Below are 123,436 nucleotides of genomic sequence, written 5' to 3'. Positions count from 1 at the left end.
ATCCCTATAATCCCACCCTATATAGAAGTATTGAATTAGTATACCATTTTGTAGATAACACTGGAATATTCCAGTTAATTGCTTATAGGGGCTTTCCACTTTCAGACAGTAAAGTCTAATTATTGTATAATGACAAGTTCTGCAATTTTCTTATATACTTCAAATTTCAATTCTTTGCCATTATCTCTGTTTGCAGTCATTGAACGGAAACCTAATAATCAGGAAAACCTCGGCATATGCCAGTGCCCACTGGGCTTGTTTTGCTGAGGGTAGATACACAAGGTATCCGCACTGTGACTCAAGGGCCCAGATAAGAGACAATCCTGATCACACAGGTTCATGGCTCGTTATAAGAGAGTGCTCTACTAAGGGTCCTTTACACCCGCCGATAATTGGCCAGTGAAGCGAGCGCCGATCAACGAGACATCATTGACTGGCGCTCGTCTGCTCCTGTTACACGGAGCTATGGATAGGGACGAGCAGTCGTTACTCCGATCGCTGGTCCCCATACATTATTATCATGTCGGCAGTGCGTCTCCCTGTTTAAGCGGGTTTTACACTGGCCAATTATCGGGCAGACAAAACGCTCATTGCCGATAATTGGCCTGTGTAAACAGGGAGACGATCATCTGCTGGTCGTATCGTTTTAAAAAAGTAAAATATTATCGTTGTCGGCAGCGCATCTCCTGTGTAAACAGAGAGACGCGCTGCCAACATGATGATAATGTAAGGGAACGAGCGATCGGAGTAACGACCGCTCGTCCCCATCCATAGCTCCGTGTAACAGGAGCAGACGAGCGCCGATCAACGATGTCTCATTGAGCGGCGCTCGCTGCACCGGCCGGTGTAAAAGGGCCTATACACAGGGAGATGTACTGACGACAAGAATAATATTTCACTTTTTTTTAAACGATAGGACCAGTATTTGAGCGAGATTTGCTCGTTCATCTGCTGATCGTTCCCCTGTTTACGCAGGGCAATTATCGGCAACGAGCGTTCTATGAACGCTTGTCTGCCCGATAATCGCCCAGTGTAAAACCCCCTTAACTTTACTGTAACGAACCCTACACTTGTGCGATCATCACAAGACCAGGACAGAGTTTCATCTTCTGGAAATAGATAAGGATCCTATTCAATGACTGCAAGCAGAGAAGAAAGTAAAGAATTGAAACTTGCAGAATTTGCCGTCATTCATTGATTACGAGGGTATATGGATGTCATGGGGGGGGTCATCTTCCCTTATAAGTTTTTACATATCGTACCAAAATGATAGTTTTCCGTAGAAGCGCTAAGAAGATCTAAGAACCATCCTAAAACTGTGTACTAAATGGAGTTTTGCCACGGTTTTCACTCTGCGGTTTCGGTGCAGCTATGGGTCAGACCAAAATGCAAAGTCTGAATCCAGTCCTATAATTTTTTGACCTTTTGGGAAACAAAATAAGCAAATGAATATAAAGAAAAACATTAGAATAATTAGAATAAATACTAATATACTGTATATAAGGCTCAATTCACATCTGCGTTGTTTTCCGTTTTTTTTGTTTCGTCATATGAGCAAAAAAAAGGAAAAAAAACGTTTCTGTCAATGTGCACATTGATTTCAATGGTATTTGACTTTAGCCTCAGTTGTGCTCAGTTTGGTTCCGTTCCTCAGGTTTTCGTCTGTTTGCAGGAATTACTAGCTTAGAAAGCTGCGCTATTTTTTTACTTACAAAATGACATAGTTGACGGGAAGGAGCTTTCTGTTTTTTGTTAACATTGAAGTCAATAGATGATGGATACACTTGGAATGTATTTAGTTTGTATCCGCTATTTATTCAGTTTAACGGATCCGTTTTTTCCTACAGCGCATGCGCATCACTTCCTACATCCGAAAAAGGAAAAAAATTAAAGAAAGAAATACAGAAAAAACAGATCTGTTAAAAACTGAGAATAACGGAAGCAAAACTGAAGAAAGTAGAAAGGTGAAGTTTCAGGTTTTTTGACTGATCCGGACAACAATCTGTTTGTTTCAGTTTGGCATATATTTTTGCATCTGTTTCCGTTATATTTGACGGTGTTACCCTCTGGAGCTGCACTCACTATTCTGCTGGTGGAGTCACTGTGTAAATACATTACAATACTTATCCTGTACTGATCCTGAGTTACAGCCTGTATTATACTCCAGAGCTGCTGTCACTATTCTGCTGGTGGAGTCACTGTGTACATACATTACATTACTTATCCTGTACTGATCCTGAGTTACAGCCTGTATTATACTCCAGAGCTGCACTCACTATTCTGCTGGTGGAGTCACTGTCTACATACATTACAATACTTATCCTGTACTGATCCTGAGTTACAGCCTGTATTATACTCCAGAGCTGCTGTCACTATTCTCTGGTGGAGTCACTGTGTACATACATTACATTACTTATCCTGTACTGATCCTGAGTTACAGCCTGTATTATACTCCAGAGCTGCACTCACTATTCTGCAGGTCGGGTCACTGTGTACATACATTACATTACTTATCCTGTACTGATCCTGAGTTACATTCTGTATTATACTCCAGAGCTGCACTCACTATTCTGCTGGTGGAGTCACTGTGTACATACATTACATTACTTATCCTGTACTGATCCTGAGTTACATCCTGTATTATACTCCAGAGCTGCACTCACTATTCTGCTGGCGGAGTCACTGTGTACATACATTACATTACTTATCCTGTACTGATCCTGAGTTACATTCTGTATTATACTCCAGAGCTGCACTCACTATTCTGCTGGTGGAGTCATTGTGCACATACATTACATTACTTATCCTGTACTAATCCAGAGTTACAGCCTGTGTTATACTCAAAATTCTGCTGATTGTCATTGGAAACAGTCGACAAACTTGTGGAAAGATATGCTGAGATACCCCTTCACTTAACAATCAATGGGATTCCGACTTTTGGGACCCACACCAATCCTTAGAATGAACTAAATAGCACTTCACAGATGCAGGGCAACATTTTTGCCCCCCGCTCCAATGTGTGTTGCATTTTCCTGCAGAGTGGACGTTGATGCCAGCTCTCCGGACCCCACAGACCTGCTGTCATAGATGCAGTTAAGGAGTTTAGAGTCAGTGGTGGAACTACCACCGATGGCTGCTATGGGGCCCGACACACAAAGTCCTGATGGTGGCCAGTGTCAGGACATTGTGTGTGGCGGCATCTGGAAGTAAAGGGGACCCAGGAGCGGTAATTATATATACATTTTGGGACTGGTCTGGGGTCTGAGGTAATTTAGGGACTGGTCTGGGGTCTGAATAAATTTTGATCTCTCGTTTGGGATATAAATTAATTTATATTGGTTTTCCCACTAACAAATAATAATAAATCTTGATGTAAAGAGTCTAAAATTTGTGCAACTTTAACAAGACGACGTACAGTTCTTACCCAGGTAAGCGGAGCTTTATTAAAACGAGTTGAGTCCCCCTGATATATATCCATCTAGCTGCAAAGATTTGTCATTTTACTTTTACATTATTACTATTTCTATTCTCAAATGCTGTTATGCTGTGCACTGGCGTCATGGCTTTCGTTTTTACAGTATCCACAAAAAATAAGATGGATCCATTATGATACATTTTAGTTTTTCCCCATTGACCCATAATGGGTCCATCATTTGAGGATTAAAAAAAAAAAATTCTTGGACAGAATGGCATAGCATGCTACACGATACTGACCAATGAGCATCAAAAAGCAATAGAAACACGTAAAATAGTAAGAATAAATGAATAAATTAGATTGATGGGTGACAACCAATAGGACTATCAATACAGATCCAACGGGGTTGTCACCCATTTTCCCCTGACTCCTGGATGATGGCGAACGTATCATTATGGCCCCATTCAACTGACGGGTGGCAAAAGTAAGAAATACATTTTTTTTAATTTGTGTGGAACAGTGTAGTAGACAACGCTATTCCACGCAAGGGCACCACACAAAAAAAACGTATATCACGTAGTCATAAACGGAAGCCATAAAGCAGATGTGATCAGACCTGCTCTGGTTACTCAGTTCCTTAGATTCTATTATAAACATCTGGAGTCACGTGACCACAGGTTCTGACCTGCATTGATTCCTGTTTTTCTACATTTATTAAATAAGGATGTTGTGGAGAGTGATAGCGATAGATTGTGTGACATGTTATACATACATAGTCTTGGGCGGAGCAGAAATTGGAAGATGTGAGGGAATCGCCCATCTGCATTTGATGTGTAATAAGATTTGTCTTACACTTTTTCAGGCCAGAGCAATAATGATGTAGCTGAGGCCAGAATCACTCGAAAAAATCTATTGCAAAGTTTGCATGCATGCTGAAACGACTGTAGGAGAACATGAGTGTGTACATACACTATATGGACAAAATTATTAGGACACCTACACATTCCACCTACAAGAGCTTTTATCACATCCCATTCTAAATACATAGACACTAATATGGACTTGGTTCCCCCTTTGCAGGTTAATAGTTTCCACTATTCTGGCGGTTTTCTACAGGATTTTGGGGTGTCTGTGGGAACTTTTGCCTGTTCATCCAGAAGAACGTGTAAGGTCAGACACTGATGTTGGGGAAGCGGGCATGGCTCACAATCTCTGTTCTAGTTCATCCCAAAGGTGTTGGATGGGGTTGAGGTCAGGGCTCCGTGCGGCCAGTCAAGTTCTTTCACACCAAACTCCCCCGACCATGTCTTTATGGACCTTGTGCACTGGGGCACAGTCACGGAGAACAGAAAAGGGCCGAACCCCAAACTATTACCACAAAGTCGGAAGCTACAATTGTCCAAAATGTCTGAAGCATTAAGATTTCCCTTCACGGGAACTAAGGGGCGACCCCTGAAATACACCCCCATAGCGTTATCCCTCCTCCACCAAACATTACAGTGGGCACAATGCAGTCAGGCAGGGAACGTTCTCCTGGCATTCACCAAACCCAGGCTCGTCCATCAGACTGGTAGATAGAGAAGCGCGAGTCATCCCTCCACAGAACACGTTTCCCCCGCTCCAGAGTCCAGTGGTGGCGGCGGCTTTACACCACTCCATCCGATGCTTGGCGTATATCTACGTTTGCGGGTATGTAAGTATCTTTGCATATATAGAGCAGATGAAGGTGCTTTTACTGGTATTTCAATCATCTCTCTATGGGACTAAATGTTTTAAAAATATCACTTTGACATATACTCACCTTACATAATCTCACCAGTCTTTTTAGTACTCGCTGCTACCTTGTTTCCAATCTAGCGCCATGGCGTGCCATCCATAACCAGTCACATGACATTGGTGGCCAATTAATATTGCCAATCATCACCGCATCAGGTGGGTATTGACCATGGTCATCCAATTCGGCACTGTGGGAGCTTCAACCACCACCCAGGAGGAACAATGCTTTCTCATTTCCGTCCTGTAATATTGATACAGAAATGTTATGCTCAATGTTGTCTAAATGCCCCATGAAACAACCATTATTCCTCTCCAGTTGTTCATCGCGGGCCTAGTCTTCACCCCAGTGTCTCTGGCACCCTACCACAGGCTGCAAGGAATGATCTCCAACCAAAACAGGAGGGTGTCCAGTTTAGAAACCCCAATTCCATACATTCTATTAGGGAATTCTGAGTTAATAGAGGGGGGTCCTCTGTTCAGGATCCTCATCTCTTGGGTTACAAAGAGCCCCTCACTCTCTGAAGGATCTGTTCTGTCCTGTATTACACAGTTAACACATTGATATGACTGTGAACTGTGTAATGCTTATTTTCTCCTGTGGTGGCGCTGCAGCGAGATTGAACACTTACTGCCAGGATTCCTACAAATTACAGCTGATTAGTGGGGGTATCAGCCTGGGACATTGTGTGATCTGTCTATTGTCATCATTTGGGCTGTTTCCGCTCTCGCCATTTTCCAAGAAAGTGGGCGAGGTTTAGCAGACGGGCCACCTGCGGCCCACCGCATTTAATATAAATGAAGCCAGAAACTGGCATAAATTGTAGCGGAAATCTACGCCTGCCACTGGCTGTTGTAGATTTCATTTAGTGGCACACAGACAGTCGAAGATGCGACAAAGTTATTAAGTGACATGCGCCTCTTTGTCACATCTTACTCCATCTTGTTTCTTATTAAGACGTATGTAACGCCAGTCTTAATAAATCTCCCCCAACATTCTAAAGAAAGACCCTGGACAGACAGCCCTGGACAGACAGCTGCTCAAGGTCAAGCTTCATCAAGGTCAGCAGCTCCACCAGCCTGACACAGTACAGGACAACAATTAGATCTACTGAGGGGGCATGCAGGGCCGCCCTAAGGTTACACGTGCCCTGCGCAATACCTTCTATTGATGCCCCCTCCATTATAGCGTAACATATAGTGCCCCAATAATACGATACATTGTAGAAATAACACCCCCAGATAGTTTCCTAAATAATTCTACCCAATCAAATTAGGCAACTTTTCATTCTTTTGGGCACCAAGTCTAGTATTGGGGGTGGTGATAAGGCCCCTCTAAGGCCGGCCTTGAGTGTATGTATCCGGTGAAGCCCCCGGACTTTAACCTCCCTACAGCCTGCACCTCTGCTTATGACAGCTCCACCCTGGCTGACCCATACCCCTGCGTATCAATTTGCCCAAAGCCCACATAATAAATTGACATTGTGTGGTCATTGCCATGTAAACTAGTACCAAACTAGCTGTACACTTACCCCTGTCTAACAATATCATGAGCCTCGATACGGAAGGGGCTATGAAGAAGGGGAGAAAAAAGATCTCCAGTAAGGCCTTATTCATACGAACGTGTGCGTTTTTTCGCACGCAAAAAACGCTGTGTTTTTTCGCATTGCAGTTCCGTGTGTGTCATCAGTGGTGGCTGCGTGATTTTCACGCATATGCCATCCTTATGACACGCGGTTTTGATGTTTAGAAAAAGAAATGAAGGAAGTGCTTTTATTTTTTCCTTCATTTCTTTATCTACTGTTGCGCGAATCACGCGCGACACACGGAAGTGCTTCCGTGTGCTGCGCGTGATTTTCACGCACCCATTGACTTCAATGGGTGCGTGATGCGCGAAAAACGCCCAAGTATAGGACATGTCGTGAGTTTTAGGCAGCGGACAAACGCTGCGTGAAAATCACGTAATGTCTGAACGGCCCCATTGACTAACATAGGTCCGTGCGACGCGCGTGTGAATAAGGCCTAAGGGTGGACGGAAAGCCTGAGAAATTTCTGTGGGGTTTTTTTTGTGGTTGAGAACCCAAAAATATCACCCTCTGCACTTTTTATTTTTATTTTTTTTTAGGTTTTATGCATATGCAGTACTCCAATATGCCACTAGAGGGCAATACATTCACAAATTGTTTTAACCAAGTTGCAGGATTTCTTGCACTTCTGAAAGTATGAATATTAATGTAAATGTAATGAAAATTAAACCTTCAGTGAAAATCGATATACTCGAAAGGAAAACTGATCCAGAAGAGAAATCTACTGTATAAAAAAAAATCTATATGTCTGGAAAGACGTTGTGCTCCCAATATACAGTAAGCTGTTACAGTATGGTTTCTACATTGTAGCAGCTAGTGGCTGCTATTTCCATGACATGTTTTACAGCACCAAGAATTGCATCATACCTATATTTAAGAAAGGGATCATCACTTTTGTGTTTTTTGAATGTGTCATGCCCCGCCCCCTCCTGCATTAGATATAACACAATGTCCTATACACACAGTCATGTGACACTTAAACTCACAGTGAGAGATAAAAAAAAAATGGTGGCTGGATGTGAAGCATCATGGGACATAAAAGGGACAAAGGGGATTTATACCTTTTTATTCTGCAGTTTTTGGGCCCAGTAATTCCTAGTGAGGGGTCATCAATGTAAATTGTTAATGACTGGAGTTTCCCTTTAAATCATCTTGATGTGACAACATAAACGTGGAAGAACTGTGACAGATGTTACATTGTGATAGAGAGAGAACATCATGTTCCCTGTGTGTCTTAAGGCGTATGTTCTCCGTTGTGTCAGGAGAGAATTAATCTTCATTGATGGGACTATTATATATAATTATCAAGGATGTTCTGTTTCTACCCCTCTGAGGAAGCCTTCAGTGCTCGGACATTCATTTCCGCAGAAGTAACAGCTTTGGAATCACAGCTACATGTAAGAATTGAAAAGTGTATCACTCCAAAAAGATAAATAAAAATTATATATATTGTAATGGCCACAGTCGCAGACCGCCGCCTCCCCTTAGCTGCTGACGGCCTCAACCGCAGACCTTCCTGGTGCTCATTCCTGGCCTTAAAGGACCAGCGCGCGCATGTAATTAATTAATTAATTAGTTAAATATTTTCCCAGATCACCCTGGACTATAAAAAGGGCCCTGCCCTTTCACTCCTTGCCTGAGCGTTGTTGTCTACTCATGTTCGTATTGCAAATAGTCCCTTAGTTGTATCCTGTTCCCAGTGTTCCCGTACCCTGCTACCTGCATCCTGTATCCTGTGCTGTGTTTGTCCCTGAGCCTTTCTAGTATTGGAGTCGTGTGGTGTCGTTGCCATGCCTGCTGTTATACACCACGTCTGGTTTCACCTGCCATGCCTGGTATAATCTGCCACGTCTGGCCCCACTTGCCACGTCAAGTCCCATCCGTGCCAAAACCTCTGCTACTGTCTGGACCCTTGTGCTACGAACTTTTGTATAGACTTTGCACAGACTGTGACTTGGTCAGCTGCCACTACGCTACGGCGGAGCGGCCTAGTGGGTCCACATATGCCTGGATCGTGATATATTAACTGTTTGGCCATAACATTAAAACCACCTCCTAATATTGTGTGGGTCGCCCATGGGCCACCAAAACACCCATTGAGGCATGGACTCTATAAGATCTCTGAAGGTTCCTCTGGTACCTGGCACCAAGACGTTAGCAGCAGATCCTATAAGTCCTGTAAGTTGTGAGGTGCGGTCTCCATGGATCGGACTTGTTTTTCCAGCACGTTCCACAGATGATCGATCGGATTCAGATCTGTAGAATTTGGAGACAAGTCATCACCTTGAACTCTTTCTCCTGTTCCTCAGACCATTCCTGGCAGGGGCATTATCTTGCTTAAAGAGGGCACTGCCATTAGGGAATACTGTTACCATGAAGGGGGGTACTTGTCTGCAGCAATGTTTAGGTAGGCGTCACATCCACCTGAATGCCAAGACCCAAGGTTTCTCAGCAGAACATTGCCCAGATCATCACACTGCCTCCGCCGGCTTGTCTTCTTCCCGTAGTGCATCCTGGTGCCATCTCTTTCCCTGGTAAGTGACGCGCACGCACCCGGCCGTCCACATGATGTAAAAGAAAAAGTTATTCATCACCAGGCCACATTCTTCCATTGCTTCATGCTCCAGTTCTGTTGCTCACGTGCCCATTGTAGACACTTTCGGTGGTGGACAGGGGTCAGCATGGGCACTATGACCGATCTGCGGCTAAGCAGCCCCATATACAGCAAGCTGCGATGCTCTGCATGTTCTGACATCTTTCTATCATGGCCAGCAGTAACTTGTTCAGCAATTTGTGCTACAGGAGCTCTTCTGTGGATTCGGACCACACATATAAATCCATATGCATTGAGCTCCATCTAGTGGTGGCTGTAGGCAGTCATAATGTTAGAATTTTACTCTATGGATATGGTAAAGGGAAGCAGGGGGATTTAAAGCTCTGACTACTATAAATATATATTATGAAATTAATCATCACAGAATTTTCGACTTAAAGGGGTATTCTGGCAATAGCAAGTGGCAACAGATCACTAGGATATGTGGTACCACTGCAGAGACCCCCACTGATTGCTTGAATGAAAAAGCCCCTCCTAAATTTTTTCATGCACCGCCCCACGGCCATGAGAGTCAGCCTCGTTCACACATAAGCAGCACAAATCTCTACTTTGCCTTTTTAGCAACAGTCAATTGCATTTTTCCTTGTAGTAGTTTAGTTTACCTGTGGATGAACACTTATGTTATTGACCACTAGATGGCAGCATGTTTTCATGCACCTAATGTGATGATGGTCATGCAGCACAACCTGTAGAAAATAGGGTAGTGACAACTTTAAAGAGACAGTGTACACAATGCTGCTTGTATGTAAAGGCCTGGTGTCACCGCAGTGCATGTGTGTGTGTATATGACTATATTATCTATTTATCTATCTATCTATCTATCTATCTATCTATCTATCTATCTCATATCTATCTATCTCATATCTATCTATCTCATATCTATCTATCTCATATCTATCTATCTCATATCTATCTATCTCTCTATCTATCTATCTATCTATCTATCTATCTATCTATCTATCTATCTATCTATCTATCTATCTATCTATCTCATATCTATCTATCTCATATCTATCTATCTATCTATCTATCTATCTATCTATCTATCTATCTATCTATCTATCTATCTATCTATCTATCTATCTATCTATCTCATATCTATCTATCTATCTCATATCTATCTATCTATCTATCTATCTATCTATCTATCTATCTATCTATCTATCTATCTATCTATCTATCTATCTCATATCTATCTATCTCATATCTATCTATCTCATATCTATCTATCTATCTATCTATCTATCTATCTATCTATCTATCATCTATCTATCTATCTATCTATCTATCTATCTATCTATCTATCTATCTATCTATCTATCTATCTATCTATCTATCTATCTATCTATCTATCTATCTCATATCCTATCTATCTCATATTCTATCTATCTATCTATCTATCTATCTATCTATCTATCTATCTATCTATCTATCTATCTATCTATCTATCTATCTATCTATCTATCTATCTAATCTCATATCTTTTGCATATCTTTCTGTCTGTCGAACGTAGAAAAAAAAACAATGGCATATCTCGACCTAGAATTGAGAAATGACCAGTAAATATAAATTATTCAGTCCTCAATTCAATAAGTTCTTAGTTATTTTTACCACACAGGAGTCCAGGAAAGCTGGGTGACAACCCCTATGTGAGCTGTTATATTGGTTATCACTCTTCCAAAAAAATAAAATAAAAATCTGGCTAGTCGATATTATCTGCAAAACTATGCAGGCTGGTCCCTCATGAGTCTGGGCAGCACCCTATGTGGGAATAGTCATAGCCGCCATATTGGTGGTCACCCAACTTTCCTAAGAAACAGATAAAATAGATGAAATGGCAAAATAAAATTTTTAACAACTTGACCGGGGGATTATTTTAATTTATAATAAAATAAGTGTAAAAATATAGCGTGCCCATGAACGCGTCACAGAGATACAGATGTAGCAGAGCTGAGTTTGTCATAGCCCATCTTGATATATTGGTAGAGCAACTTGACTAACTATATTATCATAACACCTATTCTGCAGGCCCTAATAAGTGAAAGAACGCATTGGGCTCTGCTACATCTATATTTCCTGTGCATGGAGATTTCCATAGGAATAGTTGAGTGAGTCGGAGGCTGAATTGAGGAATGACTGCACACACTGTAACCCCAGCTCCTCCTCTACCTCTCCAGCGAGATTCCCAGAGAAACAAGAGCTTCAGTCAGCTACACTGCAGCCTCTTAGATTATTCATAGGCCGAGAACTTTCACCCTCTTGTAAGGCGAATACCCCTGGAAACAAAGCCAAGGATTTTTGTTTTTATTTATTTGCTTGTTTTTCTTGTCATTACTTCAAAATTCCAATTTTTTTTCCCCAAAATTTTTGTTTATTTTTGTTCAAAGTGACCGAGCGTTCCAAGTGCCACTCAGTCACTGCGGCTTTTCATTCCAACTTCATTAGATAAGAGTGTGAAAACAGTTCTCCCAAAGAATGTTCCACACAGATAGACTGCGCTGCAATACACACCACGCAGTAATTCTACGCAGCACTCTGAAACATACCAGAAGCTGCAAGGATTCCTAGCCGGCCCCAGTGAGTAAATTCACTCATTCTAACAATTCTAACCCCCCCCCCCAAAAAAAAACACATTAGTCCCCCCCACAAAAAAATATTTTTTTTATGTAGCAGAGCTGAATGTGTAATTTCTATATTTTTGTCCTCCATTGTTGGTTTATTGTAATACTGCACTTTTACTTGTACTCCCATAGAAAATAAAAGACATTGCGGTATCAATATCATGAGTGCTGCCCATTAACTAACTCAGCTCTGCTACATCTATATATTGTTAGGATTATTTTAGTCCAGATCATTTGGTAGGTTTAACTTTAGTCCTATCGAAAACTACAGCTAAGAGATGGTGATATCAGCAATTACATGTGCTGCCCAATAACAATGCCAGCTCTGCTACATCTGTACATTGTTTGCGCAGTCTGAGTTTTTAACTTCAGTTTAATATCAGCATCAAGGTTTCTGCACGATTACATACTCAGCTGTACTACATCTATTGTTTGTGTGGTCTAAAAAGATCATTTAGTTGGTTTACCAGACCAGTTATGGAAAACCACAACTAAACATCTCACAATTTATGTTATATGATAATAAATCTACTACACCAGTAGGACTGCAAAAACAGCGCTATTATCCAGCTGCACACACAATATACAAATGCAGCAGAGCTCAGTGTGTACAGTCTTAAATCTCTTTAAATTAAGATGTTCAGGTTTATCTATAATCCTACAGATGTTTCTATAGCTGAGTTTGTCATTTGGTTCAGCACATTATGATATCAAAGTGAGCAGTTGTGGCTTTATATAGGACTGCGTATAAATCGGACTTATTATCTACATACAGATGTAGCAGTGCTGAGCTTGTGCATATTGACAACTTAGCAAATGAAGATAATGTAGTAGTGATGAATTTGTAATTTGGTACAACTAATTCTGATATTAATATACCATGTGTATCTGAGGTTTTATATCCTGACAACCTACTATATCCCCAGACAGTCCCAATCCCCAATAATTTAAATGTCTTCACATGACTGAACGTGGCTTTATATGTCCAACTCAGCTCTGCTACATTCCACATGTATACCTTCGATATTATCTTAGTGAGTTATCATAGTCCAGAAAGTGTGTAATGATAAATTCAGCTCTGCTACATCCCACAGCTATACTTTTTTTTTTACTTAGTGAGTTATCAGAGTGCACAAAATGTTAAATGACAAATTCAGCCCTACTTCGCCCACCTTCTATATGAGTTATCACAGTGCAAAAAGTGTTAAATGACCAAATAGGCTCTGCTACATCCCACAGGTATACTTTTTCTATCAACTTAGTGAGTTAGTACAGAGCAGAAAGTGTTAAATGACAAATTAGGCTCTGCTAAATCCCACAAGTGCACCGTCTGTATTATCTTAACTTAGTTATCAAAGTGCACAAAGTGCTTAATGACAAATTCAGCTCATCTACATCCCACAGGTATACCTTTTATATTACTTTAACTAAATGAGTTAGCAATGCAGAAAGTGTTAAATAACAAATTCAGCTCTGTTACATCCCACCTTTAACTTTGTGAGTTTTCATAGTGTTAAATGACACATTCAGCTTTACTACATCCCACTAGTCTATATTCTATATTTCATCAACTTGGTATGTTATCAAAGTGCACGGAGTGATAAATGACAAATTCAGCTCTACTACATCCCACAGGTGTGCCTGCTATATTATCTTAACGAAGTAAGTTTTCATAGTTCACAAAGTGTTAAATGACAAATTCAGCTCTGCTACATCTATATTTATTTCAATACCTGCAAATCTATGTAATCACTGCAGGGCAGGGAATGAATCACTGTGTCGATCAGTGGCGCTGGAGAAGTGTTTTACATTCTCCGCATGCTTTTCTATCGTTTTACAGATTGCCTGCATACCAAAAAAAAAATAATGTATGTCTTCCTACAAGTGTCTATAGGGCCGGGTCTTAGGGTCTGTGATTTTTTAGATGTCTAGGTTGAGGTCAGGGCATTTTTTTTTAATTTTTTTTGCAAACAATACCCTTCTGGTTTTTGTGGTGTGTACCGCTTTAAGAAAGAGGCGGATGTCTGAGAAATGACGTAGGAATGTTAATAAGTAACTCTTGAGAAAAAAAAAAACTCTTCCTCAGTCACCATGTGTGGTAATAGGCTTGGCTGCCACACTATTTAAACAGAGGATATACCAAGGAAGAAGAAGAATCAATAAGATCAACATCAATGAGAAGCCAGCAGCCTGCTAGCCTCCAGACACAAGGGCAGAGTTCAGCTCAGGAGGTTCAGACTTCTCCCCAGCAGTTTAAAGGATGACCTCTTCTCTACTCTTTGACCTCCTGCTGGTGGCATTGGTTGTCCTAGTAAAGAGCAACTCAATGGAAGATAAAAAAGTCAACCTGTTAGTGATCCTGCCCAAGGAGGACAAGTATATGTTCTCAATAAACCGGGTACAACCTGCCATAGACTATGCCCTGAGATCCGTAGAGAACAATGCCAGTCTGCTGCCAGGCTTTACATTCAATGTCACGTATCGAGACTCAGACTGTGGCAACCAAGCTCTCTTTAGTCTGGTGGACACAGCCTTAAAGGAGCAGAAACCAGACGTGGTCCTTGGTCCAGTGTGTGAGTATGCAGCTGCCCCAGTGGCCAGGTTGGCATCCCACTGGAATATGCCAATGATCTCTGCTGGGGCACTGGCAACGGGTTTCATGCAGAAGGTGGATGAGTATTCCCATCTGACTCGGGTGGCACCTGCCTACACCAAGATGGGTGAGATGTTCCTTGCTATGTTCCGCTACCACAAATGGAGCAGAGCTGTGCTGGTGTACAGTGACGACAATGTGGAGCGGAACTGTTTTTTCACAGTGGAAGGAGTCCACGTTGCCTTCAAAGAGGAAGGTTATCACATGTCCGTCCACAACTTCGACGAGGCCAAGCATGTGGATGTGGAGGACATCATACACTCCATCCAGAATAAAGAGAGAGGTAAGTGCCCCCTCTACACGCAAAGCCAGGAGCAGCAGAGCTGAGTTTGTCAGAACAGTTCAAAGTAGAAATTTTGCATAGGAATGAGATTTATCTGGATGCAACCTTTAAAAAACTTAGGTCTGCTCCATCTGTATTTTGTGTGTGTCTATTATAGCTATAGAATATTAACCCCTCACTTGTTTTGCCATCTCTAGATTAAATTCAAGTGCAACAAAGTAACAATTGCCTGCTGCTGCCAGATATTTTGTTCCTACAGACGCAGCAGAGCTGAGTCAGTTCATATTTGGCGTTTTACATAGGGCTGAGAGTTATCTAGATAGGAGAAACTTAGGTCTGCTAAATCTGTCATTTCTATCTCTCATTTTTTTAATTTTTTTTACAATTATTATAGCTATAAAATATTAACCCCCTCATTGTCTTGTCATAAACAGCCCTAATAATGATAGAGCGGTAAATTAGTCATCTATAGACTAAGTGCAACGAGGTAACAATTGCCTCTTGGTACCATTTATTTAATTCCTACAGACGCAGTAGAGCTGAGTTTGTCATATCAGTTCATATTTGCAGCTTTACATAGGACTGAGTTATCTAGATGTAACCAGAAACTTAGGTCTGTTACACCTGTAACTTTTTTGTATCTGTTGTAGTAATAGAATATTAACCCTTCACTTGTCATGAATAGCCCCTGTAGATTTTGGACTGTAATAATGATAGATTGGTAAATTAGTGCAAGTCACCTGTGGACTAAATTTAAGTGCCACAAGGTAACAATTTCCTCTATTTCGTTTTTACAGATGTAGCAGAGCTGAGTTTGTCATTAGAAATGTTAAAGCTGCATTGTTAGTGCATGGTGATAGGTGTGTGAACCTGCAGTAGTGCCAAATGGAAAACTCTGCTCTGCTACATCTGTAAATCAGTTGTCTCCTAGGACTAGGATTATCCTCTATTTTATGAGGGTTTGTATCCAACTAAGTCCGAGGATGTTAATTAAAATGTGTAGTTGAGCTGTAGAAACCCGGATTTTATTTGAGGATTAAATTCTTTTATCAAAGGAACAAAAAAAAAAAAAACAATCTCCAGACATCTGCGAGATCTCAGGCTGCCAAAGATGATGAATAAAGAGAAAGTATATTAAATGCAGATGTAGCAGAGCTGATCTTGTCAGCTACAATAGAGCTGAAATTTTCACTCATTACAACTCACTGCAGACTCATAATGTTCTGTGTTTTTTAAATGGGAATGCAGGTAAACTTACAATATTACTCAGAGTTATCACAATGCACAACTAATGACAACATCAGCGCTGCTACAACTGTATTTGAATCCTCTAGATTTATCTTTCAGTCATTTGTAAATGCAGCAGTGCTGAGTTTGTCATAACTCAGTGACCTGTGATGTGTGATCTGTGCTTTTCTATATGCAGTAGAGCTGAATTTGTCATTTACATTTAGAACTACTTTATATAGCGATTTGTGATATTGCCATGTTAGCCAGTGTTAGTATGTACAGATGTAGCAGAGTTGAGTTTATTTAGCATTCCTTATTGGGAAGTCCTCAAGTTTTATATGTGGTTTTTCATAAAGATTGCAGGTGAACTATAGCCTCTGTTATGGCAGTGTGTTTAAATGACACATCCAGCTCTGCTACATCTGTTGGCACTGCATTCAGAGCCTTCTCCATCTGTTCATTATGGCTTCACCAGAAGCATGTACCTTGTTCTTGGCACTCCAGTTGACCCAATATCTGGACTAGTGCAGAAGTTGACACAGGGATATAGAACTGCTTGTTGTCACCTCTGCCCGGGGTTGCCCAAGGAGAAGGGTGAAGTAAGTTTCATGTTCTTCTGGGATTATAACAGATACAAGGTTAGGGTAATGTTACACTTGGTAATTACTTTAGTTTTACACTTCAGCAGTCACCGACATTCAGATTTACACTTGGCTATGGGAGTTTGTTAATATTTTTATTCTTAGAGATGTAGCAGAGCCGAAGTTTCTGAATTGTGATAACTCTCTGGGTTCAGATAATGCAGTAGGTTGAACGGCAGTCCTATGTAAAACTACAGATATCGATCATTGTCAATAATAAGGTGATGCTCTGTAGGATTTGTAAGACAGTGGCCTGATACATGGCAGTATCTTAAAGGAGAATGCCATCTAACTATATCCTCTAACATGTCATGCCCCCCCCCCACTGAGTTCCTCATCAGTCAGAATCTCTGACACTACAATGTGACACAGCACCAGTCAGTTATTCTGTAGGATGTGAAAATACCCAAAATAATAACCTTGGATGACAAATTCAGCTCTGCTACACCTATATGTTATTTCAGAACTTAGGCCTTTACTTACGTGTTTTACACGGCTGTTTTGCGCTAAAATGTGTGACTTTAGCTGCGTTCTGCATTTCCCCAAAAATGGGAGGTGGCTTAAAAAGGGGCGGGGTTACCACGGTCCAAAAGATTTTTCAAATTCTACGCCAGAAAGTGGCATAATTTATAGCGAAAATCCATGGCAAGCTGGCGTAGATTTCACCGTCAGCTGCACGGACTGCAGAAAATGCGACTAATTTGTTAATAGCCAATAAATTAATCGCATCTAAATGTTATGGGTTACTAAGACTGGCAAATCAATTGTTTAGATAACAACTGACAGGGCAAGTCAGACCTCGGCACGTTCATTCTAGAAAGGTTTTACTAATTTACCTATGATGCATATGATACAGATGTAGCAGAGCTGAATTTGTTTAATTCTTTGGGGCCGCATTAGTGCATCATGATAACTCTGAATTAAGAATGAAGTAGGCTGACCTGCTGCCCTATGTACAATCAGAGATTTTATAATGAGTTGTGCCAAATGACAAACTAAGCTCTGCTGCATCTGTATTATCCTTATGTAATGCATTCGAGGCATTAACAGGATTGCATCACCTTCAATAATTTTTGGTCTGTGGATGTTTAAATTAGTGATCCAGTTCCTTTATATCTGACGGGCGTCCCATATAGGAATAGCAGGTCTTGGGGATGATGCTTTTTTTCCCATGAGACACTGGGGCAGTCATAATTTGTCAGTGGGTATGAGCTGTTTTATGATGGCCTGTGTCTGCAGCACCATAGGCAGAATACAGGATGCCATAAACAGTTGCTGATTGATTGGCGACCCACCGTTCCCACACCACCAGTCTGCCAAGTCCCCTGCCACTGTCAGCTTTCATAATGCCCTGCTGTCACATCATCATCATCATCGCACATTCACCGGATTATCGGATATTCTGGATGATCAGATGATCGTAGAAAAGTAAATACTCACGTATAAGAAAAAAATTGTTTTGGGGGGATAAAAAACACCAAAATTAAGGTATTAAAGGGGTTCTCGACTTTAGACAGTTCCTATTATTTGAAGGGTCTCGTAACAATAAAATGATTACAAGTTGTCCCCCCGCGATCAGCTGTGATCTGTGGAAGGAACCTGACAGCAAGTGTTTGATTCTTCTGCAGTGCCACCACAGGTGAAATGAAGTATTACACAGTGGCCTTTAAAATCAATGGGTTGTTCATGTAACGTTGGGTCCTTCGGAGCGGGAGGCGCTCTTTATAGCCGCTCTCCTAGTAGGACTTCACATATTCACACTCCAGTCAACTGTTACCCCCTGCACCCCTCATAGCTACGCCCCTGGAGCGACTGTCCGCTATAATGATTGTTGGCCATTCATTTTGGAGGGGTCTGCTGAGAAAGTCTGTGCCCGTCCTGCTCCATGACACCGAGGTTCACATGTAAATCTGTCCAGGTTAATGACTCCTGAAAATCCTTGACCCGCATCGTCCCGGCCGTGCTGTACGTGACAGGTGGACAGGACCTTATCACTCTACTCCAGTTACTCCGCAATATTTACCACAGTGAAGCAGCTTCCGTAAAATGCACCGCAGCTCTCAGCGGGACAATGTCTGTATACAGGTATCATTTTCTAGTGTTAGGGTATGTTCACATGGGTCAAACTTTTTGTGGCAAATTCGACCCAGTAACCGCAGGGAATTCCGGACGAAAATCCACATCAAATCGTGTTTGATTTGGTGCGGATTTTCGGACGTAATTTCCACTGTGGACCCCAGATTCGGGGATACAATTCAAAACCAGTCCATATTCCCCTCCCCTGCTCTCCCATAGAGACGCGTCACTACTCCCCCGTCTCGTCTCAGTGCTGCCACCCTACTAGGATGCCATTTTTTTTCATGTGATGGTTGCAGCCTGCGATTGGCTGCAGAGGTGACATAAGATGAAATGTCATCGCAGTAGGGCGGCAGGACTGAGACTAGACGGGGGGAGTAGTGACGCGTCTCTATGGGAGCGAGAGGAGTAGTGACCGTTTTTGTTGTTTTTTTTTAAATTATCGTATTCTTTTTTCTCTACTTGCGATTTTTGCTGTGAATTCGCAGCGTTTCCGCAGCAAAAATCGCAACATTTGCTATTTGTTTCGGAATTTCACTTCCCCATTGGACTCAATAAAAAAAGTCGACAACAAATAAACAATGCGCACCATAGGTCCATTTCCGCACCGAAATTTTTTAATTCTCCTCCACTTTTGCTGCTACTACAATACGCTGCGAATTTTCCGCCCGCAAATTCGGATGAAAAATCTGCAGCAATTATGCTAGGTGTGAACATAGCCTTATCTGCATATAAGGTTTAGTGACTGCAAGTATTTTACCATTTGTATTTTGTTCAGATCTTCATTATAATCATGTCTTGTACTCTAGTCACATCCAGAGCTACATTCAAAATTCAACTTGTTTCCTATCTGGGTGAATTCAGACGCGGAAAATTTCTGAGACTGTCCAATTCATCTGAATGGGGTTTGTGGAAATCCATGCACCCACAGCAGAAATAACCCCACATAGATGTATGGAGTGGATTTTCATCTGCCGCATATGAATTGACCACCACCCCCTAACCTAGCCCACATTATAGCCGTGGTCTTCTATTTCACCGCATTGTAGAAAAGAATAATCCCTCTACTGTTCACCATCTCGATAGTAGAAATTAGCTTGGGTCACTACATATCCCATGATGCCTTGCTCAGGCATCACATAGGGAGTTGTGGCCAGATCACATTTATCTGAAGCTAAAGTTTTATACAGGTAATTCCAAATTACGGGCAGCATGCAAAAGAGCTGCAGATTCAGGTATAAGGCACAGGAGAGTCCACAGACTGTGCTCTGTGCAGCAGCATGCAGCATGTCACAGGCAGTGTGTAACTCCAGCCCACTGCAGGAGGGACAGAGATTGTTTTGCCTAATTCTTTCTTTTTCAGAGACCTACAAATGACTGCAGCGAACTTACACATCATTATTACAGGAGGCAGTTCACATGGAAAGCTGGGTCTCTCTGGAGTTTCCCTTTAAATAACCTCACATCACTGCAGCCTCTTCTTGGCTCAGTGTCTATGGATAGCTTGCTCTGTACTGGAGTGTTTATACCCATTATTATATACTCTGATGTATGTATATATATATATATATATATATATATGTGTGTAATCCATATGGTAGCAGAGTGTGATGTATTACCGTAGCTTTAGCTAAGCTCTGACAAGGAGTTAACAAATCTAGATGCAGCTTTGTGTGTGAATGGAGTATTAGACATTGAAGATCAGTACAAGTAGTTGCCCTTTTAAAGGGTTTTTACTTGTTTTAAGTTAAGCTTAATCATCGTATAACGTAAAGTTCTGCAACGTTCTATTGCACTTTGTATTCCTCAGCATTCCCAAGATCTCTGCTTGCTGTTAGTGAATGAGAACATTGTTGTTTAAATGCAGAGGCTGAAAACCTCTGGATCTAATACTTCTCACTGTGGAGAGGTCGATTTCAATTGTATTCTCATTGTCTGGACTCCAGGCTGAAACATTGCAGCAAACTGTCAGGAAAGGAGAGAGATTTGTGCTGCTGATATTGTATATTGGGGATTGGTGTGAAATAGCTGTTGGCAGAATAAGGGTTTGGTCATCCTATATTGCTTGTTTATGGCCGGCTTAAAGGGGTTGTCCAGTTTAGAATACCCATTTTCATACACCAGAATACCCATTAGGAAATTCTGAGTTATTAGACGATCTATTAAGGATCCTGATATTTCGGCTAAAGTGGAGAGCGGTTACAAAGAGCGTCGCTTGCTCCGGAGGACTTGTCCTGTCCTGCATTACATAGACAACCCATTGATATGAATGGGCACTGTGTAATACTTTATTTCCCCTGTGGTGGCGCTGCTGGGAAACAAAACATTTGCTGACAGATTTTTCTGATCGCTGGGAGTACCGGCAAGGAGACACTTTTTAGGTCCCTTGACAATAAGATGATGATAAAAAGGGATTGCTTAAAGCAATCCATTGAAGGGCCAATAGGACTAATGTTGAACCATTGACTAACATTCGACATCTGGATCTTACAATTATATATAGTAGGGATTGATGCCAGATTGCCTAAGGCCTATTTTCTCAGGGGAGAATTTATTATTTTGACCCCCAATCCTTGATAAGGATCAAACAGTCATGTGTATGGTCACTCACCATCTATAGACTCAAATTCTGTTAAAAATCCCATATAGAAACATATAGGATGACATAGTTATGGGTCTTTATGGGATTTTAATGAATGATATTTTATATTACTCCCTTTAACTGCCTCCATCTGACACAATTTTGGGTATTCCAGCCAATGAAATCTCATTAAAATATTGGTTGTATGTTTAGCATTTTCTCTATTGTGGAAAGTTCCTGGAAATGTGGGTGGTTTCCATGTGTTCCTATTCCTAAAACCTCATCAAGTTTTGTGTTTTGGTCTTGCGTCTGGTCACTTTACTAGTTTCGTCTTTTGCTCAGGGCGGAACCATTACAAATATTTATTTGCATCCTTCCTTTTTTTTCATTGCTTTTCGACATTGAACATCATCTGCCGCCAAAGCATGGGAATGGGAACCATTGAGTACTCCACCAGTATTCCTGATTATCCGTCTTATGACATTGTTCCCGGACCCTGAGTCTTCCAGAATTTGGGGATTCTAATTCCTAATATTGGATTCTGACAACCAGGCTGTCACTATCAATAATGGCCCCCACCGTCCTTGGCCAAGATTTTAGGCCCCTAGACAAGGACCTGTTGCGATGTGTCTGTTATTACCTGTTTTCTGAACTGGTGCCATGCTGTACTACAGGACGCCATTGAGACTCTTGGTTGCCCCTTTTTTTGAGGCTGTGCTGGATGTGCACAAATGTATGCAAATGTAGGGGTCAGGCATGTGTGTAACCAAGGGTATTGGGTACACCATGTGCCATTTACAATACTGGTGTCTTCTTATTTGGCTGAGTGACTTTGACCCTTCACAGGCGCCACGGCCGGGTGCGGCTTCATACTGCTTTCCTCCTGGGAACACCCCCAAAATGATTGAAAACGCCCACTTTTCTAGCAAATTTGAATAAATCCCGCGCCTTTTGGGGTCCAGTTTGCAGTACTGTCCTGCCATATTTGGAATTGTTGACAAGTATGCGACTACTACCTCTACACCCCCTATAGCTTCAACCCTGTCCGTAACCACTGCAGACCACAGCATGGCATGGGAAAGGGGGTTGAACAAGCGCTACACCCTCTTTGAGGTGGTGGTCTCATGTTAAAGGAGTTGCATGGGCATTTTATGTGGATCGCCTACCCTTTTGCCAGGTCATCAAGATGTGATCAGTGGGGGTCTGACTCCTGGCACCCCCACTGATCAGCTGATTAATAGGTCCGCAGACTTTTCCTAGTTTACAGGCACAGCGCCGTACACATCCGTAGTGGGCGTGCCTGGGATTGCAGTTCCAGTCCCATTGAAATGAATGGAACGAAGCTACAATCCCAGGTACAGCCGCTACGGAAGTGTACGGCGCTGTGCTTGATAAACACTGAAGAGGGCACAGCGACGGACTCTGCGGCCCCATCAGTTAGCTGATCAGCGTGGTTCCCGGGAGTTGGATCCCCACTGATCTGATATTGATGACCTATCCAAAGGATTGGGGATCCATATAAAATGCTTTAAGGGCTCATTTTGAGTTTTTCTATGGGACTCCTATTTTATGTAGGGGGTCAGGCAAATCTGAAGTGTATCAGAAATGCTCCATACAGGGGACCGGCTAGAAAGGAAAATGTAGAGTTGGCAGTGGTGGGTATAGGGCCCGGATTGTACCCTGCTTTGGGGCCCTGTGGTTTATGGATTGCACCTTATAAAGAAAAATCAAAGAGTCCAATTATAACATTTGCACATCATTTCCAGCCATCGGTGCCTGTCCTATATCCTAACTTGGACTGTGTCCCCAAAAATCCTGTAATGCTCTCTTCTTACAAACTCTTCTAAGTAAGAGATTGTGTCAGACAGAATTTTTTTTTTTCTTGTAAAAAGCCTTATATTCACTGTAACCTTATCATGTGGCAAAAGGTTACTGGCATCAACAGGCCTGGCTGGAAAAAGAGGCCGCCCTCACTGAAACGTTCACACAGCTATCAAAGCAGGCTTTAATCCCCGGGACACGTTCCGGTAATCTTCTGACCAGGCCCTAATTATCATAAACCCTAACAAGGTGATAATTCCCATTTAGAAGATATTCAGCTGTTGGAGTAGGTACAGATGTAGCAGAGCCGAATTTGTCATGAAAGCCCATTCTACTGAAAACATAAAAACTGATGTGCACCTACAGTTTAACCCAGATCCCCCCTGATTTTGTGGTCACCGGGGTCCACGACACTATAATATAGGGGTCTTATGCTGGAAAAATACTTTAATGGTCCCTATGACTGCTTGCTGGTCACCAGTAAACTTTCCTCCCAACGGAGTAATGAACCTTCAGATTCCCTGTTTTAATTGGGGACTACAATTCTCACTCCAAATCAGTTCTGCAAATCTAGGACTAAGGCATCATTCAGAAAGGGGTCATTAGACCCACGGTTGGGCTTGGACTTGCGGCCGTAATACGGACTCCTAAATACATCTGTCTGAATGAAGTCTAAGACTGGGGTCACATGTATTGGCTTTTAGTGCGTTTTTAGATGCAGTGATATTTTACTGCGTTATCTGGTGATATATTCTAACGAGATTTAACCCCTTTCCGTATGCCCTATTGGGGCCTATGGATATCATAGCGGGAAGTCCTCTGCTTGGAACCCTCCTCTATCACCCAGAACCGAGAGAACCACTAACCAAGAGCACCTCTTGCTCTGGCGGACATAGCCTGGCATATAATACTACAGTTATAATACTGGTGTCGTCTTATGTGGCAGAAGGGCATTTGCGCCCCCTTAGGCACCAGAGCCCGGGGGCGACATCTACCTCTGCATCCTAGATGTCTCCCTTTGTCATAGAGACAGTCAGTAGGAGCATATGATAAACCCAAAAGATACTGTGATCACCTTGATGTCAATCCCAGGCGATGTCAGGTAGCTGCCATAAAGACCTTTTCAGCTAACCATTTCAGAGGCCCATGTCATTAGCATAGAGCCCACCCTTCATTGTGGTGCACCCGATGGAAGTTCAGGGAAATGTTCAGCAGGTGCAGTGGCACCCGTTGACTTGTCTTTGCTGTAATTCTGGCATGGTGGCGGACCCCGCCTACTTACTAGAGAAGTCTTATATAAATCGCCAAACACACAGACACTTGGGATGGCTTTTACCCGCAGGCTTATTTATCTCTTTTCCATGTGAATGATGAGAACTTGAAGTTCCTGTACTGTTTGGCCGTATCTACAGGTGTATGAATCACGTCACGTGTAATCGTTGCTGTTTGTAAGAAAATTAGGTCAACGTCATTTGCAGTAATTCGCTTGTGAGCCGTCTTATATCTAGCAAACGTGGAAACTGGTCTCCGTTTAAAATGTATTTGTATTTATTATTTATGTTATTATTATTATTATTTATCATCGGCACAGTTCACCTCTGAATACCATGTTACAGTCTCCATATAGAATGAATCTACCAATAAAATTACATTACTAATCCTATACTGATCCTGAGTTACATCCTGTATTATACTCCAGAGCTGCACTCACTATTCTGCTGATGGAGTCACTGTGTACATACATTACATTACTTATCCTGTACTGATCCTGAGTTACAGCCTGTATTATACTCCAGAGCTGCACTCACTATTCTCTGGTGGAGTCACTGTGTACATACATTACATTAATAATCCTATACTGATCCTGAGTTACATCCTGTATTATACTCCGGAGCTGCACTCACTATTCTGCTGGTGGAGTTACTGTGTACATACATTACATTACTAATCTTGTACTGATCCTGAGTTACATCCTGTATTATACTCCAGAGCTGCACTTATTATTCTGCTGGTGGAGTCACTGTGTGCATACATTACATTACTTATCCTGTACTGATCCTGAGTTACATCCTGTATTATACTCCAGAGCTGGAGTCACTATTCTGCTGGTGGAGTCACTGTGTACATACATACATTACTTATCTTGTACTAATCCTAAATTATAGCCTGTATTATGCCTCATAGATTCCACCAGCAGAATAGTGAGTGCAGCTCTGCAGTATAATACAGGATGTATCTTAGGATCAGTACAGGATAAGTAATGTAATGTATGTACATGTACACAGTTACTCCACTAGCAGAATAGTGAGTTCAGCTCTGGAGTATAATACAGGATGTAACTCAGGATCAGTACAGAATAAGTAATGTAATGTATGTACACCAGCAGAATAGTGAGTGCAGCTCTGGAGTATAATACAGGATGTATCTTAGGATCAGTACACGAGTAATCAACTTTTTCTGTAGTTTAAGGATGTTGTACTCTTCTCCTTGAAAATTACTGTACTGCATGAACTTTCTGGGTAGGGAACCTACTCTTATATTTCAGGGAATTACGTGTTTACAGCTGTCATCTAATATACTTATGTTTTCGGAATCTCTCCAATTTTTAATCAGGTCTCCTGCGACTAGCTGCCGTGTAATGAACTGTAAGGGTATGTGCACACGACCTCTTTTCAGACGTAATGGAGGCGTTTTACACCTCGAATTACACCTGAAAAGACGGTTCCAATACGTCGGCAAACATCTGCCCATTGCCTGCAATGGGTCTTACGATGTTCTGTGCAGACGAGCTGTCATTTTACGTGTCACTGTCAAAAGACGGCTCGTAAAATTACACCCGCGGCAAAGAAGTGCAGGACACTTCTTGGGACGTAATTGGAGCGGTTTCTCATTGACTCCTATGAAAACCAGCTCCAATTACGTCTGTAAAAGACGCCGCAAAAAACGCGTGCACTTGTAAAAACATCTGAAATTCAGGAGCGGTTTTCTCCTGAAAACAGCTCCGTAATTTCAGACGTATTTGGCGTTGTCGTGTGCACATACCCTTAACTGGGGTGGCCATTTAGGCTAGCACAATATGTTATTTGTGGTTTTCTCTGAGACTGCAGGTGTTGTCATCAGTTGTGATACTGTATTGATGTAGCTGAGCTGAATTTCTAATTTTGCTGTATGAGATTTAACCATTTTGTTTGCACATCATGATCAGGCGCGGTTCACATCGTGTTAATGCTTTACATTTGGACCAAAAACTAGTATTAGTCCTATGAAAAAACACAGATAACACAGTATACCACCTTGATAAACTCGGCTCTGCTACATCTGCGCATTAATAGACCCGTGCCATTTACAAATCTAACGCTTTATTTTTGATGTGCAATTTCCCAACACATTTTATGGTAGACAAATTTTACAGCAATTTACCCCCCCCCCCCCATGGAATAAAGGAGTCATTGTGCAATTAATTCCTATAGAATGCGACCATAGGAGTGAAGGTTCAGTGTCTAATGTATGCGGCCATGGCGGTGGGGTGAAGAGTAAACGCTGCTTTTGGCTATTAGATTAGATAGCAGACAATGAGTCCAAGCATTCGCCCTAATGATCAAATGTACGTAAAACCTTCTTAATTGAGCTTCTGTTGACCCCATTCATGAGAAAGTTCCTAGATGGCCCGCAGCAAAACCTTCTTATTGAGTAGGGTCCTTGTAACAATGGCTCAGTTTCAAGCACGGGAACAAGCTGTGTTTCATGGCACACAGAACAATAACATAAGTTGTGGATAGAAGAATTCTGGAGCCTGGCGATCTACGTAAAAAGGTTCTCCACGGCCAAACAATTCAATAGTCTGCAAAGGTTTAGATTTCATGATAACCCAAACTGTGGAAAGTGCCAGGCTGCTGTATCAGGGGCATTATGTAGAGGGAAGAAAGGACCCAGATGCACAAAACACCATTGTCTTCCCTAAAATGTCAATTAGCTGCCTGTAAAGCCTGACCTCATTTTTGTTCTTAAATCTAACAAGCAACATGGCTGACATTACAGCCCCCAGTCTTGTTGTTATTGAGCTTTTTGTGGAGTTGGGGGTTCGTGTCAGACTGGGGTTCTTAAAGCACGTCAGAGGGGATTATTCTGAGGCGCTCCCTCCAGAACATGTACACGTCCCCTATTAATCACATTGTAATCTTTCTTATTATTGTACACACAGGACACATCATCAATAAGATCTAAAGGGCCTTTTACACCGGCCGAAAATCGGCCGGTGCAGCAAACGCCGATCAAAGAGACATCGTTGATCGGCGCTCGCTTGCTCCTGTCACATGGAGCTATGGATGGGGACGAGCGGTCATGACTCCGATCACTCATCCCCATACATTATCATCATGTCAGCAGCGCATCCCCCTGTCTAAGGGGGGTTTACACTGGCCTATCTATCTATCTATCTATCTATCTATCTATCTATCTATCTATCTATCTATCTATCTATCTATCTATCTATCTATCTATCTATCTATCTATCTATCTATCTATCTATCTATCTATCTATCTATCTATCTATCTATCTATCTATCTATCTCATTATCTATCTATCTATCTATCTATCTATCTATCTATCTATCTATCTATCTATCTATCTATCTATCTATCTATCTATCTATCTATCTATCTATCTATCTATCTATCTATCTATCTATCTATCTATCTATCCTTTTCTCTGGATTATTAGAGTATTACATTTCTTTGACAAGATGATTGCATTACAATAGTTACAATAATCTCACCAATATTCATGGATTATCATTGTCCATGTGTTTTTGGTTACATGAACCCTGCGGTGACGCACGCTTAAATGGCGTATCTAGACCTGGAGTCACATATATTCCCGTCATGCATGTCTTAGGTACATGGTGCTGCTGCCCTCAGACATATTTTCACTAATCTTTTGATTTCCGGGCTCCATGCAGCTTTCAGCTAATGTTAATTTGCAGATCACTTATTGTAAATGGCTGAATATTTCTTTGCTATAATTTACGCTTGTGATTGGTGCTCCGGATTGTAATTGCCCAGGGATTATCTTAATAGTATCATTACATTCTTATGTGTATTTAAGGGTCAGTTCACATTGGCACGCAGAACATCTTAGCAGGTCACACTTTTTTGGGGGGAGGGGTAGCACAATCCATCTAATGACGTCTGCAGGTCTGGCTCCTCCACCCATGGTGATCAGCTCCGGACCTCCGGTGGTAGCCACGTCTGACTATACATTTCTCCTGCAATGAAGAACTAACCGCTTAAGACTGTCCTCTGTAAATTTAGGATGGGTGCTCCTGGTCTCTAAACCCATGCCAATGTATATTTACAGTTTAAGCTGGCTCCCTACTTCTGTCTCCTCTGTTCTCACATATATAGTGCAGCAATGCCACTGCCTCTATTAGTCTCGGGGGTCACATGAGTGATCGCCGGGATGCCGGTAGCAACAGGGACCTTCTGAGTTTTACTAGACCCAGTATGTTCACACGCAAAGTCAAAAATGGCTGAAAATGACAGAGCTGTTTTTAGAGAAAACCCCCTCTGATTTTCAGCCATTTTTGAAGCTGAGGGTATATTCACACGCTGTGTTTTCAGGCATTATATGCGCGAAAAAAACGGTAGCTAAACACCTACAAACATCTGCCTATTGAAATTAATGGGAAAAACATCATTCTGTTCAGACAGGGCGTTTTTTTACGCTATTGTGCTAAAAAAAACGGCCCGTAAAAAAATACCCCGTAAGGGTATGTTCACATGGGCTATTTTCAGCCATTTTTCGGCCCGTAAAAGTCCCAAATAAACGGCTGAAAAATCGGAACCAGAATGCCTACAAACATCGGCCCATTGTAAATACGGGAAATACGTCGTGCTCCTTTTTTTACGCGTCATGATTTTACGCGCCATTTTTTTTAAACGGCGGCGTAAAAAAGCACCCCATCTGAATGAAACGCAGTTTTTCCCATTAAATTCAATGGGCAGATGTTTGTAGGCGTTTAGCTACCGTTTTTTCAGGTGCATTTCGGGGCGATTACGCTCCAAAATACGCCTGAAAATACAGCATGTAAACATACCCTGACAGTGACAATTGTCGCTATAACAGGGCGTATTTTAGACATAATTTAACCCCCCGAAAGAAAAACGCTAGTTACGACCAAATTACCCCGAATTGGACATATAATACAGTAGATCAAAGAAATGCTAGATAATCCTGAAAGTCTATTTTTAGGGTAATATTATATGATTACTAGAAAAGTTAACCAGAATTTTAAAAAGCATTTTTGCTTTTACTATTTTTTTCACACTATAAGCCCAATAATTTAAAAAAAAAAAGCAAAAATTATAAAAAAAATCAAAAAGAAACCTTCATTGGTCACAAACAAAACTGAAAAAAGTCGATAGCCCAACAACTAAAAAACTGTAGCTCTTAAAATAGCATGTACTAAAAATGGCTAAATGATGTCCGGTTCCAAATACCCCCGACCCAAATTAATTGTCGACTGTACAAAGCGGTTCTTCATTCTCACTCGTAGAGGGGGACCTGAGCAGGAAAAAAAAAAAGACTTAAAGGGTTGTATCAATAAGACCATCCCTTTCCATATGCCCTATTAGGACATGTATGTAATAGGGGGGGGGGGGGCTGCTTGGCACCACCCCCTATTAGCAAAAGCAAAAAGTCACTAAAGAGGAACGGTGCTCAGCCATATGTTACATGATCAGCTATTCATTTGCATTTCCGGCATGTAATACTACATTTCCCCAGAAGTGGCCACTGCAGGGAAAATGTATAGCTTGGAAACTGGACCTGTGCCGATCAGCTCATCGCCTGGCCGACCTTCGTTTGTAATAGGGGTTGTCTTGATGGGACACCCCTTTTATACAATGATCTGTGACAAAATCTTCTTATCTGTAATGTGCGCTTGATAAAGTCAAGTGCTGATTATAAGCGTGCTAGATCCCAGGTAGCTATTGCCCCTGCTCCTCTGACCTCCAGGGGAAGCACGGAGTGTGGAGAGAGGCGTTGTCTCTTTAGAACCCTGTTTTTTTATCTTTATAATAAATTGTATAATAAAGGAAATCTAATATATTCTGACATCTGATGACTTTGGGGCTACTTCTATGTCTTATTCTTCAAGTGTGTTTGAGTTGAATCCTTGCAGATTATTAATGTGATCAGCGCCGGAGTGTGAGAGGAGCGGAGTCTCTTCCAGCGCCTCATTTACATGGAATGTGAAGCACACAAACAAGCTGCCTGCTATTTACATAAAATGATATTTATCTGGGTGAATGTGCTCATTGTGCCCGTCTCTGCCTCTCCGCTGGTTAATTAGTACAGGCCGAGCTTACAATAAGTTTGCCGCATGTTGAGTGTGCAAATACAGCAGCTCACAAGTCAAAAAATAAATAGATGTTTATTTTACCTTCTAGGTTTTATTGACTTCGACAGATTATTAATCTATAGATAAAGAAAAGTAGAGAGACATTGATGTATGGAGAGACCCTTTAATTAGAGGAGTATCTACCATGCCACTAGTTTTGGGCACAGGATGTTGGTGGAAACTCAAAACCTTCTCCTTTGTCCGATCTGCGGTGCTCAGGGAGAGGGGATGTGTTACAAAGTCTCTGCTGCGGGTGAGAGGTATTTAGGTATATAAAGGGGCTGCTGGCACAACAGGGGCTCACTTACAGATTTTGCATTGTTGGCCCATGGACTTCAAGTTAACTACAGGAGAGGGGTGTGTTGATCTTGTGCGAGGCAGTGACTTATTCAGCCATGTGTCTATATTAGTTGGGGTCCTATTTGAGTCTAGAGAGGTATATTTCGGATAATTTGTCATAGCAACCTTGAAGTAATATTGGCAGATTCTCCCTTATCTGTTTGGCTACAAGGTGCCCAATTTACTTCATGCCACTGCCCCTTCTCCAAGTCTTCTCCAGTAGGAGATAGTTGCCCTTGGTTGTGGGTCAATTGCTCTGATTAGCACTGTGATCATTTATTACTATGCAAGAATGTATATTGTATGTTAAGTTTTATGGGGTTTGATGTAAAGTCATGTAGCAGAGCTGAATTTGTCTATATCTGTTTTGGGTTGCATCATGACAGCTCTGAGTTAAGATGCATTGGATATCGCTACAGTTTTATGCAAAAGCTTCAAAACATATTGTGATATCAGAATGACCAAATCAGCTCTGCTACATCTGTAGTTGTGTATTCCTATTTGTTTTGAGATGCATCACTATCAGCTTGATATTACAGGTGGTTGATTTTATTTTCACTTTTCTTCTCCAGTTGTGATAATGTGCGCAAGCAGTGATACCGTCAGGAACATCATGTTGGCTGCGCATCGACAAGGACTGACCAAAGGAGACTACGTGTTCATCAACATTGAACTCTTTAACAGCTCGTTATATGGTAAGTCTTTATGTACTTCCAAATAATAGGGGTGGTAGTTACTAAACTAAATTTTACTGCACCAACATAGACATAAATGTTTTTTCTTCCTTTACACTTGATAATACAGACTTTATTCATATGATCTTCATAGAGAGGAACCGTTCTACTGAGGGTCTCTGTTCTTGTCAGACTTCTTGCTTGTTATCATTTTCCTCAAAATCAACACACTCTGTTCCTGCTGCTGTAATAATTCCCACACTTTCATTGGCTCCAATGTGTTCCCCCCCACTTCATAACACTGACCCTGCCATATGCAGCTATGTTCCTAGGAGTGAACAGGTCACTGCCTCCCCCAAGAACAGCTCACTCCTCCTTTGCTGCTGTGACCACTACTATCATCTGATTGGCTGCACAATGTACTGTCCCCCCTACTTTTAGGCACTGACCCTTCCATATGCAGCCATGTTCTTAATAATATAGTCATAAGAGTGGACAGGTCACTGCCTCCTACAAGATCAGCACACTCCTCCTTCGTTGCTGTGACTACTCCTATAATCTGATTAGCGGCAGAGTATTCAGCCCTCCACTACTTTGAGGCACTGACCCTGCCATATACTCTCAATAATACAGTCACAGGAGTGGACTGGTCACTGCCTCCCACAAAATTAGCACACTCTTTCTCTACTGCTGTGACTACTCCTATTAGGCTCCTATTCAGTCCTTCCCTACTTTAATTTCACACGTAATTCGAGCTTTTTACGCCTCGAATTACACCTGAAAAAAACGCCCCTAATGCGCCTACAAACATCTGCCCATTGCCTTCAATGGTAATTATGATGTCCTTTTCCCACGAGCCTTTATTTTATGCGTCGCTATCAAAATACGGCGCGTAAAATGACGGCTCATCAAAAGAAGTGCAGGACACTTCTTGGGACGTTTTTGGAGGCGTTTTTCATTGACTCCATTGAAAAACAGCTCCAAAAACGGCCGTAAAAAACGCTGCGAAAAACGCGAGTTGTTAAAAAAACGTCTGAAAATCAGGAGCTGTTTTTGCCTGAAAACAGCTCCGTATTTTCAGACATTTCTGGTTATTGTGTGTGAACATACCCTAAGGCACTGATGCTGCCATTTGCAGTCATGTTCTCAATAATTCAATCACAGGAGTGTACAGGTCACTGCCTCCCACAAGATCTGCACACTCCTCATCTGCTGCTGTGACCACTCCTATTAGGGTATGTGCACACGATGAGAGGCTTTTACGTCTGAAAAGACAGACTGTTTTCAGGAGAAAACAGCTGCCTCGTTTCAGACGTAAAAGCTCCTCCTCGTCTTTGACGTTTGCAATCTTGAGCTGTTCTTCATTGACTTCAATGAAGAACGGCTCATATTACGTTGCAAAGAAGTGTCCTGCACTTCTTTGCCGAGGCAGTAATTTTACGCGTCGTCGTTTGACAGCAGTCAAACGACGACGCGTAAATGACAGGTCGTCGGCACAGTACGTCGGCAAACCCATTCAAATGAATGGGCAGATGTTTGCCGACGTATTGCAGCCCTATTTTCAGACGTAAAACGAGGCATAATACGCCTCGTTTACGTCTGAAAATAGGTCGTGTGAACCCAGCCTTAGAGTATTCAGTCCTCCTCTACTTTAAAGGGAATGTGTCGCTACAATTTATTTATTTTTTTTCAATTCGTATTTTTAGTGATTACACATTGTTTTAATTTTTTAATTTTTTCACAAGTCAGGAAATATTATAAATTAGATTCGAATTGATAACATTTCCATGTGCTGGCCACTAGAGGGAGCAGTTCCAAAAATTGCAGCATGGTCACTGTGGTAAAGTAACCTCATTCCTTTATGCTGCAAATTTGGGGTAGACACACTCTCTAGTGTCCTCACACAATCCCCCCTCCCTTATTCTGGCTAGTGCCAGGAGGAGGAGGGGTTTGAATCTTCAAACCTCCTACACTTTGTGCCGTCATTTTCTGAGCGACTGCACAGTGTAGGAGGATTAGATACAGGGCTCAGCAGACCGTATCACACAAACATACACGAACATCATACACACATCACATACACGAACATAAATGACCTGCTCCTGCCACCGCCTCCGCTCCTATTCCCTGCGCCTTCGCTTCCTTGAACATATGGCCGGAAGCCGCGGCCGGAAGTCGTCATCTTCCTGTCCGGCAGCGGCTTCCGGTCCACATGAAAATGGCGCCGGATTTCACTCTGCGAACGAGCTTCGTTTTGGTCTGTGTGGGAGCGGCGCATGCGCCGTTTCCCACACAGACGGCGTACGCTTCAGAGAATGGAACAGCTCCCGTTCGCATTCTCTATGGGGTTGTAGCTGCCGCATTCCATCTCTGTATGTGTCGTTAATCGACACATACAGAGATGAAAAAAAAATGGCAGCCCCCATAGAGAAGTAAAAGTAAGAACACAGTAAAAAGTAGAACATGAGAACACAAATAAATAAAATTGATGTTACTATCATATTAAAAGCAATATAATAATAAAATAAAAAAAAATCATGCACTGATCCTGCCATATGCAGTGATGCTCTTAAAAATGCAGTCACGGGAGTCAACAGGTCACTGCCTCCCACAAGTTCAACACACTTCTCCTCTGCTACTGTGACCACTCCTATAATCTGGCTGCAGAGTATTCAGTTATCCCCTATTTTAAGGCTCCGACTCTGCATTATTAAGAACATGGCTGCATATGGCAGTCACAGGAGTGGACAGGTCACTGCCTCCCACAAGATTAGTAAATTCCTCTACTGCTGCTTTGTTAACAATATTATATTCTAAGATGTAAATTATTTAGCTGATGTTATTGCACTTTATAAAACTTACTGTCCTGAATGAGATCAGATAAATAAATTGATCGATGAGTGAAACCAGAGTAACATCTGCCACTTGTGTGACGGCCCTGGAAATGTGTTATTATCGGATTGTTTAGAATCCTGAAGGTGCAAAGTATTGGAAATACTTTCTGTATCCTGGCATCAATGTGTCAACAAGTCCAAGTCCTTGACAGAACCAGATGCTGTTTGAAAAAAGTTTCAGTGTAGTCTGGAGAAAAATAAATTTAGCGTAAGGCTTTTCAGGTTGAGCATTAATCTTGTAAATTGTCATTTCAGGGTTTTCGCTTATGAAAAAAAGAGATTTTGTTGCGTCATTTAAAGCGTCTGATGACTTACAGGGCTGCGTTCTTCCAAAAACAGCATCACACATGTCCATAGGTTGTGTCTGGTATTGCAGCTCAGCTTAATTGAAGTGAATGGAGCTGAGCTGCAATACCACACACAACCAGGACAGGTGTGGCGCTGTTTTGGGGAAAAAAAAAGCAACCCTGTTTTTCTAATTCTGTACAACCCCTTTAAGGCTTACACGGGGTACTTAGTCATGATCTAAGTTATGCAACTGTCTAATATGCCTTGTCATTTAATTAAACCTAGTCTTGCTCACATCTGAGGGTTTGCTACAATGTATCAGTTTAGGCAATCCTCTGAGATAAACATCCTGGAATCCATGCTCAAAGCTATTACCTACGCCTATGCATTGTTTCAAACCCCCTGGAGAGGAGCGTGAGTTATGCTTCTGATGTATTTAGTTCACAGAGGATTGTCTAAACTGGATACAATACGAGCAAAAATGCAGCTGGGATAAATGTTACATCTGTTTCCTTTCACTGACAGCAAACAGATTTTGAAGGAATTAAAATGCACTGTCTATTACAAACTTGCATGCATTTTCATTATAGAATGAAATTAAGTTTTCATATAGAATAGTAGACAATTCCTTTAAGTTAGTGAATACAAGGAGCTTGGGGGCTGCGGAGAGCTTCTGCAGAAGCGCTATACTGTATCTCTGTTTTAGCATTGCTGTCAGCTCTTTTGGTTATGCCAAGCAAAGAACAGATGAGACATCCTCCGTAATGCGCCGCCCTGCTGGCAAATTCAGGTAGTAAGTGGAGGCATTCTATTGCCCCATGCACACGACCATAGAATTTGTTTGTAATTACGGACCCATTCATTTCTATTGCCCACGGACACCTTCCGTATATTTACGGGAAGGTGTCCGTGCCGTAGAAAGGCTCCGCAAAAGATAGGACATGTCCTATTTTCTGTTTTTTACGGACAGTGCTCCCATACTTTATGAGGGAGCACGACCCATAAATGCGGGTGGCTGTCGGCGGCCGGCCGTGCCCGTAATCACGGACCGTGTGCATGGAGCCTTAATGTCTGGTTTGGAGGGCTGCATGGTGGAGCATTCAAAGGGTATGTGCACACGACCTATTTTCAGACGTAATGGAGGCGTTTTACGCCTGAAAAGACGGCTCCAATACGTCGGCAAACATCTGGCCATTGCTTGTAATGGGTCTTACGACGTTCTGTGCAGACGAGCTGTCAGTTTACACGTCGCTGTCAAAAGATGGCGCGTAAAATGACGGCTCGTCAAAAGAAGTGCAGGACGTTTTTGGAGCAGTTTTTCATTGACTCCAATGAAGACCAGCTCCAATTATGTCCGTAAAAGACGCCGCGAAAAACGCCTGCACTTTTAAAAACGTCTGAAATTCAGGAGCGGTTTTCTCCTGAAAACCGCTCCGTAATTTCAGACGTATTTTGCGTTTGCGTGTGAACATACCCTAAGGGTATGTTCACACGTAGTGACCAAAAACATCTGAAAATACGGAGCTCCGGATTTTCAGACGTTTTTTTAACAACTCACGTTTTTCGCAGCGTTTTTTACGGCCGTTTTTGGAGATGTTTTTCAATGTAGTCAATGAAAAACGCCTCCAAAAACGTCCCAAGAAGTTTCCTGCACTTCTTTTGACGAGCCATTATTTTACGCGCTGTATTTTGACAGCAATGCGTAAAATAAAGGCTCGTGGGAACAGAACATCGTAATTCCCATTGAAAGCAATGGGCAGATGTTTGTAGGCGCATTAGGGGCGTTTTTTCAGGCGTAATTTGAGGCGTAAAACGCCTGAATTACGCCTGAAAACAGTGCGTGTGAACATACCCCAATAGTCACTAGTGTAACCCTTGATGCACATCTGTTCTCTTCACAGGGGCACATTAGGGCCACGTTCAGACAGGGCAGATTTGCCACAGAACATCTGCAGCAATTTATAGTACAATACATGAGGAAGGGGGTTTTAAAATATAAGGTTCAAATGCATGGGGTGAAATCCGCAGCAAATTTGCAAACAAAGTCCATGTCAAAATCTGCATGTAACACATGCAGATTTTGCTGCGGTTTCATTACGGATTTGCTACATCTGGCCTTGCCCTATGCCAAGTCTACACTTACACAATAATGTTAGAGAAATCTGCTGTTATCCCAGTGGAGTTCTTTGACAATAGAGCAGGGAAGTTCTAAGAATAAAATAAAAAATAATAAAATAAATACATAAAAATAAAAAACATTCAGCAGAACCAATCGACGCACGTTATACGTTTGCCCGTGTGCCACTGGATGAAAACGACGCCAGCCAGGAACTCTCGTAGATTTCCACTGTAAATTCTGCCAATTTCTGGCTTAAATTATAGTAAAGAAAGACAGAAAGAAACGGGTGGCCACGCCCCTTCCACTAAGCTCCGACCCCTTTTTGTTAAGTGGTTTTGCGACTTTTTAACTGTCTGCATCTTTTCTGCGCAGGGAAAACTGGCATAGAAATGCTGTTAACATATTGTGTTATATCGAGGTCAGAGCCTGAGGGGGCGGAGCTTGACAGATTCAAAGAACACCAAATCCCTGTGTCATGCTCCGCCCCCTCAGGCTCTGCACATAACACAGTGTATCAGTTTTGCTCACAGTGTTCTTTCAAGGCAAAGCTTTGAGACTAAATTTAATAAAACTTTATATTAAAAAGGTCGTCTAGTTTGGAGGCTGTGTTTTATACTGATAACACATTCACAGGATAGGTCACCAGTATATGATCTGTTGGGGCTCGAAACCCGGATCCCACACCGATCAGCTGTTTTGAATAGTCGCTTTGCCGGTAATTTGGCCCGGATGGTTGTGAGATATGTACAAAGCCTCTTATTCTTTAAGAAACTCTTCCCCCTCCCCCGCCTCTCTGCTTTATGAGAAGGAAATAATGATTAATAAGCGGAACAGTTGATTTGTATTTGTCTTTGTGCATTATGAGGAATTTCCCTGTCACCTGTGTACTCGCACCGGACTGATCCGCATTCTGAAGCGCCATGGGATATGATTAGCACCGAGGTTACAATAACGCCACAGCGATCACAAGGCTCATTTCCTGGTGTAATATTTTTATATGTTGACATTTTCTGACTATAAATCTATTAATGATCGTTTTTTCATTCTCGTTTTTCCCTCCCCGCCTTCCAAAAGCCATAACTTTTTTATTTTTTCGTCGACATAGCCCGTAGAGGGTTTTTTTTTTTTTTTTTGTGGGCGAGTTTTAGTTTTTAATGGCCATTTATTGTACCATATACTCTACTGGGAAAATGGAAAATTTTGTGGAGTGGAATGGAGAAAAATAACTGCAATTCCTCCATTGATTTTTGGGGAATTTGTACTTACGGCATTCGCCGTGCGGTAAAAATGACCAAATTTAAAGTTTTGTTTTTTTTTTTGTATTTTTTATTATTTTTTTTACTACTTTTACAAAGAAAAAACAATTTGTTAAAAAAAATAATTGTGTCGCCATATTCTGAGAGCCATAACTTTTTTCTATTTTCCCGTCGATCAGTGTGAGGGCTTGTTTTTTATTGGTACCATTTTGGTGTACATCACTTTTTTTTTTATTAGTTTTTTTGGGAGAAAAAAAACCAGATTAGTTCAATTTTTTTTACGGCGTTCGGCCTGCGGGATGCATAATGATGTAATAGTTCGGACTTATATGGATGTGGCAATATAAATTTAGCATTTTTTTTTTATTATTTACATTACTTTAGGGGAATAATTGGAAAAGGGCGGCTTTTGAACTTTTAATATTTATTTTTTTTTGTTTAATTTTAAGATTTTGTCCCAATAGGGTGAGAGTGAGGGTGACAGAGGGGCCCCTCTCCCCTTTGTCTAAAGGCTTAGATGCCTTATGCTTTTGACCGCGTCATCTAAGCAGTTACAGGGGCTGTTTATTATACTGATGACCAATCCACAGGATAGGTCATCAGTATATGGTTGGTGCAGGATCCTGGTGTCGGACCCCCACCAATCAGCTGTTCCGGCGGCTGGAAGTTATGCAGGCTCGGTGCCGCAAACAGAAAGCTCCGACCACTGTATAGCGGCCGTGCTGCAGAACTGCTCCTATTCAAGTGACCCAGCATGGCCGCTATACAATGTACAGAGCCTTCTGCTTCCGGCACCGAGCCTGCATAACTTATGGTGCCGGAGGCAGCTGGAACAGCTGATTGGTGCGGGCTCCAAGTGCCGCACCCCACTGGTCATATACTGATGACCTATCCCGAGGATAGGTCATCAGTATGAAAAACAGCCCCCAACTTAGACAACCCCGTTAAAAGCCGGGATCGGAGTTGTCCGCTGTAATACAGTATAACATGGAGACCTGTGTTCTCCGGCGTTCTAGCTATGATGTAGTTGCGACATAGTCTATACACGGAAGAGAGCGGGGATCATTTTATGGCATCAATTTAACTGAGAGCCATAACTTTTTTTCTATTTTTCCGTAGATCAGTGTGAGGGCTTGTTTTTTATTGGTACCATTTTGGTGTACATCACTTTTTTTTATTAGTTTTTTTGGGAGAAAAAAAACCAGATTCGTTCAATTTTTTTTTTACGCCGTTCGGCCTGCGGGATGCATAATGATGTAATAGTTCGGACTTATATGGATGCGGCAATATAAATTTAGCATTTTTTTTGTTTATTGTTTACATTACTTTAGGGGAATAATTGGAAAAGGGCGGCTTTTGAACTTTTAATATTTATTTTTTTTTGTTTAATTTTAAGATTTTGTCCCAATAGAGTGAGGGTGACAGAGGGGCCCCTCTCCCCTTTGTCTAAAGGCTTAGATGCCTTATGCTTTTGACCACGTCATCTAAGTAGTTACAGGGGCTGTTTATTATACTGATGACCAATCCACAGGATAGGTCATCAGTATATGGTTGGTGCAGGATCCTGGTGTCGGACCCCCACCAATCAGCTGTTCCGGCGGCTGGAAGTTATGCAGGCTCGGTGCCGCAAACAGAAAGCTCCGACCACTGTATAGCGGCCGTGCTGCAGAACTGCTCCTATTCAAGTGACCCAGCATGGCCGCTATACAATGTACAGAGCCTTCTGCTTCCGGCACCGAGCCTGCATAACTTATGGTGCCGGAGGCAGCTGGAACAGCTGATTGGTGCGGGCTCCAAGTGCCGCACCCCACTGGTCATATACTGATGACCTATCCCGAGGATAGGTCATCAGTATGAAAAACAGCCCCCAACTTAGACAACCCCGTTAAAAGCCGGGATCGGAGTTGTCCGCTGTAATACAGTATAACATGGAGACCTGTGTTCTCCGGCGTTCTAGCTATGATGTAGTTGCGGCATAGTCTATACACGGAAGAGAGCGGGGATCATTTTGTGGCATCAATTTAACCGTTTAAACCAAGAACAATAAATTACAAAAGGCAAAAAGGAAATTTTAATTTTCTTCCCAATTTTTTTGACTCTTTTTTTCGTTAATTCACCCTGAATGTGTCATGAAAAGTTAAAAGCTATTTTCTAGAAGCCCGTCATATATTTCAATTATAGATGCAGCCATTATATTATATGATGATACAACAAAAGCCACATAATGCCATGCACTGCAGCTCTCCGCTTTCTATGAATGACCCACAGCTCTGTTTAATCCGGGTCATGAATATAATGCTAGAACTTCAGACCTGCTAGAAATACTGTGACACTGAGGGTATGTTCACACGGCCTATTTTCAGCTGTTTTTAGGGCTGTAAACGCCCCGAAAAATGGCTGAAAATACGGGGGCTGAACGCCTCCAAACATCTGCCCATTGATTTCAATGGGAAAAACTGCGTTTTTTGGAGTCGTTTTTCATTGTCTCAATAGAAAAACAGCTCCAAAAACGGCCGTAAAAAACGCATCAAAAAATACTTCATGCTTTAAAAACGTCTGAAAATCAGGGGCTATTTTCCCTTGAAAACAGCTCCGTATTTTACGGCGGGTTTTTCGTTTGCCGTGTGAACATAGCCTAAAAGGGAAAAGTGTTTGTGTCTGTATTGAAAGTAATAAAAAATAAACATGCAATGTAGAATTGAAAGTTCTAGCAAAATGTAGACAAAGTCCTGTGTGTGTGTATATGGAATTCTTAGCATGTTAGAAAGCTGATCGGTTGTGGGACCCCCATGAATGCAAAAAATGGGAAGGTTATAATCCCAGTTGCTGGTGAAGAACGGGATGCAGTTGCTAAATGGACAGTGTAGGGACACACCTCATTGACCAGGGGAATAGTAACGCCCAGTTCACAATGTATACATTTCCAGGAGGGATAACAGAGGACACCGAAGTCTTAAGAAAAAAAGCTCAAATGCTGAATTTCCAAAAAATAATCTAGCACTACTACAGTCTGCAGGCTTGGGCCTAGCTATAGGGGATGCCAGTGGTATAGCTATAGAGGTTGCAGACGTAGCAGTTGTACCCAGGCCTAATTGACAAGGGAATGGTAATGCCCTGTTCACAATGTATAAATTTCAAGGAGGAATAAAAGAGGACACGGAAGTCTATGATTCTGGAGCATCTTTTCTAACACCACTACAGCCTGCAGGCAGGGCCCTAGTTATGGGGGTGCCGGTGTTATAGCTATACAGGTCACAGAGATCACAGTTGTACCCACGCCTCATTAACAAGGGAATCGTAAACACCAGTTCACAATGTATACTTTTCCAGGAAGAATAACAGAGGACACAGAAGTCTAAGAAATGATGATCCAGAATCTAACAACACTTCAGCCTGCAGGCAAAGGTCTAGCTATAGGGGTTGCCAGGGATATAGCTGTAGAGGTTGTACACACGCCTCATTGTCAAGGGGAATAGTAATGCCAAGTTCACAATGTATACATTTCCAGGAGGAAAAACAGAGTACACAGAAGTCTTAACAAAAAGTACTCCATAATCTAACACCACTACATCCTGCAGGCAGTGGGTGCCAGTGACATAGCTATAGGGGGTGCCAGTGACATAGCTATAGGTGGTGCCAGTGACATAGCTATAGGTGGTGCCAGGGACATAGCTATAGGGGTGCCAGTGACATAGCTATAGGGTGTGCCAGTGACATAGCTATAGGTGGTGCCAGTGACATAGCTATAGGTGGTGCCAGTGACATAGCTATAGGGGGTGCCAGTGACATAGCTATAGGTAGTGCCAGTGACGTACTATTGGGTGTGCCAGTGACATAGCTATAGGGAGTGCCAGGGACATAGCTATAGGGGGTGAAAGTGACGTAGCTATGGGGGGGGTGCAGAGGTAGCAGCTGTACCCAGGCCCTGACGCTTAAAGATGACACCACTATTATGAATGGCACATGGTAGATGGGGGGCCCTGTTACATATAATGGGGCCCAGAAGCTTCATATGACACCTCTGCCAGCAGGATGCCATACATAGAGATATATTCATGGAGACACGGCCGTCACCAACCTGCTCTGTGTTCATTATAATGTTCATGGAAAGTCCGGCGACTGTGACAGACGATGAGTCTAATGTGGCGTATTTGAGGAGCGGACAGGGCTAAATAAAGTGCTCCCTGGGCACATTCCTGCCATTTTTTCCCAACTTGACTGGAACTTTAAAACGTTGCAGACTATAGGCAATACTGTTATTTACAAACATATCTATTTACTGGACGCCTTCTGCAGGGGCAATGGCCATGGAGAAACTGCTTCTTTATGGTGGCTGGCCGAGATTGTAAATATTTTTATATGTCCCCTAGGAGATGGCTCGTGGAGGCGAGGAGACAAGCACGACGTTGAGGCAAAGCAAGCGTACTCATCCCTGCAAACAGTTACTCTACTCAGGACAGTAAAACCCGAGTTTGTGAAGTTTTCCATCGAGGTGAAAAGTTCTGTTCAAAAGCTCGGACTGAGCGAAGACGATTACGTAAGTAGTTGATGACTGGGCGAACGCTCCAGCTGTCTGTAAACAACCTCATCATCTAATCAGAGATGGCAAAATGCTGCGTTCTACTCTGCTGCCCGCTTACAAATGACTTTTATCAATTTATATGTTTTATGACATTTTTTATATATATTTTTTTTATATTTTATTTATTTTATTAAAAAAAAAAAAATTTTACTTAAAAAAAACTGCGATTTGAAACCATGAAATGGGTGTTGTATTTAAATTCTTAGGGTATGTTCACACGAGGGCGTCCGTAACGGCTGAAATTACGGGGATGTTTCAGCCTGAAAACATCCCCGTAATTTCAGCCGTCACGGCATGTGCAGGCGCTTGAACGCCACGTCCATTACGGCCGTAATTAGCGCTGCTATTCATTGGAGTCAATGAATAACGGCTCCAATTACGGCCAAAGAAGTGACAGGTCACTTCTTTGACGCGGGCGTCTATTTACGCGCCGTCATTTGACAGTGGCGCGTAAATTACGCCGCGTGTGAACAGACAAACGTCTGCCCATTGCTTTCAATGGGCAGATGTTTGCCAGCGCTATTGAGGCGCTATTTTCGGACGTAATTCGGGGCAAAAACGCCCGAATTACGTCCGTAAATAGGCCGTGTGAACATACCCTTACAATTTTGAGATGTAGCAGAGTTGAGTCTGTCATTTGGCACAGCTCTTATTGATAGCGCCATGTGTTTTTACATAGGGCTGAAGGCAAACCTGTTTTTAATTCCTCACCATGTACAAAATTGCTAGTTTTTCAGTGAATAGGAACATTCTTGGATCACGTCAGTCAAAATGCGCCGTTTTGTAACGATTTACGCAAAAATCGGGCAAAATGGCACAATTTTGTTGCTCTTCAAACCATTAAAAACAGTTTGACCGCAATGTGTGATGCCAGCTGAATATTTCTTGTAGCTCGGAGTAGGCTCCAGATGTATAGATCCTGTCATAGCTAAACAGCCTGGACCTCAGACTGATCGTTACCTGCGATGATACATTGTAGCAAACTATCAGGGCAGGAGAGAGATTTGTGCTAAGAAGTTACATCAAATTGGAAAACACCTTTGATTCAGACAATTTCTTCTATGCACATAAGATGTAATTCCAAAGACAAACTTAGCTCTGCTACATTTGTATTTTAGAAGTACACTTTTGCAGGCTATTTTTTTATTTATTAAGGCATCATTTACGCGAGCGTAATATACGTGCGTGCGACGCGCGTGCTTTTCACGCGTGTCGTACGCACCTATATTAGTCTATGTGGCAGTGCAGACAGTCCGTGAGTTTTGCGCAGCGTTTTTCGCGCATCACGGACCCATTGAAGTCAATGGGTGCGTGAAAACCATGCAGTTCGCACGGAAGCACTTCCGTGCGAACTGCGTGATTCGCGCAACCGCTGTCAAACTCTGAATGTAAACAGAAAAGCACCACATGCTTTTCTGTTTACAAACATCAAAACGGAGTGTCATAATGATGGTGGCTGCGCGAAAATCACGCAGCCGCGCATCATACACTGATGACACACGCAGCTGTTAAGTGCCTTTTGCGCACGCAAAACACCGCGTTTTTTGCGTGCGCAAAACGCACACGCTCGTGTAAAGCAGGCCTAAGTCAATGTTTTATGTGATTTATAATGTTTTTTAAATTGATTTTTATAAAAACAATTTGCTTCGTTTTTCCGATACAGCTTTTTTGTATCCTGTATACATAGAAGCTGCATCGTTCACTATGAGCCGATTCCGTCAGTTCAGCTGAACTGACAGCTCGGCTGAGAGCGGGTTCTGTGTGTCTCTAACACATAGAATCACCATATTTACCATCACATATGAGTTCATCAACTTAGATGTGATCTTTACTATGAGGGTCTTCTATGTAAGTTTATAAGTATCTGATAGGTGGGAGTCCTCCCTCTGGGAACCCAACTGCCCCCCCCCCTTTGTAGCCGCTGCTGTGCAACTTCTACTACACAACAGGGGGTTAGAGGGTCTCTCAAACAGTGGGCTAGCAAGCATAAGAAACCCCCTCTATCAGTCATTTATGGCACATCCTATGGAATACTCCTTTAAAGTGTGAGCAAATCTGTACAGAAGTAGCAGAGCTGAATTTGTCATTTACCTATATGATGCTACATTTTTTGCCCATTTCAATAACCCAGAACTGAGATAATTCAGTAGGTCGACCTGCAAATTTGAGCCGAGGTAACATCTCTTTGGAGTTTATATGTTTCCTCCGGGTCCTCCTGTTACCTCTTGCGCTTGACAATTTTTGGTTGACCATTGTAGTTAATGGGTTCATTTGACATAGTGTTTTATGCAGTACCAGCTAGACCCTGAAAACGATACCACCAAACCATTGATCGTTTCATTTACTTTAGGCCCCATGCACATGGGCATATGACCGCTCTGTACAACCTCTATTATATGGAGCAGTTATATGCCCCCTATCGGGTATTTTATGAATCCAACAAAAAGAAGATTGTGCATGCTCCATTCCACATACCCTGCCAGCTACCCCCTCGCTATGCCCCTACTGGGGTAACTGGCTGAAAACACTAAAGGAGCCATAAGGGAAGCCATATTGAATTTCACCCGGAACTTTAACAAGTCCGCAGAACATTAGCACCAAAGGACTGAAAACATTTTTAAAACTTTATTTTTGGGGGAAATGCCCTTTACAAGATTAGATCTTGTATATCCTGCTCTTTAGACAAATGGTTCCTTAGAAGACATTGGGTTGTGGTTTTTAACTGTTTCTCTCTACATGCTGGAGTTTTTTTTTTAAGAATTAAAGGACATTCAGATAAAAGATGTTCATGGAAATCTTCAGAGCTGCCTGTGTCCCCTGATAACATGGTCTATCGTGCGCCATTGTAGGACCTCAAAATAGACAATTTGACCCTGACTTTTCTATGGAAAGAATGCGATTCTGTTTTAGCATATTGTTATATTGAAAGACAAACATGGGCCAGAATCCAGTGTAATCTCGTTTCAAAGAAAAATATTTGCTCCATTGAGAAACCATAAAAATGTAAGTGGTTTGACTTTGCACACAGAGTTTATTAGGTACAATTTGCATTTCTCATCAGAAAGTAATCAGCACGGTAAGAGACCTATTTATATTCCCCTCAAAACTCCTAAATATCTGACTACTTCTTCCTAAACAGTCTAAAAAGAGAAATGACTATAACTCTTCTAATAAGAGCAACCAAAAAATACAACACTGCTGACCATCACCTGGAGAAGACTGGGAGGTCCATGTTGGATTTCCTGTTGACTCTCTGTATATCGTAGACAATCCTTTGCTTATCTCTACTATCATGTACGTATAAATATGAGCATACAACACTCAATAATATTCCGCGAAGCTTTGAGAATGCAATAAAACGTTAATGATAATTTCCGGCACCCTGTTAGAATTGTGTAATCCTGCAGCCTGGTGTGGTAGTTCAGGTTGCCTAGCAACCTCTTGACTTCCTGTCTAGGTGACCACCGTTTGCGTTTATGTAGTGGTGACAGGAAGTTCTCTCCGACTCATCGTGCTACATAGGCTTCTTTTAAACTCTTCCTACTTCCTAAGTGGGAGAAGACTGTACAGGAAATTACAGTATGCCAAAATTTAGTAGCTTCTGGATATAAAAAGGAATAGCTTGAACCTCCTGGAGGAGACTGGCCATTAGGCAGAGACATAGATTGAATCTCCTGAAGGACATTGGCCATTAGGCAGAGACTTAGCTTGAATCTCCTGGGGAAGACATAGCTTGAATCTAGTGGAGGAGATTGGCCATTGGGCAGAGGAATATCTTAAATATCCTGAAGGAGACTGGCCACTGTACAGAGGAATATCTTGAATCTCCTGAAGGAGACTGGCCATTGTACAGAGGCATAGCATGAATCTAATGGAGACTGGCCCTTGGGCAGAGGCATAGCTTGAGCCTTCTGGAGGAAACTGGCATAAGCCTAGCCTAAATCTCCTGTAGGAGATTGGGCAGGGGCATAGCTTGAACCTCCTGGAGGAGTCTGGCCTTTGGCAGAGGCATAGCATGAATCTACTCGAGGAGATTGGCCCTTGGGCAGAGACATAGCATGAATTTTCTGGAGGATACTGGCCATTGGGCAGAGGCATAGCTTGAATCTCCTGGAGAACATTAGCCATTGGGCAGAGGCATATCTCAAATCTACTGGAGGAGACTGGCCTTTGGGCAAAGGCATAGCATGAATCTACTGTAGGAGATTGGCCCTTGGGCGGAGACATAGCATGAATCTCCTGGAGGGCACTGGCCATTGAACAGAGGAATAGCTTGAATCTACTGGTGGATATTGGCAATTGGACATTGGCATAGCTTGTACCTCCAGGAGGAGACTGGTTATTTGGCAGAAACATATATTGAATTTCCTAGTGGCTGCTGGCAAAGGCCTAGCTTGAACCTCCTAGAGGAGACTGGCAGAGGCATAGAATGAATCTACTAGATTAAATTGGCCCTTGGGCAGAGGCATAGCTTGAACCTCCTGGTGCAGACTAGCAGAGGCATAGTTTGAACCTCCTAAAGAAGACACTCAGAGGCATAGCTTCAACCTCCGGAATGAGATCGGCCATTGGGCAGAGGCTTAGCTTGATTCTCCTGGAGGATATTGCCAGTTGGCTAAAATCATAGTTTGAACCTTCTGAACCAGATTGGCCTTTGGGCAGACATTAAGCTTAAGTCTTCCTGGACGAGACTGGCATTTGGGCAGAGGTATAGCATAAATATCTTGAGGACATTGGCCATTGGGCAGTTAAATAGCACAAATTTCCTGAAGGACACTGGCATTGGGCAAAGGCATTGCTTGAATCTCCTGGAGATTCTTGCCCTGAACATGATATGTAGTTCTGTCTTCTTATGAGACAGAGGTTTTTGGGTTTCCTAGGTGCAACTATAACTTTTGCCCTCCCTATAGCTATGCCAACGGGGTACAATTGGAACCTATTCCTCCAGGAGAATGTCCTTGATTGTGGAATGGTTTAGATTATATGTTTGGGTTCTGGATGTGGCCATCAAAAGTTGAAGACACCTTGTTGGTGATGGTCTGATCCAGACTTCACATTTCTGCTCTTGATATTAGGAAGCAGGACATGTTTTTATTCAATGTTGATGTTTTGTACCCAAATTTAGCAATTGGCAAGAAAACCAACCTTTCTGCCTGGATTACGACCTGTCCCATATTGAAAAGTAACTAAGGGTATCACTGTAGAGCAAATCTAGTCAGGTTCCATCTAGAGGCCCAACTCTTCAACTCTTGCAGGGCTCAGAAAAAGTCTGATCCAGAATTCCAGAACACAATATTATAAAAATTATAATTCGTATAGCCTAAAGCACCTGGTAAATTATAAAATAATATCAAATGTATCCTACAACCCAAAGCTTAATTTAACGACTAAAACTGGACTACACCAATTCATAAAACCAAATATCTCTCGCCATTCGACATGTCTGACATCCTTGTGATGCCTATAAATTTGTGGGATACAGTTTAATATGTAGAACTCTACAAAATCATAGAAACATTGGACTGATAAGAAGTTTGCCTAGAAAACAACCTATCCTTATATCCTCCATCAAGTGTCAGCACCACGGACAGTGGCTACAACGTAGAGGTTTATCCCTGCACCGTGCTGCCCGCAAAACTCAAAACTACATAGGCTTTGTGTGCGGATGTGCCCAGGATATAAATGTCTTGTCAAACATATCTAGGAACCCCTTGAGGGAATGGATAATGCTTATCAAAAGAGCTCCCAATATCCTATACATACAAACCAGGTGGATCTGTAGGCTCTTCAGTAGATTCGGCTAGGTCATACATTCATATAGCAGAGGAGCGGCTGCACTATGTAGGTCAAGATTGCCACTAGACCCCAGCACAAATTAGGAGGGCTATTAGGATCCTGTGATAGGCGAGGGACCAGCAGAAGTGTAAATGGGGCAACATTTTATTTTAAAAAATCCTGGCCGTTAATTTTTTGGGGCTAATTATTATTAAGTTGGTCCTGAGTCACATTTATATAACGGGTATTCCAGCTGTAGCAAGTGTCAGCATATTTTTTTCCATCAATAGGGGTCCAACCGCTGTGACCATTACCGATTGCTAGAATGAATGGACATTTGTAGAGCACCGTGGCTCCTGAATTTTCCCCAGCACCAAAGATTTTCAAGTACTGATCGAGCTGAGTGTCAGTTGTCTGTACAGTGCCTGGACTTGTAAAGTGCTGTGCAAAAAAAAAAAAAAAGCTGAATGGGCATCGACCCCCTTTGTTCTTATCCTTGTAGGGACCCCCACTGATCAGCTAGGGATGTCATATCCTAGAGATATTTTATTGCTTGCTGTAGTTCCAATACTCCTTTAAATATATGTGACGTTATCATTGGCAAAGCGTACACCTGGTAAGACCAGGAAAATATTTTCAAGTCACAGATGAAAAAACATAAAAAAAAAAAGTTATAAAGTTACAAATGTAATATTTTAGGCTTCAGTGAGCATCGTCTTTAGGGTTTATACTGCCTGACAAATCAGACTAAGTAACCACATAGCCACAAATAAATCATCATTACAACCAGCGCTATGTTCTAAACGTTCAGATGCTGAGAAAATGCTTCTGACATTGTCCTATGTGATCAGAGCAAAGTGCATCCGAGAGAAACATTAAAGGAAAATAAAAGCCAGATTATTGTCCCTTCCAATTGTGGTTTGCACGCATGTAATTTGTCAGAAATGTTTTTAGTTACACAATCCAGAGTCCGAGAGGCGCGTCCAACCATTGTATTCTTAAAACAAGCATGCCGAAAAGAATACAGGGACAAGAAACACAAAGTCGTGAATCCTCTAAATGTTAAAACCGCATCCAGCACATGAATGAGGAAATGCTGAAGACTAGATTTTTCTTCATAAAGAAGAACCTTCTTAAAATTTAAAGCGGATCGGTCATAGGAACACAAACTCATTCAGTAGCAACCTCAATGCCCTTCAAATCTTCGGGCTCCAACTGAACATACGGGTCCGAGTTCTGCTGTATACACATGCAAGAAGAAGGACTTTGAGTGCCCCCATAGTGCCCCCTAGACACGTATGGCAAATCCAAAGGATATACTATAAATATCTGATAGGTGGAGGTCCCACTACTGGCACCCTCACCTATAAAGAGAATAGGGGTTCCCTGACCTCTGTTTTACATTAGAGATGGAGGAACCAGTTAGAGCTGGTGTCTGTGGCCCATATTCTGGGCTGATCGCGCTTGCTCGGGTGTCTCCCTAACTCTCATAGAGTTTACTGTATAGACACACAGGCATGGCCAAACTCTATCCAGTTCATCCTCCTCTTAGCGGTCACCGCGAGATGACTTTAGCTACAAAAGAGGGGTCAGGAACCCCCTTTTATATCATACAGATACGCCAGCAATGTTTTTTTGCTGGAATACCCTTTTAAAGGACAGCCAGTGCTCCTATTATACCAGCCACAGTGCACCAGAAGTGCCAGCCTGAGCACCATAAGTGCCAGCCTGAGCCCCATAGGGTACTTTTTCAGGGTTCTTCCACAAATGCCAGCAACGTGGCATGCTGACGCCTAAAGCTCAGAGATGATTGACTGAATGTGGTAAAGGAAGGGCTCTCTTCAAGGTCAAGCCTGGATACTTATTCAGATATAGGAGAGCTGACGTTGTTATTGTCCAAATTTTGCACTGATATCACAATATATTATGTTGTTACATGGGACTTGAACTAGTGAAAATGACTTTATCACAATGCAGAGTATGCAGTGAGCATTTCAGCTCTGCTACATCTGTACTGAACCTCATACATTATGTTTGATATAAGACGTTACAGCGGATTCCACGTGTAGTTGTCCTCAAAAGTCCTTTTCTCATAGGAATATAGTGAACATAAGAGGCGTATTCCCAGCCCTGAAATGTTGCATCAGGCGGCACAAGGAACACAACGTTGAGCTTTCAACTCTGGCCTCCAAACAGCATTCCTTTATGTGAAAATAATTCCAGATAGCGTGCTAAATATTTCAGTGTTTCAGTAGTAAACTCTATATTCAGCGCGTTTCTATAAAATAATTCCCAACACGTCCTTCATAGAGATTTTTTTCAGCTGAGATTGAACTCGGGTTTCTTTCTCGTTAATGCCACCTCTGTTCTTGGCATGACGAGAATTCCCTAAATGCTGTTTTCATTTCTTGATCAGTATTCTGAAATGGAATCGTTTTTCTGTCCTGGATATTTGGCCATTTGTATTATGAAGGCCACCCGTGCTATTTTGTCCCCAATTAACCCTTTACAACATGGAAAATATGGAAGCTGTACCCCTTGATATGTGTATGGCCTCAATTACCGTAAGAATACAAGGTCCTGGAGTAATAAGGTTTAAAGGGGTGGTTCACTTTGGACCATCCCTTTTTGTTAGAAGAGTCCTCCAACAATTAGTTAGTCATGAGTTGTCCTATGTGATCAGCTGTAATCTGTAGTGGAATCTGGCAAGTGTTATATTTCCCTGCAGCGCCACCGCAGGTGAAATGAGGCATTACACAGTTTGCACTGAAACCAAAAGGCTCTAAGTGTAATTCATGGACATGCTGGGTTTTCCAGAGAGAGGGGGAAACATGTTCTATTACTTAAATTTCCCCATTCACCATCTAATGTCACAGGCCTGTATTTTGTTAACCTGCCAGTAAATTGCTTTATTGGGGGTTTATTTAGATAGTTTCTTCTTGTGACAGGTTTAAAATGGCTCACTGAATTCTTTCGCTTTCTAATATACTTTGTGTTTTAATTCCTCACTATTATCAAGATCTCTACTTGCTGTCAGTGAATGAGAACATTCCTATTTACATGCAGAGGCTGAAAACCCACAAAGACCTAATACATCTCTCAGCTGAGGGTTTGTTACAATTTTATCCAGTCTAGATAATCCTCTGTGAGATAAACAGACTGGACTCCAAGCTGATACCTTTTATCTGCACTAATACATTGTAGCAAACGATCGGGACAGGAAAGAGATATGTGCTGATGATGATATTCAGTCTAGATAATCCTCTGTGAGATATACATTGTAGCAAACCTTCAGCTTTGTTACAAGTCTGCGCAGGTTTGCAATCCCTGGATGTAAACAAGATTGTTCCCATTCACTGACAGCAAACCTAGATCTTGAAAATGCTAAAGAATTTAAACACCAATAATACTGGAAAGTCACAACTTTTCTTTAGCGAATGATTGAGCTTGATACATAATAATATTTTTAGCAGCAATTTCTTCAGCGTAGTCAAAATTCCATTCTGCATATAAACGATAGTCTCCATTTTCTGTGCAAGTGAATACAATCTATTGTTCTCCGTTATCAACCATTTCAGGCTTGCCAGAGGTAACAGGGATGACTTCCAGGAAGTCCAGAAAAATTCTTGCCCCCACAATCACTACTTAATTTCACGTACTGATATAACAGTGCTGAATTTGTCAATGTAGCAAAGTCGAGTATGTAATTCAGCGCTATGTGTTGTCATATTACTACATGTTCTCTGTGGATTTACACAAGATCTCAAGCAAATCTCCTGAGTTATCTTTTAATGAATTGTCTGGTTCTGAAACCTAAATGTCCTATTGATTTCAATGGGGACTGTGTAATACTATATTTCGCCTGTGGTGGCACTGCAGGGACATTTCACACTGACCCGGATTCCCTAGAGATTATAACTGATCGCCAGGGGTCTATGCAGCAAAAAAACTGATTAGCTTATTGTCCGGAAACTCTCCTAAGAGAAAGTTATTGTCCAAGAGCTTTCTGTCAGAAACAGCGCCACACCTTTCCAAGGTTGGTATTGCAGATCAACCCCATAAGAGTGAATGGGGCTGAGCTGCAATATCAGACACAACCTGAGGACAAGTGTGGCGCTGTTTCTGAAATAAAGTAGCCATGTCTTTCTAATCATGGACAACTCCCTTAAAGGGGTTGTCCCCTTTGGACAATAATATTTCTTTGGATAAAAAAAAAAGAACAATCCCTTTAAATCAGTGTGAACACAAAATAACCAGTTCCATGACAAATTCAGCTCTACTGAACCTCTAGGGACTTACATACATATGCATACAGCTGGTCTTATAATGCTGCTGCACGTTAATAACATTTTGGACTTTAGGATTAGTTGTCCCTTTAATACTTTTATATGGGGACTCCTTTCAATATTAATGAGCTATTGCCTCATTTCAAGTCATGGGTATGCGAATTCATCAGATGCGTTTACAGTTTCATTGCCGCTCACTTAAACAGACCAACCCCATAGACCAAAGTTTATTTAACGTGTTTTCATTCTGCACGTCCAACTCCATTAAATCCCGCTCTGTGTCATCCCAGTAAGTTCCATTCCTCAGATAGCATGCCTGAAATGCAGGATACCGGGAATGAATTAAAACGGCCACCAGGGATCGCCAGAGATACCACAAAAACCAAATAAAATGAAAAGCATAATAACTCCTTCATCTTTCGGAATTTCTGACCAGGAAAAAAAAAAGTTTTATTCTTGAGAGAGGTGGACGCATCATTATGTAAATGCAGCACGACAACCCCGGACATGGGAATCCGAAAAACGAATAAAACAAAGTGATTATGCAAAGCAGAACGTATCGTAAACGATTATTATGTGAGGTTAGCGTAGAAAACCACATGACATATGAGCCAGTTTGTCTTAGGTTTAGTGGTGTGTGATGCCCTTCCAGTCACTGCTTTCTTATTCATTGGCTCCTGTAAATGTGGCGCAGGTTCTTAAAGGGACACTATAAAGTAAAAAAAGAAGAAGCCAAAATTCATAAATTTTCATGATCCTGCTTTGTTCCATGTCACAAATGAAAAAACGAAAAGCAAAGAAAACCGTTGTCTACATGTGTCCTAGAAAGCAACCATTTTATCCCCCCCCCCCCTTAATGCAAAACAGGAAGTTTAATGTTGGGGGCAGGGCTTAGGCTGCTTTGTTTCTGGCTTAGAACACCTACCCCCACTATCCCCACTGCACATAGCAATTTTTTTTTATATATTTGCCTTAAAAGGATTCCCTTTTTTGTTAGAAGTTTCCCTTGATAATAAGCGGATCACAGGATGCCCCAATCCTGGGATCTCCAGCGATCACTGTAATCTTGAAGAGAAATCTGATAGCAAGTGTTTAATCTCCCTGCAGTGTCACCACAGGAGACATGGAGTATTACACAGTTCCAGTTGAAATCAATGAACTGTCAGTGTAACGCACAGACATGCCAAATCCTCCAGAGTAAGGCCCTTTTCACACTGAGTTTTTTTTGCAGGCAGAAAAATCTGCCTCAAAATTCCGGCTGGAATTTTGAGGCAGATTTTGACCTGCCTGCATGCCGTTTGCTGCGTTTTTCGGACTCGGAGAGCCGCGGACAAAAAACACAGCGAAAAACTCTCTCTCTCTGCCTCCAATCTATGTCAATGGGAGTTCAGAGACGTAAACGCCCGAAGATAGGGTATGTTGCTTTTTTTTTCCTGAAAAAAAACTCCTCCGCCTCCCATTGAAATCAATGGGATGCGTTTTCGGACGTTTTTTGGTGCGTTTTCAGACGCGGTTTCCGCATAAAAAATCTGGCCAAAAAGCTCTGTGTGAACTCCCCCCCCTAAGAGACGCTCTTTGTAGTCACTTTCTGCTCTGGCTAATAAATGAGGGTCCTGAATCAAGTATTGTTTCTGGGCCCCCGTGCAAGATCTGTTCCCCCAACTTGTCATTGATATGTAGCGCTGCTGTCCTCATAGGCGGCAGAGAGGCAATCAAGCCTCTGGGACTCCATGGTCTGGGTGGTAGAGCCCGCTTTAATAACGCCACTGCTTAAATGGCACACTTTAACACTGAGGACTGCCGGACATATTCTCCTGCAAAATGTAAGGGGTATAAGTGCTGGTAGCACATCAGCAATACCCATTATCATCACATAGAATGTGACCACAATGGTCTCCACAAGAACTTGGTGGTCACTGATGCCGGCCACGAAGCTCGGCGCCTGCAGCGACTGCTCATTGGGAAATCTGAAGGAGACCTTAATGAATAGTCACAATTGGAAACTCTGTTTTTCACCGGAATTTCCCATTAATTCATGTTCCACGTGATTGTTCTCGTTATTTTCGGGACATTAAGCAGCCCTTAGTTACACTGTACTTTTTTTAAATATATTTTTCGGTGCCAGTCTACATAACAGAGTTGGCTGAATGTTGCTGGGTCTGTTTCATCCATTTCTTACAATGTGTAAATCTGTTAGTTTAACATTCGGAAATCATTTGGCAAGGAAAATGAACGGTCAGTGAGGCATGAAAATACAGTGTTTTACATCTTCGCCAACTTGCTGCAAATCCTCAGTGGGGGATGGTATTAATCATACATTTAATAAGCGCGGTCATCTCCGTATTCTGTAAGACCGGGTAAAACCACAAACTGTCCTTTTTGTCCCATTTCTGTCTTCCACCTGCTTTTCCATGATGTCATGTTGGATAAACTTTTGCATTTGTTCCTATAGTGTCTATTTGGCATAACCTATGGTAGGGGCACCATGGTGCCAGGCTTCTTCTCCTGCCTGTTTTCAGTTAGGTGACTTTGATCCACTACAAATCTGGGAGGGAAGGAGGAGAGGGCATTGTACCCCTATCTCTGAAACAATTTCTCTCATTGGGTTAGCGATTGAAGTACTGAAGTGACAGATCAGGGACCCAAACACCATTCAGGGGTCCCATACTCCTTTTTCTACAATAGACTCTGGATATGTCACTACAATACTCCCCCAAAAAAGGGGTCCAATACCTCTGAGTATTGGAGTGACAAATCAAGGGCCTTGTACTATGAGGCCCTCTGTTGAGGTGACCGATCAGGGGACAACACAATGTTTGGGGTTCCTATTTTTGTTATACTATGAGGTATACTTTGAGTTGACAGCTCAGGGACCCACACAACAGGTGGGGGCCCCATATTCCTTGTACTATTTTATTCTTTCTTTAGGGGGAAGTATTGGAGTGACAGTTCCAGGGCCCACATAGCAATTGGGCCCCATTTTTCTTTTACTAGGGAGTGCCTCCGTCCTTTCATCACCCTTCCCTGCCTCATTCCAGCTGGAATGAGTAAGAATAAGCCATTTCCATTCTGCACCACATGCGTCTATAATGATCACATTTATTGTATGTAGTCAATTGAGACACATTATGGATATGAGAAGGGATGGTCTGGGCCCGCGGGCAATAATGATCATGGGCCCGGTTAGTCTTTGAGCCTCATTTATGTTTGCAGGGTTATCTGCTTTGGACAGTCCCTACTTGTTAGAAGAGTCCCTTGACAATAAGATGATCACAATGTGTCCCCCTGCGATCAGCTGTAATCCGTTGGGAACCCTGACAGTAAGTGTTAAATTTCCCTGCAGCGCCGCCACAGGGCAAATTAAACATTACACAGTGCCCATTCTTATCAATGGGTTGACTGAGTAATACTGGACAGGACAGGTCCTCCAGAGCGAGAGACGCTCTAAATAACCACTCTCCACTCTGGCCAACATATGAGGATCCTGAACAGGGACCCCCCCCCTCTATATTAACTCAGAATTCCCTAATAGGGTGTATGAAAATGGGTTTTCAAACTGGACAACCCCTTTTAATGCATTTGATTTTTGGCTATGGGATCTAGGACACTTGCCTAAACTCAAATAGTCAGTTCAGCCCTGGATATAATATTTTTTTCAAAAAGTTGCACATTTTTATGAGGCCTACCAAAGTACAGTGGATCGGTATAGCCATTGTGTCATAGTCTGTAACATGTAGCCACCATTAACGTGTTACCGTCCTCAGTTCATAGTCAGGATGAATAAGTGGCAGTCTTTGTACTTGCTCCGTCTGAAACAGAATTGAGGGGTTTTTTTCTACTCAGCTAGAGAATAATTTGTCCCAATGAATAGGCCCATTCATTAGTTAGAGTGCTCCACTAATTGTGTTGGAAAGTACAAAAGCAAACCACAAGCGGCTAAGAGAAGGCGGCACCATGGTAACTCTGTAGTGCTAAAAATTATTTCAGCCAGCATACCCAAATTACAAAAGTTTAAGTAAGATTCAGTGACCCAAGTGTGCTGGGCAGCAGGAGGGAAAATGTTAACACCCAGTGCCCCAGTCATCTCCTTACTAATGGGCACGACTACTGGGCAGCTTCACATGTCAACAGCAGACATGGTTCTGCCATATTTGTATGTTTACGTTGGTTCTTTTTCATATTAATAAATTGTGTTTACTTTTAAACTAACTCTATACGTTAAACTTTTAACAAACTTCTGACATGTCATAGTGACATGTCAGAAGTTTTGATCGGTGGGGGTCCGAGCACTGAGACCCCACCGATCGCTAGTTCAAAGCGGCAAAAGTGCTTAGGTGAACGCTGAGCCGCTTGTTTTTTGATGGATATTTTTCAATAGAAAGTCTATGAGCCCGTAAACCGCTACATCGGCTTTCCGAAAAAAGCCGATCAGAAATGAAGCGGCTCAGCGCTCACCTAAGCACTTCTGCTGCTTGGTTTTAGTGATCGGTGGGGGTCTCCGTGCTCAGACCACCATCGATCTAAACTTCTGACATGTCACTATGACATGTTAGAAAGTTTGAAGGTTTAGTTACACTTTAAAGGAGTTGCCTGAGATAAGAATATATCTTTTTTTTTCTTCTTAGAAACAGCGCCACTCTTGTCCATAGGCTGTGTGTGGTATTGCAACTCAGTTCCATTCATGCTGCAATACCAGACACAGTCCCTGGAAAAAAAATATTTTTTCTAAGCTCATACAACACATTCAAAGCATATCCCCACCCAAGTACTACAACTTACATGAAAGTTATTATTGTCATAGTCTGCACAGTGTTTCCCTTCTTAGAGCTGTCCTCCACAGCTGCTTCCTTCTGTACATAAGGACAGAACATTGTAACCATAGTGAGCCATCTTGAAGATTATGAAGAGCTGTCATTGGTTACAGACACTTTTCTACTAATTCCTCCTTCTATATCTGTCAATCTCGCATATGTTATTTATATTGCCCTATGCCGTCTCATATTTTGGCCTATTTCACATGACCGTAACAAATAATGAACATATTAAGTCCAAAAAACGTAGTAGTAACAGGCCATATTTGCATCTGTATTGAGTTCCGCCAGCATGTCCGTATTAGATACGTATTGGATCCGTTTTTTTACATCCGTACAAGTTGTCAGAAACCATAAAATTCTCTATTGTCCCAACCGTAACACGGATCTAATATGGATCTAAATCTCATGGTTTTTCTTCAGCGTATTATGGATGCATTATTTTGAATCCCCATTGACTTATATGGGCAATTCTCAGATGCAATTCGGCATCTGACTCTGCGTGTCTTAATGCAGAAAATCGTTCATGTGATTTGAACCATTTACTATCATCGGGTCAGTGTGCAGACAGAATTGTGCTCGCTGTAGACTAAGATACCACCTAAACATAAAAAACAAGTTTGGGAATTAGCCTGTATATTCAAGGAAAATGGCAGGATAATCCGCATGATACTTTTAAACTAATAGATGGGGTTCCTCATCCATAAGCATTGTTAATTTGTTGGAGAAGAGAGTAGTTACAAAGAGCGTCCCCTCTCTGGAGGACCCAGCACATCTGTGCTTTACATGGACAGGCCATTTATTTAAATTGGAATTGCGTAATTCTGTTTTTCACCTGCGGTGGTGCTGTAGTGAAATTGAACACTTGTTGGCAGGTTCCCTCAGAGATTATAACTGATTAATGGTGATCTTTCTTTAATATTCTTTTCAGTTGTCAGATTTGTTTTTGTGAAGGCTGGGTAACAACCCATATGGTCACCAAAATGGCTCAAAAAGTGCAATGTAATGGTAACATTATTGAAGGAGATTTCCTGAAAGTGCACTCAGACTGGAGAAGATTCAGGCCATGGATAGATGTAGTTAAAATTACATTGTTACAGAAGTGAAAATTCATCTTGTAGAAGTTAGACAATGGACTTTATGTGAGAAGTGTTTTAAGCCAAAGTTCTGCATTATAGCATTTGTATGTCAAGTGTCAGGAAATCTTAGTTTTTGACAAGTGAATAAACAATGGAGCCATTCTTGCACTTTTAGCGTGAAAAGATATTCATTAAGGGCACGTGAGCGGGGCTGCATGTCATTACGGCTATCCCAGAGGAAAATACTCTGGCCTCAGCCATAATATTGTGTGATCAAACAAGGCTGCCCAGAAGGATCACAAAGAAACAGCTTGGGATGATTAAGATACTGTGTTATAAAGGAGAATCTAAGTCTTTCATCGTTTTTTTTTCCTTGTGCCCCTTAGAGTCCTAAAGAGGACCTGTCACCTCGCCCGACATGTCTATTTTATTAAATACTTGTATTCCCCACGAAATAACAATTCTGTAACATCTTTTCTTAGAACTTTGCGTTGAGCCATTCCTCTGTTATTACTCCTAGAAATGTATGAATAAATTGACAACAGTGTGTAACCATTCCCCTATTCAAAGGGGAGTGTCCCTACACAGTCTCACTCCGTCTGCACTGATTGGACATTGTCAGTCTGTGTAGGGACACACCCCCCCCAACTGAACTAACCCAGAAACCGCCAAACCCAGACTCGTCCATTAAACTGCCAGATATACCGGTCAGATAAGATTGTAGTAGGCCAGATAACCTATTAGTATGCTTTTGCAGTTTGGAAGGAATTCATTAAAATGTACTAAAAATTATAAATTCATGAGAAGTTTGGAAAAGAGAGAGAGAGAGAGATATTTGAGACCAATGTAGAGGGGGAGAAAAACAGAGACTGAAAAGGAGGAGGAAAAGATAGAGAAAGAAGAGGGGAAAAAATATTGAGAGGGGAAGACTAAGAAAAAAAAGAACAAAAAGAAGGAAATGGAGAGAGAGGAAGAGGAAAAAAGAAGGAAAGCGCCAGAGGGAAAGAAAGGGAGGAAGAAGACAAAAGAAAGCGAGAAAGGGGGAGACAAAGAAAGAGGAGGGAAAGAGAAGGAGGTAATAGGTAATAAAAAGTGGAAAAATAGAGGCAAGTGGAAGAGCGAAAAAGGGGTAAAAAGGAAGAGGGAATGAAAGGGGGAAAGAAGAAGAGGAAATGAAAAGGAGAATGAGGAAGAGGGAAAAAACAGGGCAAAAAAGAGGAGGGGAAGAAAGAGAAAGGTGTAGGGAAATAGGGGAGCGAGAGAGGGGAAGAAAAAGAGGAACACACAGAAGGGAAGGTGGAAATATAAAGTGTAGAGGAAGAGGTAAAGAAAGATTGTGAAGGAGAAAGAGAGAGAAATTGAAATGTGGGAGAGTAGAAGGCACAAAAGGGAAGGAGGAGGGGGAGAGAGAAAGTGTAAAGTGAATGAAATAGGGAGACAGAAAGAGGTAGAGAGAGAGTAAAAAAGGAAAAAATAAGAGAAAATAGAAGAAAAGGAGAAAGAAGAGAAAGATGGGCAGGATAGAAAAAAAAGTGAGGGGAAGGAATAGGGAAAGAGAGAGAGCGAGAGAGAGAGAGAAAGGAAACAAAGTGACAGAGCGTGATATTATTTAGATATATTTGGCAATGTCTGATTATATAAGGAGGAATTGTCCTTCATTGTGAATTTGTATTTAACAAATTACCCCGAGGTCCTCTATGTGCGCTGCACCCAGCGGGTCATGTTTAATATTCGGCAATGATCAGTTTCTGCCGCACGTTCCTCAGTGAAGAGATAACACTTGTCTCCATATTCCAGCTGTGCGCCACCATTATTTCCTATCTATTTCCTCCACAAATGTGCGTTATCATGTACGTCTCTTCCTACTACTAGAACTGGTTTTCTGCCAACAAACGTGACGCGTTTTAGCTGCACTGAATGCACTCAGAAAATGGTGATGACAATACGAGGTGATATGTAGGGGGCATTTATTTATACAAGGCATCTGACATCTGGAAACTTTTTATTCCTCTAACTGTTTTTTTAACTAGATAGTTGTGTGACGGAGAGAGAAATGCAACATTTCCTGTATTTCCATATCATTTATTTTGGATTTTGGGCCTCGTTTATGGACTAACCCTAATTGTAATGCCAGTGGATAGTGCCTAGACCACAGGGGGCTCCAACACCCCTCGCCACCGCTATGACTGGACCAATTACTACGCACCTTGATCACTGGACCAGACCTGTACCATCTGCACTTGTCTGCCAGGCCTGTAGCCCTTTCAGACCTGCTCCAATTTTTGAGGAAACAATTTTTGCAAATTTTCCTAGAACTGTTTCCGAAAGAAAACTCATGTACAGTGCCACATATAAAAAATGTACAGTGCCCCTGAAGGGGAAATGTGGTATTGCATGCTAGTCATCCAAATATACTGTATGTAATATCAACCATGTCCATCCAACAGCTGATATTGTGAACTTTAGCAACTGGGGCATAGGCACTTTCTGAAAACCCTGCCATGGGTGACAAGTGGGCTTGTCCCTCCCCTGTATAATATATGGGGTGACTGGGTCCGCCAGAGTGAGAACTGTTCCTTCTATAGCCAGAATGAAGATTAGCTAATGAAGGAGTTCCTCAGATGTTTGCTATTTAGTGTTTGGACAGGGGGCTGACGTGGAACATTAAAGAAGAGTCATCCTCTTATGTCAAGTTGTTTAAATATTCGGTTAAGCCGTTCTTTAGTTAGATCTTTTACTGGAAAAGAAGAGTAACGGCCAATATGGCCACCAGTATACCAGGTATCTGAACGCAGATCCTAAGGGTATGTTCACACGCGGTGACCAAAAACGTCTGAAAACACTGTGTGTGAACATACCCTTATAGTTATGATACGATATGAGAGCTAAGGTTGGTTGACCACATAACTAGACCTATATTCCATTTCCCCATACACCTAAATATCAAATCTGTGCTGCGGCACAACTAGGCAAATTTTCCATTTCGTTGAAATGCCCTATAGGAGCTGTACCAGAAGCCATATTACCTATAGACCCATTTGGGGTTAGTTGGTTGCAATGGGAACGCCTCTATTATTTTTTCTTGCACTAGTTTTGATGTATGTTCCCAATTTTTTCAAAAGACAAACTGAGCTCTGCTGCATCTGTACATGCGATACACAAGAAACATCAGTCATAAAGAGAAAGGATTACAGGAATATGAGCCAAAGGGTGATCCCCAGAGACGTGTTCTGTGGATTATCTAGTGTCAATCACTCCATTGTGTTCTGTTCTTCTTGTCTTTGGTTCTGGCATCTTATGTAACTTGTCATTTGCTTAAAATGAAATATCTGGAGGATGTAGAAGTATTTTCTTGGCAGCGCTGAGCAGAGTGTTATTGTGCAGAGTAGACAGTTTGATTCTTGCTCGGGTCCGGGATGGTATGTTGAGTTGGATCCAGAATCAGCAGTCATCGAGTGGGAGCGATCATGAAACAAGCACAGATCAGAAATGGATTCAAAATCATCTGCCAACTAGCAAAAAAATTCAGTGGAGCATTTATGTTGCCATAGGAAGATGGAGATAAGCAGCCGCCAGTCACATCTGGCTCTGCTTATCTCTCAGATAAATTAATGATCAGAAATGTTAAAAACCAACATGGAGATCCTTGTTTCTGCCAACACAGACACTGGCTATCCTCATACACAATCGATTGTTGTCAGATCCTGTTGACCTTAGCGCATGTCCAGCGTAAGGTAGCCACACATTATAAAATACTACTATTAGGGAGGCGCCACCACGATTTTTTTTTAACACAGGAGCCTCCACCAGGGGCCTTTTTTGTTGCTACCCAGAATTCACAGAAACAGATGAAATTAAGAAATAGCTGAAAAATCTTGAGAGAAGAAATCGACTCGAGGACTGATTAAATAATAGGGTATATTTGTAATTATTGTTCTATTTTTATGTAATTATTACATTATTTATATTACATGTTTGGTATATATCATGTACTTGTGCTGTCCAGAATTAGAAAAAAGGATAGATTTTTTTTTAATTTTTTTATTAATTTTTTTATTTTTCTCTCAGAAACAGCGCCACATGGGCTGTGTCCGGTATTGCAGCTCAACCCATTTACGTGAATACTGCGATATCAGGCACAGCCCATAGACAGATGTGGCACTGTTTCAACGAAAAACATCCTTTTTAAACCATTTTCAAGAAGTTCAAATATACCAAATACCCTATCCGCACAGACAGCCCATTGTTTTTAATAATCACTGTGTAATGCTTCATTTACCCTGTGGTGGCGCTGTTGGGAAAATGAACACTTGCTTCTGGCTTCCTCTACCTTTAACCGCTGATCGCTGGGGGTCCTAGAAGCAGGACACTGTGTAATCAGCTTACCATCAGGGAGCCAGCTAACAAAAAGTGAATGTCTACAGTTGACCAGCATTTTAAAGGGTACATACATGTTCAAGTGATGCATAAGAAAAACAAGAGTCACTAAGCACCATGTCAATAATAAGTGCAACCTGCGGATCTACAGGCATCACTATCAGGCTGGGTTTACACAAGCATGTTACATCCGTAAAGGACGGAACGTATTTCGGCCGCAAGTCCCGGACCGAACACACTGCAGGGAGCCGGGCTCCTAGCATCATAGTTATGTACGACGCTAGGAGTCCCTGCCTCGCTGCCGGACAACTGTCCCGTACTGTAATCATGATTACAGTACGGGACAGTTGTCCTGCAGCGAGGCAGGGAAATTAAGAAGGGAGTGGCCAGTGATTGAGGGGTGGAGAAAGAAGGGACTATGTATTTTAATGAAGCCCGGGTGACTCGCTGACTAAATGAGGACATTAATACTATTCTAGCTGCTTGTATATCAACCCAATGCCAAATTTGCTTAGTAGTTCTGATATTATATCTTGAGTCTGCTTTTTTTTTAAAAGGGGTTTCCATTATAACCTCGTCTGCCACTGAGTATCTTGCTTGTACTCTATCATAACTCCCATTATTTCATTAGAATGGTAGCCATATACAATCATCTTGTCGTTGAAATTAATGCAGAGATCTGTTAGTTCTCCATATTTATGCGGGTCCCAGATTCCTGACTAGTGTGACCCTACAAATGCTACTATGGGAAAGTGCTTACTCAGATTTTTCAGTGCCTTCCATTCACTATAATGGATAGTGACTGTGCATGTATGGCCACCTCTCGGCGGATGTCAGCATCATAGGGGTGTCAGACCCCAATGATTCCATATGTAGTGCTATATCAGGTTGCAGTAGTAATCAGATTTTTCTAAAAATGACTAAATATAAGGGGGGACCTCCGTAAGGTCAAACAATATTGTTCATCGCTACGATCTTCTGTTTCAGGTCAACATGTTTGTCGAAGGTTTCCATGATGCCATCATCCTTTATGCCCTGGCACTACATGAACTAGTGAAGAGTGGTTATAGCAAAAAGGATGGAGAGAAACTTGTGCAGCGGATGTGGAACAGAACATATGAAGGTAAAATTGATCGAGAATTCTCAAAAATGTATGTTTGTCTTCTGTTCATAAATTTATTGAACACCTTCCTCTGGCTAGGAAGCGCACGTGCTAATCTATATAAGGGAAATATCTTATGTGAAATAACAGTATACACTCCGTATATAATCTGTCTTCAGCAAGAGAAGGGCAGCCGGGGGGATATCGACATCTCTGCAATGGCCCTGGAATCCATCAACCTCCGTTATCATGGCAAACTGTGTCAGCTGAGCATTGACGGAGTACAGGCTGCTGCCAATGGCACTGGTAGTGATCTGACGGAGCCTGCATGGCATCAGGAAGGGATTGGAAATTCTCATTTGTTAGGAGGTAGGGCGGGTATTATGGCCCAACAGAGCCCGTCCTCCAGCTATATAAAGCATGCCCACTTGTAATGCATCATATACTCTGCTGCAATTATTGCACACAGGCCGTATAATCCAGATGGGGATGAATGCAGCTGGCCCTCATGGGCACTCTTGTGACTGGGCCCTATTATTGTGTCTTAAGCTGGGCCAACCATAGGTTTTTCAGTAGACCAGTCCCACTGTGGCCACACCCCTGCAGGGCTCTTTTTGGAGCCTTGTAAGGGAAGCTTCCCTTCATAGAAAGATTTTACCGTGTGATGATGATTTTAGTTACTTGGCCAGCATGTGGCTTCTTGGAACTTTTTACTAAACCCACTAATGTATTAATCTTTTAGAAAAACAGAAATTGTGCAAAAATAAATATGAAACCAAGCAGACCCCATTATCTTAAAGGGGTTAAGTAGGAATAATGATCGGCAAACGTCTAACCCCTGGGATCCCCAATGATGACCTGAACGAGGGGTTAATGTGCTCCGTGGAGGAACGAGACCCATTTTTTCTTTTAACAGACATAGCGCTGCTTTCATCCATGTGCTTTATTGATGGGGCTCAGCTGCAACTGAATTGAAATACCAGACACAGTGCACAGACACGGAGGGCGATATGTGTGGTAAAAGTCAAAGGACATGTATCACTTTACAGAAAGCGGAACCACTTTTTGTTTTCATCATGCACCGATAACATATTGATGGCATATACCATAGAACCCCTATAACCAATAAAACTGTGGATATACCAATTCAGCTCTGCTACATCTGAATTTGCAACCAAAAAAGATGATCACGTACAACAGGCTAGACTTGTCCTACAGGCTCCTCTCCAGGTCAAATTGTGGCAAATTTCTGGAATTCGGTGGAATTTTATAAATCTTTTTGCAGATATAAAGTGACATCTTCAATGGCATTTGACAAAGGACAGTCACAGAAAGGTAGACGTATCATCCTTTACCCCAGCGTTTTTATTTCTGTTGTATCATTTATTTATTTTTTGTGTGTGGAAATTCCAGAAAAAAAATATTTACAAAAAGTTGTATGTACATGTTAACGTTAATCTCTGAGTAAAAACAAAGAAATCAGCTTTTGCTTGAAACTTCGGATCTCTACCCACGTCTCCAATTGTACCCACCAAATTGGCGCCGAACCTCTGCAATCTTCCAGCAGGCTTATCCTGACGCTTGCTCCTTCTGTTAGCTCTTGGGTGGAGAATGCCATGTCTAACCCCCGAATCCCCGGAAACCAGCAGATCAAATGACTCTCTCCCACTTGGGATAGGGCAGGCCTCAGGACAGGTAAGCGGGGAGAATTCTGATTTGGTGCCAACAAGATAGGGCCGTTTTTAATACATTGTTGGACCCAGTGCAAAAATAAGATGAGTGTCTCCCCTCCCCCCCAGCTAGTATGAAAATAATGCGCCATGCAAAATTAAGCCTGGCATGTTATATAACACACTATGCAAATTTTACTCATTACCTTATTTTTACCCCAACAATCCCTTGCACGTAGGTGGCAACCACAGATGCTCCATAAATTCCAGAGCTTCAGATGCTCCCCAGATTACTGACCACAGAGATTGCCATTCAAGTGCCATGCACAGATTCACAATGCCTTAGATGCCACCAAAATGCTTGCAAATTTCCCCCCGGAGTGCCTACCACAGAGATTACCACTAAAGTGCCAGTTACAGATGTACAATTCCTCAGATGTTACCAGAATGCGTATCAGATCCCTCCCAGAGTACTGTACTTGCCACAGAGACTGCCACTAAAGTGCCAGCCATAGTTTTTCCATGCCATGGATACCACCAGAAAGCTTGCCAAATTCCCCCCCCCCCCCGAGTGCCTGTCACTGAAATTGCCACTAAAGTGCCAGCCTTAGGTGCTCCATACAGTGCCAAATGGCCTACACAGATATTCTCCAGAATCCAGCCTGACAACATCATCACCATGTGTTGTGGCATAGAGGAACCCAGTACATTTGCACCATTTGTCCTATGATTTAAGTGGCGCTGATCTAGATGAGTGCAATAGGGCAAGGGGAGTAAAGTCCTAAATTCCAGTCAAAAGCGCATATTTTTTCTAGCCTTTCAACATAGCTACTCCTAAAATATAGACAAGAAGTACAGTCCTAATACTGAGGACAGGCCTGGGCATTAAGGGGGTAGAGAGATGCCAAGTATAACATATGTAGCGTAGGAAGAAATTCTCTCACGCTGCTTTATACAATAAACACCAGGACATCGGCTCGTTTTAATCTTCTCAGTGACAATCGCTTTTCTTTCCATTGCTGGATTTGTTATTGTAGAAGGCAGAGCTTGATAAAAAAACAAACTACCGATGTTCTCTGGAAGCCGCCATGTCGTTGGACCTTACGTACTGGTTAGAGAAGTCTTATCTCAGAACACAGAATTGTCTCCAAATCTAATCTCTACTGTGCCAAAAATGAAGGCCTGTCTTTATTGGATCCATCTATTGTTCCATGCACTCATCCTTCTTTGAAGAAGTACCAGGGCTCCGAGGAAAATGGTTTCAGGCAGAAGAACTCTGTTGTCTTGTCCATACACATATGTGATTTCATAGACCTAACATCAAAGTTCATGAATGAATTTGCCGCTGCTTGTCGTACTGAGTTTGACTTGGGGCATCGGCACCAGGGTTGTCAGGTGGTGAATTTGCCACTTAGCACAACTCATTGGGATATCATGATGTCTTACCTGCAGTCTTACATAGCCTACAGAGCAGAGTCATCATAAAGCCCTTGATACTTTGACAGATATTTTTCGAGTTAAAAATGTTGACTTGGTCTCCAAATTCCCCAGATCTCAATCCGATCGATCATCTGTAGGATGTGCTCGAAAAACAAGTCCGATTCACGGAGGCCGCACCTCACAACTTTTAGGACTTAAAGTGCCTGCTGCTATGTCTTGGTGCCAGATACCACAGGAACCTTCAGAGATCTTGCGGAGTCCATGTCTCGACCAGTCAGAGCTGTTTTGGTGGCACAAGGCGAACCTATAATACAATATTAGGCAGGCGGTTGTAATGTTATGGCTGAATGTCGTAGTCCTTTCTTTATTGGGACAACCCCATACACATTAATCCTCCGATCCCGTAGAAATAGGTGGGCTTAGTCGTGTTTCATCTAATGTGTATGGACACCTTTTAGCCTTATTTTTTTTTTTATATATGTGAAAAACAGATCACAGAAGATTTGGCGCCATGTGTACATGTATAATAGTCATTGTATTTTATTATTAAGTATAGGCTTATACAATTTGCTCCTAAATTTTGCAGATTAAATACAGGAATTCAGAAAATGCGCTTGCTTTTTAGGGCAGTTGAATAACCACCTATTGTAGACAGGAATAATCACCGGAAAGTCGCATTAATTGAAGTAACAGCAGCGATGACAGGAGAAAGGATCAAGACATAATGAATTTTCCTAGGAGTTGGTGGGTGACAACCTTCTACGTGTTTATGTTCTCGGAGGGAGTTATTATTTGACTTTCTTTTTCCTGCCAAGCAGCACAAGAGGCAGCGATTCGGAAGAGCTTTTTTTAATTATTAAAGTAGTCACGCTTGTGTTTTTAGCACGTTGTTTGTGTAGTTTATTTATAGATAAAAGCGGATTGTCATCACTACATATCAGGGGTCACACTGGTCCATAGCAGAAACCGCCGGATGAAATGGAACAAATGTAGAGTTTATTGGCTCACTCTATCTATTGGTTCACTATCTATCTATCTATCTATCTATCTATCTATCTATCTATCTATCTATCTATCTATCTATCTATCTATCTATCTATCTATCTATCTATCTATCTATCTACGGTATCTATCCTCATATCTATCTATCCTCATATCTATCTATCCTCATATCTATCTATCCTCATATCTATCTATCCTCATATCTATCTATCCTCATATCTATCTATCCTCATATCTATCTATCCTCATATCTATCTATCCTCATATCTATCTATCCTCATATCTATCTATCCTCATATCTATCTATCCTCATATCTATCTATCCTCATATCTATCTATCCTCATATCTATCTATCCTCATATCTATCTATCTATCTATCTATCTATCTATCTATCTATCTATCTATCTATCTATCTATCTATCTATCTATCTATCTATCTATCTATCTATCTATCTATCTATCTATCTATCTATCTATCTATCTATCTATCTCCCTCCACAGGGCTTTCTCGTATAGTGTAGCCAGTATGAATTATTTGCTTACTAAATTTTACATAATCTGATATTGAAACGATGTAGCAGAACAGAATTATCTGTTACTGGAAGTCCGGTAGAATATTCTTCCGTCTTCCTGTCTGCACTGATTCTTTCTGCCTAAAAGATTTTTTAAATAGTTTCAGTAGTTATTCTGCATTTTCTTTGTCGGAAACATCTGCTTAAAGTGTGATTAGGAAAACTCTAAGAGGTACAAACCAATATTACAAGTTAAGTACATGGTTTATTAAACTATAGATCAATTTGAATCTCTGGCTTTTTTCTTTTAAAGGACAATATTTTTATCCACACAAGTAGAGGATTTTCTTAGCCTCCCTGGAGTTCAATAAAATCAATCATGTTAAGCAAGAGATTTGGATAATTCCACATAAGCACGTTGAAAGTTAAGAAAACAAGCACTTTGAATTCCAATCTGTCATTCAGATATTAAGAAAAAAGTATCAATGTAATGTGTTATATGTGTAGGATCATCACTTGAATATTAGTTTTTATATAGATAAAATCTACATAAAATTAGTAATTTTGTACATGCATTACACTACTGATCCTGAGTGGCAGCCTGTATTATACTCCAGAGCTGCACTCACAATTCTACTGGTAAAATCACTGTGTATTTACATGACATTACTTATCCTGTACTGATACTGAGTTGCAGCTTGTATTATACTCCAGAGCTGCATTAACAATTCTGCTGGTCGCTATTGGAAACAGTCGACAAGCTTTCTAGCAGACATCCCACTAAACTGAGATGAGCTCCTATAATATAAGTGGGCAGTTATCAGATTATTGTACAGTACTTGGTGTAAAGACAAATCCCAGAATACGAATCCGTTTAGCAAGCAGCGAATGCTGTGAGATTTCAGCTCTGACGCCAGCAGAATTTAGAATATACTTCATGACTGTAATACAGGTTGTAACTCTGTAAATACATTACTTATCATGTACTCATACTAAGTTATAAAAAAACACCATGTAAAAACAGGAAAATCAAGACTACGGTGTTCATATAGACCAACATGACAGATATTAACTTTTCAGCTCATATATAGTCTATTTACTATGCTGGCAGAGGGCATATATATATAGCAAAAGGTTTGATGCCGAGGCCTACACCCCCTTGTCTTTACGTAATTTCCCTGCAACAATTCATGGCAGACAGGAGCTCACAATCTGATTTCCCCATTTCACAAAAATAGCGCCAAATAAAATATTTCCTGTCAGTTCTGTGTGGTGTAGTATAGAGGATCTGTCAGTCCTCCTGTGTGGTGTAGTATAGAGGATCTGTCAGTCCTCCTGTGTGGTGTAGTATAGAGGACCTGTCAGCTCTCCTGTGTGGTATAGTATAGAGGACCTGTCAGCTCTCCTGTGTGGTGTAGTATAGAGGAGCTGTCAGCTCTCCTATGTGGTGTAGTATAGAGGACCTGTCAGCTCTCCTGTGTGGTGTAGTATAGAGGATCTGTCAGCTCTCCTGTGTGGTGTAGTATAGAGGACCTGTCAGCTCTCCTGTGTGGTGTAGTACAGAGGATCTGTCAGTCCTCCTGTGTGGTGTAGTATAGAGGACCTGTCAGCTCTCCTGTGTGGTGTAGTATAGAGGACCTGTCAGCTCTCCTGTGTGGTGTAGTATAGAGGACCTGTCAGCTCTCCTGTGTGGTGTAGTATAGAGGATCTGTCAGCCCTCCTGTGTGGTGTAGTATATAGGAGATGTCAGCTCTCCTGTGTGGTGTAGTATAGAGGATCTGTCATCACTCCTGTGTGGTGTAGTATAGAGGATCTGTCAGTTCTTCTGTGTGGTGTAGTATAGAGGATCTGTCAGCTCTCCTGTGTAGTGTAGTATAGAGGATCTGTCAGCTCTCCTGTGTAGTGTAGTATAGAGGATCTCTCAGTTCTCCTGTGTGGTGTGTATAAAGGAGCTGACCGCTCTCCTGTGTGGTGTAGTATGGAGGATCTGTCAGCTCTTCCGTGTGGTGTAGTATAGAGGATCTGTCAGCTCTCCCGTGTGGTGTAGTATAGAGGATCTCTCAGCTCTCCTGTGTGGTGTAGTATGGAGGATCTGTCAGCTCTTCCGTGTGGTGTAGTATAGAGGATCTGTCAGCTCTCCCGTGTGGTGTAGTATAGAGAATCTGTCAGCTCTCCTGTGTGGTGTAGTATAGAGGATCGATCAGCTCTCCTGTGTGGTGTAGTATAGAGGATCTGTCAGTTCTCCTGTGCGGTGTTGTATAGAGGAGCTCTCAGCTCTCCTGTGCGGTGTTGTATAGAGGTGCTCTCAGCTCTCCTGTCTGGCGTAGTAAAGAGGATCTGTCAGCTCTCCGGTGTGGTGTAATATAGAGGTGCTGCCAGTTCTCCTGTGTGGTGTAGCATAGAGGATCTGTCAGCTCTCCTGTGTGGTGTAGTATAGAGGATCTGTCAGTTCTCCTGTGCGGTGTTGTATAGAGGAGCTCTCAGCTCTCCTGTGCGTGTTGTATAGAGGAGCTCTCAGCTCTCCTGTCTGGCGTAGTAAAGAGGATCTGTCAGTTCTCCTGTGTGGTGTAATTATAGAGGTGCTGTCAGTTCTCCTGTGTGGTGTAGCGTAGAGGATCTGTCAGTTCTCCTGTGTGGTGTAGTATAGAGGAGCTGTCAGCTCTCCTGTGTGATGTAGTAACGAGGACCTGTCAGCTCTCCTGTGTGGTATAGTCTAGAGGATGTCACCTCTTCTGTGTGGTGTAGTATAGAGGATCTGTCAGCTCTCCTGTGTGTTGTAGTATAGAGGAGCTGTCCGCTCTCCTATGTGGTGTAGTATAGAGGATCTGTCAGCTCTCCTGTGTGGTATAGTATAGAGGATGTCACCTCTTCTGTGTGGTGTAGTATAGCTGAGCGGTCAGCTCTCCTGTGTGGTGTAGTATAGAGGATCTGTCAGTTCTTCTGTGTGGTGTAGTAACGAGGACCTGTCAGCTCTCCTGTGTGGTGTAGTATAAAGGATCTGTCAGGTCTCCTGTGTGGTGTAGTAATGAGGACCATACAATCTCCATACTTATGTTGCCCCTGGTTGGACTTGAACCCAGAACCCCAGCACTGCATGACAACAGGTGCTGACAACTGGGCTAATATAAGCTGGGGCTGCCATTAGTGGTTGTTACCTACTATCCCAGGAGAGCAGTATAACTCATTAGTAGCTGAGTAGAATATTGTTATATTGTGAATACCGAGCCGGTTTCAGATTTTTAGGCATGCAGGTGGTAAGATAAAATTAACTTCATGTTGTGTTGGTATAAAAACAAATCTGTACACTCACTTTGTTATATTTGACTTGTACTAATGAGATGAATACAGCATTTAATTTCCTAATGCACTGAATGCCATTCTGCAGGTATCGCCGGACAAGTATCCATCGACGCCAATGGTGACCGATATGGAGATTTCTCAGTGATTGGCATGACTGATCTTGAAGCAGGCACTCAGGAGGTAAGATATCAACTTCTCTCTAGAATCATTACTCCAGCCAGACTTTGTTCTCTTGGATCCCAGCTACACATCTGCACCACCTCTAACTTTTTTGACTTGAGACCAAGGAGTGCTGGAATACACACGAGCATACTTACATTGGTCTGAACGCCATCGTCTTGTTTGCCAAAATTTTAACTCATTTTGGGGAGATTAAAGCAACTCCTGTTTAGTTGTCTCACAAAAATGTAATAATGTAATCTGTTTATATACAATGCAGGCGTCGGGATCCGCATCAAATTCCTCTGTAGCCTGGTCATGTTCTAAGATATAGACCAGATAGCTGCATGAATGTGCCATAAATTATCACTTGATATCAGCTTTCATTCTCTTGTTAGATTAGATTATTTATGTAACAGCGAGAAGATGTTTTTTTTTACACGTGTAGGTTTACCCTACGCTATGGAGCCATAGTATGAAACTTCTCAGTGTGTGTCCTTGGCTGGGTCCAAACTATACACCAACCCCCTCCCCCCTTTCTGAGACAGGCTAAACTCCCACCCTCCTTCCCAAAAAACCTACAAACTCAATGAGCACATCCGTGAGCGATGAACTCCAACAATCCCAAAGATTCTTTGTCTACTTAGATCAGCAGCAATGTGAGGTTATGTAGTGTTCTGCACAGTGCCGTAGATCCGGGAAAGGTCAGTTTGCATCCCTATGCTAAAACATCCCTCAACCAGGTGTAAGGCCTGATTCACACGAGCGCAGCGCATGACGGACGTGAAAAAACTGCAGTTTTTCACGTCCGAGGTGCATCCGTGCTCGGCGCTGCGGGTTGCGATGTCACGCATCCACCATAGTTGAGTGTCTATGGAGGGATGCGTGATGCGTGAAAAGATAGGACATGTCCTATTTTCCCACGGACCCTTCACACAGTCCGTTGAAACAATGGCTGTGTGAACGGCCACATTGAATTACATTGGTCCGTGGGACAGCCGCTGTTTCAACGGCCGTCCCACGGACATTTAACACGTTCATGTGAATCAGGCCTAAGGGTGAGGTGGGACAACCAGTGACTCCCATGGATCGGTTTAGGTAAGAATGCCTAATGTGCTTAATTTTCCCATATCCACTGCAAATAATGCTAGGAGATGTCAACACTTATAGGTACCGAACTCCTATATAGGAATAAATGTAGTGACTGAAGTACAATAGAGAACAATACTTCACATAAGTTTAGCACTTCCTTAAGTTAGGGTTTTTTAGCCAACCTGTGGATACCCCAGACCATTTAAGAGAGCACCAGCCAAGCTCCTTGAGTTTAGATATAGCCAGGTGCTATTGAGTCAAACATCAATGTGAAAGAGAAATGCTCAAAGACTGAAGGGCCTTTTACACCTGCCGATATTCGGTCGGGGCAGCGAGCGCTGATCAATGAGACATCGTTGATCGGCGCTCGTTTGCTCCTGTCACACAGGAGATGTGCTACCGACAATGCTAATATTTACCTTTTTTAAAACGATACGACCAGCAGATTATCGAGCGTTTGTTCGTTCATCTGCTGATTGCTGCCCTTTTTACACAGGGCAATTATCGGCAACGAGCGTTATATGAACGCTTATCTGCCCAATAATCGCCCAGTGTAAAGCCCCCTAAAGTGCTAAAACCCACCATTACTGGGCCATTTATGCTCTCTACCCTCAAGGTCCCCAACCACAATACACCGAAAACCTCCAGAAGGAGATATAAGGACACCAAAGTCTCAAATGTCAGGCCATTCTGGCTCATCTAGTCCGTAAGTCTTTCATTGAATACGTTATGGCCCATATAGGTGGCCATAAACGTTAGATATTTATTGTCAGGTCCAGCCAGTGTTGGTGGGTCTCCCAGGAATCTAAAGTCCATGAGAAAACCTCTTTAGATGCCTCCAGTAGACTACTCCGTGCAAATGCTGGTCTTCACAGAAGTATGGAGATCTGTTGTTGTCGCCAGCTTTCTGCTGTGTCTATAGGATCACTATTGAAATGGTGCTCTTTACAGAAATAATTTTAGTTTTTTCCTAAAAATGTATACTAAAGGCATATTATATGGTATTTATGCCGCTTATACTACAAACTATGACTTGTATGGAAGATTATACAACAATATCCAAGTCTGTTATGCCTAAAAATTTAATTCTTGTTCTTGTAAAGGATATTACATGTTGCGCATTATATTCACTATGAGACGCGAGCCAACGAACTTCCTTTGACCTGAAAGAATATTTATGTCACCCCATCCCATGCTGAAACCATAGCTTAATGCATATCCCTCCTTTCTCCTGTCCTTAGCTGGAGATCAACACTGAAACCAATAGGCTTGATTTACTAAGTTTCTCTTAGCCGACTGTACATAATATAGGAACTACGTATGCAAATTGGCCAAATCTTTCCAGATCTGATATCCAGAGATTACTCTAGACAATACAGTGGGCTTTAGAAAAAGTATAGATTTAGATGAGCACATTGCTGACTGAAACCCCAGAAGAATGTAATGTCTTTGTAACGCCTTGTTGGAAATGCAGCAATAGTTCTGAAATTTTATACAATGGACTAATGTGGGCTACAGCTCATCAGATGTTATAGAACTAGGTCTACCCTCTCCCTGACTTTGTTACAGGATGCTATAAAAGCTCTCAATCATGTGTTGAGTTTCTTTCCATAGACAGATAGATAGAATAGAGAAGGTACAATAGCCAAAAACTGAATGGCAACACCACAAAGCCTTCGCCTGTAATATGTAGGACCATGGAACTTTATGCCATCACCCCACTCCATCACTTGTAAGAAAGACCCTCTGGCTAATTCTTCACCTTTTTTTCGATAGTTTCCATTCTCCACAGTCACTGCAATACTAAAATCTGACCAACCCGAGCTTTACTTTTCCCTCTCCATGGGCACCATAGTTGCTGCCTGGTCTCCCCGGTTTGCCCTTGGTAGTGGAAGTATGTCACAGCCTGGTGTAGTCACTGTGTACATAAATGACATTACTTAGCCTGTACTGATCTTGAGTTACATCCTGAATGATACCTCAGAGCAGCACTCACTATACTGCTGGTGGAGTCTGTCACACCTGTGGAGTATGTGGACCCACTAGGCCGCTCCGCCATAGCGGAGTAGCAGCTGGTCAAATAAAAGTCAGTAACAGTCTCTGGGATATAGTACCTGGGAAGATGATCTGCCAGAAGAAGGCACGTGGTGTAGTAGACACTTGACACAGATGATGCTTGGAGTGACAGATAACATTGGACGTGGCAGATGACGCTGGATGTGGCAGATGGCAATATGACTTCAGCACTAGATACAGCTCAGGAACAAGCACATTTACAGGATACAGGAAGTAGGATACAGGAACACTGGGAGCAGGGACCATTTGCTTAGACTAACATGGGAAAATGACAACAACACTTTATTTAGTCCATGATGTAAGGGGATAGGTTTGGGAACACTTAGTTGGTGCGCGTGCTGGCCCTTTAAGGCCGGGGACGAACACGCGTGTGCACCCTAGGGCCAGGAGATTGCAGCTGTGTGTGTTGGCGTCTTCTGGGAGGGAAACGCCGGAAAGCCTTCAGTGTCTCGCGGTCGCGGCTTCTGGTAAATACAGGTTAGGGTTAGCGTTAGGACACAACAGAGTCACTGTCTACATACATGACATTACTTATCCTGTACTCATCCTGAGTTACATCCCGTATTATACTCCAGAGCTGCACTCACTATTCTGCTGGTGTAGTCACTGTGTACATACATTACATTACTTATCCTGTACTGATCCTGAGTTACATCCTGTATTATACTCCAGAGCTACACTCACTATTCTTTGGTGGAGTCACTGTTTACATACATGACATTACTCTAGAGCTGCATTCACAAGATTGTCGTCAGACACACCCCTAACAGCTTAGCTGAGCTCCCATAATGCAAGGGGACAGTTAGTTTTTCTACAGCAAATTACTGTACTGTGCCTGGTGTAAAGAAAACACTTCCCAGTGTGCAATTGACCAGAGCAATCTCTGGCCCAACACTGAACAAGCGGGGAATTCTGAAAAGTGTTTAGCTACGAATTCTAAAGAATTGACTGTAAAATAGTTTCTTTTGGATTTTTCTAAAGGGTAAACCTTAACCAGGCACATATGGAAGAGCTTGATGCTCTTGAACCCCAGTACAAAAAGCTATACCTGTGTGCCCACCACCTTCAAGGTGCCATTATGTTGAATGGCTTCTATATACAATATAAATATACATTATTCAGTAGTATAAGCCTGCATGATAAATCTGTGGGGCATGTGGGCCGCCCATGAATAGGGTCCCGGTTGCATTTGCTACCTCTACATCCCCTATAGCTACACCACTGAATATAGACCAAAATCCAATATAGGAAAGCAATCAACGAGTTTTATTGTCTTGAACTCTTTGCAGGTTGGCATAAATCTAAGTATATTTTGCCATCTGACGGTAAATGTTTTTACATAATTGACATTCTTAAGATAAAATATGCGACGGACAAAAATGCAAACAATCGTTGTGTTCTCTGGGTTTTTACGGAATGGAATCAGATTCTGAAATATTATCATTAAATTCTGATTACTTAAGGATCAGTCACACTTTGCTTGCACAGTACCCGTCTGTGTTAATCATGTACATGTTCCTACCACAGTCTAAACATGCTCCAACCACAATTTAGTAAAATAAGCCACAAACAGAATTTAAAATAATAAAATCTAGTCTCGTCTTTAGCTATTACATTCAGTGTATCTTTCACATATAGGAAAATTGTGAGAACTATTTACTTTTAATTTTTTGAACTTTTGGCTAGCCTCTATCTCGATGAATGGAGCCAAGTGAGAAGACCCGGCCTTTGATTTTGCTGATCGCTCTGTGTCTAGACCCACCGGGCAGATTTTGTGTGCTAACAAGCATCAGGCCATATTGCAAAAATAATACTATGGAGTCATCTAGTGGTGAATCCTATGAGAAGTGCTTATCGTTCGTTCAGAATTGATGTATTTATCCCAAGTATTGAGTCTGGCTCAGCACATTTAATTATTCAGTACTTTTTACAGGAAAAAAAAATTCCCACTTATACTGTAAAACTGTAATACAACCGGTTCCCCTCCAATCCATATCATGACATAAGCCAAGTGCCAATCCTTTTTTAAGCTGTAATGGCGGCCATATTAGTGGTCACCCATATAACGATAAAGTAGAATAGAATATTAAACTGTTTAATAGAAGAGGGAAAATCACTTACTGTAGGGAAAATCCTCTATAAATTATTTCTCTAAGCATTGTTTCAAAAAGACATGTTTTCTCTCCTTATGTCCGTTTTAGTAAATACTTTTAATCCCCATGAAATAACAATGCTGAATCCTCTTTTGTTACAATGCTGCGTTATGCCGTTCCTCTGTTATTCCTCCTATAAATTTTTTGATAAATTGGCAGCTGGGTGTTGCCAGTTGGGGGTGTGTCCCTAACACTGTCCTATCAATGCTTATGGTTATAGACTGTGTAGGGACACGCCCCCTTGACAATGGGAATTGTAATGCCCAGTTGTCAATTTATTTATATATTCTAAGGAGGAATAATAGAGGAACAGCACAATGTAGAGTTCTAATTCAAGTATTTAAAAAAAAAAATCAAAAAAAAAATCAGGAGAGATGTCAGGTCCCCTTTAAAGAGTACATCAAACGATCACTACAGATCACTAGAATGAATGGACTTTTTGGTTTTCCAATTGAATTATATATATTTTTCCTCTTAATTTTTTTGTTCTTTAACTACAAAAATATGACACTAAGCAACAATTGTTGCATTGATGTATGACAATATCCGTTCACTTGATTGATTAATGGTATCACTGCCTATATGAACGATTAAAATTCGATTTTTATTATAGAAAATCTTACTAAAATTGGGCTAAGTAGCCAAAGGTACTAAGAAGGCGTAAGCACGGTACACCAGACAGATGGAGGAGCGATAGAAAAACTGTTGTTAGCACCATTTGCTGCCAAGCAACACTTCCCCCTATCAGTATTATGATATAACACCTGGTCAATCCGTGCCACTAACACGTGTCCCTACGCGTTTCCTCACCGCTGATATTCACGGTGATTCATCAGGGGTCACACTGATGCGATAACAACACATCTATATTTGATTATGTGATATGGCCGGGAGACACCTATTGCGTGTCTCAGATCATTCACCCGGCTCGTGCACGACACTAGTCAGCTGGTCGAACACGAGCCGAGTGAGATGCCGGACATATGTAGTACTAACCCCTCCCTCCCTGGAGTGACGCGTCGGCCGGGCAGCCAATCCCCGCGAGGCTGGGCGGCCAGAGCAGGGCCGGCCCCCGGGCGCTCGCTGTCACTGCAGGGGGGAGGGACAGAGCGTCCCTAGTAACCAGGGATTACCAGGCGGCCGTAAACCCACTGGCCTGGGATGTTGCAGCTAGGAAGAGTAACCAGAGAAGAACACAGCGATCCTGAGCCCACACTGTGGCACATTCGATCACTGTGTGTGTCATCCTGCAATGGGAGACTCCGCAATCCCGGAGTGCAGTTGACAATGTGCACTCGATCGCCGTATTTGTGAACAGAGGGAAAGGGGGAATGTATAGCAATACATTACACACTAAGGGACCGCTCCAAACTCCCTAAAGGTGCAAGCCATACTATAGGGATTCAAGCGTTAGACTGGCAATGGGGCAATTGAAAATGGGCAGGGTGTGACATAAGATTCACTCCGGCCCCAGGTGACATATGACCAATTCAGAGGAAACAGTTAAACGATATCTGTTCATTGAGACCCGCCGGTTTCATGGTATGCATGCGGAAAATCCATTGGGCCTCTTTTTGCAGAATCCTTTTGTCCCAATTGCCCCCCCTGGCAGATGGCCTAATCTGTTCAATCCCCTGGAATTTGATGACGTGGGTGTCACCGCCATGTTTTTCCCAAACATGTCGGGCCACTGAAGTGTCCACATTGCGGCGAATGTCGCCTATATGATCCCTTATTCGTCTCCTGAATTCTCTAATTGTCTTGCCAATATACTGCAGTCCGCATACACATGAGATCAGGTACACGATGCCCCTAGTTTTGCAATTGATGAAGGATCTATTTTCATATGTCCGACCAGTCGTGTGGCTATTGAAATTCTTGCTACAATAAATCGATTCGCAAGCTCTGCAGGACCCACATCTAAATGTGCCCTTAATGTTATGTGTAAGCCATGTGGTAGGGCGAATGGACAACATATGACTATGGACTATACGATCCCTGATATTCCTACCCCTCCTATAGGTAACTGATGGTCTGTTGCCTACAAGGTCACCTACATCTGGATCTGTCCTGAGGATCCCCCAGTAGGTCTGTAGGATCCTGATAACTTCCTGATTTGATGAATCGTACGTGCCTATAATGCGCATTTGGTCATCGGTCGTACGTATTTTGGGGTTTAGGAGTTCGCTCCTATTGCAATGAAAGGCATTGCGATAGGCCGATCCCAGGACATCATGGGGATAGCCCCTCCGGCGAAATCTATTCTGTAGGTCAGAGGCAGCTAGTTTGAAGTCAGTCAAAGTGGAACAGTTCCTACGTACCCTTAGGTACTGACCTTTGGGTATGCCCTTTCTCAAAGGTGCGGGATGCCAGCTCTCCCATCGAAGGAGACTATTCGTTGCTGTCTCCTTCCTGAAGATGTTGGTTTGTATATACCCCTGTTCGGTTTTATATATATTGATATCCAAGAAGGTCATTTTACTCTCATGGATAACAGATGTAAAAAAGAGCCCCATTTCGTTAACATTAAGGATGTCCACAAATTCGCTGAACTCCTCTTTAGTTCCAGACCACAAAATCATGATGTCATCAATAAATCTTAGCCAGAGGATGATCATAGATGTCCATCGATCCATCTCCTCCCCAAATACAATCATTTTCTCCCACCAGCCCAGATATAAGTTGGCGTAGGATGGTGCACAGGGGGTCCCCATCGCTACCCCCCTTAGTTGGTGGAAGAATTTGCCATCAAACAGGAAGAAGTTTTGCTCAAGAACAAAACGAAGGAGGCTGACCACGAACTCGTTATGGGCCTGAAAATGTGTTCCCCTTTCCTTCAAAAAGTCTTCTACAGCTCTGCATCCCGTGGCATGGGGAATCGAGCTGTATAAGGCCTCCACATCCAGTGAAGCCAGATGTACACCAGGATCACATTTGATGCCCTCCAAGCGTCTAAGTACATCCATGGTGTCACGGACGTACGATGGGAGGGCCACTACAAATGGACTCAAGATCCGATCAATATAGAGACTAGCATTCTGAGTCAGGTTATCAACCCCAGAGACAATGGGGCGACCCTTGAGAGGAGATGTGCCCTTATGTACCTTGGGCAGGCTGTAAAAGGTGGCATATTGTGGATGATCAGTCAGGATAAAGCGTTGTTCATTAATGCTCACCAGATTAAGCAATCGGCCTTGATTTACCAATCTCTTTAATTGGTTTGCAAAAGTTGGCATAGGATCACTTAATAGAATTCTATAGCATGCTGTGTCACTCAGAATGCGGTGGCACATGTCGCTATACTGATTGCGATCCATCACCACAATATTACCACCTTTGTCTGATGGTTTAATGACAATACTGTCATCCTGCTCAAGGGCCTGTAAGCCTGCCATCTCATCTCTGAAGGTATTAAATTTGATAGTCTTAGAAGAATCCAGTTTCCTGAGCTGGTCCACCACTACCTCCAGAAATACATCCATTGAGGTATTATCATTGATAGGAGCATTTCTGGTGGAGGGCTGCCTCAACTCTGTGAAGGGACCATCACCCACATTTCTCTGACCTTCCTCCAATAATTGATTAAGTATTCTGAAATGTGGCATATCCTCCTCAGAAATCCCCAGTTCAAGGCATTCACGCCTATCGTGGGTTTTGAAAAATTTCTTCCATTTCAATTTGCGCACGAATAGATTCAGATCCTTGACCCACGTAAAAAGGTCGAATCTATTCGTGGGCACAAATGATAAACCTTTCTTCAGAATGCTAGTCTCCTCGGTCGTTAGGGTACGTGATGAAAGGTTGATGATCTGCAAATCATCCTCATGATTCCCCGACACTACATCTCTCTCCTGTCTCTTAGTAGATATTCCGAAATGGGGTGGTTTCGTGATAAAAAACCATCCCTGTTAGGGCCCTTTCCTCTACCTCTGCCCCTTTGGAAATTACGTGATGGGTTCTTCCCAGTGTGTTGACTTCCCCTAGCTCTCCTACTGGGATTTCGTGCAGTATCGGAATCAGACAGATCTTGCTCTGAGGAGGACTGTTCGGTCTCAATCTCCAGCCCCCCCATATTTTTGACACTGTAGTCGAAGATTTTCCCGTCTTTAAAATCAGCGGTATCTCGGACATATTGGAAATGCTTTCTCTCCTTAATATGTCCGGTAAATATTTTGATAAATTGGCAGCTGGGTGTTGCCAGTTGGGGGTGTGTCCCTAACACTGTCCTATCAATGCTTATGGTTATAGACTGTGTAGGGACACGCCCCCTTGACAATGGGAATTGTAATGCCCAGTTGTCAATTTATTTATATATTCTAAGGAGGAATAATAGAGGAACAGCACAATGTAGAGTTCTAATTCAAGTATTTAAAAAAAAAAATCAAAAAAAAAATCAGGAGAGATGTCAGGTCCCCTTTAAAGAGTACATCAAACGATCACTACAGATCACTAGAATGAATGGACTTTTTGGTTTTCCAATTGAATTATATATATTTTTCCTCTTAATTTTTTTGTTCTTTAACTACAAAAATACAATAGACAATATTTGACACTAGGCAATATTCTTTTCGGTCAACTTGCCACCTTTGTATATGACAGGACGTTAACAAAAATTCACATTTTGATATTCATTGCTTCATTTTTATGCCACAGGTTATCGGAGATTATTTTGGCATTCAAGGAAATTTTGAACTTCGACCAAATCTGAAGACTCTGTGGGGAACTGGAAGAATAAGACTCGACGAGAACAAAGTATTTGAACCCATAACTCCATGCAAGACATGTAAGCAATTCTATTCATTGAATCTTTTACTACATGTATTGTAGAGAACAGAAGTGCACGTTTTTATGTTTATATAAGAGAATGTCCTATAAAACTGCTTTACATCCATAGAATGGTCAACATTTTTGGGAGGGCTGGTACAGTCCCCTTCGGTCTTACCAAGGACCAGCAATGACAAGTCACCACAGGCTCCCTCGCATAGTTAATAACCAACCGTGTAATTTATGGGCTATAACTTATTTATTTCTGTCTGCCCTCTGTTATGGTCACCTCTCGCTGACTAAAGCTGGGCATAGACATAATATAGATGCTGTCCAAGAGCTATCTTCCCCATAGGTTGTGTCTGGTATTGCAGTTCAGCTCCATTGAAGTGAATAGGGTGGAGCTGCAATACCGCACAAAACCTGTCGACGGGTTTGGAGATGTTTTTGGAAAAAGCAGCGATGTTTTTCTAACCCTGGACAACCCCTTGAAGGTTGGTATGGGGGCCCATCCTACTGGACCCCATCACAGTCACATATAAGAGAGGTGGCCACTCATACGCGTGACCTTCTCAACTGAAGTCTATTGGAGTTATGAAGACCGTGAAGGCAGCAACTCCGTTAGACATCGAAAGAGTTAGCAAGGCTGTTTTGCCATTTAGAAGTCTGGGAAAGTTATGAGGTCATGAAATAGTGGTTCATATAAACAGTAACATGATAAATATTAAATTCCTCTTGCGAACAACTCAAAAACCTGACTTATTCTCTACGTGGGCCTCCAATATGTGGTACAACTTTCTACCTCTATAAAGACATGAAGAAACCCTTGTGAACGAAGGCCATAAAAATGTTCGACAATCATATGAGCTCTGATTCAATAGGACTGAGTTAAAAGGCTCCATAAAAGGATTGAGATGGTCACCAAACAATCTTGTCAAGCCTTAAAGGGTTTGTCCACTTTAGACAAACCCTACATGTTAGAATGGTCCCTTGAAAATCAGCTGAGACCTCCAGCTATCAGCTGTAATCCGTGGGGAAACCTGTCAGTAAGTGTTCAATTCCCCTACAGTGCCACCACAGGGTAAATTAAGTATTACACAGTGCTCATTCATATCAATGAATTGTCTCTGTAATGCAAGACAGAACAGGTCCTCCAAAGAGAGAGAGAGAGAGCCTCTTTAGAACCACTACAATTTGGCCAAGTGATGAGGATCCTGAACAGAGGACCCCCCTCTATTAACTCAAAATTCCCTTATAGAGGATATACAAAAAGTGTTGTTTTTTTTGTGGTTATTTTTTTAAAGTAAACAACCCTTTTAAATCCGCCAAGAACCAGTGAAAATTTATTGAGGTCAGCTGACAATTCTTCCATCTGACAAAGGCATGGATTGTTATTTCTATTTACAGTGTTTTTTTGGCATGAGAACGTGTTCCCTGCAAAAGAGGATGCAGGAAATTTCACACCCGTTTGTCTACTGCTCCAAAGTCAATTGCTTTTAATTAAAAAGTTCACAGCTATTTTCAGAACGGAAGAATAATCTGCACCTGTTATTTCCATAACTTCCTCAATCGATGGGCCTGTGCTGCGGTCTGGAGCCAGTGAGGGTTTCATGAAATGTTCACAGAAGTTGATACTAATTAAAGTTTAATCAATTTTATATATTGCACCTTTTTATCGGTATTATTGCATTTTCCAACATATTAAAATAGACCCATCATTCTGTATGGATTATTTTCATGATATATGCTTATAACAGAGCCACAGTTTATCTGTTACACAGCTCAAAATCCATAAATGTATCAACTTTTCAACGCCAGTTTTCTGGCATAAAATAGTCGCAAACGGCTCTAAAGTATAAAAAATTTCAACTTTTCTGCCACTCTTGCCACGTTTCTAAAAAAAAAACGCCAGTCTTAATAATTTCCCCCATTGAGTTAAATTATATCATTTTGGCTGGCCACAGCCACCGATAGATAGAGCTTAGGAGTTAAATAAAAGCTGTATGAAACCATCTTCAGTACGCTCCCCCTACTGGTGGCTGCATGTAGACAAAATTGTACTACTTATAAAGATATACACAGAGTCACATTATTATGACCACCTCCTACTTTCGTTGTCGGCAGTGCGTAGCCCATGAAGGAAGTGATGTGTCGTGGGCTGGCTCGGTGGGTATATAAGGTGTGCCATAGGCTGTCTGAACACATATCACTTGTTATTGCCGTGGGTAAAAGGGGCAATTTATCAGAGTTGCATAAAGGGATGGTTTTCGGTCCAAGCGTGGCAGTATTTCTCAAACAGCGCAGTTTGTGAACTGTTTGCGTGCTGCTGAGGTAATAGTGTATCATGAGTGGACAAATGGCACCATTGGGAATAACCGACGTGGAAACTGCAGAGCACCACGTGCCATTGATGTGAGAGGTGAACGTCAGCTACGAAGGTGCGCGAGGGCTGAACAACACGCTACAGTGGAGCAGCTCACCGTGAAAATCAACCGGGGGGCCACCAGACATGTGTCTAAAACAACAGTTCACCAAACCCTACTGCGTATGGGGCTCTGAAGCAGATAGATGGTCACTGCTTCTATCATAACAAAGGTGCATCAGAAAAAAAAGGCTTCAATTTGCACGGCAGTATCGGAATTGGACCACCGATGACTGGCAAAGGGTTGCCTTCTCCGATGAGTCACGTTTTGTGCTTCATCGAACGGATTGGCATTGGCGTGTCAGGTGAGAAACATCAGCGAACAAACACCCTGCAGCCTTTGCTGGAAGAACACAAGCTGGTGGCGGCAGCGTTATGGTCTGAGGAATTTTTTCATAGTACTCTCTGGGCCCATTTATCCATGTGGCAGGCACTCTGAACCGATTTGGGTATGAATCCATCGTTGCAGGTCACGTCCACCCATACATGCTATTTGTCTTCCCTGGGGCAGATGGAATCTTCCAGCAAGACAATGCGACATGTCAAACGGCTAGAAATATCTGACAGTGGTTGGAAGAGCACGGCCAAGACTTCCAAGTACTTCCCTGGCCGCCTAATTCGCGAGACTTGTACCCAATTGAGTTTCTATGGGACCACCTCGGTCATCTTGTTCGCTGTATGGATCCTCCCCACGCACCCTCCAGCCAATGTGGGATGCTCTGCAGTCAGCATGGCTCCAGATACCGGAGACAACCTACCAGCACCTTATGGATCACTCCCAGCTCGACTAGCTGTTGTCCATGCTGCACGCGGCGGTTACTCTGGATATTAGCTGCTGGTCATAATAATGTGACCCGACTGTGTATTATAAAATTATTCCGCACAGAGTTTCAAACTCATATAGATGAAGAAAACGAAATGAGTACATCTTAAAATGTGTCCTTAAAGAGCTGTTCCCATTAAAATCAAGTCCTGGAGTCAATCTTTTCTGTCGTTGTTAAAATTTTTATTATATCCATTTCTGGGGAACCTGTGTGGCAACCAATATGGCCGCAATCACAGGTCCATCAGGGGTTGTCACCCAGCCTTTCCAGTCGCCTGAGCAGGGACAGATTTGCAGTTCAGGATGAAATTACAAAATCGAATTGGGAATTCCTTTCAAGCAGCATTAATATTTTTTGTCTGTCTGTTTCTTTAAGCAGGTGGCTTAGGAGAATCTGCAGTCACTGGAATTGTGGTTGGCGCCTTCCTAGGCACAGGGCTGTTAATGGCTTTCTACTTTTTCAGGTAACTTTATATATTTATACAACTAAAATAAGCATAAAATATTATAGACAGATGTAGCAGAGCAATTTGGCACAATTCATCATTATATGACAATATGGTTTTACATGGGACTGCAGTAATTCCGCCTCAGCTGAACAGGTAGATTGTACAGGCTGTATTCTGTCCTGTGGGCCTCAGGGCATATTTCTCGATGTAATTATTAGTAATTAAGCCTCCAACATGATGTCAGCATTCCCAGGTGCCCCTAGGCCTAGTGGGAACGTTGACATCCCCACATTGGCACTCACATGTCACGAATGCCAGTAAGCCAAATTAGTATTCAAAATGTTGCGTCCATGCGATCAGTGCAGCACACACCTAACCAGCTGGCCGCCCACACGTGCCGAACTATCAGGTAATTTTTTTATGGTAATTCCATGCCGGATTATCGGGATTTCTGGACCAGGAGCGGACAATAGACATGCTTGTGGGTCCTCATCCATCAGCATACCTGTAACTTACATCTTCTCATATTTAGAATAAAAAATGACTGTACAAAAATATTTTTTGCTGTGATCGCCGAGGATAATGTCCAGATAGTATTTATTTTTTCGTGCAGTGACGGGTAACTTCATTGGTAGTCTAGGATGGTGAAAGGGTTAACGGTAGCATCCCTTGTGATGTAGGGCAGTGAAGGGTTTGATGGTTACATCCTTGGTGGTCTAGGGCCAATGAAGGAGTTAAAGGGGTATTCCCATCTCAGACATACCTGGCATATTCATAGGATATGCCATGAATGTCTGATAGATGTGGGTCCAAATTCTGGGACCCGAACCTAAGTTGAGGATGGGGGTCCCCCGACCACGTCCCTGCCTTGTGAGGTGGCCATTGGGTGCCGCATTCAGGCGGGGAATAAGTGCTTCATGCTACGGTGTTTCCATAGCTTCCATTTACTTCTAAGAGATGACAATTCTCTGTGATTGGCTGACTCGGATGATGCAGCGTCTGCGTCATCTATGAGAGACCCCTAGAGAGTGTGAGCAGAGGTAGGGGGGGGACACACGATACTTGTTTTAAAACCCCCTAAGGCCAGAGTGGACCCTCTCCCTCCTCGGGGCCATGTTCTACATGTCCACCGCTGTTCTGGACCACCAAATCCGTTATTTTTTAACTTGAACTGTAATAATCTCTATATCAATGGGTCAGCAGCATCATATATTTGTGTCAAGGTTATTTCTTTTTTTTTCTAATATACCAAAGCAGTTTCTATTTCCTTCTATTGTTTTGGCTTTGTTAATAAAAGTACAGAGGCAACCGGCATGTGACAACTCCTATGAGAAACCCAGGTTGACATTAGAACATCTGAATCACATGGCCATTTATTTTTCAAAAACATTTATAACAGGCAGGAATAGAGGAAGGTTTATTTTGAAATATGTCCAGTTTAACCTGTTCAGGACCGGGCTATTTGGAGCCTTCGGGGCCAGACACAGTTTAGCCATTTTTAGCAAGCGTTAGTTAAACGGCTATAACTTTATTTGTTGGGCTAGCGACGTGTTTTTTGTTGCAATGTTTTTTTTTTATAGGCAATGCAGGTTTCTTTTTCTTATCATTTTTATACACATCCTTTTTGCTGTTTTAGAATTTCTAGGCTTAAAGTTTGAAAATTATAGTAAAAAAATATGCTTTTTTACTGTTTAGCTATTTTTTTTCTGGTAATATAGTTTTACCCAAAATAGACCTTTTATTTGTGATCGTCATTGTCTACCGTAAATTTTTATGTATTACATGTCTATTTTACGGTAATTGGGTCAGGGCTAGCGTTACGACAATTATTGGCCAGGGGAACTTTTTAACTTTTAATTTTATTATTATTGTCTGTCCCTCAAAGGTCAGAAAAGACCTTTTGTGGGACTTTTTTTTTTTTCTTTTACACCATGTACAGCAGCCCCAGTTACAGGGGAAATCAGCCCTCTCATAGTGACTATTGTCAATACTAGGGCTGTGCTGGTTCTAGTAAGACCCAGCAGCTGTCTGCCACTAACGGCACCATTTACCCAGCCCGCTCCAAACATCACCCCCCCCACCGAGCACCAGGTGGTTCTATTACGTCATGGTGCGGGTAGGGGTAACTGTGCCATATAATGTCCTGGGAAACTGAAAAAAATAATCTTTGTAGGATGAAATGGTCAAAAACAGCGATTCCACCTTTGTTTTCTGGGTTTTGCATTTATGATGTACAATGTGCGGTAAAAACGACATGTTCACTTTATTCTACAGGTCGATATGATTTACAAAAAAAAATTGTTTGCCACTTCTGAGAGCCATAACTTTTTTTTTTGTTGTCGATTTACCAGTTTCATGGCTTATTTTTTGCAGGGAGAGCTGTAGTTTTTATTGGTACCTTTTTGGGGTACATGTGACTTTTTGATTGCTTTTTTTATTCTCCTTTTTTTGAGGAGTTAAGCTGACCCAAAAACAGCACTTTGAGCATTTTATTTTTTTTCATTCACCGAGCGGGTTAAATAATGTTATATTGTAGCTAGTACAGAGAACCCGTTACACGTGTTTGCTAGCAAAAGGCATGCAGTGGTCTGTTAATATATATAAATGCTCCCCATAGCTTCCCCCACAGTATAATACTCCCCATAGCTGCCCCCACACAGTATAATGCTCCCCATAGATGCCCCCACACAGTATAATGCACTCCATAATTGCCCCCTATAGCTTCCCCCACAGTATAATACTCCCCATAGCTGCCTCCACACAGTATTATGCCCCCAATAGCTGTCCCCACACAGTATAATGCCCCCCCATAGCTGCCCCCAGAGTATAATGCCCCTATAGCAGTCCCCACACAGTATAATACCCTCCCATAGTTGCCCCCCCCCACAGTATAATGCTCCCCATAGCTTCCCCCACACAGTATAATGCTCCCCATAGATGCCCCCACACAGTATAATGCACTCCATAATTGCCCCCTATAGCTGCCCCCACACAGTATAATGCCCCCATAGCTGCCCCCACACAGTATAATGCCCCCATAGCTGCCCCCACACAGTATAATGCCCTCCGTAGCTGCCCCACACAGTATAATGCCTCCATAGCTGCTCCCACACAGTATAATGCCCCCCATAGCTGCCCCACACAGTATAATACCTCCCATAGCTGCTCCCACACAGTATAATGCCCCCCATAGCTGCCCCACACAGTATAATGCCCCCCATAGCTGCCCCCACGCGGTATATTGCTCCCCACAGCTGCCCCCACAGTATAATGCACCCCATAGCAGCCCCACACGGTATAATGCCCCCATAGCAGCCCCACACAGTATAATGCCCCCATAGCTGCCCCCACACAGTATAATGCACTCCATAATTGCCCCCACAGTATAATGCCCTCCGTAGCTGCCCCACACAGTATAATGCCCCCCATAGCTGCTCCCACACAGTATAAGGCCCCCCATAGCTGCCCCACGCAGTATAATGCCCCCCATAGCTGCCCCCACGCAGTATATTACTCCCAATAGCTGCCCCCACAGTATAATGCTCCCCATAGCTTCCCCCACACAGTATAATGCTCCCCATAGATGCCCCCACACAGTATAATGCACTCCATAATTGCCCCCTATAGCTGCCCCCACACAGTATAATGCCCCCATAGCTGCCCCCACACAGTATAATGCCCTCCGTAGCTGCCCCACACAGTATAATACCTCCCATAGCTGCTCCCACACAGTATAATGCCCCCCATAGCTGCCCCCACACAGTATAATGCCCTCCGTAGCTGCTCCCACACAGTATAATGCCCCCCATAGCTGCTCCCACACAGTATAATTCCCCCCATAGCTGCCCCACACAGTATAATGCCCCCCATAGCTGCCCCCACGTGGTTTATTGCTCCCCACAGCTGCCCCCACAGTATAATGCACCCCATAGCAGCCCCACACGGTATAATGCCCCCATAGCTGTCCCCACACAGTATAATGCCCCCATAGCAGCCCCACACAGTATAATGCCCCCATAGCAGCCCCACACAGTATAATGCCCCCATAGCTACCCCCACACAGTATAATGCCCCCCATAGCTGCCCCCACACAGTATAATGCACTCCATAATTGCCCCCACAGTATAATGCCCCCTATAGCTGCCCCCACACAGTATAATGCCCCCCGTAGCTGCCCCCACACAGTATAATGCCCTCCGTAGCTGCCCCACACAGTATAATGCCCCCATAGCTGCTCCCACACAGTATAATGCCCCCCATAGCTGCTCCCACACAGTATAATGCCCCCCGTAGCTGCCCCCACACAGTATAATGCCCTCCGTAGCTGCCCCACACAGTATAATGCCCCCATAGCTGCTCCCACACAGTATAATGCCCCCCATAGCTGCTCCCACACAGTATAATGCCCCCCATAGCTGCTCCCACACAGTATAATGCCCCCCATAGCTGCTCCCACACAGTATAATGCCCCCCATAGCTGCCCCACGCAGTATAATGCCCCCCATAGCTGCCCCCACGCAGTATATTGCTCCCAATAGCTGCCCCCACAGTATAATGCACCCCATAGCAGCCCCACACAGTATAATGCCCCCATAGCTGTCCCCACACAGTATAATGCCCCCATAGCACCCCCACACAGTATAATGCCCTCATAGCAGCCCCACACAGTATAATGCCCCCATAGCTGCCCCACACAGTATAATACCCTCCCATAGTTGCCCCCCCCCACAGTATAATGCTCCCCATAGATGCCCCCACACAGTATAATGCACTCCATAATTGCCCCCTATAGCTGCCCCCACACAGTATAATGCCCCCATAGCTGCCCCCACACAGTATAATGCCCTCCGTAGCTGCCCCACACAGTATAATACCTCCCATAGCTGCTCCCACACAGTATAATGCCCCCCATAGCTGCTCCCACACAGTATAATTCCCCCCCATAGCTGCCCCACACAGTATAATGCCCCCCATAGCTGCCCCCACGCGGTATATTGCTCCCCACAGCTGCCCCCACAGTATAATGCACCCCATAGCAGCCCCACACGGTATAATGCCCCCATAGCTGTCCCCACAGTATAATGCCCCCATAGCAGCCCCACACAGTATAATGCCCCCATAGCTGCCCCCACACAGTATAATGCACTCCATAATTGCCCCCACAGTATAATGCCCTCCGTAGCTGCCCCACACAGTTTAATGCCCCCCATAGCTGCTCCCACACAGTATAATGCCCCCCATAGCTGCCCCACGCAGTATAATGCCCCCCATAGCTGCCCCCACGCAGTATATTACTCCCAATAGCTGCCCCCACAGTATAATGCTCCCCATAGCTTCCCCCACACAGTATAATGCTCCCCATAGATGCCCCCACACAGTATAATGCACTCCATAATTGCCCCCTATAGCTGCCCCCACACAGTATAATGCCCCCATAGCTGCCCCCACACAGTATAATGCCCTCCGTAGCTGCCCCACACAGTATAATACCTCCCATAGCTGCTCCCACACAGTATAATGCCCCCCATAGCTGCCCCCACACAGTATAATGCCCTCCGTAGCTGCTCCCACACAGTATAATGCCCCCCATAGCTGCTCCCACACAGTATAATTCCCCCCATAGCTGCCCCACACAGTATAATGCCCCCCATAGCTGCCCCCACGTGGTTTATTGCTCCCCACAGCTGCCCCCACAGTATAATGCACCCCATAGCAGCCCCACACGGTATAATGCCCCCATAGCTGTCCCCACACAGTATAATGCCCCCATAGCAGCCCCACACAGTATAATGCCCCCATAGCTGTCCCCACACAGTATAATGCCCCCATAGCAGCCCAACACAGTATAATGCCCCATAGCTACCCCCACACAGTATAATGCCCCCCATAGCTGCCCCCACACAGTATAATGCACTCCATAATTGCCCCCACAGTATAATGCCCCCTATAGCTGCCCCCACACAGTATAATGCCCCCCGTAGCTGCCCCCACACAGTATAATGCCCTCCGTAGCTGCCCCACACAGTATAATGCCCCCATAGCTGCTCCCACACAGTATAATGCCCCCCATAGCTGCTCCCACACAGTATAATGCCCCCCGTAGCTGCCCCCACACAGTATAATGCCCTCCGTAGCTGCCCCACACAGTATAATGCCCCCATAGCTGCTCCCACACAGTATAATGCCCCCCATAGCTGCTCCCACACAGTATAATGCCCCCCATAGCTGCTCCCACACAGTATAATGCCCCCCATAGCTGCCCCACGCAGTATAATGCCCCCCATAGCTGCCCCCACGCAGTATATTGCTCCCAATAGCTGCCCCCACAGTATAATGCACCCCATAGCTGCCCCCACACAGTATAATACCCCCATAGCTGCTCCCACACAGTATAATGCCCCCATAGCTGTCGCCACACAGTATAATGCCCCCATAGCACCCCCACACAGTATAATGCCCTCATAGCAGCCCCACACAGTATAATGCCCCCATAGCTGCTCCCACACAGTATAATGCCCCCATAGCTGCTCCCACACAGTATAATGCCCCCCATAGCTGCTCCCACACAGTATAATGCCCCCCATAGCTGCTCCCACACAGTATAATGCCCCCCATAGCTGCCCCACGCAGTATAATGCCCCCCATAGCTGCCCCCACGCAGTATATTGCTCCCAATAGCTGCCCCCACAGTATAATGCCCCCATAGCTGTCCCCACACAGTATAATGCCCCCATAGCACCCCCACACAGTATAATGCCCTCATAGCAGCCCCACACAGTATAATGCCCCCATAGCTGTCCCCACACAGTATAATACCCTCCCATAGTTGCCCCCCCCCCACAGTATAATGCTCCCCATAGCTTCCCCCACACAGTATAATGCTCCCCATAGATGCCCCCACACAGTATAATGCACTCCATAATTGCCCCCTATAGCTGCCCCCACACAGTATAATGCCCCCATAGCTGCCCCCACACAGTATAATGCCCTCCGTAGCTGCCCCACACAGTATAATACCTCCCATAGCTGCTCCCACACAGTATAATGCCCCCCATAGCTGCTCCCACGCAGTATATTGCTCCCCACAGCTGCCCCCACAGTATAATGCACCCCATAGCAGCCCCACACGGTATAATGCCCCCATAGCTGTCCCCACAGTATAATGCCCCCATAGCAGCCCCACACAGTATGATGCCCCCATAGCTGCCCCCACACAGTATAATGCACTCCATAATTGCCCCCACAGTATAATGCCCTCCGTAGCTGCCCCACACAGTATAATGCCCCCCATAGCTGCTCCCACACAGTATAATGCCCCCCATAGCTGCCCCACGCAGTATAATGCCCCCCATAGCTGCCCCCACGCAGTATATTACTCCCAATAGCTGCCCCCACAGTATAATGCTCCCCATAGCTTCCCCCACACAGTATAATGCTCCCCATAGATGCCCCCACACAGTATAATGCACTCCATAATTGCCCCCTATAGCTGCCCCCACACAGTATAATGCCCCCATAGCTGCCCCCACACAGTATAATGCCCTCCGTAGCTGCCCCACACAGTATAATACCTCCCATAGCTGCTCCCACACAGTATAATGCCCCCCATAGCTGCCCCCACACAGTATAATGCCCTCCGTAGCTGCTCCCACACAGTATAATGCCCCCATAGCTGCTCCCACACAGTATAATGCCCCCCATAGCTGCTCCCACACAGTATAATTCCCCCCATAGCTGCCCCACACAGTATAATGCCCCCCATAGCTGCCCCCACGTGGTTTATTGCTCCCCACAGCTGCCCCCACAGTATAATGCACCCCATAGCAGCCCCACACGGTATAATGCCCCCATAGCTGTCCCCACACAGTATAATGCCCCCATAGCAGCCCCACACAGTATAATGCCCCCATAGCTGTCCCCACACAGTATAATGCCCCCATAGCAGCCCCACACAGTATAATGCCCCCATAGCTACCCCCACACAGTATAATGCCCCCCATAGCTGCCCCCACACAGTATAATGCACTCCATAATTGCCCCCACAGTATAATGCCCCCTATAGCTGCCCCCACACAGTATAATGCCCCCCGTAGCTGCCCCCACACAGTATAATGCCCTCCGTAGCTGCCCCACACAGTATAATGCCCCCATAGCTGCTCCCACACAGTATAATGCCCCCCATAGCTGCTCCCACACAGTATAATGCCCCCCGTAGCTGCCCCCACACAGTATAATGCCCTCCGTAGCTGCCCCACACAGTATAATGCCCCCATAGCTGCTCCCACACATTATAATGCCCCCCATAGCTGCTCCCACACAGTATAATGCCCCCCATAGCTGCTCCCACACAGTATAATGCCCCCCATAGCTGCCCCACGCAGTATAATGCCCCCCATAGCTGCCCCCACGCAGTATATTGCTCCCAATAGCTGCCCCCACAGTATAATGCACCCCATAGCAGCCCCACACAGTATAATGCCCCCATAGCTGTCCCCACACAGTATAATGCCCCCATAGCACCCCCACACAGTATAATTCCCTCATAGCAGCCCCACACAGTATAATGCCCCCATAGCTGCTCCCACACAGTATAATACACCCCATAGCAGCCCCCACACAGTATAATGCCCCCCATAGCTGCTCCCACACAGTATAATTCCCCCCATAGCTGCCCCACACAGTATAATGCCCCCCATAGCTGCCCCCACGTGGTTTATTGCTCCCCACAGCTGCCCCCACAGTATAATGCCCCCATAGCTGTCCCCACACAGTATAATGCCCCCATAGCAGCCCCACACAGTATAATGCCCCCATAGCAGCCCCACACAGTATAATGCCCCCATAGCTACCCCCACACAGTATAATGCCCCCATAGCTGCCCCCACACAGTATAATGCACTCCATAATTGCCCCCACAGTATAATGCCCCCTATAGCTGCCCCCACACAGTATAATGCCCCCCGTAGCTGCCCCCACACAGTATAATGCCCTCCGTAGCTGCCCCACACAGTATAATGCCCCCATAGCTGCTCCCACACAGTATAATGCCCCCCGTAGCTGCTCCCACACAGTATAATGCCCCCCGTAGCTGCCCCCACACAGTATAATGCCCTCCGTAGCTGCCCCACACAGTATAATGCCCCCATAGCTGCTCCCACACAGTATAATGCCCCCATAGCTGCTCCCACACAGTATAATGCCCCCCATAGCTGCTCCCACACAGTATAATGCCCCCCATAGCTGCCCCACGCAGTATAATGCCCCCCATAGCTGCCCCCACGCAGTATATTGCTCCCAATAGCTGCCCCCACAGTATAATGCACTCCATAGCAGCCCCACACAGTATAATGCCCCCCATAGCTGCTCCCACACAGTATAATGCCCCCCATAGCTGCTCCCACACGGTATAATGCCCCCATAGCTGTCCCCACACAGTATAATGCCCCCATAGCACCCCCACACAGTATAATGCCCTCATAGCAGCCCCACACAGTATAATGCCCCCATAGCTGTCCCCACACAGTATAATACACCCCATAGCAGCCCCCACACAGTATAATGCCCCCATAGCTGCCCCCACAGTATAATGCCGACCATAGCTGCCCCGACAGTATAATGCAACCCTATAGCTACCATCATATCAGGCAGCCCCCCTCCCATACCCAGTGTAATGCCCCCCCATATGTGCCTTATAGAAAATAATAACATAATTACCTATCTCCGTTCCCCCCGACGGGTGGAGGACCCTTCTCCTCCTCTGCACTGTGCTGTAAGTGACTCTGTACAGGCAGGAGCAATTATGTCACTATATCGCGCCTGCCTGCTCCGAGCTGCTCACGGCACAGTGAATGCTGGAGCAAGGGGCCGTCAGCTCCTTGCTCCAGCATTGAATTCAACTGTATCTGCGTCCTGACAGCGTAGATACAGTTGTAACAGGAACCTTGGTGAGTGGCTCGCGACCCCCCCCAAAGGTTTTCACACAACCCCCCAGGGAGTCACGACCCACAGTTTTTAATGTATTGTATTGTGCTGTCCTCTCTCCGCCACAAACACAGACAGCACAATACAATTCATTACGGGCCCCGGGCCCCCTCTGCGGCTCTTTTTTATATATATATTGAGCGAGGACGTGGTGTCCAATCAACTGTGCCTCGGTAAACATGTGGTGTCCTTAACTGTGCTTCGGACACTACGTCCTTCCCGATTATATATAAGATAGTTTGGACTTTTACGGACGCGGCAATACCAGTTAAGTGAATTTTTATTAACATTGCTTTAGGGAAAAAATGGGAATTTTTATTTTTTTTTAACTTTCAATATATTTTTTGTACATTAAAAAAATCTTTATTTAACCGTACCCTAGGGGACTTGAAACAGCGATCGTTGGATCGATTGCACTTTATACTGCAATACTAATGTATTGCAGTATATCGTGATTTTGACAGTCTCCCATGAAGCCCCGCCTAAGATGGCAGACCTGGGGGCCTTCATTAGGCCCCTAGGCTGCCATAACAAACATTGTCAATCCGCAATCACATTTGGTGGGGAGGGGATGGGCAGTTGGAGGGGCTGCCCCCCTTTCTTCAATGGTTTAGATGCCGCAGTCACTATTGACCGCGGAATCTAAGTAGTTAAATGGGTGTAGTCTAAATTCTCATCTTTTCCGCCAGTTGCAGTGGGCTGCCAGCTGTAACATACAGGCAACACCCGCTCAGTATGGAGAACGGTCAGACTGTAAGCGTGGTCCATACTTCCCCTTGGGTTCTGTCTGGTACAGTTACGTGACTATCGCCAAGGGGTTAAAGCGTATCTATCGTTGTTTTTTATTTTTTTGCATAAATGAAAAGCGCAATCTTCCTTACCTTTTAGCAGCCTGTAGTTTCCCTTTCTGGTAAGTGTATGCTATTCACAGCATCCAATCTGTGCCAACAGATACAGTGTAAAGCATGGAGGAGGGCCTATGCAGCAGAATACACCTCTGGTGAGACTGGAGATGAACAATGCAGCTAAGGCTTCCTTTACATCCGGTCGAGAAAACTGAGAAGCAATAGCGCAGAATGATGCGTTTTTGTTTCCGGTAAAACCACGGATATCCCGACAGAACCCATTATGGTCAATGAGTCCCGTCGGCGGCTGGTGGTGTCCATTGTGCAACAGAACCGGTGTTTCTGTTTTTTCCCTTGTTCTGCTGCCGAAAGCTTATTTGAACCCGGCCTTATACATATTTTGGTTTCTTATTCTCCTTTTTTTTTGTTGTTTTTTCATACAATTTACTGCAAAATATTTATTTCTTGAATGCAGGAAGAAATACAGAATAACTATTGAAAGACGAAACCACCACGATGACTGTAACATTGGAAAACACAGACAGCTTCGGGAGGATTCCATACGATCTAATTTCTCTGCGGCTTAGAAATGTTTTTTGTATGAAGATGCAACCAAAGACATCGTCACACATGAGAAGGAGCTCTTGTAGAGGAGCAGTAGAATCCTGTTATTTTTGTTTATTTTTTTTCTTCAGAAACTCAGGAATGATTTAGAAATCCTATGATGCCACATGGCCTTTCATCTCATGGAAAGGGACAATTTCATGCTTAACAAATTTGTCAAATATCTACTGGATAAAGGAAAAACAGTAGATTATCAATATTGTTTTTAAGGCCCAATTTTATTTTTAAAAATTTTTGGCCAGTGGAAGAGATGTTAACACTTATTTTTTTTCAATTCGCAAGTTTAATCTTTCGAAATGTGTGTTTTAAAAGTTATTAAAACCCGAAAAAAATGGCAAATAATTTTAAACAGATAGTTTAGAGATAATTTGTTTACTAAAAAAAAAAGTTAATTTTTTATTTTATACTCTATTAACCTGCAAATATTAGATTTTTGCTATAGAGTCACCTGTCACCTAATGCTTAATGTTTTTTTTTTCCAAGGTACACTAAAGAACTTATATTGACTCTCGTGGGTAAACACACACAATGAAGCATTGATGCTTAAATTCGGTCCATCTTGTTAAATTTTTCTGGTTTGCTCAGTCCCTACACAGATATTTGGTATGACGTAGAGATGTAAATTAAAGGTCAACCATGTGTGAGCACAGGCCATGAATTGTAATCCTGTGGATGTTTAAATGCTTTACCTTAGAGTATATTCAGGATAACTTAGCTGGATGGCTAATTCAGGTTTTATATTGTATAGATTTTATTTAATAATGAACACTATCATTGCAAGTGATACCAATGGCTCCTAATAGTTCTCGAAAAGAAAAAGACAAAAAAAAAGTTAGGATTCCATGATATATTGATATTCGAAATGGTATAAAATCATCAGATATAATTTTATTTCAATTTCATATACTGTACTTCAGAAGCTACACTTGGCAATACTAGGATTTGACAAAATTCTATAGGTTACAATGGGGTAAAAGGGCAAATTTGGACAAAAAAATTTGATTTCATTAGTAATAAAAATAAGAAAGGCCCTTTTATTGCTAATCTGCCGTGACATCATTCATTAAAGGGATTGAGATAACACATTTCAGATTAAAGCACACAGGTCAGACACTTGGCATACAGTTGATTTTTCCGGGGGAAGCTGTGATCAGCCAGACATTCGAAAAAATGTAGTGTTACATGGCGGCCATTCAGATGAGTACGTAGATGGCTTGAGTCCGCCAGAGTGGCGGCTCTCCGTTCTGGCTAAAAGAAGAGGGGGCCGAGTGGGGGACACTTCTTTATGATTTCCCTATGCCCTAATAGGATCACATATGAACAGGAGTTGTCATCATAAGACAAACCCTTCAATAATGTGGTTCAAAAGTAAAAATTTTCAATCTTATAAATCAGGAGCAAGTAATATCAACTTTACCACTAAATCAACAGGAGGTTTTTCCTTTTGAATTACTTTTTTTTTTTTATATATTTTTTTGTTTTTATGCAATTTTTTTATTCAACAAACGTTAGACCGAAAAAGAAAAAAATAATTCACAGTAATACAATGATATAAGCTAAAAAGTTAATAAAATTTTTTTTTTTACCATGTATTTTCGTTTCATCCCGATAATTATGTTTTGAATATCACTCATTTGAGGGGAAAAAAAAATCGAACATTTCAAATTCATGACATAATAAATTCATTGATAATTTTTAATGAAAATTTTTACATTACATTTTTGGCATTCATTTATATAAATAAAGTTGGGAAAGATCTTAAGATATTAATTTGAAACTTAAAATATCAGTGAATTGACATGGATTGGCTTTGTTGCTTGATTGTCGGAGTCTGCTAGCTTTTGTATCTGAAATTGAAATATTTTTGAGCTGTTTTGAAGAAAAAAAAAAGGCTCATACATTCTACCAAATGTGTAACTTTTGATTTTATACTGAAAATGTAAATATGTTATCATATCTTCTTGTACAGTAAATAATTTAGATTGTTTTTCTTTTTTTTTTAAAAAACAAACATTCCATTCTAACTTTTTATTTTAATGTTTAAGTCATTTTAGGTATTATTTTTCACTTTCTTTTGGTAATTTTGTGAGAGGAGGAAAAGTGCTGAGATCACACAACGTAGAAATTTTGATCAGTGTTCACTGTAAATAAATTATTTAGTAGACACATTGTGTGTCATAAATATATTCAGGAATGCTTTTTACATTTTTTTTTAGAGCTCTGATTTTATATTTTAATTTCTTATACACAACTTTGGAAAGAAATCTACACCGTTATATTTAGGGGCATTGCTAAATTGTAAGAATACAACACTGATATACGCTCAAACGAATAAATTTAAATATGACTTATTAATAGAACAAAACATTTGAAAACAAAAAGTTACAAAAAGCAAGTTAAAAAAAAAATTTAAAAAAAAATATAAAAAGATATTAAGATTTGGATTCCTACTTCTAGGGCCAAGCAATATTAAGAAGAATACAATTAGAAACACAGTAACAGTAAAATCAGAGCTCATCACGTAAACTAAAACTGCAAGATTTTTTTTTTTTAAATATTTAAAAAAATATTACATTTCCTTCTCATAACAAAAAATTGCAGGTGCCGCTTTTCTTTCCTGTATTTCAGTACATCTTCATATCTGGAATTGTAAACATTTTTTTCCCCATTTAGTCCACCTAAGATTCAATACTTTAATTTGGAATGTACCATCATTTCACTAAGGGCAACATTTTTGAAAAATGCATTGTGTTCCTGAATATAATATTCTATTATGATAGATTTAATTTGTAAAGCCTTATATTATAACATTTTTTTAAAATCTTTTCCTGTAATGTTTTATTGTGCACAGTAATAGGCACCGAATATATTTATAAACTGCTTACTATGATTATATCTCAACACTTTTTTTAGGTTGTCTGGTTTAAAAAAAAATGTTTTCATATAAACTATTAGGGATTGTGAGTTACAAAGAGCGTCTCTTACTCTGGAGGACTTGTCCTGTCCTACACTACACAGACAGCACATTGATATGAATTACTGCGTAATGCTTAATTTCCCCTGTGGTGGCGCTGCAGCAAAATTAAACACTTATTCCCAGGTTTCCCCCCAGATTACATCGGATCGCTGGGAGTCCAAGTGGGGGGGGGGGGAGGGAGTCACTGTAACCTGCTTATTGTCAAGGAATTCTTCTAACAAGTAGGGATTGTCCAAAGCAGAGGAGCCCTTTAAGACCAATAATATTCACACTGAATTCCCCAGGATGATCAAAAAGTAATAATATTGTTTTTTTATTTCTCGTGTCAGAATGTTGGATTAATATGTTTGGATGACATAACCCTACATTCTGCATTATTTTATTTTTTAAAAAATAATCTTTTAAGTTTGAGATCTATAATGTTATCATAAAGCAAATGGCTAAAGGTGCTGCAATATAATTTTGTCTTTTTTGAACCACTATTGTTTTTATCAAGTTTGAAAGAGATCTTTATCTATAGACTATAAATAAATAAATCAATGTAAAAATATATATTTTCCTTTCCCCAAATTTTTTTTTTTCTGTTATACATATTTAACATTTGCAATGCTCCACAGCAGGATGACGGTTCGTATTTTATGATGTACTGAACAATAAGCTGGTATTTTTGGTTTATATTAGATCAACTGCCATACACTTTAGTAGCTGAACTTTTTTGTCAATTTTTTTTGTCCTACTTGTACTAGTAAATAACAATATAAAAAAAAATAAAAAATTTCCAAAGTGAAATCGGACACTGTGGTCACATGCGGGGCAATGCTTGTCTCTCGACAGATTTTGCTGATTTCATACTGTGTTTAGTCTACAGGTTTTGTTTATTGTTAAACACAATGTTAACAGCTTTACTATACAATATGGTTAGCCAACTATAGGAATCAAAAACTTAGATTATAAAAAATATGTCCCTGCTATTCATTATTGTTATAAATAACACTCACATCGATCAGGATTTGGCCGCGGACTCATGCACAGTGCTATATTATGACTCCATACAACCTCCGAGTTGTACGGATCTGTAATATGGCACCCATAGTCTTCAATGGGGCCCTATTGTACCTCTCTATGCCTCCAATTTCATAGACCTTTATTCTGTAAGATTCTGTATGAATCCGATGGGGGGAAAAAACAAACAAAAAAACAAAAAAATCACATTATGCTTTATTAGATATTGTATTACAGAGGTTTCTACCTAGAAGCAATGCTTTTATGGGAAAATAGCTCTGTGGAACAGTAGAGGCACTATACCTCAATAGTGCAGCGCCTCCGGGGCCACATATTCCTCTATACACATGGCTCTACCATGTATATAAGGCCTAGAGTTTTAAAAAAATTGGATAAAAAAATTGATCACTTTACTAGCTCCTGAAAATCTATCCAAATGTGGACATACTGTATAACAATAATTGACAGAACATTTAAGGGAATCTGTCAAAAGACATACCCCTTTAAAGGGGTTGTCTAGGTAAGAAAACCCATTTTCATACAACTTATATGGGGATCCTGAGGTAATAGAAGGCTCCTCTGCTCAGTATCCTCACCTTTTGGCCATAGTGGGGAGCGGTTACAAACAAGATGTCTGTCCTTCATTACACATACATTGATTTGACTGGACAATGTGTAATGCTTATTTTCCCCTGTGGTAGCGCTGCAGGGAAATTGAGCACTTATTACCAGGTTTCCCCACAGATTACAGCAGATCACTAGGGGTCGGGGACACTTTGTGATGGACTTATTATCAAGAGACCCTTCTAACAAGTAGGGATTGTCTAAGGTAGCCAATCCCTTTAAATGAAGGCATCACTAATGGAGCTAAACTGATGGGTGCAAAAAAATGCCCAGAGGGCCCACTGAGACCAGAGGAGCCAATTTAGCATATAGGGTGCATTTTTCTTTCTTCCCACCATTAAGAACGGATCTGAGCAACACAATTATATACATTATTACTTTCGAATAGCCTGACTTTTTTTTTATTCCTGTAGTTTTTCGATTCCTTATAGGAGTACTCAGTCTTCAATATGCTATTGTACTGATGTAAGCAGATCTGTCTGCAAATAATGTGATTTTTATTTATTGTATTGTTTTTCTTGTAGAGCGCACATATTCAGGACATGAATATGTTTTCTTTATGTAATATAATTATTCTGTCAAAGTGATGAGTTGGTCAGTTGTGCTTTGTGTGATATCTGTTCACTGTTGTGTACATCTTCTGTAAGCATTTTTTTTTCATATCCAAATGCAATGATACGTTCCAATTAAAAATAAACCCGTTAGATGTTGTTGACTTAACTGAGTTTATATGAATTGCTTTGTTGATCATGTGACTTCAAACTATGAAAAATGTACACAATGTTATCATTGATACATCATTTTTCAAAAAACAAGAGCTGTAAACTGATTGGTTGCTATGGGTAACTTTTCCCCTATAGTATGGCAAAATATTATTTTGCCCAAACCGATCTTCATACAATAACTGGGTTGGGTGACTCACATGGAAGCCAAACGGCATGCCTAAAACGAGAATCTGACTGGGGTCCTTCGGGCCCACCAGAGGGAATGATTCAGAGGGCCCATCGTCCATCTCTATTGAATACGTGCGTATCCACTTGTTATCATTGTACACTCAGGACACATCGTCAATAAGGTCTAATAGGTTATTTGTGAATCACCTATAAGAAATAGACCCAAGTTTCAAGTGCTTGACTCCAAAGTGACCTCCAAATGGAGTTGTCTTCTGCTAGACATTTTGGGACCCATTATTGGGTAAGAGTATGGGCCAACCGGAGGATCCTCTGGTACTCTGGCAATCCAGCCCGACCTTGCCTAAACCTCTGAGTAATGGACCTCAAAACCAACCACCACCATCTGCTTTATATTCATTAACCCTCTTCACACTGTTTATGGTCTCCGTTTGATGTATACGACAGGTAAAGTCCCCGACGTATACGTTAAACGGAGGCGTGATGGATGCCTAGCAGTGGCATCCATCACACAAGGGGTATTATGGTATCTGTTTAACGTATACATCATGAGCTTATCATGATGTACACATTAAACGGTTGAAATAATAGTCTACGGATGACGGATGCCACAGCATCCAGCGCCACTAGGCCAATATGGCATTCTTTTAACGTTTACCTCATGAAATACTTATAACATATACATTTAATGGATGCCTTTGACAGATGTCATACAGTAACATTCATCACCCATGGGCTCCCATGTAAAAAAAAAAGAAAAAAAAAAGTTGAATGTCTCTGTATGGAATCGCGCAGTCTGCTATAGTAAAAAATGGCATCCCCTGCATAAACTGCCTGACGGAGGCCAAAAGAATGCGCTCTTGGCCTCTGTCAGGGTATGTTCACACGAGGTCATTACGTCCGTAATTGACGGACGTATTTCGGCCGCAAGTACCGGACCGAACACAGTGCAGGGAGCCGGGCTCCTAGCATCATACTTATGTACGACGCTAGGAGTCCCTGCCTCGCTGCCGGACAACTGTCTCGTACTGAAAACATGATTACAGTACGGGACAGTTGTCCGGCAGCGAGGCAGGGACTCCTAGCGTCGTACATAACTATGATGCTAGGAGCCCGGCTCCCTGCACTGTGTTCGGTCCGGTACTTGCGGCCGAAATACGTCCGTCAATTACGGACGTAATGACCTCGTGTGAACATACCCTTAGTATCATGGGAGCCTATGTGTATGTTTGAGTGCGCCAGGAGCTTTCCCAGTGCATGTGTCAAACATGCAGGGAAAACGCAGTGTGAAAAAGGCCTAAAGTACAAAGGTATTTGACCATCCGAGCCACTGGTCGGGGAACACCACTATTGGCCAGCAAATCCATATCCTATGCAATGTTATACCTGCCAACATAATAGGTCATGCCAATGCTATAAGGCCTGGGAGTTTTTGGGGAGTTGGCACTGATCTTCTCCCACAACGTTTGCTCAAGGATTTTGAGATTGAAGACACTGGGCACTACCCTCTTTTCTTTGTCACTGGAAGTGCAGCACTCCCAGAACTGCCAATTCTGAAAGATTTAAAGGGGCAAGTTACTAGAGTGGCTATGCAGATGAGACGGGTGCTGCCAACTGATCTGGTTTCCCTGCTCATTGCAGGCCCCTGATCTTGTGGGATACAGTTCTGTACACATAGCAAAATACAGTGAAACCTCTCCAAATGACCACCGCGTTGTCTAGACTAGATTTCAGTTCCGTCATATTCTATGTTTATGGGCCATTTTCTTTGAGAGGACCACCCAGGGCCGACCTTAGGGGTGTTAGGCCTATACAGTCACACTGGATGCATCAGCTGTCACTGATAAAGGGGGGCCTTAGTTGGCCTGTGGCTTGTTGCCATAACATATCTAAAAATGAATGGTATAGCAGTATTAGTTAGACATTGTATAGCACTGTTAGTAGATTACTATGTGTATGGAGCTGTTATCTGGTCACTGCACATTGAGCACTGTATGGTGGTATGGTTGGCCACTTTATAGAAAAACAACCAAAAAGGAAAAAAACCTTGTGATGTGACAAATATAATTTGCTGTGAAAATGAAGGCCCCCGGGTGCCCTTGTTTATGCTGTGTAAACAATGGATGGCGGCAGTCTCCAGGTTCATACGATGTAAGATAGTGGCGGTCACGTGATTTATCCACGTGATCTCTTCCTCTGTGTCCACGGATGCCTCCACTTCTGCGCAGGTGTTGAACAGTAACTGTACTCGTTCAGTGTACGTGCAAATACAGGCATTAAAACCTACTGTATCTGCACACGCACTTGACATGTTCAGCTACTGTTCAGGCCTGCGCAGAAGTTGAGGCAGCCAAGGAAGTGGTCAGGTGGATAAATTACATAACTGCTGCCATTTTAGATCATATGGATGCGGCACTGTATAGCATTGGTATTTAGGCAACTTATGGTGGTGTTATTGGGCGAAATACTGTATGGTGCTATAAATATGCACTGTTTGGTGTGGTTATTACACTGTATGACCATACATCATAAGGGAGAGGGGGGCACCAACAACACATGACACCATTTAATGTAAGGCGAGCCCTGTTACCATCTCTCAAAGTCCATTTTTAAAGCAATTTTTAATGATTGTCTCAAAGATGTTTAACTATAAGACATATTTGGATGATTCTAGATGATTCATACATAAAAAATAAAAAAAATAGCAAAGAACATATATCCAACAGGCTTCGTTTAGCGGGCAAGCAGTAGCTAATTTCCACCACATCTACTCCCAAGTTCTCTTCTAAGGGAAAAATGTGATATTTAAGACATAAATACTAAAAAACAAAAAAAAAAAGAATACTAAACACCCAATCAATTATGGATTTCGGCAAGTTTGTCCTCGTCAGTAGAAGGTGACGTCATTAGAACCAATTAAGTATGAGGTTTGCCAGAAGTATTTATTCTTTACATAAAGTGACTACAAACAGACCAGGCCAAAAGGGTCTCCTCATCTCACAGTGAATCAGGTCTGGTGAATGTAAATACTCCACAAGTGACAGCTACGATGTGTAGTAACTTTTACCAGTAAATCAAAAGCTGTACTATGTTTAATGAGGATTCATAGAAATATATATGGGGCCACATAAGAAAAATACTTTAAGACGGAGATATACAGTGAACAACTAAATAAAATTACAAGCCAACAGATTAAAGGTTTGCATCTAAGGGTGACATCTGGAGTAGCTTTGGCGGCCTCATGTTGGGACCCTATCACCTCCATACAAAAGTTTACGTGGATTCTCTGTGTCTATATATACAGGTATACTGTTCAACCATAACAATAAAATCACCTCCTAATATTGTGTAGGTCGCCCTCGTGCCACCAAAACAGCTCTGACTCGTCGAGGCATAGACTCCACAAGATCTCTGACTGTGTCTTGTGGTATCTGGCACCAAGACTTTAGCAACAGATCCTTTAAGTCCTGTAAGTCTTGAGGTGGGGCCTCTATGGAAAAAACTTGTTTTTTTAGCACATCCCACAGATGATCGATCAGATTGAGATCTGGGGAATTTTGAGGCCAATTCAACACCTTGAACTCTTTGTCATGTTCCTAAAACCATTCCTCAGCGATTTTTGCAGTGTGGCAGGAGCATTATCCTGTTGAAAGAGGTCACTGCTATTAGGGAATACCATTGCTTTGAAGGAGTGTACTTCGTCTGCAGCAATATTTAGGTAGGTGCAGTGGCATAACTACCGCTGTAGCAGCCATAGCGGCTGCTACGGGGCCCGCGGCGTGAGGCCCCTTCATGCACATTCAATAGTATCTGGGTCCTTAGGACGCAGATACTATTGAACACTACGGCAGAGACGGGTGGTATCTCCTCGCTCTGCCATTAAAGGGGTTGTCTGACAAAACACATGTATCCCCTAGCCACAGGATCATAATATCTGCTCTGTTTTGGCTTGCTCCTGCTCTGTTTTGGCTTGCTAAACAAGTGGTTTGTATATCAAGTGGAGTTACAAAACCGGATTGACTTGCTGTGTTCTTGTGTGGCATACAGTGTGGGATTATTGTGTGTGATATATGAATTGAGTGCTTGCTAAAAGAAGTTTGCAAAACTGACACAATTTAAAACCCTTTTTTCCTTCTTAGCTTCTGTCCTGCTGTGCAGCTGACTAGGGGGAGGGGTTAACTGCTCCCAGGTGGTATACATTAGCCCTCAGGCCTCTGTAGAGCCTGCTCTGTTTTGGCTTGCTAAACAAGTGGCTTGTATATTAAGTGGAGTTATAAAACCGGAGTTAAAAAGAGGAGTTAAAGCCCCTGTAAGTACTTTTCTTTTGCTTTAAGAATTGTTCACTGTTTTTTTGTAACTGGGATAATGGATAGCAAGATTGGAGGTTTTCTTCATTGCACAGTCTGCCATATGTATGCACAACTGGAGCTGGAGTACCAGGGTGAATACCTCTGTGGCAGATGTGAGCATGTTTTTCGCCTGGAAGCTCGCATTAGAGATCTGGAGGAGAAAAATGCAACACTGAGGGTGATAGACAATCTTGAACGGAGCATGCTTCTGACTGAGCAAGCAGTTAGTGGGTTAGAACTGGAGGGTGAAGACATGGGTCAGAAGGATCAGGCAAGTAGCTGGGTTAATGTAATTAGGGGCAGTAGAAAGGGGTCAAAGAAAAGGAAGGCCAATCCTGTTTCTGTTATTCCAAGCAAAATTGCCAAGTTGGGTGATGATGCGAGGGTGTCGGTCTCAGAAATGGCAGCCCTAGTGGATACTGATCTCCCTAACAGCCGGGAGAACAGCCCAGCTAGTAGGCGGCGGGATGGAAATGCAGGTAAGGCAAGACAATTGGTAGTTATAGGGAATTCTATAATCAGGAAGACAGATAGAATAATTTGTCGCCAAGACCGCCTCAACCGAATGGTTTGCTGTCTCCCTGGTGCCAGGGTTCGGCACGTGGTGGAACGGATGGATAAATTACTGGGAGGGGCTGGTCCATCTGGTTACTAACAACAGAATAAATGGTAGGTGGAAGAGCCTTAAGAATAATTTTAAAGAACTAGGCTACAAGCTGAAGGGAAGAACCTCCAAGGTTGTATTCTCTGGAATACTGCCTGTGCCATGCACATCACAGGAAAGACAGCGGGAGCCCAGGGAGTTAAATATATGGCTTAAGTCTTGGTGTAGAGGAGAAGGATTTGGGTTTCTAGAGGACTGGGCTGACTTTTCATTGGGGTACAAACTGTATTCTGCAGATGATTTTCACCTAAATGGAAGGGGGTCCGCTGTGCTGGGGGAGAGAATTCTAGCTGGGGTGGCGGAGTATTTAGACTAGGGCTGAGGAGGGAGGTCAATGTAGAAAATAAAGGGGTAGTCAGGTTAGAGAGGGGTCAGACTATATTGGTGGGGGGAGAAACAGACTGTGGGGAGAGGACTAGACAACAGGATAGGGAGATCCTTTTGTTACAAAACAGCAATGAAAATAAAAATGCAGAAATAATGTCAAATAATCACATTTCTGATACTGAAAGTGAAAAACTGAAGGGCAAGTTAAAGTGTATGTTCACAAATGGCAGAAGTCTAGCAAGCAAAATAGGGGAGCTGGAGGCCTTGATACTGGAAGAAAATATATATATAGTTGATGTTGCTAAAACTTGGCTAGACTCTTCTCATTACTGGGCTGTAAATCTACAGGGTTTTACACTTTTTCGGAAAGACAGGACAAATAAGAAAGGCGGTGGTGTATGTCTGTATGTGAGGAGTGATATGAAGTCGGTGGTGTATGTCTGTATGTGAGAAGTGATATGAAGGTGGTGGTGAATGTCTACATGTGAGAAGTGATATGAAGGCGAGTGTGAAAGAGACATTAGAGGGTGAAGATTTTAAGGAGGTTGAAACCTTGTGGGTGGAACTAGAAAAGGGAGGTAAACACTGAAAAAATTGGTGTCATCTATAGACCCCCCAATATAACTGAGGTGATGGAAGGTCAGCTATATGAACAGATGGAGCGGGCTGCAAGGCTGGTACTGTAGTGATAATGGGAGATTTTAATTACCAGAATATTAATTGGGGTCATGGTTCGGCTTCAATTGCAAAGGGGAGACATTTCCTCAACCTGTTGCAAGAAAATGTTATGGGCCAGTTTGTGGAAGACCCGACTAGAGGTGAAGCTCTGTTGGATCTGGTCATTTCTAATAGTGCAGAGCTGGTTGGGAATGTCAGTGTTGGTGAAAACCTTGGTAACAGTGATCACAATATAGTTACATTTTACCTATACTGTAAAAAACAAACACAGGCTGGGAGGGCAAAACACTTAATTTTAAGAAGGCCAATTTCCCCAGGATGAGGACTGCAATTCAGGATATAGACTGGGAAGAACTAATGTCAAATAATGGTACAAATGCTAAATGGGAGATTTTCAAATTTATTTTCGGTAATTATAGTGCAAAATTTATTCCTATAGGTAACAAGCATAAATGACTAAAATTAAACCCCACATGGCTTACACCTTCTGTAAAAAGGGCAATACATGACAAAAATACAAATCTGAGGGTACATCTGTAGCCTTTTTAAATTATAAAGAGCGTAATAAAATCTGTAAAAATGTAATAAAATTAGCAAAAATACAAAATGAAAGGCAGGTGGCCAAGGATAGTAAAACAAATCCCCAAAAATTCTTCAAGTATATAAATGCAAAAAATGCTGCCCCTATAAGAGCGGGCACGAGCGTTTTAATCAGCCCATGAGTGCCCTGCACTATAAGAAGGGTCCATCCCCTTGCTTCAATGCCTGAGTGTTGGTTGTCATATCCTAGTTTGTCTATGCAAATGGTCTCCTAGTGTTTTCCAGTTCCAGTATTCCCTGTTCCTATATCCCGTATCCTGTATCCCGTGCTATCCTGTTCTAGTGTCATGCTGTGCTGTAGTCGTGCTGTGCTGTATCTACGCCTGTCCTGCTGCTCCACGCCTGACGTCTACCCGCTGCCTAGTCCCAGCCGAGCCTGCCTTGCTACTGTCCAAGCTGCCATAGGTACCTTATATGAACTGTGGACTGTGACCTGCGCCCTGTTGGCCAGCTGCCATACCACCAAGGCGGTACGGCCCAGTGGGTCCATGAACCCAACGTGACAGTACGCTCAGGCCATGGACCCCGCTGGTCGATCCAAGATCATGACGACATCACAAGAGATGCGGGCGGATATACTAGACCTCTGGTCTCCACAGGACCAACTCCTCCAGGCTTTGAATATTCTCGCACGTCGGCAGGAGGCACAAGCTGCCGTTCCACCTACTACACCTCCTGGCAGTACTATTCCCCAGACTACACCTCCTGGCAGTGTTGAGCCTCGTTTTTCTTTGCCACTTCCTGACTGCTATGATGGAGACGCCAGTCGTGGATTATCGAACCAGTGCCAGATCCACTTCAGTCTGTATTCAAGGGCATTTTCATCTGATGGCGCAAGGGTCGTCATCATCTCTCTTCTTACTGGCAAGGCCCATGCATGGGCGAAACCTATCTGGGAGAGACAATAACCAGAGACCCGTGACTTCCAGGGGGTCCTCCGGACATTTCACACAGTGTTTGAGGAGCCTGCAGCGGCTTCCTTGCTGAACCTACACCAAGGAGACATCTCTGTGGGCCAGTACGCCATCCACTTCCGCACCCTGGCAGGAGAACTGTTGTGGAACAATGAGGCCCTGATGGCTACATTCTGGCATGGACTGTCTCCTAAAATTAAGGACGAACTTGCCGCTTGAGACCTGCCATCTACCCTGGATGACCTCATCCTTCTGGTTGCCCGGATTGATAGAAGGCTCCGAGAATGGCTCCAAGAGGTTTGTTGGGAGGAAGGTCTTCCTAGTCCGGTACCTACCTTGCAGCAAACCCTGCTGTCCTCAGATGCCGATCCACCTAAGGAGTCTGTGAGGATGGACCAATGTAAGCTATCTACCCAGGAGAGACAACGCAGACGCACTTCGAGACTCTGTCTTTATTGCGACCTCGGAGGCCATCTTGTGCGTCTGTGTCCCCAAAAGCCCCAAAGCCTAGGGTTGGTAGGAATGACGACCTTGGGTAAAGATAGAATACCGTCTAAATTGTCCATACCTGTGACCCTAGTGTCCGGCGAGAAAACGCATCAGGTCTCCGCGTATCTGGACACTGGATCCACTTTTATTTTCATTTGTAGAGAACTGGTGGACCTTCTTCAATTACCCACTACACCTCTGGAGAGACCATTGATGGTTGCATCAGGCAATGTACTACCTTTGCCAGACCCAGTTATAGCTGTGACCAAGCCGCTGAGGCTCCAAGTATGGGCTCTCCACTCCCAACTTCTACCATTCTATGTCCTGTCCAAGGCCGTTAACCCTGTGCTGCTGGGTCTGCCTTGGCTCCGACTATATGCTCCAGTCCTGGACTGGAACTTTGGAGAGGTTCTCCAGTGGTGCCCCGAGTGTCACAGTCGATGCTTGGTGCAGATTTGTTCGGCTCAGCCTCCTCTGCCTCAGTCATTGGCAGGATTGCCTGGTCATTATTCTGCATTTTCGGACATCTTCAGCAAAACGGAGGTGGAGACACTGCCCCCACACCGAGATATGACTGTCCTATCGAGCTGATCCAAGATGCATCCCTTCCCCGTGGTAGGATATATCCTCTCTACTTGCCAGAGACTCTGTCCACATCCGCCTATGTTAAGGAGAACTCGGAAAGGGGCTTCATACGGAAGTCTTCCTCCACGTCAGGAGCAAGGTTCTTCTTCATCAAAAAAAAGGATGGCTCTCTGCGTCCTTGTATTGACTACCGGGGTCTCAACCAAATCACGGTGAAAAATAACTATCCGTTGCCGCTGATCTCTGAATTATTTGATCGTATACGTGGTGCCAAGATTTTTTCCAAACTAGACCTGCGTGGGGCTTACAACCTAATCCCGATTCACCGGGGTGACGAATAGAATACTGCTGAATAGAGTACCTATGAGTACCTAGTAATGCCCTTCGGCCTCTGTAATGCTCCCGCGGTCTTCCAGGAGTTCGTTAATGACATTTTCCGTGACCTCCTCTATGTTTGTGCTGTGGTCTATCTTGATGACATCTTGATTTTTTCTCCAGATCCTGTGACTCATAAGAGACATGTCCGTCAAGTTTTGCTGCGGTTAAGAGAGAATTGTCTGTACGTTAAGTTGGAGAAGTGCGTGTTTGAAAAGGATGCTCTACCCTTCCTCGGCTACATTGTTTCGAATAGAGGTCTCAAGATGGATCTTGAAAAGGTAAAGACCGTCCTGGAATGGCCACGCCCTCAAGTCTTGAGGGCCATACAGCGATTTCTGGGATTCGCTCATTTTTACAGACAGTTTATGCCAAACTTCTCCTCAAGACCGGGCACGAGCGTGCACGCGCACCCTACGGGCTTTAATGTTTTAATCAGCCCATGAGTGCCCTGGATTATAAGAAGGGTCCAGTCCCTTGCTTCGATGCCTGAGCGTTGTTTGTCATATCCTAGTTTGTCTATGCAAGTGTTTTCCAGTTCCAGTGTTCCCTGTTCCTGTATCCCGTGCTATCCTGTTCTAGTGTCGTGCTGTGCTGTAGTCGTGCTGTGCTGTATCTATGCCTGTCCTGCTGCTCCACGCCTGACGTCTACCCGCTGTCTAGTCCCAGCCGAGCCTGCCTTGCTACTGTCCGAGCTGCCACAGGAACCTTATACGAACTGTGGACTGTGACCTGCACCCTGTTGGCCAGTTGCCATACCGCCAAGGCGGTACAGCCCAGTGGGTCCACAAATCCAACGTGAAAACTTGTAAATCATAAACTAAATAACAGCATGCAATGTCCATCAGCTGCTTCAAAGGCCAGTAAGATATTGTCATGTATTAAAAGAGGCATAGACTCGCGTGACAGGGATGTAGTATTACCACTTTACAAAGCATTATTGAGGCCTCATCTAGAATATGCAGTTCAGTTCTGGTCTCCAGTTCATAGAAAGGATGCCCTGGAGTTGGAAAAAATACAAAGAAGAGCAACGAAGCTAATAAGGGACATGGAGAATCTAAGTTATGAGAAAAGACTAAAAAAATTAAACCTATTTAGCCTTGAAAAAAGACGACTAAGGAGGGACATGATTAACTTATATAAATATATTAATGGCACATACAAAATATGGTGAAATCCTATTCCATGTAAAACCCCCTCAAAAAACAAGGGGGCACTCCCTCCGTCTGAAGAAAAAAAGGTTCAATCTGCAGAGGCAACAAGCCTTCTTTACTTTTACTGTGAGAACTGTGAATCTATGGAATAGTCTACCGCAGGAGCTGGTCACAGCAGGGACAGTAGATGGCTTTAAAAAAGGCTTAGATAATTTCCTAGAACAAAAAAATATTAGCTTCTATGTGTAGAAATTTTCACCTTCCATTTTCCCATCCCTTGGTTGAACTCTATGGATATGTGTCTTTTTTCAACCGTACTAACTATGTAACTATGTAACTATGTACATACTTGCCAACTTTCCTGAATTTGCCAGGACTGTCCCGAATTTACAGGGACAGTCCCGGCAAATTACTGTCCTGGGACTTGTCTGCTACATTCAATTGTATCCGCATCCTCAGGACGCAGATACAATTGAATAGTATTGCAGAGCAGGAAACTATCCATTTCCTGCTCTGCCATTCACTCCTCCTGGAGTGAAAATCTCAGACCAAAGCGCTGCCGACGCCCTGGCCGGAAATTACGCTGCAGGAGCTGTCATTGACTGCACTGCCTATATATGGACAGTGAAATCAGGGCTCACTCTATGAGCGGAATCCCCGTCCCGGCCTGGGCGTTAGCAAAATTTTGGCCTGGGATTCCGGCGCTCCAGGAGTAGCCCATGACTTCACTGACCATATAAGGGCAGTGACGTAAGGGACACCTCCTGCAGCGGAATCACTGGCTAGAAGATTGCAGACACCTGGCAGGAAATTTTGCTCATAGAGGGAGCCACTGACGATGTCACTGTCCATATATAAACAATGAAGTGAGGGGGTCCTCCTTGAGCGCCGGAATCCCTGGCCAGAGTATTGCTGGGGATTCTGCTCATAGATGGAGCCAGCTATATACAGGGGGAGTATGTGGCACTATAAAAAGGAGGAGTATGTGACACTATAAACAGGGGGTCTGTGTGTTGCATCATTTACAGGGGGCAGTGTGTGGCATCATTTACAGGGGGCAGTGTGTGGCATCATCTACAGGGAGTTTGTGTGGCATCATCTGCAAGGGGCTTGTGCACATGCGTGTCCAGCACTCCATTCATTTCTATGGAGCTTCCGGACACACAAGCCGAACACAGACCCCGGGAATGTCCCATGCTTCTCATAGAGCGTTTCAGGGAAATTTCAGTTTCCCGTTCTTATTGCTGAGGGTCCCAGCGGTCGGACCCCCAGTGATCACACATGTATTCCCCCTGTGGATAGGGGATACATGTGTTTCGTGGGACAACCCCTATAACTAGACTACAGGCCATTTGTTTTTTTGGGTAGGGGGGTGGGGCTGTAAGGCGCTATCTACAGGAGGGGGGCTGTATGGCGCTATCTACAGGAGGAGGGGCTGTATGACACTATCTACAAGATGGGCTGTGTGGCGCTATCTACAAGGGGGGTCTGTATGGAACTATCTTCAAGGGGGAGGTGGGGGCACTATCTACAAGTGGGTGTGACACTATCTACAGGGGTACTGTATAGCACAATCTACAGGGGGGCTGTATGGGACTGTCTACAGGGGGGCACTATCTACAAGTGAGCACTGTGTGGCAGAATCTACAAGGGGGCACTATGTACAAGGGGGGCTGTTGTGGCACCCAGGGGAGGGGGGGGCCCAGTCAAAAGTTTGCTATGGGGTCCAGTGTTTACCCCTGGGTAGGGGGTACTTGTCAAATTAACATTCGCGTGAATGCCAGAACCCAAGATTTACCAGCAGAAAATATATACTTGCAACTATTATTTTTATAGATTGTAGGAAACTCCATCTACTGTCAATCATGATAACTAATAATTCAGTTGCTGATTGGTGCTGGGAGGCTGTGCTAGGACTTCCTGCTGGGAGAGAGACAGTGAGAAATTATTTATTCAGTGTCTGGGCTCTGCTAAATTTTATGCAATTTATTCATGATCCCCCCTTTGGAAATGGATTATGACAGATGTTACTTACTGAACCCAATTTTAGTCTCATACAATATGCAGGCTGCTAGCTGGGCAAGGGATTTTAGTCTTACTTTCATCCACCAACTGATGACTGGACTGCTTTAAAAATGTTTTGGTTGAGAACAGAGTTTAATAGTTTTGTTCAGGCCTAGACTATTTAACTACTCTGTCAGATTGAAGATGGGCTCCTAATATGTGTATAACTGTGGATGATGATCTATATGTCCATAGGCTCCTGATATATATATGCCCTGTGGCTCCTTAATTATATACCCAATTGATCTTGATATTTATGCCCTGAGGCTGTTGCTATATATGCTACTTAACTTCTAGTATAAATGACCTGTGGTTTTCAGGGTTGCCAAACGTCCCTAAATTTACAGACAGTCCGCAAAAAATGGGTGTTTTTTTCTGCCTTCCGTAGTATCCAGCAGAAAAAAACACTGTCCGGGATTTATCCTCCATCTCCCGAAACATTGCACTGCGCATGCGCCAAAATGTACTTGCGCAGTGAAAGCAAGCGAAGAGTAGGCTGCGGCCCGTGGTAAATGCATTTAGGAGTAGGAGGACGGCGGACAGAGCCAAGTGAATGACAGTCTGAGTGAGGTCGTGCCGGGAGTGGTCCAGTCACCTGACCTGAGTCACCTGACCTCCCGGACCGGAACCGACCTCACTCAGACCGCCGCCGCGTCATTCACATAGTGGCCAACAGTCTCGAATTTGCCGGGACTGTCCCGAGTTTACAGAGACAGTCCCGGCAAATTACTGTCACGGACGTGTCCCGGAAACTACCATATTCAATTTTATCTGCAGAGCAGGAAACTATCCGCTCCCTGCTTTACTATTCTCTCCCCGGCCAGGGAATCGCCAATTCCGCTCCCTGAGGAGGCCCCTGACGTCACAAACGCAGGCTGGGAGGCTGGGAGGGCAAAAACATTTAATTTTAAGAAAGCCAATTTCCCCAGGATGAGGGCTGCAATTCAGGATATAGACTGGGAAGAACTAATGTCAAATAATGGAACAAATGATAAATGGGAGATTTTCAAATGTACTTTGAGTTATTATAGTGCAAAATTTATTCCTACAGGTAATAAGTATAAACGACTCAAATTAAACCCCACATGGCTTACACCTTCTGTGAAAGGGGCAATACATGACAAAAAAAGGGCATTTAAAAAATACAAATCTGAGGGTACAGCTGTAGCCTTTGTAAAATATAAAGAGCTTAATAAAATCTGTAAAAATGTAATAAAATTAGCAAAAATACAAAATGAAAGGCAGGTGGCCAAGGATAGTAAAACAAATCCTAAAAAATTCTTCAAGCATATAAATGCAAAAAAGCCCAGGTCTGAACATGTAGGACCCCTAGATAATGGTAATGGGGAGTTGATCACAGGGGATCAAGAGAAGGCAGAGTTACTAAATGGGTTCTTTAGCTCTGTATATACAACAGAAGAAAGAGCAGCTGATGTAGCCGGTGCCAGTGCTGTTAATATATCAGTTGATATACTGAATTGGATGAATGTAGAGATGGTCCAAGCTAAATTAAATAAAATAAATGTGCACAAGGCTCCGGGACCAGATGGGTTACACCCTAGAATTCTTAAAGAGCTTAGTTCAGTTATTTCTGTCCCCCTTTTCATAATATTCAGAGAATCTCTAGTGACTGGTATAGTGCCAAGGGACTGGCGCAGGGCAAATGTGGTGCCTATTTTCAAAAAGGGCTCTAGGTCTTCCCCGGGTAATTATAGACCAGTAAGCTTAACATCCATCGTGGGGAAAATGTTTGAGGGGCTATTGAGGGACTATATACAGGATTATGTGACAATAAATAGCATTATAAGTGACAGCCAGCACGGTTTTACTAAGGACAGAAGTTGTCAAACTAACCTAATCTGTTTTTATGAAGAGGTGAGCAGAAGTCTAGACAGAGGGGCCGCTGTGGATTTAGTGTTTTTGGACTTTGCAAAGGCATTTGACACTGTCCCCCATAGACGCCTAATGGGTAAATTAAGGACTATAGGTTTAGAAAATATAGTTTGTAATTGGATTGAGAATTGTCTCAAGGACCGTATCCAGAGAGTTGTGGTCAATGATTCCTTCTCTGAATGGTCACCGGTTATAAGTGGTGTACCCCAGGGTTCAGTGCTGGGACCACTATTATTCAACTTATTTATTAATGATATAGAGGAAGGGATTAATAGCACTATTTCTATTTTTGCAGATGACACCAAGCTATGTAATATAGTTCAGACTATGGAAGATGTTCATGAATTACAGGCAGATTTAAACAAACTAAGTGTTTGGGCGTCCACTTGGCAAATGAAGTTTAATGTAGATAAATGTAAAGTTATGCATCTGGGTACCAACAACCTGCATGCATCATATGTCCTAGGGGGCGCTACACTGGCGGATTCACTTGTTGAGAAGGATCTGGGTGTACTTGTAAATCATAAACTCAATAACAGCATGCAGTGTCAATCAGCTGCTTCAAAGGCCAGCAGGATATTGTCGTGTATTAAAAGAGGCATGGACTCGCGGGACAGGGATGTAATAATGCCACTTTACAAAGCATTAGTGAGGCCTCATCTAGAATATGCAGTTCAGTTCTGGGCTCCAGTTCATAGAAAGGATGCCCTGGAGTTGGAAAAAATACAAAGAAGAGCAACGAAGCTAATAAGGGGCATGGAGAATTTAAGTTATGAGGAAAGATTGAAAGAATTAAACCTATTTAGCCTTGAAAAAAGACGACTAAAGGGGGACATGATTAACTTATATAAATATATTAATGGCACATACAAAAAATATGATGATATCCTGTTCCTTGTAAAACCCGCTCAAAAAACAAGGGGGCACTCCCTCCGTCTGGAGAAAAAAAGGTTCAAGCTGCAGAGGCGACAAGGCTTCTTTACAGTAAGAACGGTGAATTTATGGAATAGCCTACCGCAGGAGCTGGTCACAGCAGGGACAGTAGATGGCTTTAAAAAAGGGTTAGATAATTTCCTAGAACAAAAAAATATTAGCTCCTATGTGTAAAAATTTTTCCTTCCCTTTTCCCTTCCCTTGGTTGAACTTGATGGACATGTGTCTTTTTTCAGCCGTACTAACTATGTAACTATGTATGTACTATGTAACTATGTAACTGTTCATATAATGGGAAGTGAGGTCAGGGGCTCCTCATGGATCAGAATCCCCAGCCCGAGCATTGCTGAGGCTCTAGCCAGGGATTACACTCCTGGAGGAGCCCCTGACGTCACTATCCATATATGCACAGTGACGTCAGGAGCGAATCCAGGAGCAGAATCCCCAGTCAGAGTGTCGGCAATGCTCTGGCTGGGGATTTCGCTCCCAGAGAAAACCCCAATGGCTCTATCTACAAGGGGTGGCGGCGCTATCTACAGGGGGGGTGTGTGGCGCTATCTACAGGGGGTGGGTGGCACTATCAACAGGGGGTGTGTGGCACTTTCTACAGGAGCTGTGTTTGTCACTATCTACAGGAGGCTGTGTGGCACTATCTACGGAGAGCACTGTGTCATTATCTACAAGGTGGTGTGTGGCACTATCTACAGAGAGCACTGTTGCACTATCTACAGAGGGCACGGTGGCACTATCTATGAGGGGGTGGCATTATCTACAGGCGGTGTGGCATTATTTATAGGGGGTGCTGCATTAGCTACAGGGGGTATGACACTATCTACAGACGGCACAGTGGCATTGTCTACATGGGGGTGTGTGGCACTATCAACAGAGAGCACTGTGGCATTATCTACAGAGGACACTGACATTAACTACAGGGGGGCTGTGTGGCACCATCTACAGGGGTGTGTGGCACTAGCTACATGGGGCTGTGTGGCTCTATCTATAGGGGGCTGTGGAGTGGCGGTGGAGTGAGTGGTGAGTGAGTGACTCACCAATCACAGCATTGCTTGCAGCTTTCCTATGCTTAATTAGCGTGGGAAAGCTACAAGCAGGGCTGTGATTGGTGAGTCACTCCTAGCACACTGCCAAGGAAATTATTTTGTAATGTGTCCGTAAATGTTGTCCAGAAATTACTGAAGTGGAGGTTGGCAAACCTCGTGGTTTCTCATATATCTGCTCTGTGGCTTCTGATATCTATGCTCATTGGATACTGCTAACATTTATGACCTGTAGTTCCAGACATACATGCTATGTTGCTACTGATATTTATGCTTTATGGCATATGCCCTGGGTGCTGGTTGTGTAAGGGTGGATAGCAGCCTCCTTGCATATCGCTGCAAGCAAAGTGCTAGGACACAGGCACTTTCCGCTTGGGAGCTCGGGAGCCGTGTTGTAGTCATGGAAATGGTGTTAAGGACGCCGCGTGCTCATGAAACACACACGCTCCCACACAGAACGACGGAGTGAAGTCTTCGTCGGCTCTGTAAAGGGAAGGGCAGACGGAGTGACGGCCCGTCATGATGGCCCATCATGATGTCACCCGGAAGGGGTGGTTGGAAGCATGGCGCGAGGGAGGAGAGAGAGAGTAGCTCGTGGTGGCGTGGTGGAGCAGGAGAGGAACAGAGGAAGCATCTGAACGGACAGAGAGATGGAGCCATCAAGAGAGGGAGCTCAGCAACCTCAAGCACCAGAGAAGACTAAGGTACTGGAGCATTTGCAGTATCCTGCAACAGCATAACGGTTTTAGCAGTCGTTCCTGACCCAGATAAGATCACCGACATCCCTGCCATGCTGTCCCTGAAAGTAACCAGCAAACTGTGGTGGCTCAATATCCTATGGCCATCTCGCACGACCACCAAAGCGTAACAGTTGCCTGTGTCTTTGGGTTAGTGTCAAGAGAGAATATTGACTGTATATCTGTTGCTGTGAAGCACGTTTTACTGTTAAAGTAATGCACCGTTGTGAAGTGGGAGCGGGTAGAAAAGCAGGGCAGAGTGACAGAGACTCACATGGGACTTATTGTAAGGACTGCTGAATAAACTACACTCGTCACCTATCTGCTTGGTTGCGTCCTAGGCATGCCGGAACATTACGGCTGCTGCCTGAGGGTGAGAGAGGGTTTGCCACGAAAGGTAGCGATTAGCATCGCAAGGACCAGTGGTGGTGCCTGTAGGTCCGGATAGTCCACTAACTCCCACGACGCAACCCAGGGCCGAGTGCGTGGCTCTTACCTTAGGGCTCAGAAGGGTATGTGTGCCAAGCTCTGGTAACGTGGGGGTTAGGCACAACCTCTCTCAGGGGGACACCAGCGGGATCAACGTCCCCAACCTCAGTAGTACTGCCTGCTCCAACAAGAAAATACCCTGTCATGTTTTGCCGTTAGTAAACAGTTAAACCAAAAGGCTGTGTCATCTTATTACGCTGCACGCAATGAGAACCTACCTACATAATTTTGCGTAGTCAGCAGGATCCTAAACTAAAGCAGAAAAGAAGATGGACCCGTCCAGCAGCAGCGGCTAACCCGCGCCTGCTACAACCGTGATTCCGATGGTGCTGCGCTAATGAACATACCAAAGTTTGATGGGCAGAGTGTGCCCATTACGGATTGGGCCAAAGGGTGCATGCCACTGCCCTTTATTTCAAGTCCCAGGGACACACCAAGCTGACTTGGCCCTCAACTCTCCCGAAGGGGATGCCAGAAGAGCCGTGTTGGTGCTACCAGCTGACCAGCGCAACACGCTAGAAATCATCATCAACCGTCTGGACTCGTTATACGGTGACGTTACCTCAACTGTAGACCTGCGGAAGGAATTCTACAAGGGAGCACAAAGAAATGGAGAATCACTCCAACAATTTGCTGTGGGAGTACAAGGCATGTGGAGTCGGTTGGTGAAGAAAGACCCATCAGGATGTACTGCACTACCTGAGCCTGACCGGATTGTATGGGATCAATTCATCTCGGGACTAGATAGTCGCACCCTAAGAAGGACGTTGAGATACTTTACCAGAGCCGCACCGACAGCCCCCATGAAATTTTGAGGGAAGCTTTGGAACTGCATCAAGAAGAATCCCAGAGTGCAGGCTCTGGAGAAACGGCACTAAGTGGGGTAGAAAGACCTTGAGCTGTGTTCCAAGTTTTCGCCCGGGATGTCCGGGAAGCAATCCGGGAGTTGAAAACGGAGGTGGCGCAGCTACGAGTCATGGCTGATAGGCCGACACCACAGCCTCGGTTATCTCGAATGCCGCCAGGAGGCCCTCGTGTGACCAACTGGGAAACTTCGCGAGAGAATGCAGAGCGGACCATTTCCCAAGACGTGAGCAACCACCTTTAAACTAGAGGTTCCTGCTGCTGAGGGCCAAGCCGCGGACGATTCACTACTAGGCCCATATGGGAACGTAGAACTTTTGATGGGACGATGTCCAGTCGTCACGGCCACTATCCCCCTGATAGAGGCTCCCTGTCTAATTGACACGGGTTCCGAGGGGACCACCATGACATATCAGCTGTTCCATGAGAAGTTCCAGAATAAACAGAGCCCGGAGGCACCTTGGATAGAACTGACAGCAGCTAATAGCCTGCATATTTCCATTGCAGGGGTTACCTGGCTGACGTTGGAAGTATTTGTACGTAAGTTCCCATGGGTAGGCATAGTGGTGGTGCATAACTGCGCTCGACCAGGCGTGCCCATAATAATCGGCATGATTGTCTTATAGGAGATGCATGGACTGATGTGTAATGAAAGTGGGGAAGGTTATTGCGAAAGGCTGGCATCCAACCAGAAAGTACAACAGACCCTCTTTCATGTCCACCAAGTATGTCAATGGCAAGAGAACTGGAATACTCTCAGGTTACAAGTAGGGATGGTGCGTGCTCCAAGCAGGGCTGGGATTTGAGTATAACCCTGTCAAGAGGTCGCTATGCCTTTGATGGTAGGGACGCACAATTGACTGAAGGGTGCCCTGATCATGGTGGAGCCCATCTCGGTGGGAGATAATTCGTGTCTGTGGGTGGTAGGACGGACCATGTGTCGATTCACAAGGGGCATGGCTACGGTCCGACCAATTAGCCCCACGCAAAACATCATTGCCATACCAGCCGGCACGTTGCTGGCCAGCATTGAGTTGATCAGACCAGAAGATGTGGCTAATCCAACTGCTTCTGTACTCACAGAACATGTGTCAAGAGATGAAAGTACAGATCTCACGGGCGAGTTGGATGGCGTGGCACCCACTACAGAGTCCGAACAACAATTGAAACGTTTGGTGCGGCAGTTCAACTGGTTGTTCGCGCGTCATGAGGAGGACTACTGGTGTACTACCACCATAGAACACAAGATCAACACTGGAATCAACCCCCCTAATAGGGAATGCTACCGCAATATACCCCCAGCTTTATATCCTGAAGTAAAAGACCTCTTACAGAAGATGTTGTATGGACAGGTGATCCAAGAAAGCCAAAGTCCATGGGCGGCCCCAATCGTTCTTGTCTGTAAGGAAGACAGTTCACTTAGATTTTGCGTTGATTATCGGAGACTCAAAGTCTGCACCCACCAGTACACCTATCCCTTGCCCAGGTTAGAGGAGTCCTTAACTGTGATGCAAGAAGCACAGTACTATATGACCCTGGACCTGGCTAGTGGGTACATTCAAGATTTCGCCAAGATAGCAGGCCCTCTGAATCAGCTCCTCTGCGGACAGCCCACACAGAAGAAGGGAACCCGCAGCCGAAGTATCACTGAACAATGGCAAGAACCCCAACAGTCGGCATTTGAAGAGTTAAAGGACAGACTGGTGACAGGTCCCATCCTGGCGTTCGCTGATTTCAACCAGTCGTTCCAGCTATACACAGATGGCAGCCTGAAGGGAATAGGAGCTGTACTAGTGCAACAGCAAGGGGGAGTGGAACGGGTCATTGCATATGGCAGCCACAGCCGACGACCCACGGAGCGTAACCCCACAAACTACAGTTCATTTAGATTGTAATTGCTGACTATCGTGTGGGCCATCATGGAACGCTTTGCGGAATACTTGGTCGGCAAGGTGGAAATCTATACTGACAACAACCCCCTTGCTTACCTCAATACCGCAAAATTGGGGGCAATCGAACAGAGGTGGGTGGCCCGGTTGGTCCGATTTGACTATACTATCCACTACAAACCCGGCAAGAATCACACAAACGCTGACGCGTTCTCAAGACAACCCTGCGAGGCTCCCATCAGAGATGTTGATGAAGAGCGAGAAGAAATTGAA

At 43.1% G+C, this 123,436-nt stretch overlaps 1 protein-coding gene across 2 annotated transcripts; it reads left to right on the top strand.

Moving 5' to 3' along the window:
• Positions 1-14,104: 14,104 nt before the first annotated feature.
• On the top strand, positions 14,105-102,903 carry NPR3 (natriuretic peptide receptor 3). Of its 2 annotated transcripts, none has more exons than XM_075841691.1 (8): positions 14,105-14,945; positions 31,606-31,728; positions 42,635-42,801; positions 64,162-64,297; positions 72,288-72,382; positions 82,336-82,465; positions 86,071-86,155; positions 97,442-102,903. In XM_075841691.1, exons 1-8 carry the CDS (start codon positions 14,270-14,272, stop codon positions 97,551-97,553), a joined length of 1,524 nt encoding a protein of 507 aa, XP_075697806.1. In that variant the 5' UTR covers positions 14,105-14,269; the 3' UTR covers positions 97,554-102,903. The 2 variants fall into 2 exon arrangements, with proteins under 2 accessions (XP_075697806.1, XP_075697800.1); XM_075841685.1 differs by having other exon boundaries at positions 86,068-86,155.
• Positions 102,904-123,436: the final 20,533 nt, after the last annotated feature.

The sequence above is a fragment of the Rhinoderma darwinii genome, chromosome 1 (genome assembly GCF_050947455.1).
Source record: "Rhinoderma darwinii isolate aRhiDar2 chromosome 1, aRhiDar2.hap1, whole genome shotgun sequence".
NCBI classification, from domain to species: Eukaryota; Metazoa; Chordata; class Amphibia; order Anura; family Rhinodermatidae; genus Rhinoderma; species Rhinoderma darwinii.
This window is presented reverse-complemented; position numbering and strand designations above follow the sequence as displayed.

Coding starts and splice junctions, on each gene's coding strand:
- NPR3 (XM_075841685.1), top strand. CDS start 14,270: ATGACCTCTTCTCTACTCTTTGACCTCCTGCTGGTGGCATTGGTTGTC. Junction 42,802..64,161: donor GACTGAGCGAAGACGATTAC/GTAAGTAGTTGA, acceptor CTTCTGTTTCAG/GTCAACATGTTTGTCGAAGG. Junction 72,383..82,335: donor TTGAAGCAGGCACTCAGGAG/GTAAGATATCAA, acceptor TTTATGCCACAG/GTTATCGGAGATTATTTTGG.